This window comes from Pelophylax lessonae, assembly GCF_965119305.1.
Source record: "Pelophylax lessonae genome assembly, chromosome: 1".
NCBI classification, from domain to species: domain Eukaryota; kingdom Metazoa; phylum Chordata; class Amphibia; order Anura; family Ranidae; genus Pelophylax; species Pelophylax lessonae.
In genome coordinates this window covers 576800506-576944684 of record NC_138768.1, presented here as the reverse complement: position 1 = coordinate 576944684, position 144179 = coordinate 576800506, and the positions used below count along the sequence as shown (strand labels likewise).

The 144179-nt window shown below is 44.5% G+C and overlaps 1 protein-coding gene across 1 annotated transcript; it reads left to right on the top strand.

Moving 5' to 3' along the window:
* Positions 1-51541: 51541 nt before the first annotated feature.
* On the top strand, positions 51542-117085 carry LOC309548562 (N-acylethanolamine-hydrolyzing acid amidase-like; the record flags this gene model as incomplete). The annotated part of the gene is made up of 9 exons (XM_082248533.1): positions 51542-51754; positions 52795-52962; positions 61510-61636; positions 62663-62753; positions 68719-68795; positions 78958-79130; positions 86502-86564; positions 98650-98716; positions 117020-117085. Exons 1-9 carry the CDS (start codon positions 51570-51572, stop codon positions 117083-117085), a joined length of 1017 nt encoding a protein of 338 aa, XP_082104659.1. The 5' UTR covers positions 51542-51569.
* Between the last annotated feature and the right edge of the window lie 27094 nt (positions 117086-144179).

The window sequence follows — 144179 nt, the reverse complement described above, 5'->3', positions numbered from 1 at the left end:
ATTATAGGAGGATGCAGCACACAGAAGGCTTTTTATCTTAATGCATAAGAATGCATTAAGATAAAAAACCTTTTGTCTTTACAACCACTTTAAGCTGTGATAAATAGAATTGTTACTGAGAGACCTGTTAAAGATGAACTAAACTACTCCAATCCACCTTCCTCATGCTTTTTCCCTCGATTTCCTTTTACCTGCCATGCTGGGTTGTCATCAGAAAACCTAATCGTCTGACCAGCATATCCAACGTTGTCTGGCATCCGATGCTCAGTTGCCACAGCCCGGGTCTTCAACGTTCATATCTTCTCTGACATCATCGAGAGCCAGCTCTCTTTCAGGGTTGAAGCAGTTGGCCCCTAATGACATGTGCTGCTATGCCCATCGGCTGCTGTGTATCTCTGCTCCTGCAGCCTCCTGGGATCTGCGATGGGGGTTATCGCAAGACATTGCAGGAGAAGGGACACAACATTCTTGCCTAGGGCAAGAATGGTGGCGGGGGGGGGAGAGAAAAAAAGAAAACCTGCAATGGGGGGGGGGGGAGAAGTGCATTGAGCTAAAGTCAATTGGGGTGGGCATTTAAAGTCCGCTTTAAGAAGACAAACATTTTCACAATATTCAATACCTTTTCATTATTCTGGCTTATGAAAGAACTTCTGCTTTGTTGCTATCTTGTACATCTCCGTTGTATTTTTGTCTGTTAGATAAGCATAGGATAATTTTTTTTTTTTTTTTTAACACTATATTGTTGTCACATTTTGTTAAAGCCAGATTAGGTGCCATATCAAGGTTCACAGTAAAACCATCTGCAACTCAAAACAAGCTAGAGGAAAATGAAGAATCCGCACACACTTATAGAAAAAGCAGCTAGCAATGATAAAGTCAACACCCATCTATAAAAAGTATATATGTACAGTGCCTTGCGAAAGTATTGCGCCCCTTGAACTTTGCGACCTTTTGCCACATTTCAGGCTTCAAACCTAAAGATATAAAACTGTAATTTTTTGTGAAGAATCAACAAGTGGGACACAATCATGGAAGTGGAACGAAATTTTTTGGATAGTTCTAACTTTAACAAATAAAAAACTGAAAAATTGGGCGTGCAAAATTATTCAGCCCCTTTACTTTCAGTGCAGCAAACTCTCTCCAGAAGTTCAGTGAGGATCTCTGAGTGATCCAATGTTAACCTAAATGACTAATGATGATAAATAGAATCCACCTGTGTGTAATCAAATCTCTGTATAAATGCACCTGCACTGTGATAGTCTCAGAGGTCCATTTAAAGCGCAGAGAGCATCGTGAAGAACAAGGAACACACCAGGCAGGTCCGAGATATTGTTGTGGAGAAGTTTAAAGCCGGATATGGATACAAAAAGATTTCCCAAGCTTTAAACATCCCAAGGAGCACTGTGCAAGCGATAATATTGAAATGGAAGGAGTATCAGACCACTGCAAATCTACGAAAACCTGGCCGTCCCTCTAAACTTTCAGCTCATACAAGGAGAAGACTGATCAGAGATGTAGCCAAGAGGCCCATGATCACTCTGGATGAACTGCAGAGATCTACAGCTGAGGTGGGAGACTCTGTCCATTGGACAACAATCAGTCGTATACTGCACAAATCTGGCCTTTATTGAGTGGCAAGAAGAAAGCAATTTCTTAAAGATATCCATAAAAAAGTGTCGTTTAAAGTTTTGCCACAAGCCACCTGGGAGACACACCAAACATGTGGAAGAAGGTGCTCTGACAATGGAATGGTTCACAAATAAACATATCCAGGTGTTAGAATGGCCAAGTCAAAGTCCAGACCTGAATCCAATCGAGAATCTGTGGAAAGAACTGAAAACTGCTGTTCACAAACGCTCTCCATCCAACCTCACTGAGCTCGAGCTGTTTTGCAAGGAGGAATGGGCAAAAATTTAAGTCTCTCGATGTGCAAAACTGATATAGACATACCCCAAGCGACTTACAGCTGTAGTTGCAGCAAAAGGTGGCGCTACAAAGTATTAAGGGGGCTGAATAATTTTGCACGCCCAATTTTTCAGTTTTTTATTTGTTAAAGTTTGAAATATCCAATAAATTTCGCTTCACTTCATGATTGTGTCCCACTTGTTGTTTCTTCACAAAAAAATTACAGTTTTACATCTTTGTTTGGAGCCTGAAATGTGGCAAAAGGTTGCAAAGTTCAAGGGGGCCGAATACTTTCGCAAGGCACTGTATATATAAAATTCCAGCGCTTGTTAATAAAAGTCTTAGCTGGGCAGTACTCACACCCTAATTCAAGGGAAGTTCGCACATAGTCCAAGGTATATACGACTGACCAAATAGAGAGTCCACAGAAATAATTCCGGTGTCAACATGTGAATAAAAAACAACAAAATCCACAATAGTGTGATAATGCGATGAGCAGATATAATGAACAGGGGACCAGGTCACACCAGTGATGGAAGTCCTAGAGTAACACCACGTGCATAGCTCCTTCTTCCCCACATGTAGTGAAAACTCACCAGATTAAAATCCAAAAAGGCATATCCAGTATATCATAATCCCCGTCATCATGGCTCCATCTCTGACACTCCACACGAATATTCACACGTGTATTCAATAGAGGAGACACCAGTATTAACATAAAAGCAAATCCCATTTATTGGTTAAAATAAAAATTACAAAAAACATGGTAACTCACACGCGTCACACCACTGCAAACATCACAGCGGCGCAACCAGGAATAGCCACCACACCCAACGCGTTTCCAACAAGTGTTGATCATCAGGGGCCAGTTAATCAGTCGTATATACCTTGAAATATGTGCCGACTTCCCTTGAATAAATAAGTCAGTACCAGTGGTGGGCGGTCTGGGTCAGCAAGGCCTTCTGTGCTGGCCTAAGCATGCCTGACAGTGTCAATAGACAACAGATGGTGTCCTGGGGTATTTCCTCCCAGATCTGGACCAGGGTATCACTGAGCTCCTAAACAGACTGAGGTGCAACCTGGCGGTGTCGGATGGACCAAAACATAATTTCCCAGGGGTATTCTATTGGATTTAGGTCAGGAAAGCGTGGAGGCTATTTAATGGTATCAATTCCTTGATTCTCCAGGAACTGGCTGCATACTCTCGCCACATGAGCATTGTTGTGCACCAAGAGGAACCCAGGACCCACTGTACCAGTGTAGGGCCTGACAATGGGTCCAAGGATTACATCCCGATACCCAATGGCAGTCAGGGTTCCATTGTCTAGCCTGTAAAAGTCTGTGCATCCCTTCATGGATATACCTCCCCAAACTATCACTGTCTCTGACCCACCATTAACCCAGTCATCCTGAATGTTAGGGGGGGAAGCCCACACTGCATTGAGGGAGGCACGCTGTGGCGCTCTGTATTGATTGGGGACAATGCTGTGGCGCTCTTCAATGATTGGGGACAATGCTGTGGCGCTCTGCATTGATTGGGGACAATGCTGTGGCGCTCTGCAATGATTGGGGACAATGCTGTGGCACTCTGCATTGATTGGGGGGCACTCTGCATTGATTGGGGGGCACACTGTGGCGCTCTGCATTGATTGGGGGGCACGCTGTGGCATTCTGCATTGATTGGGGGGCACGCTGTGGCACTCTGCATTGATTGGGGGCAATGCTGTGGCACTCTGCATTGATTGGGGGCACGCTGGTCACTCATTTTTCTGTTTGCGCCCCCCCCCAAAAATTTTGAGCACCAGCCGCCACTGTGTAAAACCATTCCTGTTTTGGAGGTTGTCTCTTTGTTGCCCATCTAGCTGAAACTGCTACTTCGCTACTACTACTACTGCTACCTAACTGACCAGATCAATATCCCAGGAGTTTACTTGACTTAATGCTATACTCTGAATAAAAAGTATTCCTTTAATTTTGTTCAGCAGTGTATTTCAGCCATGATAGCCATCATGTGTTGCCAGGGACAAAACAATCTGCCATAAGGCCTTCAGAATCAACAGTGCAGGCAACTGTAGCCTACAGTAATAAACTGTAGCTTTAATCAGATTTTGAATTAGTGGCACCAGGGTCATCTAGCAGGTGTACAGTCATATCTACATAATTTTCTATTTTTTCCAGACTTAAATGTGACAGATCAGTGGAAACCTGATATAAATGGACACAGCAGACCACTGGGTGTCCCTGCTTCTCTAGCCTCCTGGTATATTTGAAGATTTTACAGATGTAGCATCCTCCTAGGTAGGTGCTAGGTAAAGGCATTGTTTTGCTCCATCTGCTTATCAGTTGTTTTGCCTGTTACATGTGTCCATGTGTGATTCACTTGGTCTGAGTGAGTGTCCCCACTGTATCCAATAGGGGAGCCTGTTGGACAGTGGAGGAAACCCAGCCAGTGACACACAGGCTTTTGTGGCTGTCCCAGTGGGAGTCCACAAGAGTGGTGCATCCCGAGATAGGCTATAAAAGCCAGGGGCACATGTGACAGGGTGTTTTGGGCGGGAAGCCAGGTCCCAGAAGGAGGGTGACATTGGTCTCTCCTCCTGTCAGCAAGGAAGGTGGTCACTGGCAGTTGGCCTAGTGGATCCAGTGTGTGATGCTGAGCCAGGAGGTCCAGGATACTGACAAGTGGAGCTGAAGGCAGAGCAACCCAGGGAAACAAAAGTGTCCGTGAGTACCGGGGAGCTTGCCAGGGGTCTGCCCAGGAAGGGGGACCACTCCAGTGGAGAGTCAGTGGACAAGGGGCTAGCATGCATGGGAAGTGAGAAAGGGGGTGCCAAGTCAGGACCCTGAAGAGAAATCCAGTCAGGAAGTAATTTTCCACTTCAGTGGCAAGGTGAAGCAGTGTCCTTGCCGAACTCATTACAGTGTCCTCAGAAATTGTGCATAGTTCAAGTTGGAGTATCCCACTCATCCCTTTCCCCAACCAAGTTCCAATATAAAACACAAAAACCAAATCCCCTGGACTGCTCATTGTCTGAGCCAAGTCTTAAAGTGATGTTTTATGGACTGTTGTTATGGGTAACCCAGAGGAATCCACACTCAGCAGCTCCCTAGGGGGCAGTGCTACATTTGGGGGCTTGTCTGGGATGTCGCCCCGGGTTACCGGAATGGTTGCTAACGCCAACGGCCGAAGAAAATTTGTGAAAATGTCGACTGTGTTTTAATGCTCAAGAGAAGTGTGAGGCCTGCTCTACAGGAGATAGGGAGAGTGGGATGAAGAATCAAATGCATAATAATGGTTGCCCGTGGCAACGGAAGAATTCCTGCCAGAATCGCAAATTGTTTATTCAAGTGATGTGCTGTAGAGCGGGAGAGTTGCATCTTGCTGTGAAAATGGACTGTGCCTGCTTAACAGTAAAAGGTGCAAGAGTGAACGGAGAAAATGGCGGCCCAGGGCATGTGGATCGGTGTGCCGGGGGCCATGTGTGTGCCAGAGCTATGCAGGAAAATGTTGACTGCATCCTATGACAGCGGGACATTCTTCCAATATAGTGGAAATGTGAATGCTGTACAGAAATCTGACCATGCATTTTATGACAGTGGGACACTTTTCAACTACAGTATGGCGAGTCTTGCTTGTGCAAGTGCTTAGAAGAGAAATGTTGGCTGTGCATTCGAGAGCGGGACGATTCTACTGACTAGCAAAGAGGGTCAACTGGCTCAGAGAGATGAAGGCGCAGTTGGAGCCCTGGTACAAGTAAGGATGGCGGATGCGTGCAAGCTGAGAGGTGCGGTCCGCTTTACAGTGACTTCCATGCAGGCTAAGCTGAGAGAAAGCGGCATTGGAAGGGTTACTGTACCACACGGGAAAGTGCACGCTGGAAAGTTCTGCCTAGCAGGAGGAGCCACCGCCAATATGGAAATGTGGGCGGAGACGCCGCTCACGTACAGCCAATCCGAGGAAGGAAGGAAAGTCTATAAATCACTTCCGACCTACCGGTGGGGCTGAGAGGGAGACACGTGTGCGGAGGAGCAAGATGGCGAGTACTGGAGTGAGACGGAGCACAGAGGCTATCCCATATGTTGGCGGAGAACCTGCTGAGCAGACCGAAGAGCCGAAGACATCCACCCTGTGGGATACAGGGGTGCAGATGGTGCCCGGCGGAGGCGTGGAGCATTTGGGCCTGGTATGTCCTCAGTGTCTGAATGTGACCATACATATGCAGGCTTGGGGTCAGTGCGGGCATTGCAGCAATCTGCTGCTGCGGGCAGAAGACAGTGGAGGTCGGCCCAGAAGATTGAGTGTGTCTTGGGAGACCAGGGTCGCTCACGCTCTGTCGGCTGCGTAATCGGGTCCTCTCCTGGGCCGTGGAAGAGGAGTGCTGTGGTTCATGATGCAGTTGGAGTCCATGCAGTCTGTCAGTGGTCCAGCGTGCACATGGAAGGAGACCCAAATGTCCGGGCCAGGATGCATGCAGGTAGTACGGGCCGGGGAGTGGCCACCTGATGCATTGAAAACTGCAGCGGCAGAAAAGAAGTCTGCTCCACTACAGGCAGAGGGGAGAAAATGGCCAGCGATGACCGGGGCTGCTAGTGTGAGTGTGAGCAGCGAGGAAGAGGCCGGGGTTATTGATGTGGGGTCTCCCAGCTTTCAGAATCGGTTCGGGTCCTTGGAGGAGGGACTGGATGTTTGGAAGTCTGGGGAAGAGACTGAATGGGACTGGGGGTCTGGAGATCGCAGCAGTCCAGCCAGTTTTGATACACCTGATGAGACTAGGGATTCGGTGGTGCGAGGAGAGTGTGCCAGGAATCTGGGGTTCTGTGAGGCTTATGCTAATCGGGGAGCAGACCTAAGCCCACGTAAGAACTATGCCCGGGCTCGGGATGAAAATGAGGTCTACGCGTCCCTCATCAAAAGAGAAGAGACCCCATACTCCCCAGCTGGGAGAGGTAATCGGAAGACCCTCCCCAGATTTTCCAGGATGCAGAGGTGGATACAGAGGAAGGTGGCCTTTAGAGTATGGGTATGGTTATCCCTATGCTCCACGGGAGGTCATCCTAGAAATAGAGGCCAAAAGAGAGTCCTGGTGTGACGAAGCTATATGGGACTTCCTCTTTGTCCCCAAGCCATATCGAAATCAGTCCAAGCTGGACTTGTGGAAGGCCTTCCTGTCAGTGAAGGCGCAGTGGAACCATTGATGGGCTATCTACTTGGACTGGGTGGAGGTCCACCGCCCAAATGGATCTGGCCAGGCCTGGTCGATCCATATTCAGGAAAAGGAGGGGAAGATTGTGCGGATCCCCCATCCAGATTTCTATTGTTGAGGAGAATGTACAGAGGTCAATTAAGGCTGGCTAGCCTATCTCTGCTAACCAAAAAGACACACTACCTCAGTTTAAAGTTCAGTGTTGCTGAGGCTTATGCCCTCTTTTCCATTACCCCCTCCCCTTCGATCCTTGCAGAAGGGGTTGAGGGAACCACAAAATGCCACTGGATAGTGGCCGACCCTCTTAGGGGAAAATAAAGACTGTTCTATGCTGTTTTCAGAGATCCTTTGGGCAACCGGGCCAGGATTGTGGACTACAAATCTACACAGAGTTTCAGACAAACTACTTTGGGCCAATGGGCCAGAAACTGAACTCTGAAAGTGACTGCCCGGAAGAAATGGGCAATGTTCCAAGAGTCTTTGGTGGGGGGTGCCCTGGTGCCAGGGGCCCCTGAAGAAATTACCACTTCTCACAGGACTGGTGGGTTGCCCAGGTTCCGGCAACGGGGTTCCTGTGGGGGAGAAGAAACTGGTGCTGTCACTGAGGAAAGGACACTGCAGGCGCCAGCCGGAGAACTGTGTATAGGTAGTCAGTGGCAGGATTCAGGGTCGCTTTGAAGGAGCGAGCTGAGCACCGGGTCAAGACTGACAGATGAAAGTTGATCATTTAGTTAGGGATGTTGGATGAGAAGGCCGACCCCACGGGGAGGGTCTTCTCATCATCATGAGTTAGATTTGTGGTTACGCAAAGTGTCTGACCTTTATTTCTTTCTTCCAGGTTGTGTAGAGTTATTAGTGTCAGTAAAGCCCCGTACACACGTACCGATTGGCCGATTGTAGGCTTGTTAGTATGATGCTTCCGACAGCCGACAGCGCATTTTCGGCCGAACAGAATCTGTCGTGCAGGCATTAAAATTTTTGTTGGCCAACACCAGAACGGCCGATTGTTCGCCAGTCAGTACAGATTTCGGCCGACAGACAGCAGATTAGCAAGACTGGGCATGCTCAGAAAAGAAAAAAGACAAGGAAAGTTAACCATCACATGACATCACTTCTGCAGTCGGCTGTTGTTGGCCGACAAAATTCGTGTGCAGTCTTTTGCAGTTTTCAACAGACACGACAGCCCTGGACAAAAGACGGTCGATCGTTCGGCCGACGATCAGTACGTGTGTACGGGGCTTTAGTTTGGATGCTTTACCTACTCACCAGTGCAGAGTTTGCTTGGTGGGGGGTGCATTGCCTTAAATGCACTTAACTTGTATTATATTGTACAGCAGAGGAATACATTTTTTTTCATGTAATTTATTTTTTGTATATTTGTTCTTCCCTTTTCCCCCCTTTCCAGGTTTGTGGGATAGTCCTAAGTTTTTTTCAGTAGAGATTTTGTAGGGGGTGGCTGCTCCAGGGCCAGTGGGGACATGGCTCATTTTTGGTGAGGAGTAGATGTAGCACCCTAGGTCCAGGAAACAGCAGGAAGAGAAACCAGCGGCACAGCATGGACCGTAGCAGTGTCCACCAGACGCCCAACATCCACAGCTCCTGCCATTCCAGATGCAGGGAGCCGCTCTGCATAAGAGGCTGCCTGCCCCAATAAGTTACTAACAGTAGCTGCAGGGATGCTCAGGAATGCTTTTCCAGGGGGCAGACAGAGTGGAGTGATTCAAAGCTAGTGCGGTCTCCCTCCTTCTATTTGTTTCTCCTCTATTTGCCGGACTATGCAGCAGGTGCCGCCTGTCCATTTGACTTTATTGGATGGCAGTGGCAACCTTAGAGCAACGGTACCCAGTGCGGGTGGCACCCCTGGCGGTGCACCTCTTAATGTGGCACCCAGGGAACATTCCCCCCTGCCCTTCCTAGTTTCCCTGCTGAGACTTTTAGCATTTCACAGCAGGGCCATTAGCAGACATTTCCCAGTGTATGAGAGTGGTAAACTCTGCGCTTATGGAATATTGGATATAAGTAGGTGTTAGGTGAATCCTAGGCTGCAGCCTCCCTGTAATATAGTCAAAGGACTATATGAAAAATTAAAAAGGGGGGGGGTAGGTGGAGTGGCGCTGCCTGATGGCGAGGTATATAGACTGTGGAGTGCCAGATAGATGTGGCAATAAATAAGTAAAATCTAAGATAGAGGTGATGAATAGAAAATATAAATAAATATGAGTGTGTAAAAATGTGTATATATAATATCAGTGGGTCAAAGTGACATATGTATGAACGTCCCTATAAAGTGACGTGTGCAAGTATGATCATAAATATAAACTCCACAGGATATAAAAATTATTTTAATTTAAATATTGTTAAAATAATTTTTATATCCTGTGGAGTTTATATTTATGATCATACTTGCACATGTCACTTTATAGGGACATTCATGCATATGTCACTTTGACCCACTGATATTATATATACACATTTTTACACACTCATATTTATTTATATTTTCTATTCATCATCACCTCTATCTTAGATTTTACTTATTTATTGCCACATCTATCTGGCACTCCACAGTCTATATACCTCGCCATCAGGCAGCGCCACCCCCCCCCCCCCCTTTTCAATCTCCCAGTGTAGGCTGCTACGTTTCTATGGTCATATTGGCATTTCTCCCATTAAAAAGCTTGTAGTCTTGAGTTTTGGTATTCTAGTGCTATAAATAGAATGGCTCAGTAACCACTCAATGTGCTGTGACCTCAAAATTTGTGATTCCAGCAGCAGCTCAACTTCAGGTAGTAAATATATAACACTTAAAGACATAGGCTGACCATACATTATACAATTTTCTTACAATTTTCTTTAGATTTACCTTTAACTTTGTAGTACAAAGGCCTGCCTTATAGGATACAACTGAAATTGTTGTTTACTTTTGACCTCATATTAAATCTTTTTTGGTAACTCTAACAGAAAATGTACAAGGACATTGAACATGTATGGCCAGCCTTAATGAACTGGCTGCCAAATTAATTTCTATGTTAGACAGAAAAGGAGTCACATGCTCTTTCATACTCAAAAGTACTAGGAATAATTGTCACTCCCAGTGGCTGCATGGGGAACAAAGGAAAGGTGTGCATGTGCTGCTACTGAACATTAAAACAAACCTGCTTTAATCTGTATGGCAATAGTGCGATGTGATGAAAATAATTAAATGAAAATAATGATGAAAATAATCAACTGCAAAAGGTTTATAAGAAGCATTTGAGTTTTAATTTTTCTACTTTCAAAGCATTGAAAAATAATTTTCTCTTACGTCCTCCGACAGTCGCCGCCTCCTCTAAGTCATCACTATTGGGTATTGACTTCCGCTCCACAGGAGTAGCTAGGCATAAGACTTAGTCAAAAGAACAAAAGCATTTGCATAGACACACCCATGGGGGCTGTCCCACTGGTCAATACCCCCCTGCAGTGACACTCCCAACTCAGTTTGGTTCTGCCTAGCGTCAGGAGTAGTTAGGCTTTCCCTGTGCTGGGGCTACAGTCTCAGCCTTTCTAATCTCTTTTATTTGATTTTCTTTGAAAATGTCAGTTTTTTTCTTTGATTTACTAGCTGTTTATTTTGTCAGCTTTAGTTTTAGTCAGATCTTCGGATGAAGATGGATTCTTGCGGAGCTGGGATTCGGACTGACCGCCTGGTTCTCTAGGGCAGAGGGTCAGAGGGACCCCCAGCCCGCCATCGAGCGTTCAGCTATGTGTTCGTCCTAGCATTATGAACGACTCATCCCTGCTTGCAGCAGGGATGCAGCCTGTGAGGTGGCTCCCTCACTGGACACATCTGCGGTGCTGCAGTGTTCTGTCCTTGGCAAACGGCATTCCCTGTCAGATGAGGACAGCGGCTTTCCGTTCATAGAGGCACCCCACGCCATCTGGTACAGGTAAGTACTTCTGTGTGGGGCCTCTGTCTGGGGTGGCAGTCCTGTGTTGCTGTGTGTCCCCCATGTCTGTGCCTGTGTGGGGCTCCCTGTGGCGATCCCTGCGGGGGTCTTTTGTACATGCTCTGCAGTGCTGTGTATTGTTGGTGGCCCCTTCCCCTGTGTCACTTTGGTGTTTTTTCTGGGGGTGCAGACGATGTGTGTGGCGGCCGCAGCGGGGAAAAACCGCGCGGTTCGCCATTTTTACTATGGGCATGCATGTCTGGGGCTTCACTGTGGGCTACATTACATGCTGTTTTGGCGCCATCCGATGCCATCTTGCCTGTGGCAGACCGATCGTTACGAGCACATGTTCGGCGGCCATTTTCCCGAAGCCTCCCATTCAGTTCTATAGGCAACCATTTTCCCTGGGTTATTGCAGCTTATAGTTCAGCCTCTTATGACCTCTGAAGCAGCGATCGATGTGGTAACACTCTGCGGGGCTCTGCAGACTGTCTCTTCCATAACTTTCTGTTTTGTCATTCCTGGCTCAGTTTCTTCTCCTTTTGGGGGTCTTTAGTCACTGTACATATAGCGGTGGGCTGCGCACTCCGCAGCGGTATTAAAGGGCCAGTACCTTTTATTGCACTGTTGTTTTCTAACTTGGGCAATGGATTCTCAGGACAGCAAATTTCCTCCAGCTCTGGTGGGGGACCCCAGTCCTGCTGGGGCCCCTGTTATACCTGACTTGGCGGCCGTAATGGCGTCTTTAGTGTCCAAAATGGAGGTACTGATGGCTGAACGTGCTGCTAGGAAAAGACCCAGATTATCTCTCTCCTCTGATTCAGATGGTGATATGGCTGCTGTGGCGGGCGTGCCCTTTTCAGGGTCTCGCTCATCCTTAGACCCTCTGGGGTCTGAGGGGGAGGCGGAGGTGAAGGGGGTTGATGTTTCTCCCCCGGGGTTGCCTGAAGAATGCGCGACCATGGATAAGTTGATTGTTTCTTTAAAGAAACACTACACTTGGAGGATGAGCCCAGTCCTCCGGGCATTGTGTCCTCTTTTGGTACACATAGGACCCGCAAGTCGGCGGAGGTTTTTCCCTGCCCAGCTGAGTTTCATTACACTGTGAATGAACTTGTGGCGCACTTTAAAACATCCATTCATGGTTCCTAGTCGGTTTAAACTGCTTTATCCCTTTGCGCCGGCTACGGAATCGCGATGGTGTGTGCCTCCACAAGTGGATCACACTGTGGGCGTCTTAAACAAGGCTACCCTGATTCCTACTGAGGAGACCCCGGTTTTTCAGGATCCCACGGACAGAAGGTTGGAGTCTCTAGCCCGCCATTCCTACACGGTGGCGGGTTCCTTGCTCAAACCTGTTTTCGTGCTCGTTCTGGTGGCTCAGGCGGTGGCTGATTGGACTAAGGTGCTTAGATGCAACCTCGCATCTGATTCTGCCCCCCTGCCATGCATGGTGGATCAAATTCACCAAGGAGTCATGTATTTGTGCGATGCGGCCTTAAATGAGGCCCCTTTGGTAGCACGCCTATCTAGTGTTGCGGTGCTTAACCGTCGACTGATCTGACTGAAGAGCTGGTCGGCTGACCAGATATCATGGAAAACTGTTGCTGATTTTCCTTATGCAGGTTCTCGCCTTTTTGGCGAGGCCTTGGATACCTTGGTAAAGGGTGTCACGGGAGGTAAGAGCACCATGCTGCCCCAGAACCCCAAGAACAAGTCCTTTCGTGGCAAGCGGGGTTCCACCTCTCGACTCAATCAAGGGTCCTTTCGTGCCTTTCGGAATCAAACCAAGGGCAAGCCCTTCAAGGGCCAAGGTAGCCAGAAGAAGCCCTGGGCGGGCAAGCAGAAGTCCGGCAATGCCGGTACGGCGGGTCAATCCACCTCTGCCTGAAGGGGCGCCCTCACCCATTTCAGGGGTGGGGGGACATTTGCGCGGTTTCCTCCAACCTTGGCTGCTCCGAATTCCGGACAGGTGGGTTCAGGAAATCATTCGATCAGGATACAAGATCGAATTCCTTTCCCGGCCGGTGGACAGATTTTTTCCCTCAAATCTTCAATTGACCCCGGGGTGCCTGCAGGACCTGCATCAAGCGGTGCAGGACCTCCTTGCCCAGGAATAGATTGTCCCGGTGCCTCATCGGGACAGGTTTCGGGGGTTTTATTCCAATCTGTTCACTGTGCCCAGAAAGGAGGGCAAGGTACGTCCTAGTCTGGACCTAAAAGCGCTGAACCGCTTTGTGCGCGTTCGGAAGTTTCGTATGGAATCTCTCCGTTCGGTGGTGGCCTCCCTTAGCCCAGGAGAATTCCTGGCCTCTATAGACCTGAAGGATGCGTACCTGCACATCCCCATTTTCGAGGGTCACCAGAGGTACCTTCGTTTTGCAATCGCGGTGGACCACTATCAGTTTGTAGCGTTGCCTTTCGGTCTCGCTTCGGCTCCAAGGGTCTTTACCAAAGTGTTGGCGCCTGTTCTGGGCCTGCTAAGGGCACAGGGCATTGCGGTCTTGGGGTATCTGGACGATCTCCTCTTAAGATCGAGTGTCAGCCAGAACCTACTGCGCGATCTGTCCACCACGGTACAGACGCTCCAGGAGTTCGGTTGGAGCATCAACGCGCAGAAGTCGACCTTGTCTCCTTCGGTTCGTCTTCCCTATCTGGGAATGATCCTGGACTCTGCTCAGGCAAAGGTGTTCTTGCCCGAGGACAAGCTCCGGACCCTGCAGGACGAGATCGGGTCCCTCAAGGACAATCCGTCTCCGTCGATCAGGACCTGCATGCGGTCCCTGGGGTTGATGGTATCAGCCTTCGAGGCGATACCCTTTGCTCAGTTTCACACACGGTCTCTTCAAGCGGAGATCCTGGCCAGGTGGGACAGACTACCCCAGTCCTTGGATCTGAGTGTCTCATTGAGTCGCCATACCAGATTGGATCTTCTGTGGTGGCTCCAGTCCCCGGCAGTGTCGGAAGGCAAATCTTTCCGTCCGTTACTGTGGACGGTGATTACCACGGATGCCAGCCTGTCGGGCTGGGGTGGAGTCCTGGGCAACCTGCCTGCCCAGGGCACTTGGTCGGGGGAAGAATCCTCCCTTCCGATCAATGTGTTGGAATTGAGAGCGATAAAACTTTGTCTCTTCCAGTGGTCGGATCGACTTCGGGGCTGTCCTGTTCGGGTACAGACGGACAATGCTACCGCGGTGGCTTACATCAACCACCAAGGGGGCACCAGGAGTGCCCGGGCGGCCCGGGAGGTGACCGACATTCTGTCTTGGGCCGAGACTCATGTCCCGGCGATTTCAGCAGTTCACATTCCGGGTGTGGAGAATTGGCAGGCCGACTAGCTGAGCCGCCAGACCCTGGACCAGGGGGAATAGTCCCTGCACCCGGAGGTTTTTCAAATGCTGTGTGCGAAGGGGGGATCCCCGGACGTGGATCTGTTCGCATCTCGGCTAAACCACAAGGTGGAAAGGATCCTCTGGCAGACGCCTCGGATGCGTTGGTGGCCCCTTGGCATCAGTATCATCTGATGTATGCCTTTCCTCCGATTCAGTTGTTGTCCAGGTTCCTTCGCTGGTTAGCCTCGGAACCGCACCTGGTGATTCTGGTAGCACCGGTCCTGGTACGCTGACGTTGTTCACCTGGCAGTGGCGCCTCCTTGGCGGCTGCCAATGCGGGAAGATCTACTGTCTCAGGGACCGATCTTCCATCCTGCTTTACAGTCGCTGGCTTTAACGGTCTGGCTGTTGAGACCCAGGTCCTGAGAGACAGAGGTCTCTCCCCTGAGGTCATTCCTACTCTAATCAAGGCTAGGAAATCCTCATCTGGTAAAATCTATTACCGTACCTGGAAAGCTTACTTCGCCTGGTGTGAGTCCAGGGGGTGCTCCCCTCGCTCATACTCGGTGTCGAGAGCGTTGGCTTTCCTCCAGTCTGGGGTGGACCAGCGCCTGGCGCTGGCCACTATAAAGGGCCAGGTGTCTGCACTGGATGTTCTTTTCCAATGCCCTGTGGCATCTCATTCCCTAATTCGCACCTTCATTCAGGGTGTGCGACATTTGGCTCCTCCCAGGAGGGAGCCTTTACCTCCATGGGACTTGAACTTGGTTCTGTCCGTGTTACAGCGTGCTCCCTTTGAAAACATCCGGGAGATATCGTTGCCTCTGCTGTCTAAGAAGGTTGCCTTTTTGGTGGCGATCACTTCGGCTCGCAGAATGTCGGAACTGGCGGCATTGTCTTGCCGCTCTCCTTACTTGGTAATTCACAAGGATAAGGTGGTCTTGCGACCTCATTCGTCTTTTCTTCCTAAGGTGGTCTCTGAGTTCCACCTTAATGAGGACATTGTCCTGCCTTCGCTTTGTATGAAGCCTAAGCATCCTAAGGAGATTGCTTTGCATTCCTTGGATGTTGTCAGGGCGATCAGGGTTTACCTGTCGTCTACGGAGTCCTTTCGGAAGACGGATTCCCTCTTTGTCCTTCCTGAGGGACCTCGGAAGGGCATGGCTGCGTCTGCAGCGACCATTGCCAAATGGATCAGACAGACCATTGAACAGGCTTATGCCTTGAAGGAAACGGGTTCCACCCTTCCCTGTTAAGGCGCACTCTACCCGATCTTTGAGTGCGTCCTGGGCCTATTGGCATCGTGCCTCGGTGGCCCAGGTGTGCAAGGCTGCGACTTGGTCGTCGGTGCACACCTTTTCCAAATTCTATAAGGTGGATGTTCTGGCATCAGCTGATGCCTCCTTTGGCCGCAAAGTTCTCAGTGCGGCAGTGCCATAGGGGACCCTTGTTTTTTGTGGGTCCCTGGCTGTTGGGGTTGTTTATACCCTGGGTTATTTTCTTTCCTGGGCTGTTGCTCCTGTTGGTCCTTGTTTTCTGTTGCCCAGAAGGTTCTCTTACTGTGCGTGTAAGGTTCCTTTCTCTGATGTGGGTACTGCGTTGCCTTTTCTACGGTTGTGTCTCCCACCCCTCATGTCTACACTGCTTTGGGACATCCCAATAGTGATGATATAGAGGAGGCGGCGATTGTCAGAGAATGTAAGAGAAAACTGAATTTTTGTAAAATCTTACCTGTAAAATTCCTTTCTCTGAGTCCTCTGACACTCGCCGCCCCCGCCCCTCTTTTGGGGTTGTTTTCTTGTTTACCTACTGCTATTCTACCAAACTGAGTTGGGAGTGTCACTGCAGGGGGGTATTGACCAGTGGGACAGCCCCCATGGGTGTGTCTATGCAAATGCTTTTGTTCTTTTGACTAAGTCTTATGCCTAGCTACTCCTGCGGAGCGGAAGTCAATACCCAATAGTGATGACTTAGAGGAGGCGGCGACTGTCGGAGGACTTAGAGAAAGGAATTTTACAGGTAAGATTTTACAAAAATTCTGTTTTTTGTTTTTTTTTTACTCTGTTCTAAAATGTTCTGCTAATACTAAAACCTAAAAATATTCAAATTATCTTGGCTGTAGCTGACCAGCATTTAATACTGCACAGTTTGCGTAGGTCATATATTATCTGTCACTCCTGTACCTCTGAGTTCAGATAAGGATATTTGGACTGGTCATGTAAACAGTGACCTCTTATTGTCGCGGTTCTTATTGTGTGGCATCCGTCCCTTTCTGCAAATGAAAGGGGACAGTTTCTGGTTTAAATTGTTATAATATAGGAATATTCGTGTCACCACAGGATGACACTGTGGACACTCAAATATATCTGTGCCTCGTCCTAATTATAAGTGGCAAACTGGAGAAAGCATTAATGGTTGGACTTTGTTGGCACAAAAACAGGACAACATGTCATAAAATGATTGTATTTTATTAGAAAATATTTAGAATACAAGCATATACAAAGTATAGTTTAAAATAATGGTCTAACAACCAATGTGTGTGAAAACCCACCCTACCACACAATTGAATATGCGGGAATAACCAAATAATAAGTAAACCATGTGTGCTCGAAGGGAGCTAATATGGTAGAAACTGGTTAAACAATGGATTCCAACGGTGGCGGTGGGTTCACTTAGTCACGATAGCAATCTCTATTCACCATATCGTTCTCTACATGTTTCGCGCTACAGTGCTTCTTTCGGAGACATTTGTTGTAGAATACAAGGAAAAAATTCCATACACATCAAAACTTAGTATTTACACTACAGCAGCGGGTCAGCGTGTGCTTATGGTCCAGACCAGATGGAGGTGGGGGGATATTTAAGGTAATAAGATAATCCAACCCAGGTATCAAGTATGAAGATGGATATGTTATATCTAACATGCCAGTATCAGAGCAGGATATAGACACGGCATGGACCCAAAAATGGGATAACTGATGTTTCCAAAAATGTATATCATGGTACACCACTGATTATCACACAAAGGGCAAAGACTATACTTCCTAGTGGGTAAGAGGAACTTAAAATATATACAGGTCAAGCCAATGGTCCCTCCAGCGGTAGCCAGAGCGGGCAGCACCTTGTAAATAGCCGGCCAGAAATGAATCCTCCATTATAAACAAGATGAAAGTCCTCACACTCAATCGCACTGTCCCCCTCTGAGGGACACCCGCAAGCACAGGGCGATATCCCGGCAGGGCTGAGGAAGGCAGTGTCAGAGGCGAGCTCAGCTGTCATGACTTAGAACGGAGCCGCCATTGAGGTCCGGCTCACAGGGGGAGTGATATCAAGTGCACTCCACCTGTGGGAGAAGGAGCCATACAGAGGAAGCATGCGGCTCTGCTCTCTCCTGCAGCTGTATGCTTCATCTGTATGACTCCTCTCACAGGTGAAGTGCACTTGATATCACTCCGCCTGTGAGCCGGTACTATGGTGGAAATAGCGGCTCCATTCTCACAGTCTTGACAGCTGAGCTTTGACACTGCCACCCTCAGCCCTGCCGGAATATCCCCAGCATACCATAGAGCCCAGCATACCACAGAGCCCAGCATACCACAGAGAATGGCATACCACAGAGCCCAGCATACCACAGAGCCCGGCAACCACAGAGACGGGCACCACAGAGCCCGGCATACCACAGAGCCCAGCACCACAGAGACTGTCACCACAGAGCCCAGCATACCACAGAGCCCAGCATACCACAGAGTCCGGCACCACAGAGCCCAGCATATCACAGAGCCCGGCCTCACAGGGCCCGGCACCGCAGAGACTGGCACCACAGAGCCGGCATTACGGAGGAAATAGCGGCTCCATTCTCACAGTCTTGACAGCTAAGCTTTGACACTGCCGCCCTCAGCCCTGCCAGAATATCCCCAGCATACCATAGATCCCAGCATACCACAGAGCCCAGCATACCAGAGAGCCCAGCACCACAGAGCCCAGCATACCACAGAGACTGGCACTACAGAGCCCAGCATACCACAGAGCCCATCACCACAGAGCTCAGCACCCCAGAGACTGGCACCACAGAGCCCAGCACGACAGAGACCGGCACCACAGAGCCCAGCACCACAGAGCCCAGCACCACAGAGCCCAGCACCACAGAGTCCAGCATACCACAGAGCCCAGCATACCGCAGAGACCAGCATACCACAGAGCCCGGCACCACAGAGCCCAGCATACCACAAAGCCCTGCATCACAGAGCCTGGCACTACAGAGACTGGCACCACAGAGCCCAGCATGCCACAGAGACCGGCACCACAGAGCCCAGCATACCACAGAAACCAGCACCACAGAGCCCAGCATACCACAGAGCCCAGCACCACAGAGCCCGGCACCACAGAGACCAGCAACACAGAGACCAGCACCACAGAGCCCAGCATACCACAGAGCCCATCACCACAGAGACCGGTACCACAGAGACTGGCACCACAGAGCCCAGCACCACAGAGACTGGCACCACAGAGCCCAGCACCACACAGAGCCCAGCATACCACAGAGCCCGCCTCCACAGAGACCAGCATACCACAGAGCCCAGCACCACAGAGCCCAGCATAACACAGAGCCCAGCACCACAGAGACCGGCACCACAGAGCCCAGCATACCACAGAGACCGGTACCACAGAGCCCAGCATACCACAGAGCCCGGCACCACAGAGCCTAGCATACCACAGAGCCCAGCATACCACAGAGCCCGGCACCACAGAGATCAGCACCACAGAAACCAGCATACCACAGAGGCTGACACCAGAGAGCCCAGCACCACAAAGACCGGCACCACAGATATCACAGAGACCAGCATGCCACAGGGACCAGCATACCACAGAAACCGATACCCCAGATATCACAGAGCCCAGCATACCACAGGGACTAGCATACCACAGAGACCGATACCCTAGATATCACAGAGCCCAGCATACCACAGAGCCCAGCATACCACAGAGACCAGCACCACAGAGACTAGCACCACAGAGCCCGGCACCACAGAGACCAGCATACCACAGAGCCCGGCACCACAGAGCCCAGCACCACAGAGACTGGCACCACAGAGTCCAGCATACCACAGAGACTAGCACCACAGAGCCCAGCATACCACAGAGCCCGGCATCACAGAGCCCGGCACTACACAGCCCAGCATACCACAGAGACCAGCACCACAGAGCCCAGCACCACAGAGCCCAGCATACCACAGAGCCCAGCATACCACAGAGACCAGCACCACAGAGCCCAGCATACCACAGAGCCCAGCACCACAGAGACCGGTACCACAGAGCCCAGCATACCACAGAGCCCAGCACCACAGAGCCCAGCATACCACAGAGCCCGGCACCACAGAGACCAGCATACCACAGAGCCTGACACCACAGAGCCCGAAACCACAGAGCCCAGCATACCACAGAGCCCGGCATCACAGAGCCCGGCATCACAGAGCCCGACACCACAGAGCCGGCATCACAGAGCCCGGCACCACAAGGCCCAGCATACCACAGAGCCCGGCACTACAGAACCCAGCACCACAGAGACCAGCACCACAGAGCCCAGCAGACCACAGAGCCCAGCAGACCACAGAGACCGGTACCACAGAGCCCAGCATACAACAGAGACTGGCACCACAGAGCCCAGCATACCACAGAGCCTAGCACCACAGAGCCTAGCACCACAGAGCCCAGCATACCACAGAGCCCGGCACCACAGAGCCCAGCATACCACAGAGCCCCGCATCACAGAGCCCGTCACCACAGAGCCCGGCATCACAGAGATCAGCACCACAGAAACCAGCATACCACAGAGGCCGACACCAGAGAGCCCAGGACCACAAAGACCAGCATACCACAGAGACCGGCACCACAGATATCACAGAGCCCAGCATACCACAGAGACCAGCATGCCACAGGGACCAGCATACCACAGAAACCGATACCCCAGATATCACAGAGCCCAGCATACCACAGAGACCAGCATACCACAGGGACCAGCATACCACAGAGACCGATACCCCAGAGAGCAGCATAGTCTGCAAAAATAAGTAGAAAAGGTATGTGCATTAGTGTGTGTAAATTGTTGCTGTGTTCTGTCATAATAAAATGTAATGTCCTTGTTCATACATGTATGAATAAGGACATGACATTTTCTGGCTGCCTAAGTCATATGTGCTAGGGGTGCAACTATCCCCCACCACATAACTGTAAGGGCTCTTTCACACGGGCGATCCGATCAGATCCGCCTGTCAGTTTTTTAGGCGGATCTGATCGGATCCTCCATGCAGCTCTATGGGGCAGCGGATGTCAGCGGAGACATCTCCGCTGACACCCGCTGCCAACCGTATCCGATCCTGTCTGTGAAATCTGGATCGGATCGGATGAGAGCAGACAGGCGGTCCGCTCTCATCCGATCCCCCATAGAGAGCAGCGGGGGCTGAGACACCTCCCTCTCCGCACTGCAAGCGGAGACGGAGCTGTCATCCGTCGGCTCAGCAGGGATCGGCGGATCGATCCCCGCTGAGCAGCACGGATCCGCCTACGGAGGTGGACCGTGTACCGTGTGAAAGAGCCCTAAATATCGAAGCATGTGCAGTGTTTCTGACTCCTCCCACCATCACCACTTCAAATCATTGAAGTGGTCATGGTGGTGGTTAGAGTGTTCCTTTATTATCTCTCAGAAGAAGTTAACCTCCGTATACTGATTACATTTCATTTCATTATCCTCTAGTTGTGTTAAATTGGGAAGGGGGAGTGCCACCTCCATGAAATTAGTTTTTGCAGGTTGGGATGTCTGCTATTATCAGATCTCTCATTAGGATACTCATGGTATAGGTCAGCTCAGAGTTCCTCTGTAGTTTTTAATGTACTTGCATATTATAGAAGATTGTGTTTAGTGATATCTTTTGATGTTATAACATTCTGTTTTCCTTATTGTTTTTGATGTCATTCTTGCTGAACTCTGGTGGCTTATCCAGGGTTTAGCTGACTGACATAATTCTGCATGTCTATTCTTTGAGTAAAAGTTAAAACTCATTTATACTGTGTCAGTGAATTACTTAAAGGTGTATACATTATGTCTGAACCTAGAGTGTCAGGAGGGTTGGACGGTTCACGGGGTCAAAGCAGTGCGGGAGAACATACATTAAACAGCAACCCTCAAGGGGGTAGTGCTACACATACATAGTTACATAATTACATAGTTAGTGAGGTTGAAAAAAGACACCAGTTCAACCTATGATGTGTGTGTGTGTGTTTGCTGTTAACCATAGATTGTATACCCCTAAATGTTGCGGTCTTTAAGGTGCCCATCTAATAGTTTTTGAAACTATCGATGCTCCCTGCTGATACCACTGCTTGTGGAAGAGAATTCCACATCCTTACCGCTCGGACAGTAAAGAACCCTTTACACAGTTTAAGGTTAAACTGCTTTTCTTCTAGTTTTAGTGAGTGGCCCCATGTCTTATTGAATTCCCTTTCTCTGAAAAGTTTGTTCCATATGCTAGGATCACCAGTTCGGTATTTGTAACATAATGTTACTTCACGGTGCATACTAAACCACTTTTGCACTAGTATAGTGTCATTAAATATGTCAGTACCAGTGGTGGGCCGTCAGGGTCAGCAAGGCCTTCTTTTCTGCCCTAAACACTGCCTAAACCATCAGTATCACGTACTTACGCCTAAATATATTTTTTCCATGAATGTGTTATTTCCAATAGTCTATTCTCGTCATTTCATAGCTTTTCTCTTGGTTTCGCTGCTCCCAGTACTGTATGTTTATGTTAGAGCTTTTATCCAATTAACTATCATAGCCATTATATGTTGCCAAAGTCAAAGAAATCTGTGATGAGGCCTTCAGAATCAACAGCGCAGGTACCTGTAGATTTCAATAAAAGGCAACAAAACTGTAGCTTTAACCAATCATTTTGAGTAGATGACACCAGGGCCATCTGTCAGACGTACAATCACGTCTGAATCCTTTTCTATTTTTCCAGACCTAAATATGACAGATCAGAGGTAGCCTGATGAAAATTGATGGTGTCCCTGCTTCTGTAGCCTCCTGAGATATGTGAAGGTTTTACATAAGTAAAAGCTGATCATTGTAAGCACCCTTGTTATTGGTAAATGGTTTGTCTCATCCTGTAAACTAATACATCTGCAAAAAAGCTTGTGCCTCTGAAAAACAACAGACTCACTGAATGGATCACCAGATGAAAATAAAAAAATGAAAGCCTAAAAAAAGAAAACAAATGCAACCATCACATCTAAGAATTGGTATGCTGCAATATAAAAAATGTTTATGTTTAGGCTGAATACCACTTTAGGTAATTTTGCTGCTTTATAGGTAATCCAGCCCTTGCTATTTCCATGTCCCTGGTTTCCATGCTGAATTTTTCAAACTCACAGCCAAAAATTGCTGGAATAATTCTGGTAGGATATTACTGTAGCACCCTACAAGGTAGGTGCTAGGTAAAAGCATAGTGGGCCTTGGCTGCCTAACAGCAGGGCCATGATTTTCAGCTAGGCTGTCATGTCTCCCAGGTGTGTCTGCTGAGAGGGGAGTCTCCCCACTGGCTCCATGAGAGGATTCTCATTGGACAGTGGAGGAAACCCAATCAGAGACACATTCAGGCCTGTAGCTACCCCAGAAGGCAGATTCTGCCACAGAGAATTCTGGGAGTGGGTATATGTTTGAAGGGAACGCATGACACAGCGCCTTTGGTGGGAAGCAGAGTCCCAGGAGGGAGAGTACGGCTGTCTCTCCTCCTGTCAGAAGAATCGGGTGTCTCAGGCGGCTGGCCTGAGAGCGCAGAGAGAGAGCTGAGCTGAGTTGCAGAAGGGATCCAGTGTGCTGAGGACCAGCGGAGAAAGAGGGGTTCAGTTCCAGGAAAGCCTTCCAAGGTCGTGAGTACTGTGAATTGCTCCTGGGGGTCTGCCTAGCTGTGAGGGGACCACTCCGGTGAAGGTCCAAGGGATCCAGGAGCCAGCTAGCAGCAAAGGAGGTGCCTAGTCAGAGGACCCTGAAATGTTAGAGGGGGTGCCTAGTCAGAGGACCCTGAAATGTTAGAGGGGGTGCCTAGTCAGAGGACCCTGAAGTGTCAGAGGGGGTGCTTAGTGGGGGGACCCTGAAATGTTAGAGGGGGTGCCTAGTCAGAGGACCCTGAAATGTTAGAGGGGGTGCCTAGTCAGAGGACCCTGAAGTGTCAGAGGGGGGTGCCTAGTCAGAGGACCCTGCAGTGTAAATGGGGGCGCCAGCGGTTGGGCCCTGAAGAGTTAACTATACAGTATGAAGTGTACAGAGTTGAGAGTTGCAGCAGCACAAGCAGTTACAAGGAGCTACCTCAGTCAGTGAAAGGCTGGAGGGAACAGCTCATCAGACTTTTGAGCTAAACAGAGTGTCAGGAGTCAAATATCCTACCGTCCTGGATCTTCTGAGTTAACCAGTGTGTTAAAGTCGAAGTTCTAGCACAGTTCAGCAGAACAGTATCCTCAAGCGCCAGGGAGCGTTGGCCGGCATCCAGCTGGCGTGAAAACAGCGCTAACAGGCATTTTTCTGTACAGTGTCCCAGTTGAACCTAGTTAAGCCAGAGGAGTATCCCACTCATTCCCTTCTCCCACCCCCAATATACAATAACAAAACCAAGATGCCGGAATGGTCATTGTCTCAGTTCTCACACTTGGGTTCACAACTTAAATGTGTTGGAAGTGTCTCCGGTAACAATGGCAGACTCACATTAGGCTCAATGCCTAGAAATATTGCAACATTACTAAAGGCCTAGGTTGAAATGCGCAGCCCGCCTCCAGCAAGTCTATTATTTTAGTATTCTGAAAACTACTCACAACTCTGTTATAAATGTTAATCATGCTTACTGCATATCAACACTAATAAATTGTTACTTTGTAAATCATTGTGCTGTCAATGCAGGGTCAGAACCAAAATAAAAATGCTAAATACTTACCTCTGACAATTGCAGCTTAGCATTGCTAATACCAGGTCACTGCAGGTATTTGACACTTCAGGTGTTGATCACACACACACACACACACACACAAACACACACACACACACACACACACACACACACACACACACACACACACACACACACACACACACACACACACACACACACACACACACACACACACACACACACACACACACACACACACACACACACACACACACACACACACACACACACACACACACACACACACACACACACACTCTGATACTGACGAACAAGCTCTAAAGTGTCAGATACCTGCAATAGCTGGGGGTCAACTATAAGGCACCTTTCACACTTGTGCGACTTGTCCTGCAACTTGGGAATGCAAAGTCGCATGCCAAGTCGTACCCCATGATTTACAATGAGTATCGTTCATATCTGTGCGACTTCTACTCACAGAGACTTCAAAGTAGCCCCCACACTACTTTGGTCTGACTGATGCGAATGGAGGTACATAGACCTCAAGATTACACAGGCATTGCTTCTAGTCCATGTAAAACGAAATTGTTAAAACCCGCGCTAAAAAAGTGTAAATAGATATAAATAGAAAGTGTATGTCCTGAAGCTGCTACTCACTAGGTAAAAGACCAGAATATACTAAAATCAATCAGTAGGCAGCGCTAACCGGTATATAAAAATTGATGAATCCGTGTAAAATGTGATCAAAAATTATAAAATACATACAAAATAAAGTGCATAATGTGATCAATAAATACAAAATTCATATATATTAAAGTGCATAAATAAAGTACTTCCGGGCAGCGGAGCATCACACGACATCACTTCCTGAAACCACCGTGGAACGCACGCCGGCAGCGTACACGGAAGTGGGATGACTTGTAGTGATTGTAAACCAATGCTGATTACAACTTTACGTTTGTGAGTAATATTCTTTTACCTTTTGAAATAAAAAACACCTACGGGCTTCACTATGTCTGGCTCCTTCCCCTTCTTTTAATATATGGTCGTGGAGAAAGTGGAGAGGAGCCATTCATAAGAGGCTGTGCTGGTCTGGATCCATCCATCCGTCCAGGTGATATTGTGTCTGCTTAAAGGCCCGTACACACGTACCGATCGTCAGCGAACGATCGGCCGTCTTTTGTCCCTGGGCTGTCGGTGTCTGTTGAAAAGTGCAAAGACAGCACAAGAATTTTGTCCGCCGACTACAGCCGACTGCAGAAGTGATGTCATGCAATGGTTAACTTTCCCTGTGTTTTTTCTTTTCTGAGCATGCCCAGTCTTGCAAATCTGCGGTCTGTCGTCCGAATTCTGTACTGACTGGCGAACAATCGGCCGCTCTGGTGTCGGCATACAAAAATTTTAATGCTTGCAAGACAGACTCTTGTCGGCAGAATGTGCGCTGACGGCTGTCGGAGGCACCATACTAACAAGCGTACAATCGGCAGATCTTTCGTCCGCCGACGTTTGTATGCCGACGATCGGTACGTGTGTACGGGCCTTAAGGCTTACTTTTATCCTTGATTTGGTGAGTGCATCCCCATAGGGGGTTTTCTTCTTGAGAGCACCTGGGCACTTATGTGGATCACTTGAGCACCTTTTCAGCACTTTAGTTTTATACAAGGGAACCGTTTTTTTGGACTGCACTTTAATTTAATATTTTTGCACCACTGCATATGGTTGCACTATGGACAATTTATGATTGTACTTTATTTATGAACTTTAATATATGTGAATTTTGTATTTATTGATCACATTATGCACTTTATTTTGTATGTATTTTATAATTTTTGATCACATTTTACACGGATTCATACATTTTTTTATACCTGTTAGCGCTGCCTTCTGATTGATTTTATTGCTTCTAGTCCAGTCAAAGTCCAAAATAGTGTCAAATCTAAAACGCAATATTCCCCAAGCACACATTCAAGATAACTGGCAGTTCAGCAATGCTGGGTGCTGTAATGACCATAGGTTGGAGACTGTGGATACTTAAAGTGAAGAAATGTCATCAGTACACCAAGGATTCTTCGAAAGGGTCCAAAGCTTTATTTCGGGGTCACATAGTAGATATGTAGCAATGTTTCAGGGCCACGCAGGGCCTCTTCATCGGACAAAGGACTTGCCCGATGAAGGGACCCTGTGTGGCTCCGAAACTACATATCTACTATGTGACCACAGAATAAAGCTTTGGACCCTTTCGAGAATTTCTTGGTGTGCTGATGACATTTCTTCACTTTAAAATCGTGGCAAAGTTGCGCGACTTTCAGGTCGCACAAATGTGAAAGGCGCCTTAAGCAAACTTTTAACACACGGGCCACCAAAAAGATAAATGTATAGCATCTTTTTACAGGTTGTGGTTATTTTTCTTTTTGATTGGTTTTAAGAAAACAAACCTATACCTAGAGTATTTTTTCACATAACGTTTTGTATACTGTATACATGCTCAGAAATGCTAGCGCCATATTTGGAGGATAACAAATGGCAATCAAGGAGTGCTTCATGCAAACCTAGGAACTCCAGGCTGCTCTCTAGTTTATAATGCCTTCCTTCAACATTCTACCTTCCTATACTGTATGTTTGTAAATGGTCATATCAGGCTTTTTTTCAGCAGGAACGTGAAGGAACACAGTTCCGGCACCTCCAGCACTGAATGTTTGTAATGGCAAGGGGTGCTGGGGTGTGCTTGATAATTTTTTGATGCTGACTGTTGGGAAAGTCTATTATTGCTGGTAGGAGATTTTTTTTTTTTTTTGCTGGGGGTCCTATGATGCTGGCTGCTGGAGGTTCTATTCATGCTGGCTGCTGAGAGATCTATTGTTGCTGGAGGGGGTCTGTTGTTGCTTGGGGAGGGTCTCTTTTTACCGGCTGCGGGGGATCTACAGTATTTTATAGCTGTTCTTCTTATCATTAACACATTACATACAAATTGCTTACCACCACAAAAGGATTTTTGGTTCTGTATTCTCTAAAAAGGGTGGTACTGGGAGGTGGAGCCAAGGGACAGTGCTAAGAGGTGGGGTCAGGAAAAAAAATCAACAGTGCAGCAGTCAGTAGTATGTAATGTAGAACATAGCTTATAGATTCCATGGATCAGGAGTAGAACGCACAATACAAGATACAGAGTACAAAGGTCAGGAACAACGCTGTATCTTGTCGGCCTAGATCTAGGGTGCCACTTTGCAGGGGGCCACCCCCCCACATGAAAAAACAGCCTGCCCCCACACGAAAATAGTCCCCGTCAGGTTGAGCTACACTTTTAGTGTAGCGCCAGCATTGGCGTCGCTATTGGTGTGTTGTGGGTGCGGATCCCACCCGGGTGACATGTACCAGACTCCCACCGCCAGGCCGCACGTCCTAAACCACTGGTTGTGGAGTGTGTCACCAGCGCTAAGGGGGCCGTCCGCATGTTGACATGATGGGCTAGACAGAAGCTGCTTGGCCAGCGCCATCCATGGTGCTGACCTACTTGAATGCATCTTCTGCTGAGAGTTACAGATGTAGGTGATGCATTGGAATTTTCAAATCTCCGGACTTGTTAAGCGGCGTCCTGACAATGGGGGATCGCAGGACACTGGAACAGGGGGACTGGGGGAAATGGGGAGGGTGTTCAGTAAACTTACACTTTAATGTCATGCTGAGATCCAAGAAAGGCAGAAGGGTGGAGGGCTGTGCTGTGTACACAGTGGACGATCCTCACTGCTCCCTACCTGGGACTCCCTCCATCAGTCCTCCTCATCTGACATTCACATCACTGACATGGTTCTCAGGGGGTTCCTATATGAGTTACCCGGGATGTATCCCCTCAGCGATGTGCTGCCATATTACACGGGCTCTCCTCTGCCTACCAGGAAATATACCCTGTGACCGACCCCTCTCTTCTGGATCTTCCAGGAGGTCTTCCAGACTGTGGTGACCTGTTGGGATCTTCCTAGGAAGGGGAGTGATGGGAAAGTCCTGATCCCTTTCCCCTCCATCATCCTGGAGAAGAGTATACCCTGCAGCATTCCCCACACCGACCATAGCTGCGGCTAAAGCCAGCTCTCTCATCCGACAGGCAAGGGAAGCCAACAGTGACCGGGTGTGTACCTCTAAGAGACCCAACACTAAAAAAAAAAATCAGATTGGACATTCTCCTTTATATTTACCAAAACCATGTAATATAAAAGGACAAAGCTAAACATACATTCACTCTGTATCCAATCAGGCAGGCCCTTGTACTACACATTTGATGGTAGCTCAAAAGGAGATTGTACAATCACATTGTATAGATGCAAACATAAAAACTACACCGACCTAAATCGATGGGTCAGCGCTCACTGCAGCAACATGAAAAAATGACCACACATTATCAATGCAATAAAAACTGAGTAAATGGATGTATCTAAAATCCAAATCCTGTCCATGGAGGTGTAACTCCGATGTGAAACGTCCAGGATGGGTTAAAATATAATGGCCTCTGGTAAAAAGGATTAAGGGAGTCCAAGGGACATGTGGGTATGAAGACCCGCAGCTCCTAGATGAGGTGAGGGATCCCTCCAGAAATGTAGATAAAGAAAAAACAAAGGCGCCAGGTCAGAAGTGGAAAATTGTAAAACAGGATTTATTCATGAACACTTACATAAAAACAGGCCAACGTCAGCATGCAGACAACCAGAAGAATGTATCCCCAAGAGTGGTGGATTGGAGGGTGACGTGGGAGCTGATTAGCCAGCACTGAGTGTGCCGCTGTGGGCCAGGAACAGAGGTGTGATGATGCAGGGCAGGGATCCGAACGCACCTCCCCCGGAGCATCAGCGGCGCGACGCCGGAAGCCGGCAATGACGTTGCTGGGCACTGCCGGTTCCTCCACGGAAACAGGCAGAGGACAAAACAAGCAGTGGAGAGGGTGGGCCGCAACGTCGATCCACCTCCTTCGTCAGGCTGGCCTGCCCCTCCACAAGAAGGACTATTTGTAGTCCTATTCTGAACATGACAGGAGAATACAATAATGAATAATGAAATGAATGCAAGCTAAATTAACCCATTGGAGGAAGGAAATTAATGAAAAATCTCAGGCATGAAAAAAAGAAGGTCATGATAATAGACCTATAACAGTGCAAAAATGTAAATAAATTTAAAAACATATATAAATATATATACGTGTATACACATAATAAAAATAATATTAATTATATAAAAACAATAAAGATCAAATAAAACAAGGAGGGGAAAAGTAAAGGGGTGTCTAAACCTAATCATAATCTAAATCATAAAATCGTGTTAATTTCCAACTCTTCATTTAACCCCCCAGGAGCCAAGGAATTCAGGATAAAAATCCAAAATGTTTCCCTACGACATAGGATCTAGAAGCGTTCAGCAACCAAGTCACAAAGGGGAATGGTCTCAATGACCCTAACACGCAGTCCCTCAGTGGACTGGTTGCGGTAGGAGAGAAAGTGTCTGGGAACACTGTGTTCCACAGAACCCTTCTCAATGAGTCTCCTGTGGTCCCAAAAACGGACCCGCGCTGTATGTATAGTGCGGCCTACGTAAAGGAGACCACAGGGACAGGTCAGACAGTACACCACAAATTCGGTGGAACAACTGTAAAAGTGCTTGAAAGTGTACTTCTTACCTAGCGAATCCAGAAACCATTTTTGTCTATTTGTAACAAAAGGTCACATCTTACACTAAATCTTTTTGCATTGAAACATGCCCACTAGATTGCAGAACGTGACCAAAGACTGTGTAGAAGTCTTAGGCACAGTGTATCCCATCCCTACTCCAATATCCTTTGCCCCCATAACACACACGTATCTTAAACCACCATCCAACTTTTATCCCACCCAGGCTAAGGGCTCATTTATAGATGCCTTCTACCACGTCACCTTCACGGAATTGCGTCAGTTATGTCTATCTATCAATCTTGTAAACATAAACATCACAACCTTACCAAGGGAGAAAAATTGGCCCTAGACTCTCTGGGTAACAATTCCAATCTCTTCATCAGACAGGCTGATAGGGAGGAGGGGTTGTCATTCACGATGCTTCGGATTGCCTTTTGGAATCCAGTCGACTCCTGACTGACAACAAGACATATATAAAACTTAAGAGAGATCCCTTAGAATCCTATAAAACTGAGCTTAAATCTTTAGTGGATCTGGCCTTTCAGGATAAAGTTATAAACAGGACAGAGTATCAATTCCTGTATAAGGAATTGTACAAACATCCGTATTTTTATCACCTGCCCAAGGTGCATAAAAATTCTACCCATCCCCCTGGGGGGGCCGATCATCACAGCCATGGACAATCTTATGTCCGGTCTATCTCAGTACATAGATTCCTTTTTGCAGCCCCTGGCACAGGCCCTATCCTCCTACATCAGGGATTCCACTCACCTCTTGGAGACTTTGTCCCATTACTCTTGGGACAATTCTTACATCTGGCTTTCCTTAGATGTTACCTCATTGTATACTTCAATTCCATATGATTTAGGCATTACAGCGGTCAGTCATTTTTTAGCTAGTGATCCCTACATTAATCACAGACAGGCTCAGTTCATTATTGAGGGAACTCAAAAGGTATCACCCACCTTCTTGGATTCACAGATGTATGGTTGTTTATCTACATGCTGGGAGAGGCTTTCTCATTTATTTGAGTAGCCATGGCGCTCTGGTAAGCTGCTTTGATCATTTGTGCACTGAGGTGTCCCCATCCTACACTTTCCCTGGGTGTCACTGGAAGGAACGTCTCTCACAGTATTTTTGCACCTGGATTTATTTGGACTTGTATTATTTTCTGGGATCTTATTCACCATAATTCATCCTGGACACTATCCTTATATTGTTGTTTGTGGATTAATTTCCTTACTAGTTATTCACATTCTTAGCGCTACACTTTATTATTATTGTTTCTATGAATCACTGTTGGTTGATTTTGTGTTAGCTGCTTTTCACATTTATCATAAATTTATTTATCAATTTTTTTAGCGCAGAAACGCCCTCCTTTAGAACTTGATTATTACCTCTAGGTGCATGGTACTGCCATGGGCGCTTCTTTTGTGCCATCCTACGCCAACCTCACCATGGGTTGGTGGAAGGATACATGCATCTGGAGAAATAATCCCTTTGCTGCCCGCTTAGTGTATTACGGCCGATACATTGATGACGTGATAGTCATCTGGGACGGGATTCCTTCCACCATAGTCCCCTTCATTGAATTTTGCAAAAATAACAACATGGGTATTTCTTTTACTCATGTTTCTGATCCATCTGTTTTGGTTTTCCTGGATCTGGAGCTGTCTCACAAAGAGGGTCTGATTGTGTCTAAGACACATTTCAAGCCCTCTGCGGGGAATTCGTATCTTTATTTTGACAGTTGTCATCACCCCAATTGGATACGCAATATCCCCAAGGGGCAATTTTGCAGGCTCAGGAAAAATTGCTTTCTTGAGGAGGACTATGACGCACAGGGCATAATTTTGGCATACATATTTCTCGACAAAGGGTATGACCCTGCTCTAGTCCACACAGCCTTTGAGGAATGTAGACATCCCTCTAGTACAAAATCTGCCCCATCTCTGTCTGCCCGTGGTGACGTTAAATTTATCACCCAATACCATCATGCCCACAGAGAGATGGAGAACATCATCAGACGTCACTGGGGCATTCTCATGGAGAATCCTGAACTGGCTCCTGTTTTACCAGCGCGTCCCCGGGTCATCTACAGGAACCCGAGGAGTGTCAAAAACATTGTAGCTCCCAGCAGAATCACTGTGCCTAAGACTTCTACACAGTCTTTGGTCACGTTCTGCAATCTAGTGGGCATGTTTCAATGCAAAAAGATTCAGTGTAAGATGTGACCTTTTGTTACACATAGACAAAATGGTTTCTGAATTCGCTAGGGAAGAAGTACACTTTCAAGCACTTTTACAGTTGTTCCACCGAATTTGTGGCGTACTGTCTGACCTGTCCCTGTGGTCTCCTTTACGTAGGCCGCACTATACGTACAGTGTGAGCCCGTTTTGGGGACCACAGGAGACTCATTGAGAAGGGTTCTGTGGAACACAGTGTTTCCAGACACTTTCTCTCCTACCACAACCAGTTCACTGAGGGACTGCGTGTTTGGGTCATTGAGACCATTCCCCCTTGTGACTCGGTTGCTGAACGCTTCTAGACCCTATGTCGTAGGGAAACATTTTGGATTTTTACCCTGAATTCCCTGGCTCCTGGGGGGTTAAATGAAGAGTTAGAAATTAACACGATTTTATGATTTAGATTATGATTTAGATTTAGTCCCCCCTTTACTTTTCCCCTCCTTGTTTTATTTGATCTTTATTGTTTTTATATCATTAATTTAATTTTTATTATGTGTATACACACATATATATATATATATATTTATATATAACTTTTATATATATTTTTAAATTTATATACATTTTTGCACTGTTATAGGTCTATTATCATGACCTTCCTTTTTTCATACCTGTGTTTTTTTTTTATCAATTTCCTTCCTCCAATGGGTTAATTTCGCCTGCATTCATTTCATTATTGTATTCTCCTGTCATGTTCAGAATAGGACTACAAATAGTCCTTCTTATGGAGGGGCGGGCCAGCCTGACGAAGGAGGTGGATCCTCGGAAACAATGTTGCGGCCTATCCTCTTCACTGCTTGTTTTGTCCTCTGCCGGGTTCCGCGGAGGAACCGGCAGTGCCCAGGGACGTCATTGCCGGCTTCCTGTGTCGCGCCACTGATGCCCCGGGGGTGGTGCGTTCGGAGCCTGCCCTGCATCACCACACCTCCGTCCCTGGCCCACAGTGGCACACTCGGTGCTGGCTAATCGGCTCCCACGTCACCCTCCAGTCCACCATGCTTGGGGATACATTCTTCAGGTTGTCTCCATGCTGACGTTGGGTTGACGTTAAGGCTCACCATGCATGTTACAAAATGTGGAGCCTAAAGAGGAAGGGGTGTGGTTTACAGATGGCAGGGTGGGTCTTAAATAGGAAGGGGCGTTGTCTTGGCAGGAAGGGGTGGGCTATATTTAAGTTAGGTGTGCATGAGTTTAGTCAGGCCTAGGGCAGCACAAAACCTAAATACACCACTGGTCAGGAATATGTAACGTAGTCCTGTATGCTGGTCAGTGGAAGACAAAAGTGTCTGGTGTCAGTGGGAGGGAAAAAAGCAAAGCACAGTGGAAGGAAAAATGACTGATCAGCCAATGAAACAATGTCAGTGAGAGGAAGAATCTCCTCTCTCAAAGAACTGGTGGTCCATAGGTTAACTCCACTCCCCCTATTCCCAGACACTGGTGGCAATTGAGGGCCCAAAACCAATATGTTGCAGTTTTGTGTATATTGCCAATAACTCCAGCTGCATTAATACATCTCTCTCTTGTAGAGTGTTACCAAACCAAACAAGTGGTGAGAAATAAACTAGCAAAGGGAAATGGGAATGACATTCCTTGCTGCACTATCCATGTTGAAAGTGGGCACAGTATCTGTTCGACCTGGTATTGCAGTACCTCCAGGACCGGTGCACAAAAAAAAAAAAAAAAGAAAGTGGGCACAGAAGGCAATAATGCTACACATTACTTACATACACACTCATCTGTATACAGTATACTACCTGTGTGCTCTTTTTACACCCCTTAAGCCATCCATGGATTGAAGTTCAGCCGGTTTAGCAGGAACTGGATGGATTTTGATCCATGCATGGTAGTTCACATTCATAAGAAGTAGGGTTGAGCGAACACGGACTGTATTATTCGTGTTCGTACCGAATAATTGGATTTTTTTTACCCGAACACGGACACGAACACTTTACTGTATATTCGGGGTAAAAATCCGTGTTCGGTCGTATTATTTCCGGGTTTTGCATGCTTTGGCGCGCTTTTCATGGCGGGCTTTCAACAGCCAATCAACAAGCGTTTAACTGGTGTGCCTAAGCCATCCCAGCCATGCCTGCAAATGTATCAGTAGCTGTGATTGGCCGTCTGAAGCATGTGACCAAGTCTTTATAAGTTAGAGGCAGCGCCGCTACGGTGTCATTCTGCTGCTTAGATCAGGGAGAGAGCACACATCAACGTGCTGGCTGCTGATTAGGGACAGACAGGAAAAAAAAAACATTTGTGTCCGGATAGAATTGAGGGACAGGTCGGAGTGTGTTAGGCAGGGCGAGTTGTAGGCATTTTAGGGAGAGAGTCTGCTGATTTTTAGGGCAAGTGTGTTCTACAAACTACAATCGACATTGCTGTGTGGGGTGGGGTTTGCAGTCACCCGATCTACGATCTCTTATCAATCCTGTTAGGGATAGAGTCTGCTGATTTTTAGGGAAAGTGTGTTCTACAAACTACAATCGACATTGCTGTGTGGGGTGGGGTTTGCAGTCACCCGATCTACGATCTCTTATCAATCCTGTTAGGGATAGAGTCTGCTGATTTTTAGGGAAAGTGTGTTCTACAAACTACAATCGATATTGCTGTGTGGGGTGGGGTCTGCAGTCCTGATCTACGATCTTATAAATCCTGTTAGGGATAGAGTCTGCTGATTTTTAGGGAAAGTGTGTTCTACAAACTACAATCGACATTGCTGTGTGGGGTGGGGTTTGCAGTCACCCGATCTATGATCTCTTATCAATCCTGTTAGGGATAGAGTCTGCTGATTTTTAGGGAAAGTGTGTTCTACTAACTACAATCGATATTGCTGTGTGGGGTGGGGTCTGCAGTCCCGATCTACGATCTTATAAATCCTGTTAGGGATAGAGTCTGCTGATTTTTAGGGAAAGTGTGTTCTACAAACTACAATCGATATTGCTGTGTGGGGTGGGGTCTGCAGTCCCGATCTACGATCTTATAAATCCTTTTAGGGATAGAGTCTGCTGATTTTTAGGGAAAGTGTGTTCTACAAACTACAATCAATATTGCTGTGTGGGGTGGGGTCTGCAGTCCCGATCTACGATCTTATAAATCCTGTTAGGGATAGAGTCTGCTGATTTTTAGGGAAAGTGTGTTCTACAAACTACAATCGATATTGCTGTGTGGTGTGGGATAGGAGATAGGCAGGTGTCAGTGATCCACATCCATTTTGCTGTGTGTGGGCTGCAGTGAACACAATCTTTTTGGGGTGCAGTGAACACAATCTTTGTGGGGTACAGTGAACACAATCTTTGTGGGGTGCAGTGAACACAATCTTTTTGGGGTGCAGTGAACAAAATCCTTTTGGGGTGCAGTGAACACAATCTTTGTGGGGTGCAGTGAACACAATCTTTTTGGGGTTCAGTGAACACAATCTTTGTGGGGTGCAGTGAACACAATCTTTTTGGGGTGCAGTGACCGCAATCTTTTTGGGATGCAGTGAACGCAATCTTTTTGGGGTACAGTGAACACAATCTTTTTGGGGTGCAGTGAACACAATCTTTTTTGCCCACTGAGGAGGAGGGAGAAAAGTCTTTTTCTATCAGTCACTGTGTGCAGCATTTTTCCTTCAGCTGTGCTGTGCTGAGTGACTGATCATACACTGCTGTGTTCAGTTCACATGTGCTAATATTGAGTGGTTTCAAAAATCATACACTTTTTTTCTATTCCACTATTCAATATACAGCCTTGGGTTAAAAAAAATTAAGTTGTGGCCTGCAGCAGAGCTGAATGATATTTGGGGTTTTTGGGGTTCATCTCATACTTCTGAAGATTTGAGGGTGCTGCCTGTTCCATACTCCCCTCTACTCCTCATCCAGCCTTTTAGGGGTACAAACAATAGTAATTGGGGCCTAGTGTGGTTGTGTACGTGTGATATACATACACTTTTTTGATCATATTTTCTATTCCGCTATTTAATCAAAAACCTTTGGAGATCAGTTAAATTGGGGGATAGTCTGTGTTGGTACGTGTGGGAGAGATCCACCTTTCCAAGTTTTTGGGGTTCATCTCATACTTCTGAAGATTTGAGGGTGCTGCCTGTTCCATACTCCCCCCTACTCCTCATCCAGCCTTTTAGGGGTACAAACAATAGTAATTGGGGCCTAGTGTGGTTGTGTACGTGTGTTATACATACACTTTTTTTGATCATATTTTCTATTCCGCTATTTATTCAAAAACCTTTGGGGATCAGTTAAATTGGGGGATAGTCTGTGTTGGTACGTGTGGGAGAGATCCACCTTTCCAAGTTTTTGGGGTTTATCTCATACTTCTGAAGATTTGAGGGTGCTGCCTGTTCCATACTCCCCCTACTCCTCATCCAGCCTTTTAGGGGTACAAACAATAGTAATTGGGGCCTAGTGTGGTTGTGTACGTGTGATATACATACAAATTTTTTGATCATATTTTCTATTCCGCTATTTAATCAAAAACCTTTGGGGATCAGTTAAATTGGGGTATAGTCTGTGTTGGTACGTGTAGGAGAGATCCACCTTTCCAAGTTTTTGGGGTTCATCTCATACTTCTGAAGATTTGAGGGTGCTGCCTGTTCCATACTCCCCCCTACTCCTCATCCAGCCTTTTAGGGGTACAAACAATAGTAATTGGGGCCTAGTGTGGTTGTGTACGTGTGTTATACATACACTTTTTTTGATCATATTTTCTATTCCGCTATTTAATCAAAAACCTTTGGGGATCAGTTAAATTGGGGGATAGTCTGTGTTGGTACGTGTGGGAGAGATCCACCTTTCCAAGTTTTTGGGGTTCATCTCATACTTCTGAAGATTTGAGGGTGCTGCCTGTTCCATACTCCCCCTACTCCTCATCCAGCCTTTTAGGGGATACAAACAATAGTAATTGGGGCCTAGTGTGGTTGTGTACGTGTGATATGCATACACTTTTTTTGATCATATTTTCTATTCCGCTATTTAATCAAAAAACTTTGGGGATCAGTTAAATTGGGGGATAGTCTGTGTTGGTACGTGTGAGATCCACCTTTCCAAGTTTTTGGGGTTCATCTCATACTTCTGAAGATTTGAGGGTGCTGCCTGTTCCATACTCCTCCTACTCCTCATCCTGCCTTTAGGGGTACAAACAATAGTAATTGGGGCCTAGTGTGGTTGTGTACGTGTGAGATACATACACTTTTTTTGATCATATTTCCTATTCCGCTATTCAATAAAAACCTTTGGGGATCAATTAAATTGCGGGATAGTCTGTGTTGGTACGTGTGAGATCCACCTTTGCAAGTTTTTGGGGTTCATCTCATACTTCTGAAGATTTGAGGGTGCTGCCTGTTCCAAACTCCTCCTACTCCTCATCCTGCCTTTAGGGGTACAAACAATAGTAATTGGGGCCTAGTGTGGTTGTGTACGTGTGATATACATACACTTTTTTTTGGATCATATTTTCTATTCCGCTATTTAATCAAAACCTTTGGGTATAAACAATTAAATTGCATGATAGTCTGTGTCGGTACGTGTGAGATACACCTTTCCAATTTTTGGGGCGCATCTCATACTGCCGAGGATTTGAGGGTGCTTCAGTCTGCCTCCTGCCTGTTCCGAACTCCTCCTACTCCTCATCCTGCCTTTAGGGTAGAAAAAATTGTAATCGGGGCCTAGTTTGTGTTTGTACGTGTGAGATACACCGTTTTGTAAAATTTGTCCTATTCCGCTATTCAATATACACCCTCTTTGAGTGTAAAAAATTAAATTGCGGGATAGTCTGTACCGGTACATGTGAGATACACCTTTTTAAATTTGTTTGGCGCATCTCCTTCTACCGCCGAGGATTGCAGGGCGCTTCAGTTTGCCTCCTGTTCCCAACTCCTCCTACTCCTTTTCCTCATCCTGCCTTTAGGGTACAAAAAAATTGTAATCGGGGCCTAGTTGGTGTTTGTACGTGTGAGATACACCGTTTTGTAAAATTTGTCCTATTCAATATACACCCTGTTTGAGTGTAAAAAATGTAATTGCGGGATAGTCTGTATCGGTACATGTGAGATACACCTTTTTAAATTTGTTTGGCGCATCTCCTTCTACCGCCGAGGATTGCAGGGCGCTTCAGTTTGCCTCCTGTTCCCAACTCCTCCTACTCCTCTTCCTCATCCTGCCTTTAGAGTACAAAAAATTGTAATCGGGGCCTAGTCTGTGTTTGTACGTGTGAGATACACCGTATTATAAAATTTTTTCTATTCCGCTATTCAATATACACCCTTTTGGAGTGTAAGAAAATTAAATTACGGCATAGTCTGTATCGGTACGTGTGAGATACACCTTTTAAATTTGTTTGGCGCATCTCCTTCAACCGCCAAGGATTGCAGGGCGCTTCAGTTTGCCTCCTGTTCCCAACTCCTCCTACTCCTCTTCCTCATCCTCCCTTTAGGGTACAAAAAATTTGAATCGGGGCCTAGTCTGTGTTTGTACGTGTGAGATACACCGTTTTTTTATCCTTTTTCCTATTCCACTATTCAATATACACCCTTTTGGGTCAAAAAACATTAAATTGCGGCATAGTTTGCATATTTGACTGTGAGATACACCCGTGCGATACTGTTGTTGTTTTGTTCCGCTATTCAATAAACACCTTTCTAGGGCAAGATCATAAATTACAGAAATATGAGGAGACGGTCAAATAGGGGCCGTGGCCTGGGTCGTGGTGCTGCTGGTAGAGCTCCTGTTGCAAGGAGAGGACGTGGTCGATCTGTGCCAGCTACACGCACAAGTGAAACACCTTCCACAAGTGTGAGTAGGCGACAGAACCTGCATCAGTATTTGGTAGGGCATCATGCGCCTGTAGACGTGATGAGGCCTGAAGAAGTACAGGCGATAGTAGATTGGGTTGCTGACAGTGCCTCCGGTTCCTTCACATTGTCTCCCACCCAGTCTACTGCAGAAAGGTCAGAGTTGGCACCTGCAGCCAATGTCCAACCGTCTTTCACCACACCCCCTTGGAAATCAGGCAAGCAGTCTGAGCCCCAATCCATACAGCAGTCTCTTCTTCTTTTTGAGGACTCTGTCAGCAGGGTTTCCCAGGGCCATCCACCTAGCCCTGCCCCAGAAGTTGAAGAGATTGAGTGCAGCGATGCCCAACCACTTATTTCTCAAGATGAGTACATGCAAGGACCATCGCAGCACGTCTCCGATGATGACGAAACGCAGGTGCCAACTACTGTGGCGTTCAGCATTGTGGAGACCGACAAGGAGGGCAGGGGTGAAGACTGGGTGGAAGATGATGTGGAGGACGATGAGGTCCTCGACCCCACATGGAATGAAGGTCATGCAGGTGACCTGAGTAGTTTGGAGGAAGAGGCGGTGGTCGCACAGAGCCACCAGCACAGCAGAAGAGGGAGCAGGGTGCAGAAGCGGAGCGGCCGTGCCCTAGACACTACGCCCGCTACTGCCCAACGCAGCAAGGGAACGAGTGCACCAAAGTCAGCTCAAAGGAGTTCTCTAGCGTGGAAGTTCTTTAGAAAATGTGCTGATGACAGGACACGAGTGGTTTGCACCCTGTGCAATCAGAGCCTGAAGCGAGGCATAAACCTTCTCAACCTGAGCACAACCTGCATGATCAGGCATCGAAGTGCAAAGCACGAGCTGCAGTGGAGTAGACACCTTCAAAACCAAGAAACGGCTCATCCTGCTTCCTCTTCTGCTGCACTCTCGACCGCTCCAGCCACATCTGTAGTGATACCGGCACCTGCCACCCCGCAAACAGAGGATCTGTCAGCAACACCACCACCTGGGTCACCAACCATCTCCACAATGTCCCGTGGAAGCATTCAGCTTTCCATCTCCCAAACACTTGAGAGGAAGAGGAAGTACCCCCCTACCCACCCGCGATCCCTGGCCCTGAATGCCAGCATTTCAAAATTCTTGGCCTTTGAAATGCTGTCATTCCGTCTGGTGGAGACGCACAGTTTTAAAAACCTTATGTCGGTGGCTGTCCCACAGTACGTCGTGCCCAGCCGCCACTACTTTTCCAGGCAAGCCATCCCTTCCCTGCACAACCAAGTGGGGGAAAAAATCAGGTGTGCACTGCGCAACGCCATCTCTGGCAAGGTCCACCTAACTACCGATACGTGGACCAGTAAGCACGGTCAGGGGCGTTATATCTCCCTAACGGCACACTGGGTAAATGCAGTGGCGGATGGGCCTGAGGCGGATAGCAATTTGGCGCATGTCCTTCCACCACCGAGGATTGCAGGGCGCTTCAGTTTGCCTCCTGTTCCTAACTCCTCCTACTCTGCTTCCTCATCCTCTACCGCCTCCTCATCCGGACAGCGTAACACCTTCACCACCAACTTCAGCACGGCCAGGGGTAAACGACAGCAGGCAGTTTTACAACTTGCCTGTTTGGGGGACAAACCACACACCGCGCAGGAGTTGTGGAGGAGCATGGAACAGCAGACAAATGAGTGGTTGCTGCCAGCGAGCCTCAAGCCCGGCCTGGTGGTGTGCGATAACGGGCGAAATCTCATAGCAGCTCTGGGCCTAGCCGGTTTGACGCACATCCCTTGCCTGGCGCATGTGCTGAATTTGGTGGTGCAGAGGTTCCTTAAAAACTACCCCGATATGTCAGAGCTGCTGCAGAAAGTGCGGGCCGTCTGTGCGCACTTTCGGCGTTCTCACCCTGCTGCTGCTCGCCTGTCAGCGCTGCAGCGTAACTTCGGCCTTCCCGCTCACCGCCTCATATGTGACGTGCCCACAAGGTGGAACTCCACCTTGCACATGCTGCAAAGTGCGAGCAGCAGCAGGCCATAGTAGAGTTTCAGCTGCAGCACGCACGCGTGAGTCGCTCTGCGGAACAGCACCACTTCACCACCAATAACTGGGCCTCCATGCGAGACCTGTGTGCCTTGTTGCGCTGTTTTGAGTACTCCACCAACATGGCCAGTGCCGATGACGCCGTTCTCAGCTTAACTATCCCACTTCTATGCCTCCTTGAAAAAACAATTCGGGCGATGATGGAAGAGGATGTGGCACAGGATGAGGAGGAGGAGGAGGAGGAGGATGAGGAGGTAACATTTCCAAGGCTTTCAGGGCAGTCATTCGCAAGGGGCTCCGAGGGTGGGTTCCTGCACACACAAACGCCAGGGACACAATTGTCCAGCAGGGGCACAGTTCTGGAGGATGAGGAGGAGGAGCTGGAGGAGGAGATGGAACCATGTTCACAGCAGGGTGGCACCCAGGCCAGCTCATGGCCATCACTGGTGCGTGGCTGGGGGGATACAGAGGACACGGACGATACACCTCCCACAGAGGACAGCCTTTCATTGCCTCTGGGCAGCCTGGCACACATGAGCGATTACATGCTGCAGTGTCTCCACAACGACCACCGAGTTGCCCACATTCTAACTTGTGCTGATTACTGGGTGGCCACGCTGCTGGATCCCCGTTACAAGGACAACGTACCGTCCTTAATTCACTCACTGGAGCGCGATCGCAAGATGCGCGAGTACAAGCGCACGCTGGTAGACGCCATGCTGCTGGCATTCCCACCTGACAGCGGGGCCACAGTGGAAGCACAAGGCAGAGGAGGAGGGGGAGGAGGAGGAAGAGGTCGCCAACGTAACCAGGGCACCGCCAGCACCTCAGAAGGCAGGGTTAGCATGGCCGAAATGTGGAAAAGCTTTGTCAGCACGCCACAACAAACAGCAGCACCAGCAGCTCAGATGGAACGTCTTAGCAGGAGGCAGCATTTTACCAACATGGTGGAGCAGTATGTGTGCACACGCCTAGACGTACTGAATGAGGGGTCTGCCCCCTTCAACTTCTGGGTCTCCAAGTTGGGCACATGGCCTGAGCTTGCCCTTTACGCCTTGGAGGTGCTGGCGTGCCCTGCAGCCAGTGTATTATCTGAACGGGTATTTAGCACGGCTGGGGGCGTTATCACAGACAAGCGCAGCCGCCTGTCCAGAGACAATGTGGACAAGCTCACGTTCATTAAAATGAACCAGGCATGGATCCCACGGGACTTTTCCATACCTTGTGCAGAATAGCGATGGATACCGACCTTACCCAGCCATTGTTCTATGTTTGCTCTTTCTCACTCTTTTGGGGTGTACCCTCATTTAAAATTTGTGAAAAGAAGCAGTGTTGGCTACCTCGTCCTCCTCAGGGCCAGATTAACGTAGGGGCTATTGGAGCTGCAGCTCCAGGCCCCTACCTTTATATAGGCCCCGGGTTGGCCATATTCACTGTTACCGCTCTTCTGTCACTTGTAAACACAGAAGTCTGGCTTCTATGCTCGCTTCCCCGGGCAGCTCCCTCAGAACCTCCCCACACAGCACGAAGGCCGGACAAGGAGGGACAGTTGCCGATGCATGGATGTGTTTATGGGCTTCAGAGACAGCATCCCATGTTGAATTAGGCATGCATGGCTGCACCCTTCCTCCTCTGGGTGCATGCCAAGGCACGGCCCTTAAGGCCCTTCAAAATCCTCAGCACCAAGCCCATGATGCTCTTAATCCGGCCCTGGTCCTCCTCCACCACTTTTTCCACCTACACCGCCCATAGGTGTGCGCAGCCTATTGCATTAGGGTGTGCACCCCAAAGTTTAAATACACATGCATGTGTTTGCCTACATGTACATGGCCCCGATGTATTACTCTCCCTGCTGGCAAAGAGAAATGGAGCAGAGCAGGTCCGAGGGAGATCTTTCCCATCTCCTCACTGCCAAACAGAGCGATAATGCTATGTGCCCTAGGTGATTCGGGTGTGCCCAGGTACACCCGGCACACCTTGTGCACACGCCTATGACACCGCCACATCCACCACCACCTCAACCTCCCTCCTACTTGCCATGCTCTTAACTACGTTTTGCTGCCATTTGCAGCACTCTAGCCCTTTCCATTGGTGTTTTAGAGCCATTTTAGTGCCTGAAAGTTCGGGTCCCCATTGACTTCAATGGGGTTCGGGGTCCGGGAAAAGTTCGGCAAAAGTCCGGGACACGGACCTGGACTTTTTTTTAAACTTCGGCCGAACCCGCCGAACACGGACATCCAGGTGTCCGCTCAACTCTAATAAGAAGTCAATATATAAAAAAAAAAAAATCGCTTCAGTGCTGCAAGTTGGTGCAGGACTGATTAGTGTACTCTGATGCCAGGGGAGCCCTGATATCAGAACACAATTACACAGCGGGGGGGAATTTCCCTATCCACTTCGAATGTGTGGATGCAGAAATCGGCTCCATTTTGGTCAGCTTAAAAGACGAGCAGACAACTCAGTGAATTATTGAAGGGCTCCGCATCCTACAGTTCCTGTCTAAGGGTGTCTCCCCTCCACTGGTAGAGCAATAGTGACACCTTTGCAAAGAAGAATGTCAATCTGGAGAGAGGGTAGCATTAGATGCACCTGCAGATTTAAAAAAAAAAAAGAGTCTACCTAAAGGAAAAAAAGCTGACAGTTTTACGCCTCATGTACACTGCAGCTGCTAAACTGAAGTTTAGGAGCATTTGGGCGTTTTTTTCATGGTTTTCTATGGTATCTTATGTGTACATGTACACTAGTTTATAGTAGTTTAGAGGCAATTGAGGTTACTGGCATTTTTTTGAAAGCAGAAAAATTGCATTCAGGACTGTAGCTTACCAGGATTTTCAAACACCAAATGTTTGTAACCGTGTGTAACTGCATGCAACTGCGTTTATAAGCGTTTGCGTTTATAAGCGTTTCTAAATAGGAAAAAAATTCTGGTAATTTTTGAACATATAAAAATGTTGAAAAAACACAAATTTCACCTTATGCTGTTGCCTGCATCAATGGATGAGCCCAGTAGCGACAAAATCTTCTATGTCTATTATTTTCTATGTCTTGGGAGCCTCTGCAACAACAACATGAGGAGCATTTCCTGATTTTCCTCACACATGCTCCTGATGGGATCCATAGTGAAAACACAAAAATAAGACTGCTATGTACAAACACACTGCTCTCTCTGCTGCTGCTCTCTCTTTTCTCACTGAATAGCTGAAATAATTAATAATGTACTTATTTTTCATGCATTTTGGGCATTTGGGAGGGTCTCCTAAGGTTATCTTTAAAAACGCTTCTAACCTCAAATGCTCATAACTGCTGCTAAACTCTAGTGTTAATTTTGGCAGCAAATTTTTATTTAATTTTAGTCTTTTGACTAAAATGCCATTTTAGTTTTTGTCCCATTTTAGTCATTTGCAATTGTTTTAGTTTTAGTCGTATTTAGTTGACTTATTCCACAAGTACTTTTTATGTCCTATATTTTAGTCGACTAAAATCTAATTGGTTTAGTTAAATTGTAATGCATTATTTAAGCTTTTTTCTAGAATTTCCAAACGTATTATATACTTGTACTCCTGGAGTCAAAAATTCTAATATGTTATTATTGATGGTATTAAGATTTGAACAAACTCACAGATACCGATTTAACTGTTCTGGATGGTCTGAGGAGGCCTGTAATGCACAGTGCTCTGGATGGTGGTCTGAGGAGGCCTGTAATGCACACAGTGCTCTGGATGGTGGTCTGAGGAGGCCTGTAATGTACAGTGTTCTGGATGGTGTTCTGAGGAGACCTGTAATGCTGCACAGTACTCTGTGGATGGTGGTATGAGAGGCATGTCATTCTGCAGTGCTCTGGACAGTGGCTGTAATGCACCACACAGTGCTCTGGACAGTGGTCTGAGGAGGCCTGTAATGCTGCACAGTGCTCTGGATTGTGGTATGAAAGGCCTGTAATGCTGCACAGTGCTGTGTATGGTGGTCTGAGGGGAGGCCTGTAATGCACAGTGCTCTGGAATGGTGGTCTGACTCTTAGAGGCCTGTAATGCTGCACAGCACTGGATCTGGATGGTGGTCTCAGGTCTGAGGGATGGCCTGTAATGCACAGTGCTCTGGATACCAGTGGTCAGAGGAGGCCTGTAATGCACACAGTGCTCTGGACAAACGGTGGTCTGCGTGGAGACCTGTAATTGTACACACTCACAGTCCTCTCCTCTGGACGGTCGTCATCATGAGTTGGGAGTGGGACTCTCTTTAGGAGGCCTGTAATGCACCATGCTGCTCTGAACGGTCGTCTGAGGACTCAGAGGCCTGTAATGTTGGCTGCACAGTCCCTTGCTTGCTGGGAGCAAAAGCAGGCGGAGCTCTGTGGAAACTGGAAGTTCACGAGGGTAAACTGCCTGCCTCACCTTTTCGTCATAGATTTCATCAGTGTCATTTGAAAATGTGGTGTACTTTTTGTTTCATTTTCATTACTTTAAAAAGGCTGCTGACGAAAATGTTTTCATTGATGAAATGAACACTGCTAAACTCACATAAATGTGGTAAATAAAAGCTGTGAAATAGACATTTTTCACCATCGGTTTCCAGCTGTCAAGTTTCCAGCATTCAGAAAAGGTTTTCATCTGCCCTGTGTACATGAGCCCTAGTTGGCTCTTTGGTTCTTGGCTTTACTGTCAAACATTATGACAAAACTGGTCTTACTACATTTCCAGTAATTTCAACTGACTCTCTGGTGTCAATGTTTCATGCTTGGACTTTGATATTGTAAACAGTGACCTTCTACAGATCTGTGTTCAAAGTAAATACTGTACATGCATTCCCTGATTGACCCACAGAGATTATCCTGTGAAGAGTCTACATTTGTGAAGCTTTCATAGTGCCCTTTGCCATCCTAACCCTGTTTTGCATTATTCCTTTTTTTAATAAATTCCTCATTTATTGTGATAGCATGGACATAACATACAGAACCATTTCAAATATCCACTCAGCAACTATGGTCCAATATCATTACAGGATGAGAAGTTTGCATTATTACTTTGACTTTGCGCCTGTTTGTTAAACTGAAAGTTATAGTTACTCTCTGTCCAATCATTCATACAATTATCAATTCTGTTAAAATTGACGTCTAGCTGTTCCCAATACCAAGTTGTATTACCTGGCATCACAACTTCAACAATTATGTGGCTGGAATGTTATAGATTCCGAGGACCCTATCGAATAAATTATACTTTCTCAATTTCCGGTGGAGCCATTAGAACAGCTAATAGTAGCTCATCATTTTTATATTAAAAGCTGTTTTTTCACATTTGATTTAAATCATAAAGTTTGGACTACTGCCCAAAAATATACTTCCCACGAGGGATATACCCAATATATGCCCATATGAAATAACTTGAGGTTACCTGAGGTAGCGAAGCTTAAAAACTTTGGTTTATGGAAAAGGGCTGACATTAGGCTTCTTCATCAGCTTTTTGACAATGAGGATTTACAACCATTTAATAAACTAGAAGAGAAATATCATCTGTCTAATAAACTATTTTATCAGTACTTGCAGTTACGGCATGCTCTAAAGAGCCAAGCAGTGACTTTTCCGTTTAAATACAACCCCTCCCCGAGCTTGACTATGGTAGTGTCCACAAGATGCTCCAAACAGGGAGTTATTGGTGATATATATCTTATATACAAATAACAGCTAGCATATATAAGCAGGATAGTAGTCTTTGAGAGGTGGCATAGGGACTTGGATGCTCTAAGTAAGGAGGAGTGGGAGCAATGTCTGAAGAATCTGACCAGTCTCTCTGTCCTCTTCACAATGGTTGACCCAGTTATTTATTATTCATAGATCTCATTATACTCCTCTAAAGTTAAATTCCTGGGGTAAAGCAACCAGGCCAAATTGCCTAAAATGTACTACTGATATGGGTACACTCATACATAAGATGTGGCGATGCCCTAAATTGCATCGATATTGGAAGGATATATTTGATGTCTTAATACTTCATGCTCTACACATGTCCAATTTAAACCAAAAATAGCCTTACTAGGGATTATACCGGAAGATATACTCCCATTTGAAATGCACGAAATGTGGTTGCAGTCTATGCACAAACTTATATTACAGAAACAGATATCAAAATCCCCGCCAATAACCACTCAATGGGCCGATTTGATTAAATATAATTTAAGAAGGGAGGAATTGACATATAAACATAGGAAATACCCTGAAAATATTAGGAAAATTTGGTCTCAATGGCTAGACTTGTGTAAATTGCTGAATACACCATTGATGCCTTAGAAAGGTAAAAGTGGGATAGATCTGTGACTTTGAATAAATGTAAATATATATTGTTGAGAGGAATCTGCTGAATTAAATATACCTGAGTGATATATAATGCTACCAGCACTACAATAGGGGAAAGGGAACAGGGGCGGGGGGTGGGGGGGGGGGGTTGGAATATATAACTTATTGATATATTGAAAAGACTTAAATAACAGTGCTTGTTCAAATCAAACTGAAAATCACATGATTAGCATGAGATATTGGAGTGTCTTCTTTTTTTTTTTTTTTTTTTTAGATGAATTGTTTTGTAGGTTCTTGTCTTGTAAAAATGTATTTTTTCCTCAATAAAAATTATATGATTAAAAAAAAATAAAACATTGATGTCTAAGAAGTGGATTGGCCATGACAGACAATGGTTGCTGGGAGTGACAAAACAGTGGTGTCAGAGAGTACTGCTCCCAAGGAAAGCAGGCAACCTACTGCCCCTGCAGTGATGACCCCTTATTCCTAGCAGGAGTCTTTCTGAAACAATTACCCAAGTGCAAAAGAGATTGGAAGGCCTAATCTGATAATATGTGATTCTGTTTACTCAGCAGGCAGAACTGGCCATTGACATCTTAAAAAAGGGATCACCTCCCAGAGGAAGACCACGATTCCCAAGACAGGATAGTTTACCACACAGATGAGGTGTATGGCCAAGCAGCAACATTGTGGAACCTTGGGGCTACTTCAGCAGAAAATAAGTGTAAGATTCTGTTACGCAATATGCACTGGGACTGCAAGACAAAGCAGCAGAGATATACTGTAGGAGGGGGGTCAAATAGAACAGCCCATCTGAGGTGATGGGGGGAGATTGATGAAGGATCATTATGCAACTGAACAGACAGCTCCATGGGAGGTGGCCCCTGGAAACTGACAGAAGGGGTGGTCAGCATAAAAGATGTCTGGGAATTTAAAAAAACAAAAATTATACATCCCTAGGTGGAATAGGCATCAGTATGATGCTGCATTTGTCCCCCGTCGCCTCTAAGACTGAGATCTGAAGCCACTGATCACTGAGTTTTCAGTCTTCAGTAAGCAGAGAGACAGTTACTGTCAGACATTGGCTCTCTTCTTTGCCCCTACAGCATTCACTGGAGCGCTAGGCTGTAGAGGGGGCGGGAGTGACTTGCTCAGGCTCCCAGCAGCTCCCTGAGAGGCTGAGCCAGCAGCAGGTCCATGCATCTGGGTGGATCCCGACAGCTTTGGTTCTACTCCTGCTTTAAGATGGAGTTATCTTCAATGCGGGGAATACTCCTGCAAGGGGCATGAAGGGGATGTCCCCTTTATGGATAAGTTCCAAACTACCCTGCATCCCTGAAAGGTAGATGGGTATGTGAGAGGTTCCATTACACCCTGATACAACTCCTAAAAGTCTTAGCTTGTGAAAAACAAAGGAAATTAACTAACTAATCATTGGACAAGGAAAGTTGAAACGCCAGACTTTGACCTTAAAACTGGAGCAGAGAGTGCTACTCAGATGTAAATGCACACACCAGCAAGGATAATTGCAAACACCATGGGAAGAATTCTCTGGAGTTGTCCTTCAATAACCTATTACAGGTGTGTCATTATATGATATCCAGAGAGAAGGAACCCAAGAAAAACCTGCAGCACACACTGTAATTTCCTTAAAGTGGTAGTAAAGTAGTTTTTAATACTTGTACCTACAAGTAAGCCTATAATAAGGCTTATCTGTAAGTACAGTGAATACCTCCTAAACTTGCACTGTTTAGGAGATATTCACACTGCATGCAGCCGGTGATGTCACCGGCGCATGCACTCTAAAGTTCCAGCATACAATGCCAGATCATCAGAGCTCTGTGCCGTAGCCGAGGACTGCTGTGCGCATGCGCGGAAGTGACGTCATTGCTGCCCTGGCCACTCATGTAGCCTGAGGGCCCAAACCTGGAAGAAAGACTGGGGGAAAATGGGGGCCCTGTCAGTGGAAAGATTTTTTTTCAGGTAAGTCTTTCATAATGTGCTAGTATGCGGCGCATACTAGCATCTTATTCAATTACCTTTGCGGGGGGGGGGGGGGCACCTCTCCCACTACCTATAAAAGTGATCTTTCGGCGAATGCTGCCATAACCCTGGTATTTTTTGTTCAATAAGTTTTTATTGAAAAAATATTTGTAACAAACATAACTTAGGGCAGGACAATGAAACATACATACAGGCTGTAGGTATAGCAGGATAGATTTAACAGTTGTCTAGGCAGTACTGGAGAGTCCTGTAAGCTAGTATCCGAACAGTATGAGGGCTTATACTTATAAAAGGATTGAGAGAAGAAAGTTGGGATTTAGGAAAGAGGAGAAAAAGAGGGCAAGTAGGGAGGGGGGGGGGGGTAGGTGTGGGGTGCGTCTCCTTTAGACATATGAGAGCTTATACCTGGAATATAAAGGGTCCAGTCTGTTGTTTTAAGACATATTCAGAGTAGGCTGGAGAGAAAGTGAAGGCGAACCAGCAGGTCCATATCTTATGCACAATAGGTGCTAAATCCCTGTGTTCAAGCAGCTTAAAGTCTTCCATATGTTAAATTTGGTTAACTACTTGAAACCCTTGTTGGATGGTAGGAATAGTATGTTGCTTGCAGTGGTGGGGGATAAGTGATTTTGCAGCATTTAGAAGGTGTGGGGGGATGGAGCACCTATATCAGTCTACTGGTTCATCTGTACAGTGGAATAGAACTAACCATGGGTCATTAGGTATTGGCTAACCTTGGATTATTTCGATCCAGTGTAGAATTAAGGACCATAAACCTTATATTTAATATCAAAGTAATAAGGTATATTTACAGTTAGACGGTCAGCAAGTGGTGAATCAAATTCTGTTATGAGGAAATGGGGGCAGGGTCGAGCCGCGGTTTGTTTCTGTAGATGCAGGCAGTGCGGCTTGGGATTGAGCCAGCACAAGTGCCCCTGTAGGAAGCAATGTCCTATGGGGACACTCGCTAAAGAGGTTGAGGCAGGGGTGCCAGCAGGGGACGCTGGAAGATGAAAATTGGGGTTGCTCTGTGCAAAACCATTGCACAGAGCAGGTAAGTATAACATTTCTTATAAAAAACAAATTAAAGGTTTAAAAGGCATGCCACGAATGAGAAATGTCAGAGTTGTGTGTGCTCTCAACCGAATTGTCAAGCCATCAAATAATTGGTGTCATAACTGATCACATGTGCAGTACCATGGCAACTGCAGATCAAACAGAGGCTTAGATGGTCGATGCTGTGGCTGTAAACGATAGGAGGGTTTAGTTCCACTTTTAGTAGTAATTTCCATCTAGTTTATGTTACTATAGAGTCTAATGGCGCTTTTCCACTGCATGGAACCGAACGGTTCGGCTCACTTTTGCGCTTTTCCACTGCATGGTACCGCATGGTACGGTGTTGGAACAGTTCGGTATGGTACGGTACGGCGGCGCTTTTCCACTACATGGAACCGAACGGTACAGCTCACCTGAACAGTTCCACCTCGGTTGTGGTTCCAAGAGGGCCGTACCGGTACCATATCCCACAATCCTTTGCATGCAGCCTTGACTGTTAGCCACTACTAGCCACTGATTGGTCAGAGAATTGTTGTTATCCCGACCACTTACTATTAGTGGAAAAGAAAACCGTACCAAACTGTACCGAACCGTTCCAACACTGTACCATGCAGTACCATGCAGTGGAAAACCAAACCGAGCCAAGCAGGGCCGAGTGGAGCCGAGCCGGTACTTGCAGTGGAAAAGTGCCATTAGAGAGACTGTGCTGTGCTGCCAGCTAGTGCTTGATTGAGAGGCACTGCTTCAAAGAACTCCTGTTTGCACAGATTCATAATCTGCCTTAACATTGTTCTGTACTGTATGGATATTATTTGCTTTTCTGACTCTTTTTGCATTGTTCATTTTGATAAGCACCTATTTAGTAAACTTGAGGCTACAGTTATCTTTTGTCTAATTATTTGACCAATTGCACATCCTGTTACAGGTTTAGCTATAGTCAAAGAACCTCCAAAAATAGTTAATCTAAATTCCCATCAAAGTGGTTGGTTTACTAATAGGTTTTACGTCAGATTAGACTTTAGAGTCAACCCTCTTGGCAACATATAGATTTTACTCCAATTCTGTCAGCTGAATGTTAACGTTTCATCCTCGAACTTTGGTCATGTAAACAGCGGCCTCCTATACAAAAGAAATAGGGCAAAATAAATAGTCATACGTTCTGCAGTGTCTCTGCTGAAATTGACTTTCCTGTGTCTGACATGGCTTGGCTATGGGTGTTGCTGCTCCTGGGGTCCTGTTCTCTCACCTACACATTTGAAACAAAGGACTATGCAGCCCCTCGATTTAATGTCAGCTTGGACCTGCCTGCTGAGGAACGCTGGAAACCAATTCTAGAGCAGTATAATTTTACGGAGCTACAGCAATATATGAATAATTTATTAAGGTATCTGTTCAGCTTACCGAAAATATTTTTTAAGGGTTAATAGATAAACATGTAAAAGAGATAAGTAAATCTTATCATCATATTTTAACATTCGAGAACCCTAGTTTTATTGTAAAGTATATACTTGTATATGAACCTGGGGGCAGACATACAGTATTAGCCTATTATTGGAGACTCTTCTTACTCTTTTGCAGTGCTTTAATGTTTTATCTCAGAATGTAAATCTATAAGTCATCCAGCTCACTTAAAACAATGTATTTCCTATGTGGACATTATGTTACCTCAAAAGTTGTTGATAGACAGATTAATTGCACTGAGCACTGAAAACTCCCTCCACTTACCTATCCCTAATTTTTATATTTAACCACTTAAGCTCCGGAGGATTTGGCTGCTCAAAGACCAGGCCCTATTTTGCGATTCGGCACTGCGTGACTTTAACGGACAATTGTGCGGTCATGCGACGCTGTACCCAAATGAAATTGACGTCCTTTTTTCTCATAAACAGAGCTTTCTTTTGGTGGTATTTGATCACCTATGCGGTTTTTATGAAATTTAAAAAAAAAAAATGTAAAAATCAAAATTTTTTAACATTTTAGGCCAATTTGTTTTCTGCTACATATTTTTGGTAAAAAAAAAAAAAAAAATCACAATAAGCGTATTTTGATTGGTTTGCGCAAAAGTTATTGCGTTTACTAACTACGGGAAAGATTTATTTAGTGACAGCGGCTTTGATTTGCATTCAGAGAGCTTTAAAAAAGTGTGTCCCATGCCATGTTTTGTAGCAAGTGTAAACGAGCCCTAAAGGTAGAGTATAGTGAATTATTTGTGAAAAATAGGTTAAAACTTTAACATAGCTTTTTATAAAAAAAAAAAAAGTATGCTAAAACGTGAACCACTTATGTTGTTAAAAAGTTGTTCAATTTTGTTTTTACACTTCTAAACAATTAAATATTTAGGTTTTTTTTTTTTTATTTTGCATTTGGATGTTGAATATGTAAAACTGCAAATTTTTTTTGTAATTTTCACTTTATATTTTCCAGCCTGATAAAAGATCATTGGTCGAAGCCCATGTATTTTATATTGGCAGATTTCTACTTAGATCTTTTTGCTCCCGAACCATATGCTGCAGAAATCCGGGGTATAGCCAAAGCGCTTGGCTTAAAAACGTCTGAAGTAACCCTCATAAATCTTTTCTATGAAACGGTTATGTAAGTTGTTTGCAAGTATGCACATTTGCTAAACAGAAATCATCAGTTTTCTGACAGTGACAAAACAGTAGCAGCTGCAGAAATAGAAACCAATACTGGGCCTTTATCCTAGGGTCTCCAGGTGTGACCCTGGTTCAAAAATGTGAACTGATTATAGTAATGGGAAAATCCTTAAAATGTGTGTACAGGACTGAAAGCAATGGTTTAAGACACATTTTTCTCCCTCATTTGCTCTCACTGACACCAGTAATTTGATGCTAATGTTTCTTCCACTGACATCAACGATGTGCTCTTAATTTCCATTGACAGTAAAGATTTGGGGCTGATACTAGCCCAATGATATCGATTATTTGGGGTTACATTTATTCTCACTGACACCAGTGAGAATAAACAGCTAATTGGGCTTATTGCTAAGCTAATGGGGCTTATTGCAACCTACTTACTGTTAAATATGGGGCTTATTTTATTTTATTGACACCAACATTGTGAATTTATTGCACCAAAACAAACAATGTAGAGTTTATTTTACTCCACTTACATTTCATGATGTTTTTATGATCGAATTTGGCACATTTTCATGCGTGTTTATGCTCGTTTTATGCAGTGTTTTTTCTCTTGAGCATTTTTTTATTAGCCAATAGATAAAAGATCATCTGTTTCATCATTTGTAACTATGTTATTCATCCACTTCCTGTGTCAGAAAAACACGGCAAGTCACGTGACAAAATGCAAAAGCACAAAAAACGTGCGAATCGCGCGGTTCTTTGTACTTCTAAGGGAATAATAAAGTGCCGAAAACGCCCAAATTTGCCCGATTCGAGCTACAAAAAAAGCTCCAGAACTTTTTTGAGCTTCAGGCATTTGGTTTCAGACGACTTGGAGTGGAGATGTGAACCATCTCCATAGAGAAGCATTGATTTTTTTTCGAGCTACAAGCTACAAAACGCTCAGGTGTGAATAGGGCCTTAACCTGGGTTCCTCCAGCGGTTACTACAGTTTTTTTGAGCCATTGACAATGTATGCATCTCAGATAAATAACCACTGACGGCAATTTAAAGCGGTCTTAAACCGGAAACCAAATATTTTATATATTTCAGCTTACCAGTCATTAGATGTGCTGGCTGCATTTGTTTTCTTTTTTCAGGCTTTTTCCCCTTTGTTTTCACTTGGTGACCTGTCCAGTAACTAACCTCCTGTATTATAGTGGCCCCGCTCTGGATAAAGGAACACATTTCAAGGGGCACCTTTGGACAGTGGCATTGTCAGTCTGGGAGAAGGGGAGTGTTGCATGCACTGGCAGATTTAAATACACTAACAAATACAATCCAAACTCCAGCTAACACTTTATAAGCATTTACAGCAACAGTTTTTTTCCCTTTGAGATAAAGGTTTTATATAAAGAAATAAAAGTCAATCATTGAAAGCACCCCTAACACTGTTCAATGGCTTGTCTCATCCCTGTAACTTTTGCAGGAAAGCTTGTTCTTTTGAAAAACAGCAGACTTACTGAAAATAAAAGAAAGCCTAAAAAAGAAAACTAAGGCAGCCAAAACATCTAAAACTTGGTAAGCTGCAATATAATAAAGGTTTGCTTTTGAGTTAAATACTGATTTAAGTTATCTGTAAGTGGGGAATCCTTCTCAATCACAAATGTAACCATCACACCAATGTACTATGAGCTGTAGATCTAGTAATTATTAACAGGGGTTCCCTGAGACTGGAAAGTGTTTTTTAAAGGCTCCTTTGTGTTATAAGTTTGACAAAGGCTGCCGTAAATCTTATTAACCATAGAAAAGCATGATTTAGAAGCCACTTGGCAAGAAGCCACTCCCACCTTTGGCTACAGCCCAAGTGCCTGGCAGATGACACACTTTGCTTGCCATATTTTTCTTCTCAAACCCTTTAAAGAATAAGTTCAACTTTCTAAACATGTAAATCAGGAATGCTCAACCTGTGGCCCTTGGAGCCCACTGATGTGGCCCTCAATCTCAAACCAGGGGAACCCATGTCTGGGGTAGGCAACTCACAATGGCGACCCCACCACATACCCCAGGGGCCCCTGTCACATTCTGTTTCTTATATTTGAACAGGAGGGGCAGCGGTGGAAACATATACAGGAACGAATACTCTCCATTATCCTCCTGCAATTGCTGAAAGCCAGCTTCCCCTCCTCTCCCTCCCACCGCCATTCAGTGGCTGCAGGAGGAAAATGTTTATTATACTATTCAAATTTTTTTTTTAAAAAAAATTGAAATTTGGAACCATTTAATTCCATCGTGGCCCGGGACCTGTTCCCAAATCATTTAAGTGGCCCTCGCTCTTCAAAAGGTTGAGAATCCCTGTGTTACATGTTATGACCATATTTAGGGTGTAATATATAACATGTTTTTTTTTTTGTTGTTGTTTTTTTTTTTTATGTAGCACCCTCTAGTGTGTTCTACAATTAGAGTGGGCAAACTATACTCTGACTCACTCTGTAGATATTTGTGAGTCCTAATTGGGTCAGGGTTTATTAGAGGCCAGGGCTAAATTACTCATCTCAGAAGCTCTCTGATGCCTCCCCCTGTTTCCAGGTTATTCGAGAACATTCTGGAAGATAGTGAGTAGAGGCCAGGAGGGGCTTCTTGGCATATTTGGAGGCCCCTAGACAATCCCCAGGAGTGGGCCTGGCAGGGAGCCTTTAAATATTGATGTCATGCCAGAAGGGGCAGCCAGGTGGAAGATACAGATGCAGTGTGGAGGCTGTCGGTGGCCCTGAGGGGTACTCCCTAGTCTGGGGGGAGGGGGGTGACCTGCCTTGGGCCAGGGCTCAGGTGCTGGAGAGATTCTGCCAAAGACACAAGCAAGGAATCTTTCCTGGAGGCATGGGAGCAAGGAGAGGACAGAGTGAGTAGTTTACCACTGGTGGGGACCAACAAAGGGGGGAGACTGACACATGTAGCCAGTCTCCCTTGAAGACAGCAGTGGGCTTAAGTCTTCAGTCCTTTCCCTGAGAGATCTCCTGAGAGTCAGCAAGGTGGGCTGGTGAAGAGTCCGCCTGCTGGGCTGGTGAAAAATCAGCCAGGTGGGCTGGTGAAGAGTCAGCTGCTTGGGCTGGTGTGAGAGTCAGCCAGGTGGGCTGATGTGAGAGTAATCCAGCATGGCTGGTGAAAGAGGCAGCTGCAGTCAGGTTGTCTGGCAGGGCCTGAAAGAGGTGGTGCTGGGATCAGTGACCACAAAGGAAGCGAGAGGGGAAGGTTACATGCTGTGTCACTCTGCTTGTGCTACTGTGAAGGACCTGTAAGTTCCTGCCTATAATGGGCTGCTACTGAACTGAAAAGGAGACTGTCAAGTTACTCCAGGAGTGTACCAGCAGAGATGAGCTTTATCTCCAAGTAGGAAACTTTCCAGGGACCTAGTCCACTCAGAAAAGTAGGTTTCATGGCCCCTTCCCACTTTTTTTCATCAACAAAAAAAATATCTTTACACAGGGTTTACCAAAGTGGTTCTTCATCACCACTCTGATACAAAGATTATTGAGCCTTCTGTCTATGAAAGTTGCCCAGCTTGGGCTATATTTGAGCACTGTCTCTATCTGCAAGACAGTGACTAACACAGTTTGCATAAGATGACAATTTGCTCAAAGCACTTGTCCATTAGGCCAGGTAGGCCTGGACATGCTTCTTGCGTGTCAGTCTAAACCAGCCTTTCTCAAACATTTTAATCTGGAGGAAACCTTGAAATACCTTTTTAATCTCAGGAAACCTCTGCAAATAATTACTATATCTACAGCCCACCATACATTAGCATGGTAGTTTGTGGGAGAATTCTCCTTCCCCTTGATAGTCAAAGGGAAGAATGCCCTCCTTACAGATAGCTAAAAATATCATTGGTGTCAGTGGTTACATAACTGAGAGGCAGAAGTTGCTCTCCTCTCAAAGAACCCCTAGCAACCTCTGAAGGAACCCTAGTTACACACACTACTCAGCTATCTGTCTCCTTTGAAGGACGCACCGGTTAACTGGCTAAACTGAATAGCTTTTGTGGGGTAAAATCCGCCTGTGTCCAATGAGTCTTACACCTGATCAGATCCATTTCACTGTTGCAACAGGCATTATCTGCATCTTTAAATAATAACAGAGCATCCGTCTGTCACAATGTGTTTTACATTGCATATTACTATTGTTTTCTGCCTCCCGCAATCTAAGCACTTAAGGTGTGATCTCTGTAACTTATCCAGTTGTGGTGAGATAGCTGTAACTTACAGTCTCAGTAGAACTGGCAGTGATTGGATTTTGCAGATCATAGAAAGCTTTAAACCAAACTTGAGCAGATCATACCAGATGAACATCAGATAGGTCAGAAAATGATAATATGTCTATATCAAGCAATACATGTAGTCAGAGTAAAAACTAGAAGGCACATTGAAAAGAGGGTGGGACTAACTATACAGAGCATCTGCTAGCTACGGAGTGAGAAAGGGACAAAATTATTTAAAGGCAAACCAACAACTATACAAGTATAACGTGATAACTATTATTGGGGTTGTTGGAACCTAGTGCAGTTTCTGCCATTGGAAAGTAATAACTGTTTTACATTTCTGATTTTAGCTTATATTCATCCACAAACATGTCTTAAACATATTTCAGGTTAATCTCACCATCTGGGTAAGCAGTACTGTGTAGCGCTTACTCCCGTAGGAGCCGCTGGAGTTTTGCCCAGGTTCTTCCCCAGTGGATTGCCCTGCAGCCAGTCACACAATCTTAGCCACACTTTTCCTCAAAAACCAGTCTAGGGTGTTGTTTTCTTCTTTTTGTTTTTGGAGAACTTGGATAGGGGTGAGGGAATTGAGTGGGATACTCTAAAAACAGAAACTATGTACAAGTTGAGAACAGTAAACTCCTTTCTGAAAAGCTTAAGCAGAAGTATCTGCTTATATATCTGTGGACTTGGCCAGGGGCGTACTGAGGGGTTGGCCAGAATGGTGCCTGCCAGGGGCGCAGGCCGAGGGCGCAAAAAACATTGGCAGTGTAGCAGTGAATTACTGATCCCCCGTTCAGCCTGTGTCCCCGGCGGCCGGCACCCCCCGCTCCAATACCGGAGCTCTCTGTGTGTCCAGACAGTGAGTGTGTCCGAGCTCCATGTGATAGGCGGCTCCCCTCCTCACAGGGCTCCACCCACATGACATCATCAGTCGGTTCCTCTAGGCAGCTCCAGGCAGTTCCGGGTTGGATCGATGTACTGTAGAGACGGAAGGCCTGGCTGGCCTCTCAGGTCAGGTACTCACTCCCTGTCACCCCCCTCACTCCCTGTCACCCCCCCTCACTCCCTGTCACCCCCCCTCACTCCATGTCAATCCCCCTCACTTTATGTCACCCCCCTCACTCCCTGTCACCCCCCCTCACTCCATGTCACCCCCCCTCACTCCCTGACACCCCCTCACTCCCTGTCACTCCCCTCACTCCCTGTCACCCCCCTCCCTGTCACCCCCTCTCACTCCCTGTCACTCCCTGTCACACCCCCCCTCTCAGTCCCTGTCACCCCCCCCTCCCTGTCACCTCCTCTCTCTCCCTGTCACCTCCTCTCTCTCTCCCTGTCACCCCCTCACTCCCTGTCACACCCCCCTCTCACTCCCCGTCACCCCCCTCTCTCCCTGTCACCCCCTCTCTCTCTCTTTGTCACCCGCTCTCTCTATCTGTCACCCGCCCTCTCTCACCCCCCTCTCTCTCTCTCTCTCTGTCACCCGCCCTCTCTCTGTAAACCCCCCCCCCCCTGTCTCTCTCTGTCAGAACTCTCTCTCCATTGGGGGGGGGCGCCGATACAGTTCCTCGCCAAGGGCACTTGAGACCCTAGTTACGCCTCTGGACTTGGCTTGTAACGAAAACAGTTAAATGTAGAGCTGAAGCAGAAGTCCTTGCATATACAGTATCTCACAAAAGTTTGTACACCCCTCACATTTTTATAAATATTTTATTATATATTTTCATGTGACAACACTGAAGAAATTACACTTTGCTACACTGTAAAGTAGTGAGTGTACAGCTTGTATGACAGTGTAAATTTGCTGTCCCCTCACAATAACTCAGCACACAGCCATTAATGTCTAAACCGCTGGTAACTAAAGTGAGTACACCCTCTAAGTGAAAATGCCCAAATTGGGCACAAAGTGTCAATATTTTGTGTAGCAACCATTATTCTCCAGCATTGCCATAACCCTCTTGGGCATGGAGTTCACCAGAGATTCACAGGTTGTCACTGGAGTCCTCTTCCACTCCTCCATGACAACATCACACAGCTGGTGGATCTTAGAGACCTTGCACTCCTCCTCCTTCTGTTTGGGGATGCACCACAGATGCTCAATAGGGTTTAGGTCTTAAAACATGCTTGGCCAGTCCATCACTTAATACGTAAATGCTGTAATACATGTTGTTCATACATGTTGCTCATACTCACTCAATATGAGATTCAATATGAGATCCGTGTACTGTATGCTTGAAAAAACCTGGTTAATTTTCTGTTCTCTATCTCCACCTTCTGTCCAAGTCCACAACTCAGCTAGGGATTTTGAAGCTGTGGTGGCAACTCTGCACATGCTTAGTTTTCAGTGAGTTTCTATGCTAAGCATTTCCTCCTTATCACACTTGAGCAGCCCATGTGACTATAGAGTCACATATGTGGGTGTATAAACAGTGGTAAATGACAGCCCACTCCCTCCTTCCTCCTCCCTTATGCCCACTAACCAGCTAAACACAATGGGGGTAGGATTTTACATGTTGATTAATGTAGGCTTCATCTTCCTCTTTTTCTAAGACACAGGCTGGAGGGGCATGGCACAGCCTGTGACTGGCAGAAATCCGCCCACACCATGTTATTGTAAATAATATAGATTTTTTGTTAAAATGTATAATTGCATGACAATTTAAAACCAGTTATTGATTTTATTTATTTTTACTCTTTATTCCAAAGGCTGTTCTGTTTTTTGTTTTTCATTTGAACATGTGACCAGCAGCAAAGGAATGGAAGCTCCTCCTGCTTATGTTTCCTTGCAGACAGGCTGAGAAAGACCTTTGTCATGTGGCAGCTGTATATTGATTGTATTACAACAATTACAGTGCTATCATCCACATACAGAATCATAAGGGACAATATTAATTAACCGCTTGCTGACCACTCTATAGCAGCTGTGCACTGGATCACGCATATATACGTGATCCAGCTCTTCCAGGTAGGGCTTGCGCATGGGCACCCCCACTTCTGCTGTGTTCACAGTGGGAGCCCAGGGGTGGGTACTGCTCAGCACCCACCGATTGTTTAGTACACAGGCAGAACAGCAATCTGCCTATGTAAACAAGGCAGATCATAAAAGGACTGGCTAGGAACACATTTAAGCTTTTGAGCGCCCCTGATGTTAACCCCTTCCCAGCCAGTGTCATTAGTACAGTGACAGTGCATATTTATAGCACTGATCGCTGTAATAATGTCACTTGTCCCCAAAAAGTGTCAAAAGTATCAGTTAGTGTCCAAATTGTCCACCACAATATCGCAGTCCCACTATAAGTCGCTGATCACCGCCACTAGTAAAAAAATTATTAAATAAAAATATCCCATTGTTTGCAGGCGCTATAACTTTTGTGCAAACCAGTCAATATATGCTTACGGGAATTTTTTTTTTTACCAAAATATGTAGCAGGATACATATTGGCCTAAATTGATGAAGAAATTTTGATTTTTTTAATTTTTTTTATTGGATATGTTTTATAGCAGAATGTAAAAAATATATATATTTTTTTTTTCAAAAATTGTAGAATTTTTTTAGTTTATGGCGCAAAAAATAAAAACCGCAGAGGTGATCAAAAAAGACCAGATCATCAAAAGAAAGCTGTATTTGTGGGGAAAAAATGACAAACATTCTATTTAGGTACAGCGTCGCAGGACTGCGCAATTGTCAGTTAAAGTAAAGCAGTGCCAATGTGCAAAAAAAGGGCCTGGTCAGGAAGGGGGGTAAGGGTCAGGTGGTTGAACAGTGTGTGTTTAGTATCAGTTTAAGACTTTCCAGAGGCATAAATTATGCATCTAATTCCCTGTCTACCTATCACATTTTTGAAGGCTAGTAGAAACACCCACAAAATCACCACATTTCGGAGAGTAAACACCACAAGGTATTCTTTAACTACTACCGTCAAATGACAGCAGAGTGGTGCGGCTCTCATTCTGGGACGACATCATATGACGGCGCCCCAGAATGGCCGCTCTCATGCGCCCCCAATCTTGGTAAAGAGCCAATGCTGTGGCGCTGAATTATTTTCTGATCAAAAGGGGGGGGGGGTGTAATCTGCTAAAAATTATTAAAAGGGTTCCTCCAAGGTAAAAAGGTTGTGTAAAGCTTCTTTAACCAAATGAAACCACATTATGATTCCCAAATTTATAAACAAAAAAATTACCTGATATCTAGTGGAAAATAGATCTTAACATTTTAATATCATTTGGGTGGAACTGTATCATTTTTCTAAATGCTGACAGTATTTTCCTATTAGAATTCTAACACAAATGTTTGTCCAACATATTTAGGGCCTGCACAAGTATAATAACAGAAACTAAGGAAGGATATATTTATCATGGAAGAAACATGGACTTGTACTTTTCCACAGACCTAAGAAAGCTTGTAGTGGATGTGGATTTTATTAGGAATGGGCAGGTAAAGTTTAAAAACTATGAACTGAACACATTTTACTAAGCATAACCATACAGAGGAACATTTTTAACATGTGAGCCTAATATTCTGTAAAAGGGGTAGTGGTATTATGGCTGATGTTGACACACACACACACACACACCTCAATGGTATGTATATAGAACACAATATATATGTTTATGGATAATAGACTTTATGCCACTGACACCAACGCTCAGGCGATTTTTAATATTTTTATTTTTAATTTTAATGTGGGTACATGTAGTTTATTGCATGTGACATGTATATACATGAAGATCTAACAAAAGCAATATCCCATATGTCATCTATGTTTTTATACCCACCCACTGATGGGAGGAGCCTAGTTTGGGCATCATGTGATGTGACCTATATGCTATATTAAGGCTACTCTTGTACTATCCAAATTTGCCTCAGAGGAAGAGGGGATCTCCCCTCAAAACGTGTCAGCCGTTTGGATGGTCTTCTCACGTTTTGGGCTTGTCTAGGTGACCTGGTCATTTCCAGTACAGTGTGTACTTTGAAGTGCCTTAATGTGAATGTTGTTTGTGAGTATATAGCTGTCTTTTGTATCCAAATAAAGCTATCTCAAAGGAAATGCACTAGGCTGGTGCACCGGCTGCATTCTTTATTTGTAAGAGGCGAGAGAGCTGGAGGGGCCTTTGTGAGAGTTGGAGAGGCATTTGTGAGAGTTGGGGGGCATTTTTGAGAGCTAGAGTAGCATTTGTGAGAGCAGGGAGGGCATTTGTGAGAGGTGAGAGAGCTGGGGGGGGCAGTTTTGATAGGTGGGAGAGCTGGGAGGGGGGGCATTTTGAGAGGTGAGAGAGCTGGGGGGGGGGCTTTTTGAGAGGTGAGAGAGCTGGGGAGGCATTTGTGAAAGCCTTTTTTGCATTAATTCATTTTAGAAAATGAAATAATAAAAAAGATACATGAGAAAGTCATATGTATTTTAGAATTGCTAACATGTTTGGTACTTGTTTTGTAATTGCTATTATGTGCTTTATATTTCAGATAGTGTACACAGGAACGACCTTTACAGGCATTGTTGGTCTTTATACTGGGCAAAGTCCCCATAAATTTACTATATCTTCAAATGCTAGAGGTAAATTATAATATTGTGTGCTTGTACACATAGTATATACATGTAACGGATCTTTATACCCCAGGTGGGCACATCCGCCGGACCTGTGTCTCCTGTCCTCCAAATGCACCCACAGCCTGCGGAGAAGCCATATCCAACCCTTAACCCCTCAATCACGAAACAATCCACACAGGTGTTGAGGGTTAACGATGCAGAGCTTAAACTGTTTATTACATTCAAAGTCACAGTTTTACACACAGTTAGGGAAACTCCCTTTAGCCTTGTCACAGCGGGGGAAGGGGACAAGGAACAAGCCAATGGGAACTGAACATTTGTACATTGAAACAGTCTCTTAATACACACCCCCTGCGGAGAGATGTCTCCAGCTCAGACCATTGTCCACACATTGTCCACACAATTAGACACAGAAACAGGAGGAGGGGGGGGGGGATGGGCTGTAACATTACATTACATTAACTCAATGCCATGAATCTTGCCATCTTCCTTTGTTCAGAGGATGAATAAAGAGGAAATAAAATGCAATAAAAGGGCAATGTCCCAAACTCATAGGAAAATGACACGAAGGGGTTTACAATCCAGGGACAGGGTGATCCGTCACAGTGCTCCCCCTTGTGGAACACTCCGGCAGACCCGGCTTGACCCTTTTCAGGTCAACTTGGGGATGTCCGGATTTAGGTTAGGGGCTGAGTTCCATTTGCCGGGACAACCCATCAGCGTTGTCATTCTGCTTACCAGGCCGATAGTGGATAGTAAAGTCAAGAGGCTGCAGCGCCAAACTCCAGTATCTTCTGGCCCATAGTCTGTCGGTAGGAGGCTTGCGCACAGTCCCCTCCAAAACACACAGTAACAGTGGGTTCTGTCACATTTCTCCCCTTTTAAAAACAGACTAACGAGGTTCCTGACCCTCAACTGGTCTGGACCTGGGTTAGTCACAAACTTCCACCCCAGGCAACCAGGAAAAGTAAAAGTACGACTCTGGCGCTGGGGAGCAAAATTGCACATAGGGTCTCCCATGAATAAAAACAGCTGCTGCAGAGTGGGAACAACTGTCTGCACTCCTCTGATCCGGGGCTGGGTTGCAGATATTGGGGGGAGCTGAATAATCCTCTGCCCTGATGCCAGCGCTTCCACTGGTAGGGCTATGCATTTGAGGAGAAAAAGGTACTTGCTTTTCTCCTGGTGTAGTTACCAGCCGCTGAGAAGGTATCTTGCAGGGACTGTCTCCCGGATTCTTCATCTCTGGTTATGATGTTGGGCAGAGACCATCAGCGCTCTCTCCTGTAGCCAGCGCTTCTGCCGGGGGGATAAACACTGGGGTAGTGTCCAAGCGCTGGGGAAGCTGCTCACTGAGGTTATCCCTTTGGACTCCTTGGATCTAACTCTGAGGGTGGGCAGAGGCCAGCGGCACTCTGCCCCGTAGCCAGCGCTTCTGCTGGGGGGATAAACATTGGGGTAGTGTCCAATTGTTGGGGAGGGAGAATTGCTTCCTCTACTCCCGGTGGGGATATCTGCTGTTGGGAAAACCGCTCACGCAGATCCTCTCTCAGACTCTCCGGATCCAACTCTTTTTCTGATGCTGGGCAGATGCCAGGGGCACTCTGCCCTGTAGCCAGCGCTTCTGCTGGGGCACCAGATGAGATACTCTGGACTTGCTGCTGATCACCACTTCCCAGCCTTCTAGCGCTTGCATCAACTCCCCCTTCTGAGACCTTCATGCTATTAGCTTGTCTCGCTGCCTGGGGGACCTCCAGTGCGTTCTGGCATTCTAGCGCTCGCAGTGCCCTCTGTATCATCGCTGCTTCTTCCATTGCAGTTAGTACGGGAAAACGCAGGGTCACCCCTGGCCCCATTTGCTTCTCATCTTTGTGACTGTCTGCTATTTCTCTCGGACAGTCCCAGGCAACGGGAGCCATGCCAGGCTGCTGATCACCGTCAAACAGCCGCTTGTAGGCAATCTCGAGCTCCCATTCCTGCTCAACCAGGAACTCCAATTCCTCCAGGTCACACGCCTCGTCGAGGAGGTCCAGCACCTCATGTCGGAAATCCAGAATGTGTTCCAGCCGCCACTCCTCATCGCTCCCAAAGTCTGGGTCTCCGTACATTTTTTGATGGAGCAGCCCCATGCCGCCATAGCCAACGCCTTTTGTCGGGCTGCCATCTGCTGTACCTGGCCACAGTTGAGCCGCGAACCACCGGAGGGCTCTGTAGCTGGCGTCCAGCCTCATTTCCTCCTGGACCAATCTTCTGAGCTCCATCTTCCCTTCATCTTGCGGTCGTTCCCTCAGGAACACCTCTCGCGCACAGTACTGCGTCCGGTACATCTCTGTGGAGGAGGGAAGGATCCTCCCCTGATGGTGCCGCTCCTGGCTTAGCGCCTCATGCCAGAGTTGCCGGCGGATCACATCCTCCCAGCCGAGCCTGGTGTGCTCTGTCGCTGGTCCCCGATGGTGCTTCCGCATGCCTTGCAGCCTCCTCCCGAACTCCGCTCTCATGCTGGCTGGTCCCTGTATCACTCCTCGGCAGCTGCCCAGATCTTGAATCCTGGTGGTGGTTTGGATGTCCTGGACTGCAGGAGACATCCCACCGCTGCCAACCAATGTAACGGATCTTTGTACCCCAGGTGGGCACATCCGCCGGACCTGTGTCTCCTGTCCTCCAAACGCACCCACAGCCTGCGGAGAAGCCATATCCAGCCCTTAACCCCTCAATCATGAGACAATCCACACAGGTGTTGAGGGCTAACCATGCAGAGCTTAAACTGTTTATTACATTCCAAGACACAGTTTTACACACAGTTAGGGAAACTCCCTCTAGCCTTGTCACAGCGGGGGAAGGGGACAAGGAACAAGCCAATGGGAACTAAACATTTGTACATTGAAACAGTCTCTTAATACACACCCCCTGCGGAGAGATGTCTCCAGCTCAGACCATTGTCCACACAATTAGACACAGAAACAGGAGGAGGGGGGGGATGGGCTGTAACATTACATTACATTAACTCAATGCCATGAGTCCTGCCATCCTCCTTTGTTCAGAGGATGAATAAAGAGGAAATAAAATGCAATAAAAGGGCAATGTCCCAAACTCATAGGAAAATGACACGAAGGGGTTTACAATCCAGGTAAAAAACAAAACCTCCTGCGCTTAAGTGCTGTCTGATGGAGTAGAAAGAGGTGCACTACAAACTCAGATGTAAAGAGAGCTGTTTGGTCTTGCTGCCCCCTTCAGGATCAAGGGTATCCAGAACCACTGGTAGAGAAGACAAAAAAAGAAAAAAGAGGGGCGCACCGACCTAGTGCATTACCATAAAAACTTTTATTAAAATATTAAAAGGTGTACAATATACTCACAAGACTGGTGTGGTACAACACACATCAAGAATAGCATATACAGTCTCCAAGGTAGCCAGGTCCCAATAGTGCAGCATCTTTTCTGGCTCTGAGGAAGGGGGCTCGCCCCTGAAACGCGTCAGCCTAGCCACAGCAGCCCCATGCGACTATCTGTATGCCCATTTGCCACTATTGGGACCTGGCTACCTTGGAGACTGTATATGCTATTCTTGATGTGTGTTGTACCACACCAGTCTTGTGAGTATATTGTACACCTTTTAATATTTTAATAAAAGTTTACAATCCAGGGACAGGGTGATCCGTCACAGTGCTCCCCCTTGTGGAACACTCCGGCAGACCCGGCTTGACCCTTTTCAGGTTAACTTGGGGATGTCCGAATTTAGGTTAGGGGCTGAGTTCCATTTGCCGGGACAACCCATCAGCGTTGTCATTCTGCTTACCAGGCCGATGGTGGATAGTAAAGTCAAGAGGCTGCAGCGCCAAACTCCAGTATCTTCTGGCCCATAGTCTGTCGGTAGGAGGCTTGTGCACAGTCCCCTCCAAAACACACAGTGACAGTGGGTTCTGTCACAATACACACACAGTATATACCTTATATAATATATTTTTATTTCAATACTGCTATTAAGGTTGGCAATAGGCATTTTTATACATATTTTTCTTATTAAAAGAATGTACTTACCCAGCCCACCACCTTTGGGGATCATAATTGATTGTACAAGTTTAAATCAACTGGACTGGACAGAGTTGATTGCTTTTGCTTCACACCAAGGTAGAAGGCATATTAAAGATATAAAAATTGCACACTCTGCAGTCTTTATATATTTTGGAGATACTGAATTGGTTTTTGTATTCATTATTAACCACTTTACCACTGAGTACTGTAGGTCTGACGACGTAGACCTACGTCGCCAGACTCCTCCCCCTGTAGGCGCGCTCGCGCTGTTTTCATTCACAGCGGGAGTCAGGCCAGGGGAGGAGCAGCGGCGATCGCCGCTGCTCTGCCCCGATCGTCGGGGAATCCAGTTTTGGAGATCCACCCGCCTGTGTAAACAGAGCGGGCGGATCTCCTAAGTGACAGGGAGTGACAGATCGGAGTGTTCAGCATAGCTGAACATCCGATCTGTCCCTGGCTCACTCAGTCACCTCCCCCCCCAAACGTTAGTAAGCACCAGGCATACATTAACCCCTCCCTCTCCAATAAAATGAACCCCTTCCCTGCCAGTGTCATTTTTACAGTAACAGTGCATATTTATAGCACTGATTACTGCAGTAATGTCCCTGGTACCCCCAAAAGTGTCAAAAATGTCAGTCAAGGGTCCGATCTGTCCGCCGCAATGTCGCAGTCCTGCAAAAAAAATCGCATATCGCCGCCATTACTCGTTAAAAAAAAAAACACCAAAAATGACATAAATCTTTCCCTTAGTTAGTAAACGCAATAACTTTTGCGCAAACCAATCAAAATACGCTTATTGCGATTTTTTTTTTTTTACCAAACATGGGTAGCAGAAAACAAATTGGCCAAAAATTTTAAAAAAATTGGTTTTTACATCTTTTTTGGGGGGAATTTCATATAAAAAAATGTTAAAAATATTGTTATTTTTTCAAAATAAACGTTCTTTTTTTGTTTATAGCGCAAAAAGTAAAAATTGCACAGGTGATCAAACACCACCAAAAGAAAGCTCTGTTTGTGGGAAAAAAAGGACGTAAATTTCGTTTGGGTACGGTGTCGCATGACCGCGCAATTGTCAGTTAAAGTTGCACAGCGCCGAATCGCAAAAAGTGGCCCAGACGTAAGACAGCAAAATGCTCTAGTGGTAAAGTGGTTAAAGACAGTAAGGCCCCTTGCACACTGTTCCAAACAGGTCCGCCTGTCAGTTTCTTGGACGGCCCATTCATCCCTATGGACAGGACTTGTATTCATTTACACCCGCCTACCTCCCATCCGGTCCACTCCGTGTAGGAGGATTGGATTGGAGGGTAGCCGCATGTAGACGGATAGAGGAATCCGTTTACACCCAACTGCCCATTGAGTAGAGCGGGCTCTGTCCATGTCCACTCTGCAGATACAGTGAACACTGACCTGTCATCCGCCCGCTCTGCTCTCATCAACAAGGATTCTACGCACAGATCCCCTGCTGACCAAAACGGAGTCAAACCCGTGTAAAAGGGGCCTTAAAATCCAATTTAAAGCAAAAAAAAAAAAGGGGGGGGGCTTTCTTCAGATTTTTTGTCAATTTGATAAATGTCAGACCAAACAGGAAGTGAGGGAAAATTTCCCATTGGGGACACAGACAGTGATAAAAGCATTTTTTCTAATAAAATGCTGCCCAATTGTTGGGTGTTATACAGCAAGTGAGGGAACTCTTCTTTACAGGGACACAGATAGTATTTAAAATCTAACATAGGTTGTACCCTCTCAAAATTCTATTTATTCTATTTTTTTTTATATTTTCAAACACTGCAGGAAACTGGTTAAGCATTTCTTGTAAAAACGATCTTGTTGCTATCCTAAAAAATTAAACCACAAATACCCTGCAAAGGAATAATGTGTAAAGTGACATGATAAGAAAACTCTACCATCCTAATGTTTAAAGGTTAATTTTTCCTTACAGAGGATAATCAGGCCCTGTGGAAGAATGCACTTTCTCTTTTATTGGGAAGATATCCTGTCAGCTGGCTCATCCGAGATGTAAGCTTTGTGTCATTCAGAATAAATGTACTTTAGTACAGTTTAGTACCACAGTAAATATGTTTATGAATTTTGATAACAATATAACAGGAAAATAGCATCATGCTGTCTTTAACATCAGGAATGAATGCAGTGCCAGGACAAGATCATTCAGCGCCCAGGGCAAAGATGCCAAACTGCGCACCCCCCGCTCATGATGTGCAAGCTCAGGGGGATGATACGCCCAGCAGTCACTCACTTGTGAAAATCACTGCTGCTGTCACTGCTCTTGTCAGCCTTATAAAATAAGGAAGGCCCCCCCATCCCTACAGTAGACCATTGCGCCCAGGGCAACCTACCCTTCCACCCACCCCTTGTCCCAGCCCTGAATGAATGCAATAATTGGACATTTATATAGATACACATTATTCTGATCTGTTCCCTGCTGAACAAAGTGCATTGGTAATGGTGACACCAAGTAAAAGGTCAAGTTCCCTGGACATCCACTGTAGGAGTGTAACTCCTTTACGACTGCCCACCGCAGATATACTGCGGCAGGCAGCCGCTCCTCTGTGAATCGCCGTACATGTACGGCGCTCGCTCTCGGGAGTCTAGGGAGCGAGCGTGCGCCGCCAGTGGCGCACTCTCACCCCCGCTCGTCAGCTGAGAGAGGACGGTCGGCTGTTGTAAACACAGCCGACCGTCCTTCTCCCTGGGATGATCACAGAGCTCATGTGATCCTTCTATATAGGATCACATGTCTCTATGGTCATCTCAGAAGCCCAACCCCCATACAGTTAGAATCACTCCCCTAGGGTCACATTTAACCCCTTGATCACCTATACTGTTAACCCCTTTCCTTGCCAGTGTCATTATTACAGTAACAGTGCATAGTTTTAGCACTGATTAATGTAGTAATGTCACTGGTCCCCCCAAAAGTGTCAAAAATGTCAGTTAGGGGTCCGATCTGTCCGCCGCAATGTTGCAGTCCCGCTATTACTAGTAAAAAAAAAAAAAAAAAAAACAATAAAAATAACATAAATCTTTCCCGTAGTTAGTAGACGCGATAACTTTTGCGCAAACCAATCAAAATGTGCTTATTGCGATTTTTTTTTTTTTTTTTTTTTTTTTACCAAAAATATGTAGCAGAAAACAAATTGGCCTAAAATGTTAAAAAATTCAGATTTTTTAATTAATTTTTTTTGGAAATTTCATATAGCAGAAAGAGAAAAATATATATTTTTTTTTTTTCAAAATTATCGCTCTTTTTTTGTTTATAGCGCAAAAAATAAAAACCACACAGGTGATTAAATACCACCAAAAGAAATTTCTATTTGTGGGAAAAAAAGGACGTAAATTTTGTTTTGGTACAGCGCTGCACGGTCGCGTAATTGTCCTTTAAAATAACGCAGTGCCGAATCGCAAAATAGGGCCTGGTCAGGAAGGGGGTAAAGTGGTTAATTTCTTCCTGCTACCATCAAAGAACCAGTATGAGTGGCCAGGATGATCTGGGCAGTGGAAAGGGACATGAGTAAGACATGTCACCTGAAATTACCTGGGAAGTAAGGAGTCAGCTGAAACATCTGAAGTGGGGTGTTTCTGCACTTCTGCAGGCGGGAGGGTCCTTCCCCAGTGGTGTGCCTGTATCTCTATCAGGGAAAGAGTTAAGCCCCGTACACACGCACACATTGTTGGTCAACCGATCGGTCGTCTTTTGTCCAGTGTTTGTTGGTTGAAATGTGCTCTAGACTTGCACTGGACTTTTGTTGGCCAACTAAAACCAACTTCAGAAGTGATGTCATGTGATGGTTGACTTTCCGTGTGTTTTTTCTTCTCTGAGCATGCCCAGTCTTGCTCATCTGATTTTTGTCTGCCAAAATCTGTACTGACTGAGGAACAATCGGCCGTTCTGTTGTTGGCCAACAAAAAAATTTTATAGCATGCACACCATATTTTTTGCGGCCGAAAATTCACAGATGGTTGTCGGAAGCATCATACTAACAAGCCTACAATCGGCAGATCGGACGTTGGCCAACAATTTACAGCCAACAATCTGTGCGTGTGTACGGGGCTTTAGACACAGACTAACCACACCAGCAAGGATGTGCTTTGTCGCTTGGCCTGGTTAGTTTTAAAAAGTAAACGAAAGGGACTGACAGGATCACCAGTTATTTGTATCTGAAAGCACAAACTGAAACACAAAAGGCTACTCTTTGTGACAAAGACATGCTGCAATAGACACATGCAGTATATGCTATAATAATTTTAAGGGTCTGTCTAATAAAGGTGCAGTATACTACATGGTGTCACAAAAACATAACATATTGTAACAGCATATGCTGTCCTTCAAAGCAAACCTATACTCAGGAGTTCTGACTTCACTCTGACTTTCTTGATCTGCATTGGCTAAAACTGTCAGTATGGCAGTCTTGAAACTAATATTTTCAGAAGTCAAGTACCTACACTGTATTTGAACATGGAGCATGCATTTGCCCAACCTAAAGTGGCTGTAAACTAGGGCTGCAACTAACGATTATTTTGTCTGTCGACTAATCTAGCGAATATTTTTCCGATTAGTTGACTACTCTAACGTTTTTTTTTTTTTTTTGCTTGATCTAGTGTTCTTTTTTTGATTAGCTAATTAATCCTTTGAATAACTTTACAAAAAATGATACGTACAACTTCTAATATAATATTTTAACTTTTATTACATTTTTTCCAAAAAATACTTCAATGTGGTTGAAGTTTTTACAGTATACAAAAATGAAGTGGCAAAAATAAAATGTAAACAACACTTTAGCATCAGGCACGAATAATGCCATTAATTCAGAACCAAAAGCATTCAACATGCCATATTAATTCTAAAAAAGCACTGCTCAACACTGTGTGTGCAAAAATAAAAGAAAGACATATACATAAAGTGCCAAATACTTTAGGGCATCAGGCATGAAAATGCCATATCTGCCTAACACTTTTTCTTCTTTAAAGAGGTTGTAAACCTCAGAATTTTTTTTTTTTTTGAAAAAAAAAAACCACCTGAAAGACAAACACATAATGAGCTAGTATGCATCACATACTAGCTCATTATGAAATACTTACCTTAGAACGCAGCCCCGAAGTGCCGACCGCTCACCTTTCTCATGGGTGACATGTTCTGTCGTCCTTCTTCCGGGTTTGCGGCATCCGGTCATCTGATTGGCTGGAGCCGCGATTACGTCACTCCCGCGCATGCCCACGGGAGCCGACGGTCACGGCACGGGGCTCTGTAGGAACAGCACCAGCGGCCATTCCTTCAGAGCGCATTGCGCCAGTGATGTCACTTGCTGCATTTAAGGTACATATCTTCTAAACGGCACATGTTTAGGAAATATTTACAGTACCTATAGGTAAGCCTTATCATAGGCTTACCTATAGGTACAACTTGCAGAGGAGGGTTTACTTCATCTTTAAACTACAAGTCAGCTCTCTGCCTTCAGGTAATCTTTTGCTGTATTGGCCATTATTTTTGGCCATTACTTTTGCACAGTGTTGAGCAGCAGTGCTTGCTTTTGTTGGACTTGGCTCCTTCAAAACTAGGTTACCTTTTAGGTATGTTTTACATTGACATTTACATATACATAGTGTTATTGTTGACCAGTATTTTTGTGGTGTGTTACTTGTAAACAACACTTTAGGGCATCAGGCATGAATAACTAATGCCATATAAATTTTGCCTATCACTTTGCAAAAGATGCATTCTGAAGGCATTATGTGGTGGTTAAAGTAGTAAACCTTACTACTTTAAACCACATAATGCCTTCAGAATGCATCTTTTGCAAAGTGTTAGACAGAATTTATATGGCATTAATTATTCATGCCTGATGCCCTAAAGTGTTGTTTACAAGTAACACACCACAAAAATACTGGTCAACAACAACACTATGATGTAAATGTAAAACATACCTAAAAACTAACATTGTTTTAAAAGAGCCAAGTCCAACAAAAGCACTGCTCAACACTGTGCAAATATAATGGCCAATACTGAGCAACAAATACCTGAAGGCAGCCATCTTGTAGTTTAAAAAAGTCCAACATTATACAACCCAAGAGTGCAACAGGTTGGGGGTCTGTGTTACTAATATATAGCAATGCTATATAGCATATCGACATGCTCTGAAGTTAGGCTTGCTCTTTTTTTTTTTAGTCACAATGTTGCCAGCAACTGAGAAAAGCCTTTCAGATGGGGTTGATGTTGCAGACAGAGACAAGTAACTCTTTGCCAGCATGGCCAAGATGGGAAACCTCCCTTCATTTTCCTTCCACCATTTCAGTGGATTTTCTTCCTTTGAAATGGCCTGCTCAATAAAGTGCATGTGTATGTCATTCCTCACAACTTCACTGTGAATTTCTTGATCTTGGATGTGACCAGTGTCATCCTCACCATTACTGTGGTGGTCATCTGAATCTGAACCGAGCAAAGTGTCCAACAGAGACACTTGCCTCTTCTCTGAAAATTTCATCTCTGTACTGGCTGATTGAACCTGTTCCTCACGCTGACGTTGATGTGTTTGCTCTTCCTCATATCTTCTTTTCTCTTCAAGAGCAAGAGCTTGGACCTTGAGGTGAACTTTTAAACTGTCCTCTGCTGCCAGGAATTTTAGTTTGCGGAATCTGGGGTCCAGGGCTGCTGCAAAAAGAAATATATATTTTCTCCTCAGTCATCTCTGAATTTAGTTTCCAGCTCCCATCTTGAGGTCATCTCCTGTACAGCAACACTTTGGAAAGACTTGACTGCTGCTGTCTCGCAAATTGTGCTCTGTATGGATTTCTGGAGGCCTTTTACCAAAGGAGGTAGAGAGGAACCAGTCACATAGGACTCTCCACTCAAGAAAACAGTAGCACACTCGAAAGGCCTCAGGACTTGTTCCACTTTCTCAAGTAAGCTCCACTGATCATATTTTAAATCCAGGAAGCGCTTCCCTCATGGTGTGACATCAGGATCGGAAAGTGTTGCAGTGACAGGCCACCTCTGTTCAAGCAGGCGACTGATCATGTGTAAAGTACTGTTCCATCTTATGGATACATCATTTATTAGTGCATGATCAGGGGTACCCATTTGTTGTTGCTTTGCTTTAATCTTTGTAGTGGCCAGCTCACTTTTTTTAAAATGTTCCACAAGGCACTTCGCAGCCCTCAGTGTCTTGCTGATCTGGGGATCCCTCAGGGCATGGTTGACAACTAACTGCAATGTATGACCAGCACACCTGAAAGAAGAGATGCCATTTTGCTTTTCTTCCAAAATACGCAGAGCAGCGACAACATTTGCTGCATTATCATGGACAACTGCAATTACATTGGCCATGGATATCTCAAACTTCTCAGCTGCTTTTTCCACCCAGTTAGCAATGTTTTCAGCTGTGTGGCGATCTTCAAGTGGCATAGTAGTCAGATTGTATGATGTAAGCTTCCAGTCTTCATTAATGAAGTGGCATGTGACACCCAAGTATGCCTCTGTGGCAATACTGGTCCATGCATCTGTGGTGAGAGCTATTTTGGATTTCACATCTTTGAGTGACGCTTTCAATCTTTCAAAATTTTCCTCATATTTCTTCTCCATCAGCTTAGTGAAATGAGACCTGGAGGGAAGTGTGTATCCTGGGTAAAACGTGTTGATCATCCTACGAAATCCCTGACCGTCTACAATAGAAAGAGGTCTCATATCTTTTACAATCATGTTGAGTATGCTATTGGTAAGTGTAATGGCCATTTGGGGTGTGCAAACAGTGACATCCTTTTTATGAAAGAAGAAATCTTGTACACAGCTTTGCCTCTTCCTGAGAAAAACAACAAAACACAATAATAATAATTAATAACATAGGAACCAATTTAAACATGAAATCTATGAATGCCCAATGCTAACAATAATGTACTGTATTTCAAAGAGGGTAGTAAATCTGCATATTTTTAAATGAACTGAATGTGATTAATAATTATGTTTAATATGATTACTTTGATTACAATATTAATTGTATTTTTTTTCTAGTAGAAAAAGCAGCTGAGAAGTTTGAGATATCCATGGCCAATGTTGTAGTTGCATAATGCTGCAGTGCAAATGTTGTCGCTGCTCTGCGTATTTTGGAAGAAAAGCATGACATCTCTTCTCTCAGGTGTGCTGGTCAGATTGCATTTTTCTACCATGCCCTGAGGGATCCCCAGATCAGCAAGACAATGAGGGCTGCAAAGTGCCTTGTGGAACATTTAAAAAAACGTGAGCTGGCCACTACAAAGCTTAAAGCAAAGCAAAGCAGCAACAAATGGGTACCCTGGCCCTGAGCATGTATCCGTAATTATTACCTAGCTAGCATATATTAATTGTGTGTAATATTAATAGTACTACTTACAAAGGTGGCTTGTCCTTTTGAGGTCGGAGAGCGCCAGGATGTTTTCTTCTGAGGTGCTCGTGCATTGCAGTTGTGCTGCCGTGGTACGCCATTTCGGTTTTGCAAAGGGAACAAAGGACCATTTTATCTGGCCTCTGTTTAAAGAATTCCCATACCCTTGATGATCGTGGTCTAGCTTTTTGTGGTAGACTGGAACTTTCCCCCCCAGGAGCAGAAGCCGCCATTACCGCCATTTACACGCGCGCGAGATGAGTGTGACGTCACGTGCGACGCGCCGACGCCTTACACGCATGCCGACGTATTTCCGTAGTCAACGTAATCGATTACTTCGACGCATCGTTGCAGCACTACTGTAAACCCTCACATATACCCAGTGAAGTGAATAGCCTCTGATGATACACAGAGATTAAACAAATCCCTGTACATACGTTTTTCTTATATATCTGCAGTCTTCCCCCTTTCTACACGCTTTGGAAAGTGCAGATCGTGTTAAAAACCTTTCTTCCTCTTTCAGCAGCACATAGGAGTAGGTGGTAAGACTAGACTTACACTGTGTGAAAGCTGATTGGAGGAAAGGGACCACACACACACACACACACATAGACAGAGGAACAAAGGAACATGCAGAGCAGTAGTCTGAATAGACAAGCTCCCTGCTTTACCTCTAGGCTCTCTCCCTTACACAAATTACTGTTCTCTCATGTGTTGGAGAACTTTTCAGAAGTGACTCATGCTGATAACAGAGTAACAAAGCACCAGAGAGAAAAAACAATTAGAGCTTTGGAGAGAGATAGGTAAACACTACAGATATACAGTGTGTGCTTAGTTCAACCTTCATGAATAGGGTTTACAACCACTTTAAGGTAGAATCACATGATTATGTACTTCTGAACTCTCACACCGCTACATCACAAGGCAATTATTATAAGACCTGTGTAGCAACTCCCTGACCCCCAGAGTCATGGCGGTGCCCCCAGAGACAGGGCGGGCTAAAATTTCACTGCATGGGTAGACTACTTAGGCAACAGTAGGCAACAGTAGGATGTGAACAGATGGGCACCAGTAACTTCAAGATATAACAAAAGGAGTTTATTGCTCACAGTCAAACTCCACACAGAGAGAGTAAGGGCACAGGCCATCCAAAACTAACAGACTCCACAAAAAGGGGAACAAATGTACTCTCAGTCTTCATAGACAGAGAACCGTGAAGCCAACCTTAAATTCTGTGATTGTAGCTCCTGACTGTATAGCACTTGTTATATCAGCTGCCAGCACCCTGGGAAGGAGACTCCATACTAATGTCCAATCTCCTCATCCAAGCTTTTCTGTCACCCCAAGACATCTGGAAGTCCCCCATGGCTGCTCAATCTCCATGCTAGGCCCCAAATCCAGGTATTTTCCCAGCCACATGGTCACCCTCTCAGGCTGTAAGCCTAAGAGGTTTTAGCAGCAAACACAACCCTCCCCTAGGCAGGAGGCCCAGAGGAGAACACTAACTTTTCAAGGTCACACCCTAATTTTGTACTCCAAGCATGCACCAGTGGCAAGCAACTTCCTAATGGTTGGCCAGAAAGAGATAAATATTCATATCTCTGAATAGTACAGCTCTCTTACAGTGGCACCTACTGAAACAGAAGTCCAAGTGCAATATTCCCCATTCAGTAGTGATGGGTGCTGTAATGACCATAGGCTGGAAACCGTGGATGATCAAAGTGAATAAAATGTCATCAGCACACCAAGGATTCCTTAAAAGGGATATTTCTTATGGTCACATGATAAATATACAGCAATGTTTCGGAGCCATGCAGGGGTCCTTCGTCAGGCAAGTGACAGACGAAGGGGCTCTGCGATGCTCTGAAACACTGCTGTATTTTTATTATGTCCCCTTTTGAGGAATCCTTGGTGAGCTGATGACATTTTCTTTACTGGAACAGAAGGACACACACAGTAACCAGAGTCTAGGAGAAACTTAAAAAGCTGAACTATCAAATCGCTAAGCTGACTGCAGCTTAGCACCACTAAATGTTTAATCTGTTTTTATTGAAGTTTTAAAGTGCATAAAACAACATACTAAGATAACCAAAACAAAGAAACCGTAGTCGGAAACAAATTGTGATCAGTACAAAAGAAAGTAATAACAATAATAGGCTATAGGTACTGGACATAATATTTTAGGATGACATATGGTTCCGTGCATTTCTCATATGCAGGCAACCAAGGCCCGAGTCCTTTTTATGTAATTGGATCGTACAGCAGTCAATTCTAATAAGCATCATATAATAAGTACATAACAGAACGTTGATGTCCTGGTCATTGAGACCGCAGGACAGTAAGGATCAGAAAAGGGGAGTAAGGAGGGAAAGGGAAAAAAAAGGGGGGAGGGGAAAGGGAAGGGGAAAGAAGAGTGAGTTGCTGCAGTCAAAAAGTGTCGAAGGAGGTCCTTTTTACTTTGCTTGTAAGATTCAGGGAACATGGAGAGCATAGTGATAAGAGGGGAGTTATCAATTTTGTCCCCCGATTAAGTCATGATAGAGTCTAAGTATTTTGCCCCAGAACAGGGATATTAGAGGGCAAGAGTGCCAGATATGTGACATGGTACCTGGAGCTCCAGAGCATCTTCAGCAAGTATTCGAAATGAGTGGGTTTATTTTGTGCAAAGTAGTAGGGTATAGATACCATCTGGCCAGGATCTTATAGTTGCGCTCTTGTGCTCTAGAAGAAATGGAGGTCTTGTAGGTAAATGTCAGTATTTTATCCCATTTGAAGTCGCTAATAAGGCAATTAAGTTCGTGTTCCCATTTAGCTATAGAAGGAGGGTTTTGTGGTAGGGCAATTTTTAGTAGGATTTGGTATATGTGAGATAAGGGGTGCAGTTGTCTGTCAGGAAGGGTCAGTAGGTCTTCAAACTCAGTGAGTGGCCGCATCAGTGTAGCAGTGGGAGCATTAGCATGTAGAGATGTAATGGCGGAGTTGGGAATGTTCCATCCACGCCCTGGAAGGATCCCATCAATTGGGACAGTGGGGTCAATGTACCTCCCCGTAGAGTGTGGGATAGCAATGGTTTGTCCACCTTGTTCCAGATAAGAAAGTGGGGTTGGTAAAGAGCAGGAGGGAATGCCAGGCTGGCGAACAGCGTTGAGAGTGGGCTAGGTCTCGACGTGAGCACTCCCTTCCCTACATAACGGTCCTATGTATGAAGAGTAGAAGCTACCAGGAGGGACGGGGCATCTGCAGGTGGTCTGTCTTTTAGGTTAGTCCATAACAAGGAGGTAATGTCGGGGGTGAGAAGGTCATTTTCTAAAGTTGTCCAGATCTTAGATTTTAGCACCACTAAATTTAGATAGACATGCCTGCATTTTCCACAGGTATAAATTTTTCACACCTGTGAAAAACGGATGTCAGAGCTCAGATTATCTGATCCTCTCCTTCATGCGAGGATGCATAAACATTTTTTTTTTTTTTTTACTAAAATGACCAGCATTGAAGGGAGCCCAGCTCAGAATTTTTTCCAGAAAAGTATTTCAGGCCTTCAAATAAACCAGCTATTTTTAAGACACAGAGATTTGACATTATTTTGGCGATTCTAGGCAGTGCATAGCGCAATATGTGTTTCTGTAGATTTCCCTTTGGTCATTTAGTCACTGTGGGAACTGTTTTTTTAATTTATGAGTTTATAACTACAGATAGCCCTAAACTGGCCCAAATGGCCAAAACTATCTGAAGAGTGAAAGAATTGAAGCCTACTTTATCTACAGTATCTGTGAGCCAAATTTTCCTGTTTATGTAATTTTGTTATTCAACAGACTTTGAACAGTGCTCCAGATTTTGACTCAGCAGTTGAAAAACTATCACATACAGAAATCACTGCTGAGATATACCTGACCATTGCCGGGACAAAGCCAGGTGAAGGTGTGGCTGTTACTAGAAACCGAGATGGATTGGCTGATGTTTTGAATTTGAATGTCTCTGATGGAAGGTGAGTGGGTAATTTAAGTCTGTTTATTTTTCTGACCGCAACTGGGCCATATTTTAAAATGCAACACTTATTAACATTACATTGTACTGCATTAAAAAAAATCTATAATGTTTGAATATATGTTAATATTAAAGAGTCATTGTCATTCTCTCGAACAAAAAAATCATACCTAAAGTTCCAAGCAAGAAAAGAGCCATTACTCTCATCTCCCCTGTGGCTCCTTCCCACTACCCGTGCACCAATACAGGGCTAGTAGGGGTTTGAAGAAGGAGCCATGGTATGCAGTGGTAAACACAGGCATCTGACACTCCCTAAAGCATCAAATACTAAAAAAAAAAAAAAAACGTACAGTCTGCAGCACTGAAAGGGAGAGATGGAGAAGGAGACACGAACCACTGGAGAGGGGAGTCTAGTAGCTGGTCGCCTGGCTTAAAGGGAGCTTCACCTCCACACCCCCATCTATTTACTTTTAAATCCCTGCTTACCTGAAGCTAGGTTGTCTATAATTCAGTTACTCACCCACACAGCAGCTGCAACATTGTCTTGAAAAGACTCACTTCTGTTGCCACCACTCGGGTCCCATGCTGCCATTTTCTTCTGCATTGTCATCAGGAGGATGCTGTCTCAAATTCAGGCAGCCACCCCCTTGTGAGATACGCCCCCCACTTCCTCTTTTGTGCATATCCCAGTAAGCACCAGGAGAACTGCACGTTTTTCACCTAAGTGAGAATGGAGGGTGGGCCAAAACCTGTACACTGAAAAAAAAAAAGGTAAGCTAAAAAATAAAAGAGAGAGAGATTTATGTGAGGAAGGGTTGGATGAGAGGAAAACTTTTTTTTCAGAGTGAATATTTGCTTTAAATTTCATTATCCTTATTGTACGCAGTGATATATTGTAACACATAATGACGACAGTAAACCATAATCTATAGTTAGTATTGAGTGATACAGGGTATCTTGGTAAGCCATTCTTAGATTAAATGACATAAGCCTAATCATTTGGGATTTACTGTTTAGTTCAGGAAAATGCAGTACTGCTGTGTGGAAAAGAAACCTGTACAAAATGTGTGCTTAAGAATATATGTGTAGCATGCTCTAGTGTGCTACTAGTGTCAGTGTAGGCAATGTTATGTTCTAACTCATAGCTAACTTGTAAGTCTAAATTAGGTCAGGGTTTACTGCAGGTCAGGCTGGATGACTCATACAGGCAGGTCTCCGATGCTTCACCCTGGTTCTAGAAGTTTGAAGAAATTTCTAGAAGTTAGTGGGTGGGGGCCAGAAGGGTTGATCTGCATACTTTGGGGAACTTAGCCTATCCCCAGGTGGTGGGCCTGGCAGGGTGGCTAAGCCAGCCCTTAAATATGGATGAGTCAGGACAGCGTGGAAGTCAGGTGGAAGATAGAGTGCTGAGAGGACTATCGGTGGCCTTGGAGGGGCGTACCTGTGATGGGGGAGGGGGGCTCTGCCTCGAGCTGGAGCTCGGGCTGGCTTAGGAAGATCCTGACAACATTATGGTTGGAAAGGAATCTAACCTAAAGAGCAGTGGGAGCAAAGAGGACAGTGTGAGTACTTCATAACCCCCAGGGATTCACAAGGGGAGAGATTGCCAAATGTAGCAAGTCTCAGGAAGACAACATTGGGCTTAATCTTTCCTTTCCCTTGCCCTGGGAATTCTTCAGAGCAGTGAAGAAGCAGCCAGGTGGGCTGGTAGTTTCTGCAGGCAGTAGAGCGGGGATCAGTGTCTACAGTGGAGTTGGAGATACTCCTGGATGCAGCCTACAACACACTGTGCTACTTTTTAGGGGATTGAGAGTTCCTAGTCCTTAAGGGGCTAATGCATTTTGATCATCAGAGACTGTCCGTGTCCAGGAGGGAGGACAGTTCTGGATTGTGTACATAAGGAGGAAGTTGTCCCTGTTATTGTTGCAATCAAACTGGGTATCCCATAATTCCTATTCCCCATCCAAGTTATTAACCCTAATAAACAACAAAAACCAAGCTCAAATACTGTTCCTTGTGTCTGGATGGAAGTGGAAAATGCTTATTGCCTGGCTGTGCAGGAGTGGGGAAACCAGACATCTGCTGCCTCCTGTGGGGGTAGTGCTACATATAAAAACAGAAATTGTACTTTCACCAGTTAAAGTGCAGTGCTACTGTAAACATATACCAAAGAAAATAAAAAAATACTACTAAATACTACTAAATACTTTTACTACTAAAAATAATAAATACTTAATACTGAATTTTATCTAAAATTTCCAAATATTTAACTAGTATGTAAATTATTTGCACGTATAAATAATGTGTCTAAATAAATAATTAAAGTGGTTGTAAAGGAAGAAGGTTTTTTTACTTTCATGCATTCTATTTTCTTGCCGTGAGGGGGACTGTGTGCAGATCGCTGTCCAGTGTGCACCACCACTGCTGCATATCGATGCTTGAGTAGGATCTGGGGTGCTGAGTTTGGTTTGCCCACAGACAGGGTCCCCTAGGTGCAGAGCAGAGAGTTGACTAATCGCCGTGTGTGACCAGATGATGAGCTGAAATATCGTCTTGACTGGTAAGCTGCTGCTGTGGGGATTTACTAACTGCTGCTAGAAAGACTGAGCCCTTTAGGAACTAACCATACAGCCATCTAGCAGCCTTATTGTTGCCTGAAGGCTTGACTGAGACTATTCTCATGTGCACCCATGGTACAACTGGGCCTCAACCCTAGCCAGTTGAAGAGGTAAGACTTAAGACTGCCCCTTTACAGCTGCTACACAGAGACCTTTACCTATTACAAATGCTACGAGGTAACTCTCAGTGGACATTAGACTATAATGTAGCCATTCTCCTGGAGTGCGCTCTAAACTAGTTATAAAATTATTACTCACATTGCAATTTATGCTTATATGCACTGTCTATTGCTGACTTTGCTGATTTTTGTGTTGATTCCACTCTAGTGGTACAGAACTCTATCCTAAGTTACTTTGGCATAGTATTTATTCTCATTTATGCTTAAAACCACCATTCATTCTAACCCTTACCAATACATTGCGTTAATTTACCACTAAATGGTCTTGTGTCTATTTCCTGGTACTAATTCACAGCCAAGTTAAAGGTATATATACTCGTGCTCTTATAAGTGCTTGCACTGACTTTAATTTAACCAGGTGTGTCAAAGAGGCTGAGGTTTTTCTAGGAATCTAGCAGAAGAACAGTGAACCCAAATTACAAAGGGGCTCCTTTGGTGGCCGCTCTACATGAGATTCGAGCTATTAAAGTGTAGTTCCTGCCTATTTTGCAACTTTAGTGATTCCTGGAGTGCTCGCTATGCTGATCAACAATTGGGCATTTTCAATTTTTTTTTTTGGGTTCCCTTACCTTGTTATTTTGAGGGCATTTTTGATTGTACTTCCTCCTCCTCCCCCCTCTGTGGCCACGGCCACTGACATCGCTTCCGCCTTTGCATTGCATCCTGGGAGTTGTTTGTCATCACTCCCAGGAGGCTGGAATCAGGAAGAACTCCCAGAACACTCCCTGGAATCAGGAAGAAGGACACAGCAGATTACACTGCAGCTTCAGATGCCCACATACAAGATGGCCACGCCCAGACAGCTTTTTTTAAAAGTAAGATTTTGACAAAAATCCAATACTGTACACCTTGTAAGTATGAGAATAGCAGTTCTGTAAAGGGCGATGGATTAGTATTATAGGGGTATTTTTAGTTAAAAAAGGTATTTGAGGCCGGAACTCCGCTTTAAAGAAAAAAGGTGCCTGTATGTCTTATATGGTGGAAAGCAAAACTGAAGAGAAAAGGAGTTCCACAGGAGGGAAGAGCCTGGTTAAGACCCCTTAAAGGGGAAGGCACAAATTTGATCTATAAAAACATTTATGGGTAAAAAACAGAGGAAAGTGCATTATGAGCACATAAAGCTCATAATGCGCTCGCCTCTGGGTGAGACACGTGGGTGAAATTTCAGTTTACAGCACTGAGCCCTTTTATTCTTTGTATGCACTAGAGTTGGACTGAGTTAAATATTAAGACAATCTGGAACTTTTTCTTTGTATTTTTTACATTTAATGAACTTATGTAGACACATTTTTTATAAGTGCAAATATACTAGTTAAATATTTGGAAATTTTAACCACTTGCCGACCGCCTCACTACTATTTACTGCGGCAGTCAGCCCCCTACAGGCAAAACGAAGTAGGGCTCGCCCCCTACGAGCCTCTAGGGGGCGAGCGCGCACCGCCAGAGGCACGCTCCCGCCCCCCCACCGCTCATTCACTAACATCCCCGCGCGAGTGACCGGCGGCTCCGATGTCCGCCGGTCACTCGCGATCTCACGCTTGAGAGGGAGAAAGGCAGGCGGCTAATGTAGACAAAGCCGCCTGTCATTTTCCCTGGTGTAACTGCAGAGATCATACGATCCTGCTATGTAGGATCGTATGTCTCTGTGGTTACATCACAAGCCACACCCTCTCACAGTTAGAATCACACCCCTAGGGATACATTTAACCCACTGATCACCAATAAAGTTAACCCCTTCCCTGCCAGTGTCATTTTTACAGTAACAGTGAATATGTATAGCACTGATTACTGTAGTAATGTCACTGGTACACCAAAAGGGTAAAAAATGTCAGTCAAGGGTCCGATCTGTCCGCCACAATGTCGCAGTCCCGCAAAAAAAAAAAAATCGCAGATCGCCGCCATTACTAGTAAAAAAAAAAAAACAATTACAATGACATAAATTTTTCCCGTAGTTAGTAGATGCAATAACTTTTGCGCAAACCAAACAAAATACGCTTTTTGCGATTTTTTTTTTACCAAACATATGTAGCAGAAAATTGGCCTAAAAGGTTAAAAAATTTAGATTTTTACATTTTTTGGGGGGGGGGGGGGGATTTCATATAAAAAAATGTGAAAAATATTGTTATAATTTCAAAATTGTCGCACTTTTTTTGTTTATAGCGCAAAAAGTAAAAATCGCACAGGTGATCAAATACTACCAAAAGAAAGCTCTGTTTGTGGGAAAAAAGGACGTCAATTTAATTTGGGTACAGCGCTGCACGACCGCGCAATTTTCTGTTAAAGTCACGCAGTGCTGAATCGCAAAATAGGCCCTGGTCTTTGAGCAGCCAAATCCTCCGGGGCTTAAGTGGTTAAATAAAATGCAATACTAAGATAACTTATATTTAGTTACCAGAACGCTGGATATTTTTATTTGTAGGTTTTTTTATTGTTTTATTGGTATATATTTACTGCAGCGCTGCACTTTAATAGGTGAAATTTAATTTGCACTTGGGAACACGTCAGTGCTAGCTGGCTGCTGCCAATTTGTGGTAGTACTCTTGTGGTATCAGTATTATCTGGATTAAGAGAGTCTTTTGGATAACAAAGCAGAAAATGAATCCTTTGCCAGCCAGGCATAAACTAAACACAGAGTTTTACCTCTCAAAGGGCATGTTCACACTTGGAAATGGGAGACGATGAAAAACACACAGTTCAGCCATATATGGAAGTACAAGGGCCTATGCGCTACCAATGGGGTATACCTGAAAGAAAATATGTAGATGTTTGTGTGTAACACATGGAACACCGAAATCAGCAGCCAATTTAGTAGTGTCACCACGTACTCTAAAAATGATAGACAAGGGAAAAATCAGGTGGACCAGGATGGATGGTGTTAATGATAATCACTCAATAACGAGTGTAAGATATATAAAGTGGTATCACAAATGTGGTGAAAAAAAAATTGGATAAATGTAATAGATAATCAATAAAAAATCTGTATAAAATATCCCAAAAAATAAATGGAGAAAAATACAAACATACAATATATAGGAAAAAAATATAAACATAAACGATGATCTTAGCAAATGTAGAAATGACAACAAACGTGTGATAAATTAAGTTGATGTGCCAATCTAACCAAGGTGTTTGTAATAATATATAAATAAATAAATAAATATAATTCATGCAGGCATAATACCATATGCAATAAAAGTGCTACAGTGCGTGATGAATAAAGTTAAATAATACACGGAAATCAATGTCCATATGCAAACATAATGTGCAACAAGCAATGTGCTTCAATGAGAACGAAGGTGATTCTCGTGACTTTTCCTCAATACTCCAGTGACTCTTGTGATTCTCCCATACAATTAGTGAAGGCAATGTGCTGCCTGCGTGAGCTGATCCTTAACTAAGTGTAATGGCCGCTCACCTCCATTAACACTCAAAAGAGCGTTTTGGTGCTACAAATCACCAGATAGGGCATCAGGTTTTTCTCCACAATATGGGGCTTTAAATGTAGACGGTCCCTCACTCCTTAGGAATGCACTGTCAGTGGTATGGTTCTGGGCCACCTCCTATGAGATGATGGTGGATCAGGTATTCCTCCTAAGACACTGGCTCATCCAGGGGCAATAATTAAAGGGGCCTCATAGTGTAGTAAAATATGGTATTTATTGAATAAAGCAATAAAAACACTCACAGTAAGGTAAGTAACAGCAAACACACCGCCGATGCGATATACTCCGATACTTCCGGTCTCGGCCGTAGACCGGAAGTGACGTCACCCGACTCCTCCAGACGTGTTGCGTCACTACACACGTGACTTTCTCAAGGGTAAAAATTTTTTCCCACCCATCCTTAGGCTGCAAAGACAGCAGACAGGGGTGTTCACATGCTGAAGCTGTGATGCTTTGCTTGGCGATCCCATTTGGAGGAAAGTACCACCAACACACCCCATGAATAATGCCATGTCAAAGCCGCTCTGCAATCATGTGCAATGCACAAGGTTGCAGCAAAATGGTGTGGCATTTACAGGGTTAAAACAGGCAGCTGGGAGGTGACATATTGCCTCCTCACTGCCTGACATGTCTCTGAAAAGCAATCCAAACACAGATTGCTTTTCAGGGGCACAACAATCTTGCCACACATCTTAATGTAGTCTAACTGATCAAAAAAAAACCCTTCCCAGCCACCTCAAAACAAACACTGGTTTTAGTGACCTACTTGCATATTTTACAGAGTCCATTGCAGCTTTCACAGGTAGTGTTCCCGTGTGCCAGATTAGAGCTCCATCTCTGCCCCAGACCTTCCTTTTTTATCTCACTGCACCAATTATTCCATTGGCTGGAGCACATATGATACAAATGTGCTTGTTATATGTTCTTGATTTATAAGCTTTACACATAATTTACAGTACATCTTTACAACAGTAATCCTTAAATTGTACAGTTATACACTATGTAACATATACTGTATATCATGTGAAACAGAGGATTGTTTTTAACTATTCGACAACTATCTCTTATTCTATATACAGTATTTATAGCATTTTTTTTTACATTGACTAACATGTTTGTCCCTTATATGCAGATGGTTCCTTGTACAAACCAATTATGACAGAGGGATCCCACACCCCCAACATGACAACAGAATGTATGTAATTGCACATTCTAACTTGATTAGAGAAATCTGCATTATTTATATATACCAATTTCTATTTGTGGTTTAATTTTGGGTGACTTACAATTTTTCTAAATTTGTAAACTTTAAGCGGACCTAAAGTCAAAGAAGTGAAAATGTGCCAACAAGTAGGCTGCCTTAGGGAGTATGCCTACATGGAGGACGAAGACCCTTGGGTGGGGTATGTCCCCTGGTACCTGCCTATCTGCCTGGTGGGGACCGCCGCTGGAAGTCTTAGCACCACTTCTGTGAGACTGGATGTGTTGGTATGAGTCCCCTAAGGAATTAGGCAGGCCATACACGGTGCAAATTTCTTTCCAAGAAATGTGAACGATTCCCCAAGACAGACAGTGCTGACAGGGCAATCTCTTCTTCCGAGCTATTGTCTGCTCCCAGCAGGGGGGGCAGGGGTGGGCAGGGGAAGCTATCCCTGCAGGGAGAAGACAGTAATTATTGCTAGCGGCTTTAGCAGCTGCTAGTGATAATCATAAGAGAATACGGTAGGTTGTTTGTACCCAAGTTGATCGATTGATCGACTGGGTACTTTCAGCCTGCCCATTAATGGTTCAAATCTCAGCCCGGTTCCTGCTGAACCGGCCCAGATTTGAAGGTAGATGACCAGCCCTTATATCAGGAGCGCTGGTTTGAACTTTTTAAATTTGAAGCCACTGGACAGGCTTATTTCCCGTGTGCCTCTAAGGAGTCTGTACAACCTTCTTCTGATTGTTCTTACTGTGCATGCACACACCATGTTCTTACTGTGTATGCACACACCATTTTGGAGTATGTGAGCAGACTGGCTCACTCTCCCCTGTCATCTGTTCAGTGACTCCAATACCCTGATCATTTGGGACATAATTGGGCTGGCAGCTGCCTCCAGTGACTAGTCACAAACAGCATTAATCCTTCTTGCTCTGGCAGTGTCTCATAAACTCCTCAGAAGCCTCTTTAATCCCTTCAAAGGTGCCCCCCTCCTTATCAAGATGAGTTTTCTGATACTGTTGCAATATAGAAACATGAATGTCAGCGCTTAGGCCCCTTTCACACTTGTGCGACTTGTCCTGCAACTAGGGATTGCAAAGTCGCATGACAAGTCGTACTCCATGATTTCCAATGAGTACCATTCATATCTGTACGACTTCAAGTTGCAACAACTTCAAAGTAGTCCCTGCACTACTTTTGGCTGATTTTATTGTGTTTTGAGGTCTATGGACATACAGTGGGGATCAAAAGTTTGAGCACCCCAGGTAAAGATTTGTATTAATGTGCATAAAGAAGCCAAGGAAAGATGGAAAAATCTCCAAAAGGCATCAAATTACAGATTAGACATTCTTATAATATGTCAACAAAAGTTAGTTTTTATTTCCATCATTTACACTTTCAAAATAACAGAAAACAAAAAAATGGCATTTGCAAAAGTTTGGGCACCCTGCAGAGTTAATATCTTGTACTGCCCCCTTTGGCAAGTATCACAGCTTGTAAACGCTTTTTGTAGCCAGCCAAGAGTCTTTCAATTCTTGTTTGAGGTATCTATGCCCATTCTTCCTTACAAACGTCTTCCAGTTCTTTGAGATTTCTGGGCTGTCTGTCACGCACTGCTCTTTTAAGGTCTATCCATAGATTTTCAATTATGTTGAGGTCAGGAGATTGTGAAGGCCATGGCAAAACCTTCAGTTTACGCCCTGTAATCCCCCGTGGATTTCGAGGTGTGTTTAGGATCATTATCAATTTGTAGAAGCCATTCTCTCTTTAACTTCAGCTTTTTCACAGATGGCATCAAGTTACCATCCAAAATTTGCTGAAATTTTATTGAATCCATTTTTCCTTCTACTCATGAGATGTTCCCTGTGCCACTGGCTGCAATACAACCCCAAAGCATGACTAATCCACCCCCATGCTTAACAGTTGGACAGAGGTTCTTTTCATTAAATTCTCCAAACGTACCTTTGCTCATTCCGGCTAAAAAGTTCAATTTTAACCTCATCGGTCCACAGAACTTGTTTCCAAAATGAATCAGGCTTGTCTATATGTTAATTTGCAAAGTTCAAACGCTGATTTTTGTGGTGAGGACGTAGAAGAGGTTTTCTTCTGATGACTCTTCCATGAAGACCATATTTACATAGTTACATAGTTACATAGTAGGTGAGCCTCACCTATAGCTTTTTATCTATGTCGAGATCACCATTGAGATATTTATAAATTGCTATCATGTCCCCTCTCAGGCGTCTCTTCTCCAGGGAGAATAAATCAAGCGATTGCAGAGGCTCTTCATAATTAAGGTCCTCCAATCCCCAAATTAGTTTAGTTGCCCTTCTCTGGATCCTTTCCAGCTCCAACACATCTCTCCTGAGGACTGGCGACAAGAACTGGACAGAATACTCCAGATGTGGTCAGACCAGAGTTTTATAAAGTGGAAGGATTATAGTCTTATTTGTACAAGTATCTCTTTGAAGTGGAATAGTGTACCAAAACTCCAGTGTCTGCCAGATCTTTCTGGAGGGATCGTGCAGTCAAACGTGGGTTTTGAATTGTTTTTTTCACAATCCTGCAAGCTGTTCTGTCGGATATTTTTCTTGGTCTTCCAGATCTTGCTTAAAACTTCCACTGTTCCTGATGACTGCCATTTCTTAATTACATTCCGAACAGAGGATATTGACATCTGAAAACGCTTTGCTATCTTCTTATAGCCTTCTCCAGCTTTGTGAGCGTCAATTATTTTCAGTTTCAGTTTTCTAGACAACTGCTTAGAACAGGGATCCTCAAACTACGGCCCTCCAGCTGTTGGGGAACTACATGTCCCATGAGGCATTGTAAAACTCTGACATTCATAGACATGACTAGGCATGATGGGAATTGTAGTTCCTGAACAACTGGAGGGCCATAGTTTGAAGACCCCTGGCTTAGAAGATACCATGGTGCTGATTGTTGGGGCAAGGTCAGATGAGTCTAGGCATTTAAAACCTTTGAGATTTACATCACCTGGTCTTCCCAGATGATGATTGAGAACAATCCATGACACTGGCAGGTCTCAGCCTTGCAAAGGGGGCAGTGCATGCTATAAATTCTGCAGGGTGCCCAAACTTTTGCAGACACCATTTGTTTTCTGTAATTTTGAAAGTGTCAATGATAATAAAAATGAATGAAATAAAATCTAACTTTTGTTGACATATTATAAGAATGTCTTATCTGTATTTTGATGCCTTTTGGAGATTTTTCCATCTTTCCTTGGCTTCTTTATGCACATTAATACAGATTTTTACCTGGGGTGCCCAAACTTTCGATCCCCACTGTAGGCATTGCTTCAAGTCCAGTCAAAATTGCGGCAAAATTGTAGTAAAATCCTGCGATTCTTAGGTAGCACAAGTGTGAAAGGGGCCTTAATGGCATATAAAGCTGCTAGCAATAACTGCAGATATAAAAACACTTGTGTAAACAGGGACAAAGAAAAATTGCAGCGCTAAATAACAATATCAAAAGAAACTCAGAACACATAAAGTGTTGTACTTGTGTGTCCATGAACTGAGAATATATTCAAATAATCAACATAAGAAAAAGTTCAAATAAAACTCTTATAAAGAAATATCAGGTAATATATTTCAAATGATCTCTCAGTGTGACAAACACCCAGTGCCAGAAAAGCGCACTCACATGATGGAGTTGCTGTCTAGAATTAGAACAGCAAAAAACACATGTAATAAGATCCAGGACCTCAGAGGTATGTAGTCAACATCAGCTCCCACTTTCCACCCCGAATTATAGGACTTTTTTCATAATGTATCAGGGTGTATATGGATCATGACCAGAAAGCTTTCTTTTTTTAAGGAAAAGTCTTTTTACACTGATGATGATGATGCGTTTGTGATTTAAACAGCTGTAGAGGTTTACTACTATACAACGCTTGAGGTCCTGGCCGCCACTCTGCAATAGATTGGCGGCGTTCCATGTAAGTGCAAGCCTACTAATTACACATAATATTTTGTGCTTGAGGTCCTTGCTGCCATTTTCCCTGGCTGGATTAGCTGCTTTTTATGTACCATATTTTCCGGCGTATAAGACGACTGGGTGTATAAGACGACCCCCCTAATTTTCAAGTTAAAACATAGATTTTGGGCTATACTCACGCTATAAGACTACCCCCCTTCCGAAGCAAGGCAACACCATTGAAAAACATCAGATTTCTCATAGATCTCCCAGGTACCCCAAGTACTGTAATACATGTAATCTCTCATAATATCTCCAAGGTAACCTAAGTATAAGTATTACCAGTAGATGTAATCTCAAGACGCTGGCTGTGTGGGAATCCTGTACCAGTATACCGGATGTACCGTAGATTCGGCTACATACAATATACCACGCAGAGCCAATCACAGTGAGCGATGTATTCTATTATTGAATGCAAAGTCTGCTTGGATTGGCAGAGTCAGAGAGGCAGGCTGATGTTACTCCGCCAATCCGAGCAGGCTTTGCATTCAATAATAGAATACATCTCTCTCCGTGATTGGCTCTGTGTGGTATATTGTATGTAGCCGAATCTACGTTACATCTGGTATACCGGTACAGGATTCCCACACAGCCAGCGTCTTGAGAGATTACATCTACCGGTAATACTTATACTTAGGTTACCTTGGAGATATTGTACTCGGCGTATAAGACGACCCCCCATTTTTGGGGGATTTTTTTGAGGTTCAAAAGTAGTCTTTTACGCCAGAAAATACAGTAAGTGCTTTCTGCACATGTGGTTTTACGTTTGTTTTTATATGCTAGTTCACCAATAAATGCACCATGAGATTTTCTCTTGTATGTGATTGGTAAAACGTATTGCTTCGGATGGGACATGCTTTTGTTTTTACTATGAAAAAGAAAGATTTCTGGTCATGATCCATATACCGCAGGGACATGCAGTCAGGGGAGGCAGGTGAGGCAGAGCCATAAACATTAAAAAAAAAATGATCGAGCTTCGAGGATCGTAGCTCGGCAACCTGGGGTCACAGAGGCCCCAAATTTAGGGAGGTAGCCTAAGTCCTCCACCCCTCCACCACCACTGTTCAAGACTCTGGGCTCCTAACACCTATGGTTCTGGAGATACAGGGCTCTATGCGCAGCCTGTCAGAAGCTACATACAGCGCGGCCAGTTTAAATACAAGCTGGAACATGCTGTTTGCAGCAGACTGAGAGGATGAATTCACAGTGCCTCTGACTTCTTGCTCAATAGACAGCTTGGAGCGTTGGACCAATGGTAAAGCACCATTGGTCTAAGCTGTCCAATAAAAATGCTGCAGTGGAGGCTCTCCTCTCACTGCAGCGTCATAGAAGGGGGCATGTGTCTAAAAGACAAATGCTCCCTTCCAGCCCAGCCCTCTTAACTACAAGGAAAAAACATGGGTTTATGGGTATAAGGTTTACCCATAACCCCATGTTTTTCTCACACAGTTAAGAGGGAGAATCTGCTGGTGCTGAAAAGGTACTTTTTTATTCAAGCAAATTAATATATTATTATGCTATATGTTATAACATAATAATTTATTATTTATCTATTTACTGTGAAATTACTGGTTTGAAGTTATAACTTCAAACTTCAGTAATCTGTCCGTTAAGCCACGTGCTTGAGTACAGTTTTTGAAAATATAGTAAATTACCTTAAAAATAATATATTATAATTATTTGTATATTACTTACTTATGGTAATAAACCTCTTGCCACCCAGGCCAATTCTGGCACTCCCCTCCTACATGTAAAAATCATAATTTTTTTGTTAGAAAATTACTCAGAATTTGTTTTAAATTCTTCTGCATTTTACCTTCTGGTAAATAACCCTGAACCCTTTATTGTTTACTGATTTATTACTGAATATTATGGTTATATTTCTGGCTTTAGAAAATAAAGAGACATGTTTTATTTTTTCTACAATCTTTATTGTCATCTTTGCTAGTAATATTGTTTCCAGCATAAACAAAATGGGTGACTGAAAACCATCTAAGACCCCATTCACACTAGCGCGACTTGTCAGGCGACTTGGTCGCCTGACAAGTCGCGGTGGGTCGCTCGCCATTGAATAGTACAGGACCCGTTCTAATAGGAACGACACAAGTCGCTCCGACTTAGAAAAAGGGTCCTGTACTACTTTGGGGCGACCTGGAGGCGACTTGCATTGACTTCAATGATATGAAGTCCGTGCATGTCGCGCCGAGGTCGCGGTGCATGCTTTGCACCGCGACTTCACAGGTCGCCCCAGCAAGTCACGTCGCCCCTGTCTGAACGGGGTCTAAAAGGGACAGCGTTTGTAAATATTTTTGTTAAATTAGTAGAACTGCAATCTCCTACATAATGAGAAATGAATGCGTAACTTTTGAATATGTAACTTGTGTGTATCTGGCTCTGATACTAGCCAGTGCCTCACCAGCCACTGACCTCACCGCACGTCCCTGATATACCCTGATACATTCTGAAAGAAGGTCCTATAATTCGGATAAGAGTGGAAAGTGGGAGCTGATGTTGATTACATACCTCTGAGGTCCTGGATCTTATCACATGCATTTTTTGCTGTTCTAATTTTAGACAACAACTCCATCTGGTGAGTGCGTTTTTCTGGCATTGGTGGAAGTCGCACTGGGTATTTTGTCACACTGAAGGAGAGAGATCACTTGAAATGCATCACCTGATATTTCTTCATGAGAGCTTAATTGAACTTTTTCTTACGTAGATTATTTAAATATATTCTCACTTTATGGACACACAAGTATAACACTTTGTGTTCTGAGCTTCTTTTGATATTGTTATTTAGTGCCGCAATTTTTCTTTGTCACTGTTTTTGCTACTATGCCTGAGTTTATTAGAAAAATTTCAGCCATGCTGGCTGCCTTAGAATGCAGGGGCTGGAAGAGGACACCCATGTTCTATTCTTCAGATTCCATCTCTGCTTATCCTCTAGCCACACATTTGACTGAGGAGGATGAACATTGTATCTTGTCCATTTTTGATAACCGGTTACATGAGAAGTCTACGGACATACCATAAAATTAAGGATTCCATTTCAGTCCTTACTTAGGCAGTGCCTTTTTTTAGAGCACCTTGCGTCAGCCATACCAAAGGTCACCAGCCTGGGTTCTATGAAAAGTCAGAGGATTGGTAAAGCCTTCTTTGTCCACTTGCCTTTGCAGCCCATATTTATATGATGACTGGCTATCTCCTGTCTTAACAAGATTTTAACTACCCTGTGGGGAACATTCCAGTGTTTCCATTCAAATTTAGTCCCTATCCATACAGGAAAAGGGAGAATCTGCCCCATAGTGGATCTGAAGGTTCTTAACACATCACCATAGGTACAAAGATTCTGAATAGAGTTCACTAAGTTAGCCTTGTGCAAACACAAAATATTAATTTGTTGCCCTTTTCTTTGGTCTGTCTACTGCACCTTGGGGCTTCACCAAGATGCAAGCCCCTGTTTTTGCACTGAATTGCTCTCCAGGCATATTCATAGTGAGATATCTGGACAACCTTCTTCTGAGGGAAGAGTCAACTCAGGTTCTATCTGACAACATCCAATGGACTGTGCAGACCCTACATAGGTTATGGTTGTTCATACATCTCCAAAAGTCATTTGGAGTATCTGGGCCGAATATTTTTATTTATGGCCCTGTCCAAGGTCTTTCTTCCTTTGGACATACTCCAGACTCTCTACTCCTACATGCAGACTCTGCAGTCCAGGAGCCAAATGATCCTCAACATTCTAGCACCGGCAGGCCTGATTTCTGGACCATGCTATAAGCCTGAACAGCAGTACCAGGCTGGCCTTGGTATGGTGGGTCACAAGTTCGGGCACTGGATTTGGGGAAGTCCTTCCTGCTAGTGGTTTGGAAGATTCTCAAGATGGATGCTAGCCTAGCAGACTGTGGAGGACTTCTAGATAACCTCTTGGTACAAAGAACCCGGCTGTTGAAGGAAGCTCATTCTCAGATCATTATTCTGGATATCAGGAAGATTTAGCTATCCCTTCATCACTTGACCTCTCATGTGTGAGAAACCGAAAGCCTTGGAGTTCAAAGAAAAGTGAATCTGATTCTGGCTTGGGCAGAAATGTACCCTCCAGTCAGTCTGCTGTGCACATATTAGGAATGGAAAATTAGCAGGTGGTCTTACTCAGTCATCAACGTCTGGACTCCAGAGAATGACCTCTTCACCCTGAGGTGTTTTCAAGGCCTCTGTAAATGGTGGGGGTCACTGGATGTGGACCTCCTGGCTTCCAGGTTCCATGAAAAAGGGAGCAAGAAAGAAGACATCATACTGGGGGTGTAGAAATCCTCTTTTAAGAAAAAAAAAAAAGACCCCATGCAGGAACTTTTTGAGAAACAGGGTTTGAGAGTTTGCATTTTACCTCCTCTCTCTTTTCACCAAGGCCTGGCTCTACTTTCTTTCTAATCATTTTATTCTGGGTACTGAATATTCTTCTATTCTGGGTTCTGTATTCAATTTATGAACATCAACTGTACCCTTGCTATGTTATATTTGACTTGATATGACATACTTGGATATTTGTACCAGCATTTTTGGTATGCGGTATGCTTACACTTAAAAAAAAAATATTGTACTAGCAAGGTGAAAAACTGTGAGGGGGTTTAAGCACACTAAACAGGTTTTATAGTTATTATACACAGAATTAAGCAGCGCTGGCACTCAAGTGATATATTATAATACTGTTTTCCAATTAAAATATATAAATAACACTCTAATAATATGTGCTCAATTGTGTAAAAAATCCTCATAAAAGATATTCATAATAAAACTACATTAGTAGAACGCAATCTAGTGATGATAAAGTGAAGTATATAAAAAAGTCTATACAATAAATTAATTATACAATAGTGTCCTTATGGTGATCCAAAAGTAAAGCGCTCCAGTGCTGATATACAATAAGGTGCTCCAAACGTGATAGGTGCCCCTCTCGGTTCCCCACTCACCAACTCGCCAATATTTGGAAGCCTTGATAATATTGCACATAAGCCCTTGGCACCAGGATCTTTATACAAGATTCTCCATACGCCTTTCAGTATATATGCATGGGTCCGCTTGCGCATCCACCATTAGGAATAAAAAAGGCCGTACATAGTGAAGTATGTAAATACAGTTTAATCTCGCTGCAAAGTCAAAAACATACTCACAGCATAAAGATAGTATATGGGCATGTACAAAAAACCTTGTGGTTACGCCGCTCGGCGTGCGTTCCACGGGCAGGAAGTAGTCAACCGGAAATTACGTGCCGCTCCGTGCGTAGCAGGAAATACGTCAACGCGTTTCGCCGTAAGTTCTGGCGTTTTCAAAGACTAAGATTTTCTTAGTGTGCAGCAGCTGTACTCTATATACACATTCTCTTTATTTATATATTTTTCACATAATTCAAAGATACAATTGATTGATTCACCAGAGTATCCATAAGCGCGGGTATAAATTAGTTTTTCAGGTTTTATAATTGCTTGCAAAATAGTGCAGATAATAGTGGTTTTCAGACCTTTATTGCTAATTATCAACCTGAGGCATGTCCTTCCTCCTCCTCTAAAACCCCTTCCCCGTCTACTACACAAGATTGAGATACAGTACAGGACATTCCAGTAATTCTTATCGCACCAAACTGGCCTAGGAGGATGTAGTATCCGGGCCTCATCAGGCTCCTGGCAGACTTGCTGTGGGCCCTCCTGAATAGTTTCTGTCCCAAGCTTTATTTTACCATGTATATTCTAATATGGATGGCTTAAGGCCTCGTTCACACCATATGTGCATAAAAACTGATGGAAAAACCGTGAAGATTTCACTTGCATAGAATAATATGGGCTTATCCACACCATGTGCAGAGACGCGTGTTATTTTTAACATAAGTCTCTGCAAGGACTCAAAGAAAACAATTTTTTTCTATGCGTCCCGTTCACACCACAACATGGCTGACAAAATCCGCACGTGATAACAGTGTTGTGAGTGAACAGGACCCATAGAAACAATTGTTTTCTTTGTGCCCTTTCAGGGAGAAATACATAACTCCCATCTCTGCACAAGGTGTGAATGAGGCCTTTACCTTTTGAAGCCCAGGTTCTAAGGGACCGGGGTCTATTGGATTTATTTATTTCTATTTGGATATCTACACTCTTAAAGGCTAGCAGATTGACCTCTCCCAAAGTCTATCATCGTATTTGTAAGGCAAATTTCTCCTGGTGTGAGGCAAGGAAGTTCAATCCTATGAAGTTCTCCGTGGGATTATTCTTATTCCTGTCTGTTCTCCTGTTGGTTTGATTTAATGTTTGCCCTTAAATACTCTTAAGGGTCACAGCTCAGTCTTATTGGTTCTTTTTCAGAGACCACTTGTTCTCTCACTTTTTGAGGGCCTTCGTACAGTGTAGTTCACATTAGTCCTCCTGTATGTTTCTCAGAGACTCCATGGGATCTCAACCTGGCTCTTTTGGTTCTTCCAAAACCACCATTTGAATCCCTTAGGAATATTCCTTTGTCTTCCCTTACTGGTATAGTTGTCTTTCTCATCACCATCACTTCTACTGGGTGAGTCTCTCAGTTGGTGGTCTTAGCCTGTACTGAAACCCTTCCTGTGCTTTGCAAGAACAAGGGTGTTTTTAGGCCCAGGGCCTCTTTTATTTCCAAGGTGATTTTTTCCACCTGAACCAAGACATTGTTCTACAATCTGTATGTCTTGCTCTCTGAAGCATCCAGAAGAGTATTTCTTCCATTGTGAAAATATGGAACACGCTGTTTTGTCTATCAGTCAGTTCCCTTTAGATAGTCTGACTCCCTGTTGGTTGTGCCTGAAGGTCCCTGTAAGGGACAGCCTGCTTATTGGTATTCTAACGCCAGGTGGATTTGACAGCTCAGTATTCAAGATTGTTCTCAAGAGTAAGGTTTCCCCTTTCCTTCTCAAAATGCACTTCACCAGATGGGTTGGGGCTTTTTGGGGCATCTTTTTCTCAGATTTTCAAGGCTGCCACTTGGTCTTTGGTTCACACTTTACTTTTTAAATTTTGTTTTGCAAGGTGGACGTTTAGGCCTCAGCTGATGCCAGCTTTGTATGTAAGGTTCCTCAGGTGGCTCTGTAAGTTGTTGAGCCCTTTCTGTTACCCTATTGGTTTTCATGGGCCTGTTCACCTTTTGTTTGAGCTGTTGCCCCTCAGTTGGACTGCTTTTAGCAATCCCTATGTACCTGAATACTACTCCTGTGTCCCATAATGTACCATAAAAAAAAAAAAAAAAAAAAGTATTTTATAGTAAGTCAAAAATCCTATTTTTTCTAGAACCCTGAAACCAATGTATTAAATATTAGTATGGATTTTCCCCTGTTAATTGAACTTAATGTAGTGTGGCAGTAAGAGGCCTTGCCACTGTGAAAACATAGGATAAAGTGACACAGGGTTTCCACATATGCAGAGTGTGGGGCTCCAGAATGTCAATTCTGAACGAAGAAACCTTTTCCTGAATTTGTGATTCATACAGTAAATTGGGGGCTGGAACTCAGAGTCCCTGAAGTGCTTTGGGAGGGAAGGAGTCTCCAATCAAGTCCTGTTCTTGCCAGTAACCAACAGTCTGAATGTGCAGCTGTTCACAGCCTTTATGAACAAGGCCTGACAACAGTTCAGGACTTCACCCGAGAGACAAGAAGTCTCTGCATAAGGGGTCAGGAGGACCCCAATCCTTGCCCAGGAGTCAGAGATGCTACAGGGGGCAGCCAGAGCATCTATGTCTGCAAAGTACAGGAATAGACAATGAGAAAGCAGCAAGGAGCATGAAGAGGGGATAAATGTCTCTTCTGTACTTTTAGTCCTATCATTGAACCCTTTAGAGAGTGAAACATGTCAGGAATTGATGCTGGGTGATAGGAGATATGAAGTTTCCTATCAAATAAACACTGCTGAAGAAGACCTTGTTGTGCAGCTTTGTTGTTCCTCGTGTCATCTAATACACAATTATTTGTATAGCAGTTATACAGTATATGCAGTATTCATTTTTTAAAAAGTGGGGCTACCTTCTAACACAGTGACTAAACTTTAAATAAGCCTTTTTTTCATCACAGGTATTATGCTACCCAGGCATTGAATTCAACAGGGCAAGAAAATATTACCAAAGATTCTTTATACAAGGTTGGTTTGATATTTATGTCATAGGACCCCTATAGATCTTTTAAAAAGACTGCTTTCCATGCAGTCTCTTACATTCTGTATGTCTCTAGGTGTTTCGATTAGTTCATTCTGGGGATAGGTAGGCAGCTCAAGTAGTGTTCCATGTTATTAAAAGACTAACAATTGCAAGATTATTTTTATTCATTGTGACAGGTTAAAGGGTAAGTTCATCTTTTCAAAAAACTAAAAAGATGAATAAACTCCGAAAATCCTTGTCCCCACTGCACTTACTGTGGCTGGTCACATGCCACTCTCCCACCTCCGCTCACTATAATGGGCCACACACTCAGAATCTTCACCACACAGCCCTGGCAGCTGTGTAGCATCATACTTCTGGCGGTGGTGAATAGTGACTGGTCAATGCAGCCATGGTGGCCAATCATACCTTTCCGCAGGAACCCGGTCCCGAATGAAAGAAGGGTCAACAGAGATTCTCACTGTTCAGCACAATTACATGGTTGCACTGGCCAATCGCCACATTGACATTGAGGATGTGGATCATATGAGCTCATTCATTTAAAAAAGTAAACTATTCAATTTAGTTAATGTGCAGAGGAGGCTGTGGCAGTACAATTCAGGTGAAAATTGGTGCCTGTACATAGCTTTAGCTTTAGGTGATCCCTCCAACTCCAAAGGAAACCCCAAAACCAGAGGCTACTGTAACAAGCTCTTTTTAACACTTCCTGTCAAAGGTTGGCCTATCTTCCTCCAACCTGTTTATTTTAGACCATTGTTGTGATGGCTGGCCTTACTGGTTATTAGCAACAGGCAGGAGGTTGCAGGGTAGGGAAAACTTTCGAAGGGAGGCATCAAATTAGCATTTTAGAGTAGTCTACATTTTAGGTTTCCTTTATGATGTTATATTAGTTTTCAACAATTGTACATTGGCCCTGATCATTTGTGTCATAGAGATACCATCACTGTGAGTGATTCCCTACCCTAAGGTGCGTGTAGTAAATAATTGAATAGTGATCTTACATAAAATCATTTGTTCCTAATTATGTAGGTCCTGTCAACCCGAAGGGTGATAACATGGTAAGTCTCTACAAAATGCTATTCATGATGGCTTGATAAATTTTATGAGCTAAAAATAATGCTAACAATTAACATTTCTGAATCACATAATCAATATAAGCCTAATTACTTTGCATGTTTTCCTTTCCTAGTTAGCTGGGATTATGTTACTACTATGGTTTGGAAACACTTAGTTCAGTAAATACATGTAAAACAGACAAAAAGGTTTAGAAGAGGTGAAATCCACAAATTTAAAAATTCCGTACACAGTGCATCCGGAAAGTATTCACATCGCTTCACTTTTTCCACATTTGGTTATGTTAAACCAAAATCCTTAATCGAGCCTTAATCACCAGCCTTAATCGAAAATGGATTAAATTCATTATTTTCCTCAAAATTCTACGAACAATACCCCCTTATGACAACAACGTGAAAGAAGTTTGTTGGAATCTTTGAAAATGTAATAGAAATTAAATACGAAAAAAAAAGAATCAGGTTTGAAGTGAGTACTAGGAAACAACAGTGGTGTCAGCCATTACTTAGCTATACAGCACACCGTTGATGTCTTTCACCAATTAACCACCAGTAATAACAGTTATATATTCAATGTTATGGATATTGATTCCTCCAATAAAAATTTAAGTGCTCAAGGTTAGAGTTGAGCGGACACCTGGATGTCCGTGTTCGGCGGGTTCGGCCGAACTTAAAAAAAAAGTCCGGGTCCGTGTCCCGGACTTTTGCCGAACTTTTCCCGGACACCAAACCCCATTGAAGTCAATGGGGACCCGAACTTTCAGGCACTAAAATGGCTCTAAAACACCAATGGAAAGGGTTAGAGTGCTGCAAATGGCAGCAAAACGTAGTTAAGAGCATGGCAAGTGCTCTGCAAACAAATGTGGATAGGGAAATAACTTAAAACAACAAAAAAAAAAAAGAAAAATAAAACAATTTCCTTCATCTCTGAAGGACGAGGCCCATATGGAGTAGGAGGGAGGTTGAGGTGGTGGTGGATGTGGCGGTGTCATAGGCGTGCGCATAGGGTGTGCCGGGTGTACCTGGGCACACCCTAATCACCTAGGGCACATAGCATTATCGCTCTGTTTGCCAGTGAGGAGATGGGAAAGATCTCCCTCGGACCTGCTCTGCTCTATTTCTCTTTGCCAGCAGGGAGAGTAATGTATCGGGGCCATGTACATGTAGGCAAACACATTCATGTGTATTTAAACTTTGGGGTGCACACCCTAATGCAATAGGCTGCGCACACCTATGGGCGGTGTAGGTGGAAGCGGCGGTGGAGGAGGACCAGGGCCGGATTAAGAGCATCATGGGCTTGGTGCTGAGGATTTTGAAGGGCCTTAAGGGCCGTGCCTTGGCATGCACCCAGAGGAGGAAGGGTGCAGCCATGCATGCCTAATTCAACATGGGATGCTGTCTCTGAAGCCCATAAACACATCCATGCATCGGAAACTGTCCCTCCTTGTCCGGCCTTCGTGCTGTGTGGGGAGGTTCTGAGGGAGCTGCCTGGGGAAGCGAGCATAGAAGCCAGACTTCTGTGTTTACAAGTGACAGAATAGCGGTAACAGTGAATATGGCCAACCCGGGGCCTATATTAAGGTAGGGGCCTGGAGCTGCAGCTCCAATAGCCCCTATGTTAATCTGGCCCTGAGGAGGACGAGGTAGCCAACACTGCTTTTTTTCAGAAATTTTAAATAAGGGTATACCCCAAAAGAGTGAGAAAGAGCAAAAATAGAACAATGGCTGGGTAAGGTCGGTATCCATCGCTATTCTGCACAAGGTACGGAAAAGTCTCGTGGGATCATTGCCTGGTTAATTTTAATGAACGTGAGCTTGTCCACATTGTCTCTGGACAGGCGGCTGCGCTTGTCTGTGATAACACCCCCAACCGTGCTAAATACCCGTTCAGATAATACACTGGCTGCAGGGCACGCCAGCACCTCCAAGGCGTAAAGGGCAAGCTCAGGCCATGTGCCCAACTTGGAGACCCAGAAGTTGAAGGGGGCAGACCCGTCATTCAGTACGTCTAGGCGTGTGCACACATACTGCTCCACCATGTTGGTGAAATGCTGCCTCCTGCAAAGACGTTCCATATGAGCTGCTGGTACTGCTGTTTGTTGTGGCGTGCTGACAAAGCTTTTCCACATTTCGGCCATGCTAACCCTGCCTTCTGAGGTGCTGGCGGTGCCCTGGTTGCGTTGGCGACCTCTTCCTCCTCCTCCTCCTCTGCCTTGTGCTTCCACTGTGGCCCCGCTGTCAGGTGGGAATGCCAGCAGCATGGCGTCTACCAGCGTGCGCTTGTACTCGCGCATCTTGCGATCGCGCTCCAGTGAGTGAATTAAGGAGGGTACGTTGTCCTTGTAACGGGGATCCAGCAGCGTGGCCACCCAGTAATCAGCACAAGTTAGAATGTGGGCAACTCGGCGGTCGTTGTGGAGACACTGCAGCATGTAATCGCTCATGTGTGCCAGGCTGCCCAGAGGCAACGAAAGGCTGTCCTCTGTGGGAGGTGTATCGTCTGTGTCCTCTGTATCCCCCCAGCCACGCACCAGTGATGGCCATGAGCTGGCCTGGGTGCCACCCTGCTGTGAACATGGTTCCATCTCCTCCTCCAGCTCCTCCTCCTCATCCTCCAGAACTGTGCCCCTGCTGGACAATTGTGTCTCTGGCGTTTGTGGGTGCAGGAACCCACCCTCGGAGCCCCTTGTGAATGACTGCCCTGAAAGCCTTGGAAATGTTACCTCTTCATCCTCCTCCTCCTCCTCATCCTGTGCCACATCCTCTTCCATCATCGCCCAAATTGTTTTTTCAAGGAGGCATAGAAGTGGGATAGTTAAGCTGACAACGGCGTCATCAGCACTGGCCATGTTGGTGGAGTACTCAAAACAGCGCAACAAGGCACACAGGTCTCGCATGGAGGCCCAGTTATTGGTGGTGAAGTGGTGCTGTTCCGCAGAGCGACTCACACGTGCGTGCTGCAGCTGAAACTCCACTATGGCCTGCTGCTGCTCGCACAGTCTTTCCAGCATGTGCAAGGTGGAGTTCCACCTTGTGGGCACGTCACATATGAGGCGGTGAGCGGGAAGGCCGAAGTTACGCTGCAGCGTTGACAGGCGAGCAGCAGCAGGGTGAGAACGCCGAAAGTGCGCACAGACGGCCCGCACTTTCTGCAGCAGCTCTGACATATCGGGGTAGTTTTTAAGGAACCTCTGCACCACCAAATTCAGCACATGCGCCAGGCAAGGGATGTGCGTCAAACCGGCTAGGCCCAGAGCTGCTATGAGATTTCGCCCGTTATCGCACACCACCAGGCCGGGCTTGAGGCTCGCTGGCAGCAACCACTCATTTGTCTGCTGTTCCATGCTCCTCCACAACTCCTGCGCGGTGTGTGGTTTTTCCCCCAAACAGGCAAGTTTTAAAACTGCCTGCTGTCGTTTACCCCTGGCCGTGCTGAAGTTGGTGGTGAAGGTGTTACGCTGACCGGATGAGGAGGCGGTAGAGGATGAGGAAGCGGAGTAGGAGGAGTTAGGAACAGGAGGCAAACTGAAGCGCCCTGCAATCCTCGGTGGTGGAAGGACATGCGCCAAATTGCTATCCGCTTCAGGCCCATCCGCCACTGCATTTACCCAGTGTGCGGTTAGGGAGATATAACGCCCCTGACCGTGCTTACTGGTCCACGCATCGGTAGTTAGGTGGACCTTGCCACAGATGGCGTTGCGCAGTGCACACCTGATTTTTTCCCCCACTTGGTTGTGCAGGGAAGGGATGGCTTGCCTGGAAAAGTAGTGGCGGCTGGGCACGACGTACTGTGGGACAGCCACCGACATAAGGTTTTTAAAACTGTGCGTCTCCACCAGACGGAATGACAGCATTTCAAAGGCCAAGAATTTTGAAATGCTGGCATTCAGGGCCAGGGATCGCGGGTGGGTAGGGGGGTACTTCCTCTTCCTCTCAAGTGTTTGGGAGATGGAAAGCTGAACGCTTCCACGAGACATTGTGGAGATGGTTGGTGACCCAGGTGGTGGTGTTGCTGACAGATCGTCTGTTTGCGGGGTGGCAGGTGCCGGTATCACTACAGATGTGGCTGGAGCGGCCGAGACTGCAGCAGAAGAGGAAGCAGGATGAGCCAGAGACGTTTCTTGGTTTTGAAGGTGTCTACTCCACTGCAGCTCGTGCTTTGCACTTAGATGCCTGATCATGCAGGTTGTGCTCAGGTTGAGAAGGTTTATGCCTCGCTTCAGGCTCTGATTGCACAGGGTGCAAACCACTCGTGTCCTGTCATCAGCACATTTTCTAAAGAACTTCCACGCTAGAGAACTCCTTTGAGCTGGCTTTGGTGCGCTTGTTCCCTTGCTGCGTTGGGCAGTAGCAGGCATAGTGTCTAGGGCACGGCCGCTCTACTTCTGCACCCTGCTCCCTCTTCTGCTGTGCTGGTGGCTCTGTGCGACCACCGCCTCTTCCTCCAAACTACTCAGGTCACCTGCATGACCTTCATTCCATGTGGGGTCGAGGACCTCATCGTCCTCCACATCATCTTCCACCCAGTCTTCACCCCTGCCCTCCTTGTCGGTCTCCACAATTCTCAACGCCGCAGCAGTTGGCACCTGCGTTTCGTCATCATCGGAGACGTGCTACGATGGTCCTTGCATGTACTCATCTTGAGAAATAAGTGGTTGGGCATCGCTGCACTCAATCTCTTCCACTTCTGGGGCAGGGCTAGGTGGATGGCCCTGGGAAACCCTGCTGACAGAGTCATCAAAAAGAAGAAGAGACTGCTGCATGACTTGGGGCTCAGACTGCTTGCCTGATTTGCAAGGGGGTGAGGTGAAAGACGGCTGGACATTGGCTGCAGGTGCCAACTCTGACCTTTCTGCAGTAGACTGGGTGGGAGACAATGTGAAGGAACTGGAGGCACTGTCAGCAGCAAAACAATCTACTATCGCCTCTACGTGTTCTGGCATCATCACTTCTAGAGGCGTATGATGCCCTACCAAATACTGATGCAGGTTCTGTCGCCTACTAACACTTGAGGAAGGTGTTTCACTTGTGCGTGTAGCTGGCACAGATCGACCACGTCCTCTCCTTGCAACAGGAGCTCTACCAGCAGCACCACGACCCAGGCCACGGCCCCTATTTGACGGTCTCCTCATATTTCTGTAATTTAAGATCTTGCCCTAGAAAGGTGTTTATTGAATAGCGGAACAAAACAACAACAGTATCGCACGGGTGTATCTCACAGTCAAATATGCAAACTATGCCGCAATTTAATGTTTTTTACCCCAAAAGGGTGTATATTGAATAGCGGAATAGGAAAAAGGATAAAAAACGGTGTATCTCACACGTACAAACACAGACTAGGCCCCTATTAAAATTTTTTGTACCCTAAAGGGAGGATGAGGAAGAGGAGTAGGAGGAGTTGGGAACAGGAGGCAAACTGAAGCGCCCTGCAATCCTCGGCGGTAGAAGGAGATGCTCCAAACACATTTAAAAAGGTGTATCTCACATGTACCGATACAGACTATCCCGCAATTTAATTTTTTACACTCAAACAGGGTGTATATTGCATAGCGGAATAGGACAAATTTTACAAAACGGTGTATCTCACACGTACAAACACAAACTAGGCCCCGATTACAATTTTTGTGAGATTATCAATTTTTTGAGATGCGCCCCAAAAATTGGAAAGGTGTATCTCTCACACGTACCGACACAGACTATCCCGCAATTTAATTGTTTATACCCAAAGGTTTTGATTAAATAGCGGAATAGAAAATATTATCAAAAAAAGTGTATGTATCTCACACGTACAGAACCACACTAGGCCCCAATTACTATTTTTTGTACCCCTAAAGGCAGGATGAGGAGTAGGAGGAGTACAGAACAGGCAGCACCCTCAAATCTTCAGAAGTATGAGATGAACCCCAAAAATTGGAAAGGTGTATCTCACACGTACCAACACAGACTATCCCGCAATTTAAGTGTTTATACCCAAAGGTTTTTATTGAATAGCGGAATAGAAAATATTATCAAAAAAAGTGTATGTATCTCACACGTACAGAACCACACTAGGCCCCAAATTCTATTTTTTGTACCCCTAAAGGCAGGATGAGGATAGGAGGAGTACGGAACAGGCAACACCCTCAAATCTTCAGAAGTATGAGATGAACCCCAAAAATTGGAAAGGTGTATCTCACACGTACCAACACAGACTATCCCGCAATTTAATTGTTTATACCCAAAGGTTTTTATTGAATAGCGGAATAGAAAATATTATCAAAAAAAAAGTGTATGTATCTCACACGTACAGAACCACAGTAGGCCCCAATTACTATTTTTTGTACCCCTAAAGGCAGGATGAGGAGTAGGAGGAGTATGGTACAGGCAGCACTCTCAAATCTTCAGAAGTATGAGATGAACCCCAAAAATTGGAAAGGTGTATCTCACACGTACCAACACAGACTATCCCGCAATTTAATGGTTTATACCCAAAGGTTTTTATTGAATAGCGGAATAGAAAATATTATCAAAAAAAGTGTATGTATCTCACACGTACAGAACCACACTAGGCCCCAATTACTATTTTTTGTACCCCTAAAGGCAGGATGGGGAGTAGGAGGAGTACGGAACAGTGTAAGGTTCTGGCACTCTCAGTGCCTCCTATCACATCATTTCCGGGTGCTTTCCATCTACCTAGATAGATGAAGCACATATAGGTGTGTTTCCCTTTAAGAGTGCTGACATCATCACTGAGCGCCGGACTGAACAGCTATTTAAATCACCAGCTCTCACTCACATGTGTTCGTTCAACCTGCTGTGTGCCTAGATGTGCCTTGATGCTAACCTGTCTTGAAGCTCTCATGCTTGCAAGCATACCTCGCTGTCGGAACCACGCTGCGCTGATCCCTGTATCCCGCTACCGGATCATCCGCTCTTGTCGAACCTCTCCTCTGCTACATTGCTACTAGTGATAAGTACCCCACAGGGGAAACCTCAATAACCTTCATACTAAAGCTTACACTGTCTAGCTCTGCATACTAAGGACTGTTACTACATCTGCACTATCTAGATTGCTAGCTCTTGAGCCTACTATCATCTGCTCTTGCACTGGGTTAGTCTCTCCTGTATGTCATCTGCTATCCTATCATCTACTACCATACATAATTGCTAACCTATCTGCATCCCACCTGTTACTATCTCATTCTCAAGAACATTCCTCTCAAGTGTCTGTCACCTATCGTCTCAACTCAACCTGTCTCTTCAGCCTATCACCTCTATACTACTATATACATAGATCACTCCAGGAACTTCTTATTGAGTGTGTGTATTTACTTGCTGAATTGAGATCATCCACACATGATGAGTCTTTGGGAGTTGGGATTGGTGTCTCAGCGTTTCTCTACATGACTACTGAAGTGGAATATTTCTGCAGCTGTAAATCCACATCATACATAAAACGCAGGAGCGTTACAGATTGAACGAACCAGATAAAATGGATTCAGCAGAAATGACCACTCCGGTGACACAGTTAACACAACAAGTAACTGCGTTAATACACGCACTTACTGAATTAAAAGAAGACAATCAGGCTCTGACTCAGCAGGTGGCCAGACTGACACAGCCTACTGCTGCTCAACCCCCAGAACCTCTTGTCCTTCTACCAGACAGGTTTGATGGTTCCCGTTCCTCTTTCCTTTTTTGTCGTATGGATTGTGAGCTCCTATTTATCCTTAAGCCTAGGACCTATCATAATGACTTTATTAAAGTGCATGCTGCCATTAATTTGCTTTCTGGCAAAATGAAAACGTGGGCATACCAGAAACTGCAAGAAAAAAGTCAGATCCTAGACAATTGGGAATCATTTGCAATTGCGATGCACTCCCAGTGTCTCCCCTCCCAAAAATCTACTCCTAAACCTGCTCCAGGTAACCGCAGACCCCGGCTACCTAGGGAAAAAAGGAAACCAAATGAATATGGTGATCCTGCCTGGTCATGGTCCAAGCCTGCCTTAAACAGTCAGCCTTGTCACTCTGACACATCTCATTTGAACCCTGATCCTACAGAGATGGATGAGGAGCCTATGGAGATTGGTGCCGTACATACTAAGTTGTCCTTACAAAAAAAAAAAGATCACAGGAGAATCTGTGGCCTTTGTTTTTATTGTGGAGAAGGGGGACATTTCATTACATCCTGCCCAACCCGACCCCATAGGCCTAAGGCTCTCCCAATGGAGGCCAGGCGAATCCGAACTGTCTTCCCTGAAAAACAGCCTGGAAATTACCAAGGCTGTTGCCAGCCCTGACCCCGTTCTATATCAGAAAAGGACACCCAGAAATTGGCAGATGTTGGTATAGATACTCCTATTTTTGCAAGTACATTTCTAGCTTCCAATGAAAACATTGAGATTCTTGCACCTGACTGCGTACGCGCTTCTAATGGCACGGTGGTATGTAGGAAGGATCTGAGGATGTTTGAAGAAGCATTGGTTGCTAGGACTACTAGGATTACTTCGGATGGTTATGCGTCCGATTCTAGTGAGGGGTTCATGTAGCAGACACCCTAACAACAAGTGATCCGATTCTCGTATCGGCAACAAGTCCTATCCGATTCTCAGATCGGTTACCAACCTGATCCGATTCTCATATCGGCAACAAGTGATCCGATTCTCACATCGGTTACCAACCTGATCCGATTTTTCATATCGGCAATAAGTGATCCGATTCTCACATCGGTTACCAACCTGATCCGATTTTCATATCGGCAACAAGTGATCCGATTCTCACATCGGTTACCAACCTGATCCGATTCTCGTATCGGCAACAAGTAATCCGATTCTCACATCGGTTACCAACCTGATCCGATTCTCATATCGGCAACAAGTGATCCGATTCTCACATCGGTTACCAACCTGATCCGATTCTCATATCGGCAACCAGTCTTATCCGATTCTCGTATCGGCAACCAGTCTTATCCGATTCTCGTATCGGCAACCAGTCTTATCCGATTCTCGTATCGGCAACCAGCCTTATCCGATTCTCGTATCGGCAAGCAGTCTTATCCGATTCTCGTATCGGCAACCAGTATTATCCGATTCTCGTATCGGCAACCAGTGTTATCCGATTCTCGTATCGGCAACCAGTCTTTTCCGATTCTTACATCGGCAACCAGCTTTTTCCGATTCTTATATCGACAACCAGCCTTAGAGGCCTTCCGGAGCCTGCCTTACGGGGGGGGGGGGGTACTGTAAGGTTCTGGCACTCTCAGTGCCTCCTATCACATCATTTCCGGGTGCTTTCCATCTACCTAGATAGATGAAGCACATATAGGTGTGTTTCCCTTTAAGAGTGCTGACATCATCACTGAGCGCCGGACTGAACAGCTATTTAAATCACCAGCTCTCACTCACATGTGTTCGTTCAACCTGCTGTGTGCCTAGATGTGCCTTGATGCTAACCTGTCTTGAAGCTCTCATGCTTGCAAGCATACCTCGCTGTCGGAACCACGCTGCGCTGATCCCTGTATCCCGCTACCGGATCATCCGCTCTTGTCGAACCTCTCCTCTGCTACATTGCTACTAGTGATAAGTACCCCACAGGGGAAACCTCAATAACCTTCATACTAAAGCTTACACTGTCTAGCTCTGCATACTAAGGACTGTTACTACATCTGCACTATCTAGATTGCTAGCTCTTGAGCCTACTATCATCTGCTCTTGCACTGGGTTAGTCTCTCCTGTATGTCATCTGCTATCCTATCATCTACTACCATACATAATTGCTAACCTATCTGCATCCCACCTGTTACTATCTGATTCTCAAGAACATTCCTCTCAAGTGTCTGTCACCTATCGTCTCAACTCGTCTCTTCAGCCTATCACCTCTATACTACTATATACATAGATCACTCCAGGAACTTCTTATTGAGTGTGTGTATTTACTTGCTGAATTGAGATCATCCACACATGATGAGTCTTTGGGAGTTGGGATTGGTGTCTCAGCGTTTCTCTACATGACTACTGAAGTGGAATATTTCTGCAGCTGTAAATCCACATCATACATAAAACGCAGGAGCGTTACAAACAGGCAGCACCCTCAAATCTTCAGAAGTATGAGATGAACCCCAAAAATTGGAAAGGTGTATCTCACACGTACCAACACAGACTATCCCACAATTTAATTGTTTATACCCAAAGGTTTTTATTGAATAGCGGAATAGAAAATATTATCAAAAAAAGTGTATGTATCTCACACGTACAGAACCACACTAGGCCCCAATTACTATTTTTTGTACCCCTAAAGGCAGGATGAGGAGTAGGAGGAGTACGGAACAGGCAGCACCCTCAAATCTTCAGAAGTATGAGATGAACCCCAAAAATTGGAAAGGTGTATCTCACACGTACCAACACAGACTATCCCGCAATTTAATTGTTTATACCCAAAGGTTTTTATTGAATAGCGGAATAGAAAATATGATAAAAAATTGGTGTGATTTATCAATAGCACATGTGAACAGCAGTGTCTTCTATCATTCAGCTCTGCTGCAGGCAATGGAGGGAAAAAAAAAAAATCCCCTTTTAAGTGTAATTTTTAACTAGATTAGTACAGACTATGCCACAATTTAATTTTTTTAACCCAAGGCTGTATATTGAATAGTGGAATAGAAAAAAGTGTATGATTTTTGAAACCACTCAATAATAGCACATGTGAACACACACAGCAGTGTATTATCACAGTCGGCACAGCAGCACTGAAGGAAAAACGCTGCACATAGTGACTGATAGAAAAAGACTTTTCTCCCTCCTCCTCAGTGGGCGAAAAAGATTGTTTTCACTGCACCCCACACACAGCAAAATCGATGTGGACCAGCTCTGCTGCAGGCTATGGAGGGAAAAAAAAAAAATTCCCCTTTTTAAATTTTTAACTAGATTAGTACAGACTATGCCACAATTTAATTTTTTTAACCCAAGGGTGTATATTGAATAGTGGAATAGAAAAAAAGTGTATAACTTTTGAAATCTCTCAATAATAGCACATGTGAACACTGAACACAGCAGTGTATGATCACAGTCAGCACAGCACAGCACTGAAGGGAAAACGCTGCACAAAGTGACTGGTAGAAAAATACTTTTCTCCCTCCTCCTCAGTGGGCAAAAAAGATTGTGTTCACTGCACCCCACACACAGCAAAATCGATGTGGACCACTGACACCTGCCTATCTCCAGCCTCTCCCTAACAGGATTGATAAGATCGGTCACTGCAAACCCCCCCCACACAGCAATATCGCAACACAGCAATATCGCAACAAATAGCAACACTGACCCTAAAAATCAGCAGCCTCGCCCTAAAATGCCCTACAACTCGCCCTGCCTAACACACTCCGACCTGTCCCTCAATTCTATCCGGACACAAATGGTTTTTGCCTGTCTGTCGCTAATCAGCAGCCAGCAGGTATGATGTATGCTCTGTCCCTGGACTAACACAGCAGAATGACGCAGCGGCGCTCCGTCTCGAACTTATAAAGACCTGTTCACATGCTTCAGATGGCCAATCACAGCTACTCATACATTTTTAGGCATGGCTGGGATGGCTTAAGGCACACCAGTTAAACGCTTGTTGATTGACTGTTGAAAGCCCGCCATGAAAAGCGCGCCAATGCATACAAAACCCGGAAATAAAATGACCGAACACGGATTTTTACCCGAATATACAGTAAAGTTTTCGGGTCCGTGTTCGGGTAACAAAAATCCAATTATTCGGTACGAACACGAATAATACAGTCCGTATTCGCTCAACCCTACTCAAGGTACATAGAGTCCAGCTATCCTGAACACCAATGTCTATATATTACTGGGGAAGTCTGATAGCAGGCGAAACAGGAATAGTTGCTGAGGACACTAGTGCAGTGTATGTAGGCATATAGGCTTCCAGTCTCGGTGTATACTATGTATAGTAATAGTTAGGCTTCTTCCATTTAAGACATGCACCCCCACCAGGGGGAACTCACGGTTACTTGTATAGGTTGTATCGCTGGATACTGCCTGTCTGTCCCCATCGGTCCACTGGGGGTAGGATGTACCAAGCTGCCCTCTCCACCCGGCCAAACTTGGTGCTCTCAGTCCATCCTGCACTTTTTGCTGTATGCCCACAATAATGAGCCGTCCTCTCAATTAGACGGACGGATAGCCAGAGGGGTAAGGATGTGTGGGCCTCGGGTACACACGTGGGAGCCTCGGTGCCTCACTGATTTAGTATCTGTTCTCTCGCTTCCTCCCAATGAGCAGCGTAGCATAAATGGCCGATGTTGGAGGGTCGCTTGGTTGACCGCGGGCTGGGTGGGCTAGGGTAGGCACACCGATGCATTTCACCCACTAGATGGCGTGGGCTTCTTCAGGGTAGCATGACAGCCTGCTTCTCAGTGTTTTAAAGACTTTGAAAAGCCCCATATGGGGGATATTGGGTGACGTCTCGCCCTGCCAATTAGGTGATTATTTTAACCTCTAATAGGGTCAGGACTGTTGTGTGGGTGCTAGTCACAACGTGTCCCCATCTTGTGGCCATTATTCATTACATTCAAATTATGTAGCAAAAAATGTATCAATGCAAGGATATTTGCCCAGTTGGTTACACGCAAAAACATAGGAACATATAAGTTAGGTAAAGTATTCACAGCCTTTGCTCAATAATTTGTTGAAGCACCTTTAGCACCAATTACAGCCTTAAGTCTTTTTGAGTATGATGCTATAAGCTTGACATACTTATTTTAAGACAGTTGCTCCCATTCTTCTTTGCTGGACTTCACAAACTACATTAGGTTGGTTGGGGAGCGTCGGTACACAGCCATTTTCAAATCTCTCCAGAGATGTTCAATTGGGTTCAAGTCTTGGCCACTCTAGGACATTCACAGAGTTGTCCCGTAGCCACTCCCTTGTTATCTTGGCTGTGTGCTTAGGGTCATTGTCCTGTTGGAAGATGGACCTTCACCCCAGTCTGAAGTCCTGAGTGCTCTGGAGCAGGTTTTCATCAAGGATGTCTCTGTACATTGCTGCATCCATCTTTCCCTCAATCCTGACTAGTCTCCCAGTTCCTGCTGCTGAAAAACATCATCACAGCATGATGCTGCCACCACCATGCTTCACTATAGGGATGGTATTGGCCAGGTGATGAACGATCCCTGGTTTTCTCTAGACATGATGCTTGCCATTCAGGCCAAAGAGTTCAATCTTTGTTTAATCAGACCAGAGAATTTTGTTTCTCATGGTCGGAGAGACCTTCAGGTGCCTTTTGAAAAAACTTCAGGCGGGCTGTCATGTGCTTTTTACTGAGGAGTGGTTTCTGTAGGGGTTATACTGCCCCCTACCGGAGTAGGACACTAGGCAGAAAAAAATTCTGGCTACGCCTATGGGCAGTCCCAGGGGGTATACCCTCTCTCCCTGCTATAGGATGTCAGTTGAGTATCAAAGCACTGTCAGAGAAAACAATACCAACCCAACTGAAATAGAGGGGCACCACCAAGAAGGCCACCTTCTGGGATAAGGTAAGCAGAGGAATCTCCTGAATTCTTTCAAAAGGAGCTTTCTGGAGAACCGACAGCACCAAATTAAGATCCCAAGGTGGCAATGGAGGTCGCACCGGAGGCCCAGATTACAGATACAGGCCTGATTTGTGGAGCACTGAAAAGATGGTTGTTCTTCTGAAGGTTCTCCACTTTCCACAGAGAAACACTGAAGCTCTGTCAGAGTGACCATCGGGTTCTTGGTCACCTCCCTGACTAAGGCCCTTCTCCCCGGATCGCTCAGTTTGGCCAGACGGCCCACTCTAGGAAGAGTCCTGGTGGTTCCAAACTTCTTCCATTTATGGATGATGGAGGCCATTGCGCTCGTTGGGACCGTCAATGCTGCAGAAATGTTTCTGTACCCTTCCCCAAATCTGTGCCTCGATACAAGCCTGTCTCAGAGGTCTACAGACAATTCCTTGCACTTTATGGCTTGGTTTGTTTTCCGACATGCGTTATTAACTGTGGGACCTTATATAGACAGGTGTGTGCCTTTCCAAAACATTTCCAGACAACTGAATTTACCACAGGTGGACTCCAATCAAGTTGTAATAACATCTCAAGAATGATCAGTAGAAACAGGATGCACCTGAGCTCAATTTTGAGTGTCATGGCAAAGGCTGTGAATACCTATGTACACAGGGCCGGCGTTACCAGTAAGGCAAATTAGGCAGCCGCCTAGGGTGCACTGCCACCTAGGGGCACCCTACCGCTGGTTTCCCTACTTAGTCCCCCTCTCCCGAGTCCCACCGCCTGTGCTGTGCCGCCACCCTGGACCATCACTAAGTGTAGGCGCCGCGGCAGCACTGAGGAACAGACCTGATGTCACGGTCTCCCGAGTCCTGACAGTCTCCGGACAGTGACAGAACAGAGGCAGTCCACGCCTCTATGATCAGTGACAGAGAGGTCACAATCTGTGACCTGTCTGTCTCTCTCTCAGAAACTCTCTGGTGCCAGTCCAGCTTTGGAATTGGTGATCGTCCGCTTCGTCCATCCCTGGCTGGTCCCTCCCATCAGTGCCATCACTCCCATGATGAGCTCTGCTCTGCCCTTCTCCCCTCCCCAGCCGCAGAACAGAGCAGAGTCACATGACGTGACATTCTGATCAGTGGTGCGGGGTCATTACCTGGCTGGAGGTCATGTGTGTGTCAGCTGTAGCCTGGACTGGAGACACCGCTGAGGCAGGGTTTGTGGCTGGAGAGTGGAGACAGAGAGAGAACCCTTGGCAGCAGAGCCCTGGTGGTGAGTGAACAGTAAAGAACACAGTGAGTTTCTTTAACTGACTGTATAGTGTGTATACTCCTCAAATGTGTGATGTCATCTCATCCCCCTTCCTCCCTCCTCCTGCCCTCTCCCCCCCCCCTGGTAGCAGTCATTAAAAAGGTAGGGGAATACATGGGCAGGGCAAAGGAGGTGGAGTCTGGAATGGAGCCAAGGGTGTGGCGCCAATGGGGCGGCAAAATGAGGTTTCGTCAAGGGTATCAAAAATCCTGTATGTACATGTGATTTTTTTCATTTTTTATTTAAGAAATTTACAAAAGGTTTCAAACAAACCAAGTGCTGTGAATACTTTGCGCATGCAATGTATGTTAGGAAACATTAAAGAAAAGGGGCATAACTCAATTTTTCATTGAGACCTGTTTTTTTTACATGCCTTTAGAGTATAAATCCACCTGAATTCTTTATGCAGGATTTTGTTATCAAAATCCCCACCTCTAGGGTGGGGATGGATCTTTCTAATGCTATGAAATGCATTCCCTTTGTATCATACTCATGTTCTGCCCGGCGACTTGGCTCACCAAGTCACTTCCGCTAACATCATTGATGTGATTGCGAATGTATTCCCAAAACCTCCTCTTCGTTTTGCATACATAGTAGGCATTACATGGGCACCTTAGCAAGTAACCAATCCCCACAGTCTGACATGATACAAAATGTCTACTTTTCCACAAATTACCATTAGGTAACATACGCTCCAAGCATTTTCCACAAAATTGCAATAGCTACAATTGCCACAGCCCATACAGGGATCACCCCCATGGCTAGTGTCATAATCATGGTCCTAAACAACCATGTTTTTACTGGATCTATTCTTACAAAAAGTGATTCAAGGGACCTCGTCCACAAACTCTTTTAGAATCTCATCATCGGCCAAAAGGTGCCAATGTTTTTTCATAATTTTCTAATGTCCTCTGACTGGTTGTTGAATGTAGTAATAAATCTCAAACAGTGTGGGACTTATTCGGTCTCTCTTTGAAACAAAAGAAGATCACTTGGACTCACTTTGGCCCATTGGTAATCTCCTTTTAAACTTTTGCTATAACCCTTGTCCAGGAACCTCTGTTTAAGTTTACCAGCCTCCTCCTCAAAAGCTACAGGACAGGATTGAACAATTTATACGAATGCGCGCATATTGTCCTATCGGAATGCTCTTAATTACATGTCGAGGGTGAGCACCGCAATAGGGCATTACTTGCCGTTACTCGCCGAGTGACTATGTTGTGTTTCACATCTTTCTGTATATATAAGTACAAACAGGGAAGACTATATTTGTCCTATGTGAGAGTGAAAAACAAGTAAAAAGATGTCACATTCAGAAAATTCACAAATTCCTGCAGTAAAGCTGCTGATCCTGTCCCAAAAAATCAAAATATCATCTATGTATCGCCGCCAGAGATCATCGTGATGGAGATACATAGATGCTTCCTCACATGAAAATAGCCAATGCTCCCATCCCCCAGGAACAGGTTGACGTACAATGGGGCACATTTAGTCCCCTTCGCCACATCCTGCTTCTGGAGGTAGTGGAAGCTGTTAAAAGTGAACACCTTATATGTGAGAATGTATCGCAAAGATGTACTCATTGTACCTATATTAATCCGTCCCACACTCTTTCAAAAAGGAATTGACAACTGCTATGCCTTTCTCATGCGTAATGTTGGAATATAAAGATTGAACATCAATTGATGCAATAATGGTGTTACATAAATTAGTTCTAATAAATTGAGGACATGCATTGTATCCTTCAAATATGAAGGCAAGGCCTCCACATGGGTTCTGAATTGTTTATACACCAAGGAACTAGCATTCTCGGTGACACAATTGTTACCGCAAACAATAGGTCTCCCAGGTGGATCCTGTACACATTTGCGCACTTTGGGTAGTGCCAAAAAGATAGGTGTCATAGTATTTTAAAAACTGCATAGTTCCCTATGGCGATGTTTTGTTAGTGGCACAGCAGCATTACTACAGCATAAATAATAAAGAGATTTCTAGGTATATAATATAGTATGGGGCTAATACATTTAAACAGAAGAAAAAAGAAAGAAGAAGGTGAAAACTAAACTGTATTTGTTAGGCATAGCTGTCATTCAGAATTTTAGTTTATTTTTTTCAATTAAATATAAACCCTGATTGGTTGCCATTAGCAACAACTGCACTTTGCTCTTATTTTTGTCTCTTGTTTTAATTGCTACACATCTAGTAAGGCGTTGCGAGCACTGGCATGCTCCCTGTTGAACAGACCTTAGGCAGCTTAGTAAAGTTGAACACAGAGCAGTTGCAGGATGATAAAAAGAACACAGGGTGCAATGTATGTGTGTGTGTATTGCCTTCTAAGAATAGTCAGTTCTGCATCCATTTTTTTCTTAGAAGTAATTTGCATGTATTGTTGTTTGCTGTTTTTAGGGGAACAATCCACACTACAATGATGAGTGCAGCTTCTCCAGAGGATTATGTTTCCTTCATTCGTGATAAAAAGGTATACAAGTAGATGTATCATTAATACGAAAACCGATACCTTCAGACACAGTTCATACATGTGCAGGACAGTTTGCAGTGCGATTTCAAAGCCCAGTCCAGTGCAATATTGCTCAGTGGTTCAGGTGCGATTCCAAATGAAATCGCACAAGACTCTTTTAAATCGCACTGCAACTGGCCTGCACATATCTGAACAGGCTGTAAAAAAACTCACTGAAACACACATGAAAACTCATGTAAAACTGTTGTCTCTGCAAGTGAAATCTGTGCGGTTTTCCTAACAGTTTTCATGTATGTATGGTGTGAAGGAGCCCTAAAAATAAATCGTCACATGGCACTAAAATAGGTATCAGTAATTGGTATCAGGGAGTACTTGAGAAAAAGTGCTCATACTCAGCCTTAAAAACTGGTATCGGCGCATCCCTAATCAATAATATTCACATTTTGCATTCATCAATAGGATATATGTTAGTATTTCCAAATCACAATACTCTGAGTTAAAACAGTACCCCTTTCTTGCCATGTATAAAGAAGTAATGTTCAAGAATGGTTCACAGGAACTATAGCCTACATGAGATCACACAAGGTTGTGGATGTTTCATCATTAGCAACTGTAGAAGGTTCACTGTTTGCAGTCTGACATAACCTAGTAGTATCTAGTAAGCCTGTAGTGAGAAAGGAGGATCATCAGGGATAAGCAAGGTTATGTATATGCAAATGTCCATATGAAAATACAGCAACTAATTAATACATAGGATCTTGCTGGGAGATCATGTGGAAAAAAGTGCATGCAATGCTTAAAGCATAACTCCACTTTTGTTGAGAAAAAAAACATTCCCCTTTTGGTGATCTATGTATATTACAAGGGTTTTAACAAACTTTGTTGCAGATACCTACCTTTTGCTATTCTGAAGAAATCCATGTCTGTTGTCTGTATCCATGCAGGAAAGTGAGTCTAATGGGAGGGGTTTCATATTTATCAATCAGCTGTGCACCTGTAGGGCACTAATGAGGAAATCTGCTGGGCCTGCTTCCCTTAAGCCGTGATTTCCAATTGGAAGTATCTCACCAAAAATTCCATTATTATTGCAGCGGATGCCTGAAATCTAACTTGTATCTTAGGGCAGACTTCTGGGAAAATTGGTGAGCCAATCACACAAGCAGGAAATAATGTTTTTGGGGGGAGGTTTTGTACACATTCTGGTAGCCATATTGAATACTTCCAGGTAGCCATATTGAATTGCATTGTCAGAAAATTACAGAGATGTAGATTGATTAGGAAAGGTAATTTTTAATAACCTTCAATTACAATATAACTTGTGTCGCAATTGTGTACACTATATTATTTTTTCTTTATTTGCTATGTTTCTTTACCCCCACAAAAGTGAAGTTACCCTTTAAGCATTGTTTACATGCATCCAGCGTTACAGTGTAAATGACCTCTTATGGCTGCCACCACTGCTCTGCAAGCTGCTAGCTAGAACACAGGTGGCTTCTGCAGCCTGCATCCTAGCAAAAAAGGATGCCAATCCACAATAGTGACAACACATAATTCTGGAACCAATCAAATTATACCCATGCAGAAACATCTCCCACCAGTTTTCACAGCGTACCTGATGGGGAACAGCAAAACCCTAGAACAGGGTTTCTCAACCAGGTTTCCATTCTTCCCAATGTCCAAAAGTGTAGCAAGCTTTCTCCCACTGCCCATCACACTAATGTCATGAGTTATAGATATAGTCAATTTCAGCAAGGGTTCCCAGGGACTGGAAAGTTATTTCAAGGGTCCCTTTGGGTGGAAAGGTTGACAAAGGCTGCCCTAGAACCATGCTAGCTCTTCCCCCACACCTCATTCTGTTCATGCATTGTCAAAATATCAGCATGATGACACTGCCCCAGATGGCAGTGAATGAATTACATGGCTGTGCAGGCAAAGCCCAGATCAGACATGCCGTTTTTAATGCGACAGCAGCTGCTGGGGAGACGAAACCTCTCCTCGCTGTCACAGAGGGTGCGAGGGGCTGGTGCATATCAATATGTTACATGTTACACCCTAAATACAGATGTAACATGTTGCTAAAGGGAAAGTACAATTACAATTCAATACAATATAGGAGGGTTCAAAAGACCCTGCTCCTGGGAGCTTACAATCTAAAGAAGCTATAAGTATTTTATAATATTTAAGGATCCTAGGGAAGACTTCCCCCTTTTGATCCCAGTTCTGCATCTTCCTGCCCTTTTCCACGCCACCATGTTTCTGCTGAATTCTCTGATTATAGGGTTAGGTAACCTTCACCAAAAAAAAAACAGATAAGGGACACCTACCTGCAGACAAAATCAAGCTGTGCAACTTTGACCAAGATTGAATAATGCCCTTGCTATACGTGTAGGCCATTTCTGTAGCTCATGAAGCCTCACTGTAAAACTCCCAGGAAGTTGCTAAGGACCTTGCTAAGAGAGGCCCAACTGATACTGTTCACCCTTACCATCTAGGAATCTCCTAGGTGCATCTAGTCTCTAGGGATCGAGAGATGATTACACCTAATTGCCATTTATCTCTCTCCCTCTATTAGGATTTGTTAGCATAGACACCTCATTATGTCCTCACCCAAATTCTTATAGATTAAATTACTTAACACTGGTTTACGTTATTCATTTGCTTTTACTTACATGTATTTTTTTAAACACGTACGCATTTATGATTTTTTATAGACATTCTGGAGAACCTGGGGAATCTGATGTGTATGTTCAAGTGATGATTACAGCTGTGCAGTATATTTTCTCTGAAAACTTGCTACTGGTAAAATATTCCAGAAAGTTTTTATTTATGGTATTAAACAATTTACAAACCTATTGTATAAATCAATTCATACACGTGCATTAAATTATACTACTGAGAGAGTAATAAAAATGAACACTATTCAAAACCTTTTTCCATTTGGAATCAAGCAGGAGGTTTTTATTGTCTGTTTGGTCTTACTTAGTAATTTACACCTCCTGTTCCTTGCTGGTTGGCATTTGCAAAGCTAGACATTCTTTTCCCTGAGGCAAAGGCTCAGTTTGGCTCCCCCTACCCCAGATAGAAGTTCTCCATTCATATACTCTCAGACCCCTTTCCAGAGAGGGAAGCGTAATAAATACATGGATAAGCCATAGGATGGTAATATTAACCACTTTAAGACCAGGCCTATTTTTGACACTTGGTGTTTACAAGCTAAAATCATTTTTTTTTTGCTAGAAAACTACTTAGAACCCCCAAAAAAATTTTCTTCTGAGACCCTATAGAATAAAATGGAGATCGTTGCAATATTTTTATCACACTGTATTTGCACAGCAGTCTTCCAAACACAATTTTTGTGGAAACAATTCACTTTTTTGAATTAGAAAATAAGAAAACAGTAAAGTTAGCCCAATTTTTTTTCCATAATGTGAAAAATAATGTTACGCCGAGTAAATAGATACCCAACATGTCATGCTTCAAAATTGCGCACGCTCGCGGAATGGCGACAAACTTTGGTACTTAAAAATCCCCATAGGCGACACTTTAAAAATTTCTATAGGTTACCAGCTTAGAGTTATGGAGGAGATCTAGGGCTCAAATTATTGCTTTTGCTCTAACGATCGCGGCGATACCTCACATGTGTGGTTGGAACACCGCTTACATATGTGGGCGGGACTTGCGTGTGCGTTCGCTTCTGCGTGCGAGCTAACGGGGACACGGCACTTTCATTTTTTTTCCCCCCCTATTTATTTTATATAATATTTTTGATTTTAACACAGTTTAAAAAAAAAAATAATTTGATCATTTTAATTCCTATTACAAGGAATGTAAACATTCCTTGTAATAGAAATAGCCATGACAGAACCTTTTATTGTGAGATCTGGGGTCAAAAAGTCCTCAGATCTCACAAGTACACTAAAAAAGAAGAAAAAAAATGGTTTAAAAAAAAATCGTCTCTTTAAGCCGGTTGCTAGGCAACGACGTTTGACGTTGCTCCGGTCCTCCAAGACCATCCTTGTCTAAAAGGATCCGGGACCAGATCGTTTTCCCCGCTGCCGGCGGGTCCGGTAAGCGAGAAAATCGGCCGGGACACGGCGGGAGGGGGGGCACCTCTTCCGCGACACTGTAAGGGTGATCCTGTGGCGAATCTGCTGCTGGGACCACCCTTACCTGAAAGCCGATCGCCCACCGTTTTTAACCACTTCTGGACTGCTCACGTTGGTGCTACTGCAGCAAGGTGGCAGCCCTGAGTCTGGGGACGTAGACACAGCGGGAGTCGGGCCAGGGGAGGAGATGCGGCGATCACTGCCGCTCTTCCCCGATCGTTGGGGAAAGACAGAGGAAATCCGCCTGCTTGTGTAAACAAAGCAGGCTGTTCTTCTATGTGACAGGCAGGGACAGATCACAGGATTCAGCATAGCTGAACCTGCGATCTGTGTCTGTGTCACACAGCCCCCTCCCCCCACACACGTCAGTAAGCATGAGGCTCACATTTAACCCCTTGTGTTAACAGTGTTAACCCCTTCCCTGCCAGTGTCATTATTACAGTAACAGTGCATATTTTTAGCACTGATTACTGTAGTAATGTCACTGGTCCCCCCAAAAGTGTCAAAAATGTCAATTAGGGGTCCGATCTGTCCGCCGCATTGTCGCAGTCCCGCAAAAAAAAAAAATCACAGATCGCCGCCATTACAAGTAAAAAAAAACAAACAATAAAAATTACAAATCTTTCCCATAGTTAGTAAACGCGATAACTTTTGCGCAAACCAATCAAAATACGCTTATTGTGATTTTTTTACCAAAAATATGTAGCAGAAAACAAATTGGCCTAAAATGTTAAAAAATTTTGGTTTGTAAATTTTTTTGGGGGAATGTTATATATCAGAATGTGAAAAATATTGGTTTTTTTTTTTTTTTTTTTTTCAAAATTGTCGCTCTTTTTTTCAAAAATTAAAAATCGATCAAATACCAACAAAATAAAGATCTATTGGTGGGGGAAAAAAGGAAGTAAATTTAATTTGGGTACAGCGTCGCACGACCGTGCAATTGTCCGTTAAAGTAACACAGTGCCGAATCGCAAATTATGGCAAATTATTAAGGAAGGGGGTAAAATCTTCTTGTCTTTAAGTGGTTAAAAATACGCTCATTGAGAATTTTTTTGTCAAAGACATGTAGCTAAATACATTTTGGCCTAAATATATGACAAAAATTGAATATATTGGATATTTTTTAACTGTCAAAGTAGAAAATGTAAATTTTTTGCAAAATCTTCGCACTTTTTTATTAATATCGCAAAAAAATGAAAAGCACAGAGGTGATCAAATACTACCAAAAGAAAGCTCTGTTTGTGGGAAAAAAAGGACGTAAATTTTGTTGGGATACAGCATTGCATGACCGCGCAATTGTCAGTTAAATTTGCACAGTGCCAAGTTAAAAAAAGTGGACTGGTCATTAAGCAGAAAAATCCTCCGGTCTTAAACTGGTTAAAAATACTGAGGTTATGGCCGCTATCTGCGGCCATAATCCTGGTATTTAGCGTCAAAGTGACACATCTGCGGTGGGCGGTCAGTAAGTAGTTAATGAAAGTTTTGGTAATAGTGATTTCAAGCCTCACTTCTGTTGCAGATTAGGAGGGGCGCTTCCAGGAAAGAAGAAGTGAGCCAAGAAGCTAGTCTTTATAAGTGCAGGTCACATATATGCCATGACAGACATTGCATGTGATTCGCAGCGCACTGCTCTGCAAATCACATGTGAGCCATTTTCCCTCCCCAGTGTCATATGTCTCGTTAGTGTTACAAGGTCTCAGGTGTGAATGAGGATCAGGTATGTTAAATTTGGTGTTATCGCTCTCACTCTCTAAAGAATCTGAAAAAAAGAATTGTTGCTGTACATAGAGATGGCCTAGGCTATACGAAGATTGCCAATACCCTGAAACTGAGCTGCAGCATGGTGGCCATACATCGGTTTAACCACTTGCTGACCGCTCACTGAGCTGGTACTGCGGCAAAGTGGCTCGATATCATCCAGCGACGTAGACCTACGTCCCTGGACTCCTCCCCTTGTGGGCAGCGCACACGCCGCTGGAGGCTCGCTCCTGCTGTATTCAGTCACAGCGGGAGTCGGGCCAGGGGAGGAGCGGTGGTGATCACCGCCGCTCTTTCCCGATCGCCGGGGATCGAGTGTGGAGATCCGCCCGCTTGTGTAAACAAAGCGGCAGATCTCCTAAGGGACAGGCAGGGACAGATTGCAGGATTCAGAATAGCTGAACCTGCGATCTGTGCCTGTGTCACACAGTCCCCTCCCCCCACACACGTTAGTAAGCACCAGGCATACATTAACCCCTTGATCACCAATAAAAGTTAACCCCTTCCCTGCCAGTGTCATTTTTACAGTAACAGTGCATATTTATAGCACTGATTACTGTAGTAATGTCACTGGTACCCCCAAAAGTGTCAAACATGTCAGTCAAGGGTCCGATCTGTCCGCCGCAATGTCGCAGTCCTGCAAAAAAAAAAAAAAAAAAAAAAAAAAAAAAAAAAAAAAAAAATCGCAGATCGCCGCCAGATCATTGCCAAAAAAAAAAAAAACAATAAAAATGACATAAATTTCCCGTAGCTAGTAGCTGCAATAACTTTTGCGCAAACCAATCAAAATACGCTTATTAAAATATGTAGCAGAAAACAAATTGACCTAAAATGTTAAAAAAAATTTTGATTTTTACATTTTTTTGGGAGGAATTTCATTAAAAAAAATGTGAAAAATATTTTTTCAAAAAAAATTTTTGTATATAGCGCAAAAAGTAAAAATCGCACAGGTGATCAAATACCACCAAAAGAAATCTCTATTTGTGGGGAAAAAAAGAACATAAATTTAATTTGGGTACGGCATCGCATGACCACGCAATTGTCCGTTAAAGTAATGCAGTGCCGAATCGCAAAATATGGCCTGGCCGGGAATGGGGTAAAATCTTCCAGTCTTAAAGCGGTTAAAAATACGCTCATTGAGAATTTTTTTGTCAAAAACATGTAACTAAATACATTTTGGCCTAAATATATGGCAAAAATCGAATATAGTGGATATTTTTTAGCTGTCAAAGTAGAAAAATATTGTTATTTTTTCAAAATTGTTGCATTTTTTAATTAATATCGCAAAAAATGAAAAGCGCAGAGGTGATCAAATACCACCAAAAGAAAGCTCTGTTTGTGGGGAAAAAAAGGACGTAAATTTCATTTGGGTACGATGTTGCATGACCGCGCAATTGTCAGTTAAAGTCGCACAGTGCCGAACCGCAAAAAGTGGCCTGGACGTACAGCAGGAAAATCCTCCAGTGGTAAAGTGGTTAACAGGACAGGTTCCACTCAGTACAGACCTCACCATGGTCGACCAAAGAAGTTGAGTGCACGTACTCAGCATCATATCCAGAGGTTGTCTTTGGAAAATAGAAGTATAAGTGCTGCCAGCATTGCTGCAGAGATTGAAGGGGTGGGGGTTCAGACTGTCAGCGCTCAGACCATACGCCGCACACTGCATCAAATTGGTCTGCATGGCTATTGTCCCAGAAGGAAGCCTCTTCTAAAGATGATGCACAAGAAAGCCCGTAAGCAGTTTTCTGAGGACAAGCAGATTAAGGACATGGTCTAATCAGACCACAGGACATGGTTCTAGTAATCCAAGTTAAACTCATTTGGTTCAGATGGTGTCAAGCGTGTGTGGCGGCAACCAGGTGAGGAGTACAAAGACAAATGTGTCTTGCCTACAGTCAAGCATGGTGATGGGAGTTTCATGGTCTGGGGCTGCATGAGCGCTGCCGGCACTGGGTGCTACAGTTCATTGAGGGAACCAAGAATGCCGAAATGTACTGTAACATACTGAAGCAGAGCATGACTCCCTCTCTTCAGAGACAGGGCAGTATTCCAACATAACAACCCCAAACACACCTTCAAGATGACCACTGCCTTGCTAAAGAAGCTGAGGGTAAAGGTGATGAACTGGCCAAACATGTCTCCAGACCTAAACCCTATTGAGCATCTGTGGGATATCCTCAAACCGAAGGTGGAGGAGTGCAAGGTCTCTAATATCCTCCAGCTAAGTGATGTAGTCATGGAGGAGTGGAAGAGGACTCCAGGGGCAACTTGTGAAGCTCTGGTGAACTCCATGCCCAAGAGGGTTAAGGCAGTGGTGGAAAATAATGGTGGCCACACAAAATATTGACACTTTGGGCCCAATTTGGACATCTTCACTTAGGGGTGTACTCACTTTTGTTGCCAGCGGTTTAGACATTAATGGCTGTGTGTTGAGTTGTTTTCAGGGGGAAAGAAAATTTACACTGTTATACAAGCTGTACACTCACTACCTTACATTGTAGCAAAGTGTCATTTCTTCAGTGTTGTCACATGAAAATATATAATAAAATATTTACAAAAATGTTTAACTATATATATATATATATATATATATATATATATATATATATATATATATATATAGTTATTTATTTTGTGTAACTGTAGGATATGAAAGAATCGGAAAGGAGAAGTTGAAGTTATAGGACTTGGGCTTCTAATGCTTTGCTATATTACTCAGCCACATATGCAGAGTTGACATTTAATGACATGTTGTGCAAATCTGCAAACACCCAGAAAGATTGAGGGGAACTTCTGTTTTTCTTTTTTTTTTTTTTTTATTTCTCTTGACCTGATTAAGTGTAAGCAGAGAAAGATCAGCATTACAAATTGGCAAGGCAGTGATTGTGAGCAGTATTATAAACTGCAGCATGTTTATGTAAAAATAACATTTTAGCAATATTATTGTATATAACAATTGTATATATATTTTGATATACTGTATTCTACTAACTGTATTGGGGTTAATACCAGTCATATTAATATTTATTATATGAATTAATTTTTTATTTCACACGCCTTTAATAATATTATTTACCACATCTACATGCATTCAGACCAGGCCCCACAGAAGAAATGACAGTTACTGAGTGTAGGGTAGGGTTACATACAGCTTTTATTCATACAGGTTAAAGCTTTTTTTTTTTTCCTTTTGATTTCTTTCATTTGCAAATACTTTCATTGTTTTCATCAGTTACTAAAAGTTAATTTAAAACTTGATGCCTGTATAAGTCTACGCTTTCCACAGGGTGATAATGGCACCGCTTCAATTACTTTATTGCAAAATGAGCAGCATTGTCATGTAGCTAAAGGAAGTAGACAAATTTTGGATGTAAAGGCAAGATTACTGGGTACTAAACCTATGTTACAGATGAGACTTTTTTTGTAATACAAGGTATTCTCCGATTGGATAAGGTAGAGTTTGTGATTTCATCGTCTCTCCTCTCCACCTTGTCTAATCAAAGAATGCCTTGTAATAATTGAAAAAAATACAAGTCATTTCATGAATGGAATCAGTGCCAAGTGAGCAAACCCCTGCGGTCAGTGTTCAGTGTGTTTTATATGCTCCAGGGGATACCGTTAATCTATACTGAACGCATTTATATTTCCATCTTACAAAGTTATCCACTCCAACAACCAACATATTATTTAGCAGAATAAAATTATGATTTGTTATGTAACCTGGAATGTAGTTGATAGCTGCTGTGAAACTTCTTCATTTGTTGCTGCTATTATCCTTCTGAAAATGGAGCAGCTATCTTTAAGGTAACAATCGAGTGATTGGCTGATGCAATAAAGCCAAGAGCAAGTGAGACGGTGAACTGAGCCGCTGGAGAAGGGGAGCTCTGTTGTGCCACCAGCCTACAGAATGCAAGGAGATTGTCACTGGGGCTACCATTCGCTGCTGCAAAGAAAGCAACACAAGGTTTCAGTGAAGGGGGACCAGGGGACAGAGTTTGCTGGAGCTATCTGATGCTGTGCTGCCCAGGAGAAGAGTACTGATCAGAGACAAAGGCTAGACTTGAGGCCCGTTCACATGATAAGAAAATCTGTAGGAAAAATTCGTCCGGCGACCGATCTGTCGATTTTCGGATTGTTAGTATGGTGCTTTCGACAGCCAACTCCGACTTTTCAGCTAAAATCCTCATGTGCAGACTATATAATTTTTGTCGTCCGTCAAAACAATGTCCGATTTTCGTCTCATTAGTACAGATTTCGACGGAAAAAAAAAACTTAAGAGCAAGACTAGGCATGCTCAGAGACGAAAGAACACATACAAAGCAATCCAACACATGACATCACTTCTGAAGTAGAATTCTGTCGTACGGGAAAATTCGTATGAAAATAACCTCTTCACTTTCCACATCAGACTAGCATGCCACAAAAAACGGACGACAGATCGTTCGATAATCTGATCGTGTGTACGGGGCTTTAGACATAGACATGAATAGGTGATGAAGCCCTACCTGGCAACCCAAAGATCAGTTTACTGGTACAAATAAGAATGTCCATCTATTTATGTAAATTGCCTATAATTCATTTGTCATTTATAGGTCTGCAGGAAGACCTGGCTTCTTCCTAAAATATCAAGGAGAAATAATTACAGCTCTAATTCATCAGGGAGGCCTGCACCTGAAAGGAAAAACAGGCTGCATGAGACATTTCCCTATTATGTGGCTCTCATTTGGGAGGCCTACAAAATACATGAAGGGCAGTGCTGTTTAATTTTGATAACCAATTTTGTCTAAAAATGACTGCCGGGAAAAAACTGCATTTTGACTGTCAAAATGTTAGTCTATGGTATATGAATGTTGACCTGTTAGCTGCCAACTTTATTTACTCACTAAATTTTACTCTGCGTATGGTTATTACTCATGTGCCTACATAGGCCGACTTCCTTGTCAGCAGTATACAAATAGTCAACTGCTGGCTTTTTAACAAGAGCCATTGTGACTGGTACACCACATGTCACTTTAAACATGAATTTTCTCTTCGCAGTGGTGCCCACCCAGCAGTCAACCTTCTGAAAGGGCAATATACTACCTGCCAAACCAGGTTCCAAGCTCAACCCTCCTATGACAGAAGATGCTAGTGAGTGCCCCAATGATGTTGAACTGGCTAGACTAGTACCCTCTCAGTAGGGAGGCTTGGACCTTACAATTTGGATTTGATTGGGGTTTTTTTTTTTTAACAACATTTTATTGATTTTTTTTTTCAACAAATGAACAAGAATTAACATAACAATACTGATATGATCTAAGGATCCCATTTATGCCAGACGAGCCTACTATGTCTGTTCATTTTAAATCGGCTCTACAGTTTGAATCAGTAGTAGCTAACAAAACTGAGAAAGAATTGGACTTAGGTTGCATGGCAGACCCACTTACTCTGCCGCCCTAACGCTCCTTCTGGGTTTCCTAACTTGGTGTGGTACCCAAAAAAAGAACAAAGAAAAAAAATTCCCACTTATACTTATACAACACCTTTCTTTCCCAGCAGGCTTGTCGGTTAATGGTGATATTGATCAGGAGAAATCCCAGGACCAATACTTTGTTTGATATAGCACTTTCTTTGCTGAGTTCTGCCGATGCTTCTACTCTTCTGGTGAAGGCAGACATTGAGTTTGCCTTTCGCCTCCTTCCTGTACCCCAAATTAACCAGTAATTTAACCATTTTAGAGTAATGAAATCTGGACAGCTGCACTCCAAAAACGATAAGAGACCAAAATGACAGGTGGTACACACACAGCAGGGGACAATAAGGTAGACATGCTACTGCCAGAGTTAGTAAGTAGTCCACCTTTTTGTCCCCTGCTGTGTGCATGTACCACCTGTCACCAGGCCCGGACTGGGACAAAAAATATGTTGGAGATACAACAACTTTAAGCTTAGTCTATTGCAGTTCATAAATAGGACAGTAGATGTCGCTAATGCTAAGTGATATGCTATGCATTTTTTATGATGTGTATTTCCTGTACACTGTACTGAACTTGTTGGTTATCTCTTCCAGTCTGTGTTCTTCTTACAAATGATGAGGTGACATGTTTGATTCCTGTGTTATGTTTCAATAAAGAAGCCAGTTCCTGTTTTACTCCACAATGTCTGATCTGAATGGACTCCGCTGCACCCAGTGATCACACTCTGCAACAGGTTATGGGCCCAGGATCCAGATAAAGATCGACATAAGGAAGGTTTCCAGTGACATCTCCTATAGACAAGTAAGACTGTTTATATATAAAGGAGGGAAAAATGTCCGGAAACTCAGAGCTTAAACTCTCAGTGGCCAAGCTGAACAATGACAATTATCAGCTATGGAAGTTTAAAGTGGAAATGCTATTATCTAGAGATGACTTGTGGGAGGTTACCACCACAGAGAGGCCACAGGACAATAATCAGGACTGGGACAAGAAAAACAGACAGGCACGGGCCACCATAAGCTTACTAGTGGAGGATGATCAGCTCATACATATACGCCATGAGGACACAGCGAAAGGCATGTGGGACATTCTAAAAAGACTGCATGAAAGATCCAGTTTAAACAGCAAGCTGTTTCTACTGCGGAAACTTTACAAAATGAGACTTAGCAGAGAACAGGACATGCAGGCGCATATAAATGCAATGCTGGAAGTGATTGCACAACTCAGATCAATCGGGGAGAATGTGACAGCCACGCTGCAGCTATGTTGTTATGCAGTTTGCCCGATACATATACTGCACTGATCAATGCACTGGAGATACGGCCTGAGACAGATCTGACACTAACATTTGTAAAAAACCAGGCTCATAGATGAGTATCAGAGAAGAAAGGAATTAGTGCATGACTCCACAGAAACCGACACCAGAACTGCTCTTAAAGCTACAGACGCAAGGTTACACAGGAAAGAGACAAGAGTGTGTTTCCGATGTCACAAACAGGGACATATAAAGAAAGACTGTACTATATGGAAAGCAGAGCAAAGAAGACAGCGTCCTTCTTATGCTAAACAAAAGGTGAAAGCCATAATCAATGACCCATGGGAAGAAAACTGGAATGCCACATTTAAAGTGACAGGCAACAATAAATGTCAAGGCTGGTGCATCGATTCGGGGGCAACCAGTCACATGACAAGTGATAGAAGTTTTTTCACAGAACTTGATCTGAACAACAAAAAAACTATTTATCTTGCAGATGGAAGCAAAATACATGCAGAAGGATATGGGCATGGAACCCTTGTATGCCCTGATGATGCGGGACACAATCTAGCCATACCAGTGAAAGATGTGCTTTATGTTCCTAATCTAGAAGGAGGACTCTTATCTGTGAAGCGTCTAACAGCCAGAGGACTCACTGTAACATTCCAAGGTGACAAGTGTTCAATCCTAAACGGAAACCAGACAATAGCAAGTGTCAAGCTGGATGATCATCTATATCACCTTGACACAGTGAAGGAAAAGGTGAGACTATGTACACACAAGCACAATGACTGTATACATATATGGCACAGACGTCTAGGTCACAGACACCCAGAATGCATACAGGAACTATAGAGGAGGAATCTGACAAGGGATCTAACAATATCCCCTTGTCCAGTTACTGTTAAGTGTGAATGTTGCATTAAATCCAAAGCTACAAGAGCAACACTTCCCAAAGTCAGTCAGAACAGAGCTTCAAGACCACTTGACTTAGTTCACAGTGACGTGTGTGGTCCCCTAAACCCACCCACACCTGGAGGCAAAAAGGTACATAGTTACTTTCATAGACGACTATTCAAGATACACAGTCACCTACCTAATGCAACACAAGAGTGAAGTTTTTGACAAATTACAAGACTATAAAATAAAGGCCAGTAACAAGTTTCAGAGGAAGCCTCTCATACTTCGGAGTGACAATGGAGGTGAATTCACAGGATATAAGATACAAGAGTACTTAAAACAGAATGGAATAGAACATCAAAAGACAGTCCCATATACACCAGAACAAAATGGAGTAGCTGAAAGAAAGAACAGAACTCTGACTGAAATGATCAGATGTATGCTGACAGACTCTGGACTACCACAAAAATACTGGGGTGAAGCAGCTATGACAGCTACATATTTGCAGAACAGACTTCTTTCCAGAACAGTAGAGAAAACTCCATATGAACTTTGGCACAATGAGAAGCCAAATGTAAAACACCTAAGAGTTTTTGGATGCAAAGCATTCATCTACACACCTGAAGAAAAACGCACCAAACTCCAAAACAGCGCATTTGAAGGTATCTTTGTTGGATATAGTGACAATGTCAAAGGTTACAGAATCCTTAATCCCAAAACAGACAAGGTGACCATTAGCAACAGCATAACTTTTGTTGAAGATTTCAGAGACAATGTAATGACAACAGTAGAAGCAAGAATAGAAGGGAAAACTGACATTGACCAGCCCATCTCTGTAACTTCTGAACAAACAGTTGAAGTGAGTGCAGACTCTACCAGTACTGAAGAGCAGACACAAGAAGGCTCAGACACAAAACCGAGACATTCAACAAGAGAAAAACAAAGGTAAACCACCTGTACGTCTCTCATACAAAGCAAGTACTGCCAGTATCAACGAACCTACAACCTGGGAAGACATATCTCAGCTTTCAGAACAAGAAGCAAGTAAATGGATAAAGGCTGCTGATGAAGAGATAAAATCCATGCATGACACTAAAACATGGACACTTACAGAACTACCACCCAGAAGGAAAGCCATAGGCTGTAAATGGACATTTAAAGTGAAATACAATGCCGATGGCACACTTGAGGGATACAAAGCAAGACTAGTAGCCAAGGGCTATTCTCAAAAATATGGAGAGGACTATGACGAGACATTTGTACCAGTAGTCAAGCACACTACAATAAGGACTTTACTGACAGTAGCCGTCACAAGGAAAATGCAAGTGAAACATTTTGATGGGAAAACCGCGTTTCTACATGGTGAGCTAACAGAAGAAATTTACATGGAACAGCCGCCAGGGTTCAAAGATGAACAAAGGCCAGACCTAGTTTGCAAACTTCGCAGGAGTATATATGGACTAAAGCAAGCAGCCAGAGCGTGGAATATAAAAATAAATGAAGTGCTTACACATCAAAACTTTCTGAGGAGTAAAGCGGACCCCTGCTTATACACAAAGAAATTGGCAGACAGATGGGTCTTTATGCTTATTTATGTGGATGATATCCTGATTTGCTTTGAGCAAGAAGGGGATGAAGCAGAAATCCTAGAAAAATTTAATCAGAACTTCAACACTAAAGATCTTGGCAACATAAAGAATTACCTCGGCATCCAGATAGAGAGAGAGGAAGATGGCAGCTTTCTTCTGAACCAAAGACACAAAATACAAGAAATAATTGAAACATTTGGAATGGAAGACGCCAAACCAGTAAAGTCTCCTATGGAAACCAACTACCTAAAGGAGATGAATTGCCAAGATAACCCATTACCTACTAATACTCAATACAGAAAGGCAATAGGGAAATTGCTGTATCTTACCACTGCTACAAGGCCGGACATTGCAGCAACTGTTGGAATCCTATGCAGAAAGGTTTCAATGCCAAGTCAAAAGGACTGGAATGCTGTAAAGCGAATCATTCGCTATCTTAAAGGGACTTCGCACTACAAGTTAAAGTTACCAGCAAGTGATGAAAGCACCTTAACAGGATATGTGGATGCTGACTGGGCAGGAGACACCAGCGACAGGAAATCTACCACTGGATAATTATTTTTCCTGTCAGGAGGTGCCATCAGTTGGACTAGTAAAAAGCAACTCTCTGTTTCACTGTCATCTACTGAAGCAGAATACGTTGCTGCAGCGCAGGCAAGCCAAGAAGTCATATGGCTGAGACAGCTTTTAACAGACTTGGGTCAACCACAGTCGGGACTAACAGAAATCTATGAGGACAATCAAGGATGTCTCGCACTTGCGCGCATGGAAGGAGTTAATTCAAGAACCAAGCACATTGATGTGAAGTTCCACTTTCTTAGGGATCTTCAAGAGCAAGGTCTTCTTGAGTTACTTTATTGCCCAACCGAGGATATGACAGCAGATATCCTTACAAAGCCTCTGACCGCTGAAAGACACTCAAGGCTTACAAAGAAGATGGGCTTAATAGACTAAGCCTTAGCTGTTGAGAAGGGGTGTTGGAGATACAACAACTTTAAGCTTAGTCTATTGCAGTTCATAAATAGGACAGTAGATGTCGCTAATGCTAAGTGATATGCTATGCATTTTTTATGATGTGTATTTCCTGTACACTGTACTGAACTTGTTGGTTATCTCTTCCTGTCTGTGTTCTTCTTACAAATGATGAGGTGACATGTTTGATTCCTGTGTTATGTTTCAATAAAGAAGCCAGTTCCTGTTTTACTCCACAATGTCTGATCTGAATGGACTCCGCTGCACCCAGTGATCGCACTCTGCAACAAAATAGGCCCGGGCATCTTGGACTGAGCAGCCCGCTAGGGGGGGGGGGGGAGTGACTGGGGCGTGGCCTTCGTCAGGATGGTTGATGGCAGGATTTAATGTTCCAGGATGTGTGGATTCGATTACGGTTCGTTTTTTAGTTTAATCTGGCAGACTGGGTCCAATTTAGATCAGAGCTGCCATATGATGCTGTTTTTTTTTCTTACTTTAAATCCTGTTTTGATGGTTGAGTCCTAAAAATAGTATGAAGCAGCACAAGATGAGGGTTACTCTAATCAAGGGGTAGACAACCTTTTTGGGCACAGTTTGCCGAAAAATGTTTTCAAAGAAATTGGGAGTGCCAGATACATAAAAAACAACTGTCAGCTTCATATAAAGTAACTGCTGTAAACCGCTTGAATAATAGTAAGAAATCAAGTGAGCTTTGCACCTTCACAAATCAGATCACCCCAATTTCTGCACCTTCACAACTCAGATCACCCCAATTGATGCACCTTCACACCTCAGATCACCCCAATTCCTGCACCTTCACACCTCAGATCAGCCCCAATTCCTGCACCTTCACACCTCAGATCAGCCCCAATTCCTGCACTATCACACCTCAAACCACCCCAATTCCTGCACCTTCACACATCAGATCACCCAATTCCTGCACTATCACACCTCAGATCAGCCCAATTCCTGTACCTTCACACCTCAGATCACCCCAATTCCTGCACTTTCACACCTCAGATCACCCCAATTCCTGCACCTTCACATCTCAGATCACCCCAATTCCTGCACCTTCACACCTCAGATCACCCCAATTCCTGCACCTTCACACCTCAGATCAGCCCCTGGTAGGCTGGCACTGGCAGCAACAATTTTATTCAAATCAGGATTTCTTCTGCAAACAAGCTGACCTGGCACTGGCAGGCATAGTACTAGACTAGTACTATGCCTGGCTGCCAGTGCCAGGCCAGCCTATTTGCAAAATAAATCCTGATTTGAATTAAATTGTTGCTGCCAGTGCCAGCCTATTTGCAGAAGAAATCCTGTTTTCTTTGAATAAAATTGTTGCTGCCAGTGCCAGCCCAGCCTATCTGCAAAAGAAATCCCTAAGTAGAAGTCACTCTTCTCTCCAGTCCTCCACTTACTTTGGGTGTGCTGTGCGGTTTGGCAGCAGAGTGTTCCCGCTGGACATAGTACAGGAGATGGTCAGAGACTGCAAACATGATACAGGAGATGGTCAGAGACTGAGGACGTGATACAGGAGATGGTCAGAGACTGAGGACGTGATACAGGAGATGGTCAGAGACTGAGGACGTGATACAGGAGATGGTCAGAGACTGAGGACGTGATACAGGAGATGGTCAGAGACTGCAGACGTGATACAAGAGATGGTCAGAGACTGCAGACGTGATACAAGAGATGGTCAGAGACTGCAGACGTGATACAAGAGATGGTCAGAGACTGCAGACGTGATACAAGAGATGGTCAGAGTCTGCAGACGTGATACAAGAGATGGTCAGAGACTGCAGACGTAATACAAGAGATGGTCAGAGACTGCAGACGTGATACAAGAGATGGTCAGAGACTGCAGACGTGATACAAGAGATGGTCAGAGATTGCAGACATGATCTAAGAGATGGTCAGAGATTGCAGGCATGATCTAAGAGATGGACAGAGACTGCAGGCATGATCTAAGAGATGGACAGAGACTGCAGGCATGATCTAAGAGATGGACAGAGACTGCAGGCATGATCTAAGAGATGGACAGAGACTGCAGACATGATACAAGAGATGGTCAGAGACTGCAGACATGATACAAGAGATGGTCAGAGACTGCAGACATGATATAAGAGATGGACAGAGACTGCAGACATGATACAAGAGATGGTCAGAGACTGCAGACATGATACAAGAGATGGTCAGAGACTGCAGGCATGATCTAAGAGATGGTCAGAGACTGCAGACATGATACAAGAGATGGACAGAGACTGCAGACATGATACAAGAGATGGTCAGAGACTGCAGACATGATACAAGAGATGGTCAGAGACTGAAGACATGATACAAGAGATGGTCAGAGACTGCAGACATGATACAAGAGATGGACAGAGACTGCAGGCATGATCTAAGAGATGGTCAGAGACTGCAGACATGATATAAGAGATGGACAGAGACTGCAGACATGATACAAGAGATGGTCAGAGACTGCAGACATGATACAAGAGATGGTCAGAGACTGAAGACATGATACAAGAGATGGTCAGAGACTGCAGACATGATATAAGAGATGGACAGAGACTGCAGACATGATATAAGAGATGGACAGAGACTGCAGACATGATACAAGAGATGGTCAGAGACTGCAGACATGATACAAGAGATGGTCAGAGACTGCAGACATGATATAAGAGATGGTCAGAGTCTGCATACATAGTACAGGAGATGGTCAGAGACTGCAGACATAGTACAGGAGATGGTCAAGAGACTGCAGATGTGATACAAGAGAAGGTCAGAGACTGCAGACATGATAGAAGATAGGACACTAGGGGGGCCGGAGAGCACAGGGAAAGCAGATAGCACTGGAGGAGCTGAAGGGCAAGGGGGGGACTGGAGATAATTAAGGGGGGGTTGGAAAGCATTGCAGGGGGGTTGGAAGGCGCAGGGTGTGGATAGCACTGGGGGGGGGGGCAGGGAAAACCAGGGGGATGGAGAGCATGAAGGGGGGGACTGGAGAGCACTGGGGGGGGGAACTGAAAATCACTTAGGGGGGAGCCAGGGAGCACAGGGGGGGTGGAGAACACTGGGGGAGCCAGAGAGCATAGGTGGAGATGAAAAGCACTGTGGGGACTTGAAGAGCACAGGGGGGCAGTAAAAGAAGTTGTATAGGAGGGGGATGGGACAGCTGCATATAGAGAAATTGATATTTCCATATTTCTCCTGCAGCCGCAGAATGCCTGCAGAAGGGAGGAGGAGAATCAGGTATCCATCCAGCGGCAGCAGGAGCCGGGATAGGGAAACATCAGGAGAGAGATAGAGAGACAGAGATAGAGAGACAGACAGAGAACAAGTGGATGGATGATCTTGTAAGAAAGCACAATCTGCAGCGCATTAAGCATGCACAGATTTCAAAGCACCTATACTGAGAACAAGATGTAAGTTGTCTTGCTGAGCTTCTGAAAAATGCTTGTTGACTGGCAGTCTCTGACGTCAATATTTTCTAAATGCCTGACCCCAAACAAGCATGCAGCAGGTGAAAAACAGAAATCCTGGTCTACTTTCAGGGCAGTGACCTGGAAAGCATAGAAGCCAGTAGATCAGCATTAGATCAAGCAACTAGCATTTTTTTGAGCTATAGTAGGCACCTTATTTCTGACTCTTCAAGTCGCCTTTAAGCTGCTTGTGCTTTCTCTGTAGCTGGCACTTTTTCAGGGTTAAACTAACCATGTGTCTTTACTATGTCCCATTCAGATAATGGAATGAATTTCACGTTTGTGCTGTCACAGTGCTCGCAGATTGTCATGAAGGGGCGGCAGACATGTGGGAGAAACTGAAAAAGTTTTCCAAAAAACTCAACATTGAAGGCAGCTTGTTCCAAATGTGTGGGCCGGCCGCCCCATCCCCCTCCTATTCAGTACACACGGCCGGGGCTGCACAGCACTGCAGGCAATGGAGTCGCACTTACCTTCTCTCCCCGGCCCGCCGCCGCCCCCCCGCGAGCAGCCCGGAGTCAGACTGAAGGAGCTGCCATCTGCAACTGCTTGGATGCCGATGCTGCGGGCTGGGCTGCTGGTGTCCTGCCCGGCGCGGCGGGAAGAAACACACTGACTGACTGTTGACTACTTCTCTTGACTTCCAGCCTTCTGCCCCCCCCCCCCCCCCGAGCAGAAGGCTGATTGGCCGCGGAGCCGGTGTAGCTGGCAAGTACACTGGCCGCAGTGAGGGAAATGAACGTCTTCTACTGTGATGAGTCGGACTGAGTGAGAGCCGGCGCTGCGGCCCACCGGGAATATGCCCGGTCTGCCCGATGGTCAGTCCGGCCCTGCCTGTCATTTTGGTCTTTTATCCTCAAAAAAGTGGATCTTTGGAGTGCAGCAGTCCGGATTTCCTTACTTTACAGTGTGCAGGGCTGGCACCTGAGTGAAAAGTGTGTATGGGGGTGTTTTGGAGGTGAACTCACCTGAAGCAGCTATCCATTGTTTCAATGGTAATTTAACCACTTGAGCTCCAGAAGGTTTTACTCCCTTCATGACCAGGTTGTTTTTTGCTATTCGGCATTGCGCTAGTTTAACTGGCAATGGCACGGTCATGCAGTACTGTACCCAAATTAACTTTTACACAAATAGAGCTTCCTTTGGTGGCATTTGATCACCACTGAACAAACATTTTGAAAAGAAAACAATATTTTTTATTTTCTGTTTTTAAAACATATCCAATAAAATTACATTTTTTCATAAATTTAGGTCAAAATGTATGTCTTTGGTAAAAAAAAATCCCAATAAGTGTATATTAATTGGTTTATGTGAAAGATATAGCATCTAAAAACTATGGTACATACACTTACACTGAGTATTTTAAAAAATGCTGATCTACTGGGATTTTTATACACAACCATCTCTAGGGTTTACAGAGAATGGTCCAAAAAAGAGAAAATATCCAGTGAGCAGCAGTTGTGTGCATGAAAATGCGTTGTTGATGTCAGAGGTCAGAGGAGAATGGGCAGACTGGTTTGAGATGATATAAAGGCAACAGAAACTCAAATAACCACTTGTTACAACTAAGGTATGCAGAATACCCTCTCTGAATGCACAACACATCGAACCTTGAAGCAGATGGGCTACAGCAGCAGGAGACCACACCGAGTGCCACTCCTGTCAGCCAAGAACAGGGAACTGAGGCTACAATTCACACAGGCTCACCAAAATGTGTCCCCAACCTTTATGACTACAGTGTACCCACCTTCTGATGGCTCCTTCCAGCAGGATAATGCACCGTGCAGAGATAAAACACTGCACAAACTCAGTCACTAAATTATTGTACTACAAATTGCTGTAAAATGTGTGAGTTATTGACTCCATAGAAAATAGTTATGGTTTTCTTACCAACTAAATAAAAACGGAATTGACAGGTATTATGATATAGTCAAATCTGCCGCTAGCAATTTTCAAAATTTCCAATGGCAGGATCACTACTTGCTTGGAATTGCTCCTTCTGTCGCTGAGGCAGTGAAATGTTGCTACCATTGCTAGTGATCTGAATTCAGAAGCGTTCAGACCAGCCACGGAGCGTCTTTTTACTGCATCTGGGTACGAAGCATTGGTGTGTGCCAGGTGTGCTTGGGGACACGCTAATCACCCCATGCGACGCAGATACCCACTGCTGCACGTGACCCCCCCCCCCCCCCCATAAGGCTGCCAGCTTCCCTCCTCTCCTGCTGGTTGCTGCGGGCACACAGGCACACAGGGAGAGGAGGGGAAGGGGACAATAAATATGTAATTTAGTGATCCCTGAATAAATATAGTGAGCAATCTGAACTGCTCCTGTGTCTATTCATAACTGAAGTGTAGTAAATTATGTTTAATATGCTTCAGTTTGTGAATGAACAGGAAGCCACTCAACACAGAACACTTCCCATTCATTCACTGTGCAGTGCAGCTGAGGCTGCAGAGAAAGGGGCTGAGGAATCTCTGTCCTCAGTCCTTTGTCTGTCTCAAAAGTGAGACACCAGACATTTGTTTAGATTCCTGATATTTCACAAACCCCACCAACAGGACTCCTAAAAATAATTTTAAAATATATATTAAAAAAATAATATTGTAAAAAATAATAAAAAAATAAAATTGCGAAAAATAATAAAGAAAAGAAAAAACTACTGACACCATCTACTGTCCTACTGACACCAGTCTCTGCCCTACAGACACCTCCTCTGCTCTACTGACTGATACCATCCACTGCTCTACTGACACTGTCCACTGTCCTACTGACACTGTCCTACTGACACCAACTTCTGCCTTACTAAAATGTCCACTGCTCTGCTGGCACAATGTGTTTGAGCTTTGGGGTGCACACCCTAATGCAATAGACTGAGCACACCTATGATACAGAGGGAGTGATTACATGGGGACAGGCAGGCAGCCTCTTTAGTGATTCTGCCACTGGTAATTTGCCTCTAGCTGAAGTGTTGCCCATCTGACATCAACCCTATGAAAAATAGGAGCATTTCCATACAATGTTTAAAGCACAAACAACAATCTGGTGGTTGTATGATTACCTTTAGGGCTAATTCACACCATGTGCTAATGTTGTGTTGCAATGCCTTGTGTTTCTTGTAATGCATTGGTATGCGTTTTACATGCATTGAGTTTGTTTGAGGTTGTTTGCCTTGATTTGCCTTGCAATGCATTCCATATGTGCACATTTGCGAGCATTTGAATGTGTTGTGCTAAAAAAAATAGAAGATACTGTACTTTCTTAGGCGCTGAGCAAATGCAACGCACTACTAGTGTAAACTACATTCATAGGGAACTGTTATTTTTTGGTTGTCATGCATTGGCAATGCGTTCTCAAATGCACACTAGCGCATCTGGTGTGAATGAACCCTCAGATCTACCAGCAAGTACAGTGCCTTAAAAAAGTATTTATACCCCTTGAAATGTTCCACATTTTGTCATGTACAACCAAAAACGTAAATGTATTTTATTGGGATTTTATGTGATAGACCAACACAAAGTGGCACATAATTGTGAAGTGGAAGGAAAATGATAAATGATTTTCAATATTTTTACAAATAAATATCTAAAATGTGTGGTGTGCATTTGTATTCATGTAAACAAAAAGTGCAGCGCTAAAAAATCTAGAATGATAATGAGTGTCCAATCAGTGCTATAACGAAATATAATAAAACGAGACCAATGGACACATATCAAACTATAATAAGGCTAGTCCATCTGCTAAGGAACCAGTCAAAGAAAATGTAAGTCCTTGAAGAAGCGTGTCATTCAAACGCTATAGTGAATATGGGGAGAAGATCTTCTTGTTATATAGGTAAAATGAAGAGCCACCAGTGCACTTCTTATTTATATACTGTGTATATATATATATATATATATATATATATATATATATATATATATATATATATATATATATACACACACACAGTCAACTCAAATAGTGCTCCCCTCCACTGTGTCTATGCACTCACCAGATGTCTGGTGTATATACACCTTGAGTCCTATTCAACAGGAACTGTTGTTATTGCACCCGGGATCGTTCCCACAGTCAGAACCTGGTGTCCTTAACCCTCTAGCATCCACTGCTATTCAGAGTGAACAGGATAGTTGGCGGATCCCCTCAAATCGTGCCCAGAGTTCAAAACAGGCTGCATGGAACGGTCACAAATTCTGAGACAAAAAAAGGTGCTAATATAGTGTAGTATTTATTGTAAAGGTTAAAACTACATGTACATGTAAAATGATAAAAAAATGATAAAAAAAAAACTCACATATGAAGATCGCCGTTCCCACAGCATAAGGACACGGCAGCCAAGACGCCAGTGTGTAGGGCACTGACCGTTTCATACATACATGTGTGTCAAGGTCTTACCTTGCCTTCCTGTTGTCAGCCATCGTGGACATGTGCAGATTGCTGTCTTTTAACTCTGTTTGCATCATCACTTGTCTGCTGCCTGGGCGTCGCTCAGTGATGATGTTGCACACCTGACTATATATATATATATATATATATATATATATATATATATATCCAGGCCCATCTTTAACATTGACTGGACCCTGGGCAAGCAATTTATTGGGTCCCCCCCTGCTCACCGATTGGTTGCTAGTGGTCACTGCACATCATTACTGCAAAATGATTGGCTGCTAGAGATTACTGCATATTATTACCACTCACCTATTGGTTGCTAGAGGTTACTGCATAAAATTACTGCTGATTGGTTGCTAGAGGTTACTGTACATCATTATTGCTCACTGGTTGCTAGCGGTTACTGCACATCATTACTGTAAATGGGTTGGCTGCTAGAGATTACTGCATATTATTACCACTCACTGATTGGTTGCTAGAGGTTACTACATATCAGTACTGTGCTGATTGGTGGCTAGAGGTTACTATACATCATTACTGCTGATTGGTTGCTACAGGTTACTGTACATCATTACTGCTAACTAACTGGTTGCTAGATAGAATATGCTACAAACACACAACAGTCCCCTTGCCAGAGTAGAAGTTTTCCCTTGCAGCAGAATGTATTGTGTGGCAGAAAAGATGGGGTTAATGAAGCCGACCAGGAAAACATTCAAAACAGTACTGTCAATGAGCATAGCAAGCAGAGAGGCAGATAAGTGATAATTTAGTGGCTAAAGCAGTGAAAGTTCAATACAGCAGGGCAAACTAGCTAATTCTGATTGGTAATCATAAAACATACCAGCTGTCCACTCATCCATGCCGGCCGACTGATCGGTGTTATGTACTATACATGCGGGGCTGGTGATGTTAACAGCAAGCAGAGGGGCAGAGAAAGGTGATGAAAAGCCAAGCACACATTCTCATTCGGATGTAACTCCTGCCGCCCACCGACTTGCTGCTCATCCATGCTGCCTATGTCATTGCATCCTCATAGTGATCCTCTCTCACTCCTCTGGCCGATTCCACTGCTAGTCAGTATGTCTCTCCACTCGGCCAGCTCCCGCTGTCAGCCAAAGACACTGCCGCTTACAGGGGCAGAATGGCAACTTTCAGCCCAGGGGGGCAAGTACAAACCAGAATTCCATGGTGCAGAGACTCGGCCCTCCTCCCACTCTCCCTCTTCCCATCCTCCTCCTAACCCCCATTCCAGGCTACAAGAGAAATGGCCACACACCAAGCGATGGCTCACGATGAAAGGCTTTATTGAACAAGGATGCAAGGTACAGCAAAATGGATGGTAGACATGTTTCACACCACTCACAGTGAGCTTGTTCACTTGTTTCATCCTGAGCCATTGCTTGGTGTGCGGGCATTTCTCTTGTATCCTGTTTGCGGTGGCGATCCGAGGTCCTGCACCCATGGCTGGCTGTGAAGTTCCAACTGCCTGAGCAGTGTACATCTCTTTCTCTGTGTCCCCCATTTCAGGCTGAAGCCCTGCTCCAGGTACTCTCTGCTGACTGGCTGAATCCGGGTTTACAACCTGGCCAGCAGGGGGCAGTTGGGGGGAGCTGGCACAGCTCGGTTGGAGCCGGTCAGGGGAGGAGAGTCTCAAGTGGGGCATGGAACTGGCCTCTGCTCAGACACAGTTTACACCATTCATGCTGGGGGGGGGGGGGGGTTCTGCACCCTGTCCTTGTCTTCATCCCGCACTCGGTAGGTCAGCGATGGGGACTTTTTACTTCTCTTCAACAGGAATCCTTTAGGCATGTCTGTGGCAGAAGCAGTGCAGCCTTTTTACAGGGCATCAGAGCGGCCCGGAGGGCAATTGCCCCCCTGCCTCCTGGCCCAGTCCTCCCCTGGCCGCTTACTAATTCCCTTTCCCTGCAGCTGCACTATGTAACAGGGATGGATTGTTAGGATGTTGGGCCCCTCAACATTGACAGGGCCCTGGGAAGGTGCCCCCTTTTGCCATGCCTTAAAGACGGCCCTGTATATATCACCTTATGGTTTTCAGACCTTGCCCTTGCATTTGTGCTCCAAGGTGCATCACTGTATAAGTCTTCTGGTCTCCATTGTTTCTCCTTGCATGACTTGGCTTGGCTGACAACCTTCCTGGCTCTGGATTCCGCATCGGCAGACGACCCTGCATCAGACTATGACCCAGCTTTGGCAGACTACCCGCTTCTGGACTCTATCTCGGCTTGGATGACTACCTGTTCCTGGACTTGATACCGGTTTGCATGACTAACCCGCTTCCGAACTTGACCCTGGCTGTTCTTGATTTTGCTACTCTGGCTTGCTGTGCGATTATTATTGTTGCATAAATAAATCTCTTTATTTTAATTGCATCTTTGTGTCGTCTGGTTTCCTGGCACCCTGAAAATGTGTTCACAGGGGAATGCCTAACTGAATTTGTATTCAGCCCCCTTGAGTCAATACTTTGTAGAACCATCTTTCGCTGCAATTACAGCTGCAAGTCTTTTGAGGTATGTCTCCATCAGCTTTGCACATCTAGAGAGTGACATTTTTGCCCATTTTTCTTTGCAAATTAGCTCAAACTCTGTCAGATTAGATGGAGAGCATGCCTGAGTTGTAAATAGCTATAGTGTTCTTGCAGGGGAATATCATAAGAGAAACGTAGGACATCAAACCTTGGGATATTTTTTTAAAACCTAACCCTGCTTTAAACTTCTCCACAACGTTATCTTTGACCTGTCTGGTGTGTTCCTTGGCCTTCATGATGCTGTTTGTTAACTGTGGTTCTCTAACAAACCTCTGAGGGCTTCACAGAATAACTGTATTTATACTGAGAATAAAAACACACAGGTGGACTCTATTTACTAATTAGGTGACTTCAGAAGGCAATTGGTTCCACTAGAGTTTAGTTAGGGGTATCAGAGTAAAGGGGGCTGAATACAAATGCACGCCACACTTTTTAGATATTTATTTGTAAAAATTTTTGAAAACCATTTATCATTTTCCTTCCACTTCACAATTATGTGCCACTTTGTGTTGGTCTGTCACATAAAATCCCAATAAAATACATTTACATTTTTGGTTGTAACATGACAAAATGTGGAACGTTTCAAGGGGTGTGGACACTTTTTCAAGGCACTGTATGTAGTTCAAGGT